Source organism: Danio aesculapii, chromosome 12, assembly GCF_903798145.1.
Source record: "Danio aesculapii chromosome 12, fDanAes4.1, whole genome shotgun sequence".
Lineage (NCBI taxonomy): Eukaryota > Metazoa > Chordata > Actinopteri > Cypriniformes > Danionidae > Danio > Danio aesculapii.
In genome coordinates, this window is record NC_079446.1 from 49,861,033 (window position 1) to 49,987,629 (window position 126,597).

At 35.9% G+C, this 126,597-nt stretch overlaps 4 protein-coding genes across 6 annotated transcripts; all 4 read left to right on the forward strand.

Annotated features, from left to right (window-relative positions):
- The first annotated feature begins 4,169 nt into the window (after positions 1-4,169).
- On the forward strand, positions 4,170-22,317 carry lrrc20 (leucine rich repeat containing 20). 3 transcript variants are annotated; one of them, XM_056470145.1, is made up of 5 exons: positions 4,170-4,326; positions 6,286-6,460; positions 12,677-12,826; positions 15,022-15,189; positions 22,080-22,317. In XM_056470145.1, exons 2-5 carry the CDS (start codon positions 6,391-6,393, stop codon positions 22,193-22,195), a joined length of 504 nt encoding a protein of 167 aa, XP_056326120.1. In that variant the 5' UTR covers positions 4,170-4,326; positions 6,286-6,390; the 3' UTR covers positions 22,196-22,317. The 3 variants fall into 3 exon arrangements, with proteins under 3 accessions (XP_056326120.1, XP_056326119.1, XP_056326118.1); XM_056470144.1 differs by having other exon boundaries at positions 4,170-4,312; XM_056470143.1 differs by having other exon boundaries at positions 4,170-4,312; positions 6,364-6,460.
- Positions 22,318-58,493: 36,176 nt separating this feature from the next.
- Positions 58,494-74,557, forward strand: LOC130238643 (neuropeptide FF receptor 1-like). The gene is made up of 3 exons (XM_056469723.1): positions 58,494-58,788; positions 66,976-67,075; positions 73,761-74,557. The coding sequence occupies exons 1-3, from the start codon at positions 58,494-58,496 to the stop codon at positions 74,530-74,532; spliced, it is 1,167 nt and encodes a 388-aa protein (XP_056325698.1). The 3' UTR covers positions 74,533-74,557.
- Positions 74,558-82,682: 8,125 nt separating this feature from the next.
- ppa1a (inorganic pyrophosphatase 1a) lies at positions 82,683-110,007 on the forward strand. Its single transcript, XM_056469743.1, has 11 exons — positions 82,683-82,743; positions 88,393-88,457; positions 94,434-94,487; positions 97,195-97,314; positions 99,350-99,436; positions 99,857-99,983; positions 100,298-100,425; positions 105,936-106,021; positions 108,792-108,861; positions 109,205-109,244; positions 109,908-110,007. The coding sequence occupies exons 1-11, from the start codon at positions 82,683-82,685 to the stop codon at positions 109,937-109,939; spliced, it is 870 nt and encodes a 289-aa protein (XP_056325718.1). The 3' UTR covers positions 109,940-110,007.
- A 3,933-nt stretch (positions 110,008-113,940) lies between these two features.
- Positions 113,941-121,197, forward strand: sar1aa (secretion associated, Ras related GTPase 1Aa). The gene is made up of 7 exons (XM_056469527.1): positions 113,941-114,069; positions 114,933-115,002; positions 115,338-115,457; positions 115,557-115,622; positions 117,389-117,492; positions 118,247-118,378; positions 120,822-121,197. Exons 2-7 carry the CDS (start codon positions 114,945-114,947, stop codon positions 120,936-120,938), a joined length of 597 nt encoding a protein of 198 aa, XP_056325502.1. The 5' UTR covers positions 113,941-114,069; positions 114,933-114,944; the 3' UTR covers positions 120,939-121,197.
- Positions 121,198-126,597: the final 5,400 nt, after the last annotated feature.

The following is a 126,597-nucleotide window of genomic DNA, read 5'->3' on the forward strand; positions in this document are numbered from 1 at the left end:
ACATTAATTTCTGTTACAATTAAGCCACTCAGGGTTGTGTTAAGGGCCATGGGAGGGAAGGCCATATAATAAGCAGAGTTTACTGTAGAAAATACACCAACAAATCAGTGAGTCTCTGTGTGTTTGAGAGACATTTTTAAAACACTTATGTTATTATGAGTTTACAAAAACTCCACTTGAGAAATCAATAAAAAATCATTTAATAATTTGTGAGGGGCTGCACGGTGACATAGTGGGTAGCACAATCGCCTCACAGCAAGAAGATCGCTGGTTCGAGCCTCAGCTGGGTCAATTTGCTTTTCTGTGTGGAGTTTGCAAATTCTCCCCGTGTTGGCGTGGGTTTCCTCTGGGTGCTCCGGTTTCCCCCACAGTCCAAACACATACACTATAAGGGAATTAGGTAAGCTAAATTGTCCGTAGTGTTTGAGTGTGTGAATGAGTGTGCGTGGATGTTTCCCAGTGATGGGTTGAAGGTGGAAGGGCATCCGATGCGTAAAAACATGTGCTTGATAAGTTGGCGGTTCATTCCGCTGTGGATTAATAAAGGGACTAAGCCGAAAAGAAAATTAATGATTGGATAATAATGTGTGAAGTGAAGTTCATCATCAATAACAGAACCTAAAACACCTTCATTACACCTCCAAATATTCTAAACAACATGTACAAAACTTTAACTTAAAATCAATCAGCAATCTTGATTTAACCAAAGTCATAAAAAGAGACAAGTTCAAGTGAAATTTTCTCCTTCCTGGTCAAGTAAACAGTTATCTTCCTCTTCCCAAGATTAAAGTTCAATAACTAAATAATCATTTGAGGAATTATTAATATAGGAAATAATGTTAAATAATGAAATCAATCTGAGACTGACCGTGTATAATGCAAATGAGAGAGAGAGAGAGGGAGAGAGAGAGAGAGGGAGAGAGTGTGTCAGGTGTCAGCACAGGTCAGCAGGACTCAAACACAATCGGTTTGTGTTGTTCAGCTCAGGTTTATTCCAGTGTTCTCCAGCGGGAGCTTCCCTTACACTATACAGCTGAACACTAGAGTACACTACACTACACTACAGTACAGTAACTCTGGGCTTATTCACAGCTGGAACACACACAGAGGAGCGGTGAGTCGACAAGCTAAAATAATACTCAATACAAACATGTAGAGAGTGTTTTAGATATATATTCATGTCTCTGACTTGTTTGTTTTGTTGTGTTTTTATCATGCTAGAGTTGTGTTCATGTTTTCAATGCAGAAAATTGCAAATCTATAAAATAGAAAACAGCATATTTTTAATATATTTTATTTTATTTTTACTAACATTTAGATGTACTTTAATTATTTTTTCCCTTTATCATGAGTGATATGAGTTGAATATACTTCAAATCAATAAAAAAAGGTATTTGTTTATTTATTTAATATATTAATTATTTATTTTTATTTATTTATTTCAGCCCTCAAGGCATGTAGTAATTAAAATGACACAATCGGCAGATTTTCTGTTCTTTAAAGCTGTTCTTTAACCCTAACTTTTTGTTTTTAATGTAGAATTAATATTATTATTATATTGTTTAAGTTATTATATTTTATTATAATATTTCTAAATATTATTTACACAAACTGACCTTTTGTTTTTAAATAGAGTTTGTTTTCAAAAGTGTGTATTCAGTGTTCAAGGTTGGACATTATGCTGACATCATGATATTGTGAAATATTGTATTAAAATTAGATATAATATATTTGTATTATTATGTAAAACTGTATCAAAGAAAATGTATAAAACAAACTAATTAATCAAATCAAATAAACTGCATTTTCAGCACTTTATAACTTTAAAATTAGGAAAAATTTTGGAAAATAATTAAATTATTCATGAAATATACTTGAATTATTATTTTTATATGATTTAATATGCAATTAATGTTTGTGCGTGTGCGCTGTCTCTGTGTTACAGTGTTTGTAATATATATTCATATATCTCAGGCCCAAAGGTCCAGAATTTGTCCCATACATTGTTCTATTTTAACTGCTGTGCCATCATAAATTGTGAAAATAACTCATCGAAGGCTTTAAGACCGAGAAGAATCTGACGTAAGTGAAGCCATCATTCTCTGACCTACTGTACTGTTGTTAAATAGCGAAAACATTTTACTTTTAATCTAAATCTTAGACCTTAATCTTGAAAGAAAAAAAATACCAATAAAATGTGTGGAGCATATAAAAGTTAATTTAATACTAATTTGGATATTGTGACTGTCCATGAATTTTCAAATGAACTTTGTACAAGAGTGTCTGAAAATATCCGTAAGCTCTAAATCAGGGCTATTCAATTGGCGGCCCCCGAGGCGATCCGACCCTCCAAATAGTGTGACCATGAAATCAAAACTAAATTTAGTTCAGTCGAAAAACGGGCGCTATAGTTATGAAGTGACGTGTGTCTGTTCATTACAGCAGATGAAGGCTGCGCAGAGCGTGAGTCACCTGACATTAAGCGAGTGGCGCGGGCAGCGGAAAACATTTGGATATGTTTGTAGAAAAGGCCTGATATTGTTAATAAGGATGCAATGATTAGCAGATTTCCCTATTAACCACGCTTTAATTCATTACGTTTAATTAATCGTAAAGGCTTCTCAACGCCATGTTTCTGTTGCACGGAACAAAACTGCTGCAACTAAACAAGGTAATGCCAACTGTGTGCTAGTTTAAAGTTCTGAGCTTATACCAAGGCTAATGCGCACGCACATTGGATTTAACTATAGCAGCAGGCCGTTCACATATCGCGTCTTTTCCGCACGCAAGTTCATATTTCCAATGGAGACGTGCGCATATCGGGAGCAGTGCACACACGGCTCGCAAGCAGACCTCCAGGCGCACACAGTAGAAATGATCCTTCGCTGTAGCGGTGAGTGTTGTGCGTGGCTTTCAGTGAAATGTAAACAAAAGATGTTAGGCAAATTATTACAAATTATTCAAATGATTATGTATGTATGAACGCAGATGGTAACAACAGTTCATTTAAATTCTGAGCTAATATATAGCTTAAATTAATATTAGACAAACACTATTGTTCATTTATTCTTATTTATTTATTTATTTATTTATTGTTCTGTCGTTTATTTTCATTGGAAAATTATCACTCATGTATTTGAATTGTGTATTCAATGTATTGACTATTGTTTGTTTTGTATTTTATTAATATTTTGCGCTGTATTAATAGGTTACTGAGCAGCAATAAACAACACTTTAAAATATAAGCCATTTTCTTGTGATCTTCTAAACTAGTAGTGTTTTGAGTTTAATAAATGCATAACAATCATGATAACCGTGAAACCATGATTATTCTTCAGACTATAATTGTACAAATAAAATCTATAATCGTTGCATCCCTCATTGTTACGCAGTTTAAAACAACATATGAATGGGTCTGAATGTAGAAGAATTAGATTAGACCACAATCTAATCCAGAATTAATAGTGCTGTCACTAAAATGCAGTATTAACCTCATAGTTAAATAGAAAATGAGGCGAATACCAGCAAAAAGGTCCAGTTTTTAAGTTAAAAGAATCACCCGCTTTACCAAGCTGGCTACAGCTTTGTGTGTGTGTGTGTGTGTGTGTGTGTGTGTGTGTGTGTGTGTGTGCGTGCGTGTGCGTGTGCGTGTGCGTGTGCGTGTGTGTGTGTGTGTGTATATACACCCTGCTGAAAAATCCAATCCAAATCTTGTGTAAAATCCATTTTTTTTCAGTAGGGTATATATATATATATATATATATAATATATATATATATATATATATATATATATATATATATATATATATATATATATATATATATATATATATATATATATATATATATATATATATATATACTTTACATTACTTAAAATGTAATTACCATGTAAACAATATGTAAACATCATAAAGAGTCGCATTTATACGCTCATTCTTTGAATAAAGCTTAAAAACTTGTGTAAAATACATAAATATTATTTATGTTTTCCGGTCTTCACTTTAATTACAAGGTTTATAACATGCTACACCGATCACCGAGGAGAAAACAACTCAGAAACGAAAGTAAATTAAACAGCTGTGAATAAAAATGAACACAACATCTGATGGCCGCGAGTGTTTACGACAGTTGCGCTTCACATGTACGCATAACACGGCATCTCTCTGTGTGTGTGTGAGCATGTAGTATTTCGCTGTCGCTTTCCAGAAACACACACACACACACGCACACACACACATAAAACAGAAACTTCTCTCATTCATTCACGCACACTCATAGTAAACTCGACGATTCGCTGAATGGAGACGGTGAGGCTCTGCATGTGAGGGTTTACTTTACTGACTCTGTTTAACGTATTCGGCTCGTGCTTTAAGGCTTTTAGTAAATGAATGGCATGACGTCACTCTGAACAATAATACAGCGAGATTAATAATACTGAGAGGTTTACCAGACGACTAAACACTTTATTAATATCTAATAGGCTATTAATAACCCCAGTGTGTGTGTGTATGGTGCTTGTATGAATACAGAAACAGCAGAATGGCTCCGCTTCTGCTGTGTCATCTGTTGTGTGTGAGCTAATTTTAGCAGCTGACGAATGCAGATTCATACATGATAGAATACTACTTTAACCATACTATAGTAAAATGTATTATACTGTATATATTATAGTATCTACAACTCTCTCTTAATAAATGATTCAGCATACTGCGTCTATTATTGTGAACTGATAAACTGTAATATATAAATATTGTGGTACACTTTCGTTTTAAATACAGTAAACTGTGGTGTTTTGTAGTATAATATACTCTATAGTTGTAGAAAACTATAACTTATTTTATTGTTGTGTTACCATAGCAACTATAAAATTACTATAACAGACCAATGAATAGTTATTCTACTACCATAGCAACTATAGGATCACCAGAACAAATCATTTAATACAGTTGTGTTACCATAGCAACTGTAGAATCACCACAACAGATCAGTACAATTGTGTTACCATAGCAACTATAGAATCATTACAACAGATAAATTACTACTGTAATTGTGTTACCGTAGCAACTGTAGAATCACCACAACAGATCAGTACAGTTGTTGTATTACCATAGCAACTATAGAATCACCACAACAGATAAATTAATACAGTTGTTGTGTTACCCTTGCAACCATAGAATCACCACAACAAATCAATTACTAGTTGTTGTGTTACCATAGCAACTATAGAATCACCACAGCAGATCAGTACAGTTGTTGTGTTACCATAGCAACTGTAGAATCGCTACAACAGATCAATTGATATATTTGTTGTTACTAATATCTGTTACTATAGCAACTATAGGATCACCACAACAGGTCACTTACTGTAGTCATTGTATTACCGCAGCAACTATAGAATCACCACAACAGATCAATACAGTTGTGTTACCATAGTAACTACAGAATCATCACAACAAATCAATTACTATAGTTGTTCTGTTACCATACCAACTGTAGAATCACCACAACAGATACATTATTGTAGTTGTTGTGTTACCCTAGCAACCATAGAATCACCACAACAAATCAATTACAAGTTGTTGTTGCCTTAGCAACTATAGGATCATCACAAAAGATCAGTTACAATAGTTGTTCTGTTACCATAGCAACTGTAGAATCATCACAATAGATCCATTACTATAGTTGTTACCATAACAACTGTAGAATTACCACAACAGATCAGTTAATAATACAGTTGTTCTGTTACCATAGAAACTATAGAATCACCACAACTGATCAATTAATAGTTGTTCTGTTGCCATGGCAACAATAGAATCACCATAACTGATCAATTAATAGTTGTTCTGTTGCCATAGCAACTGTAGAATCACAGATTTATTCAAGTTTCGTTAACTATAGTATGTTTATGGTTAAACTTCCACAGTATTCTTACTTTACACATCCATGCCCTGCATTACAATAAAATTTAATACATAATATTTTAAGATATTAGTACTCAGCTTAATGTTGTTAGGTTAAATAAGTAATTTTACAACAGTAGTTCTGTATCAATTTAAAAAAAAATAACAAAGTTAATATTATTGACCTTAGCAGTTTTTAATTATTCTTATGAAATAACACTTTCTCCAGAGAAAAAAAACATAATACTGTGAAAAGTGTGCAAAATATCTAGGAAAACTATACAGGGTGAATAATTTAGTCTTCAACAACTGTACTGATCCTACAGATATTAATGAGACATACCTTTATGACATCACTGCATGTTTGTGCGCTCTGGCAGGAAGTAGCTGTTTGGCTGTTACCTGTGACTTCCTGTGCATGAGTTAGAGACGCCGCTGATCCACCAATCGCTGCTCAGATCTCCATCAGACCCGAACCCAATAGGATGGCGCAGGCCGTGGCGAAAGTGGCCCGCAGGATCAACGACACCATGGAGGAGGGCAGAGACTCACTGGGTCTGTAAAACCTAAAAATAACCAAAAACAACCAAAATAACACATCAAAATATCACGTTTGAGATGTTCAATTTAAATGACCGCTTTGGTACATATATTTAAGCTTGGTCTCATTTTAAAAGAAGACATTGTAGCTGAAGTGAAAAAGTTCACAAAAGTTTAATGCAACAAAAATGTATGTGCCTTTATGTTTATGATAATAATAAACCAATAAATGTATATATTAATATATTACAGAAAATATGTATTTTTACAAAACCTGTTTAGCCTAAATTTGATGCAAATCTAAGTAAATATCTGAACCAATTATATTCCAAATTTAAAGTTGATATCACCAAAACTGAGATTTTGTTAAGGTTGCGTTTGGCTGCAATACCACACATGACCACCAGGTAGCATTCAGTTTACAATGGTAGCCACATGAGAGCGCCGCCTAATTCTGTGTTTGTTTTGAGGAATATGAGCCATATTTTTTCATACTTCTGACAATATTTGTAATGTAGACATCACACCCTAAGGGTATATGTGGAGCTAGTGTTTCCTCCCATACTGATAAACTTCTGGTGAACGTTAAATGTGACTTTTTTCCATTTTATACGATTCCTTTTGTGTAAAACATATGCTGGAATAGTTGGCGGTTCATTCCACTGTGGCGACCGCTGAAATAGAGACTAAGCTGAAGGAAAATAAATGAATGAGTGCTGTTTCAGCCATAAAGGCCTGTGTTCAGCAGATGGCGCTGTTGCTCTGAGAGACTCCATAAATCCCACACGTCTGATCTTTATCAGTGTCATTTTCTGCAGATCCTCAAATCAGTCAAGAGTAATTAAAGGCTCATGGCAATCAGTGTTATTGTGCAGCAGCACCTCTGATTACACAAACACACCATCCAGAGCCTCAGAATGACCCATTCATCTCCGTCCGTCAGTCTGACTGCATTCACACTGATTTTAGGAGTGATTGCAAATGCAATCAAAGTTTATCAGTCACATACAGAGTCATACACAGTACGATATGCAGTGAAATGCTCATGTGACTTTAAAAAAGAAAAGATTATAAATTGTGGAATAAAATAAGAGATAAAATAAAACACCATATATATATAAAAGCTATATAGGAAATATATAAGCTCTATAGGATATATATAAGCTGTGCAGTGCTCAGCATAAACGAGTACACCCTATTTTGAAAATGAATGTTTTTATCCATTTCTCAGTGAATGTTGACAATAGTTTTGGTGCATTTCAACAAAGGAGTTTTATTAAACAGTTATATCCATTAAAAGATATGAGAGTTTGCTCATTGAACATCTTTAGGAATGAAAAGATAAAGCATTTAAATAAAACAAAAATGACAAACTCATATTTTTTTTATGTTTCTCTTTCATTTTTCCTGTGTATTAAAATGTTATTTAATATTTTTCCCCAACATATTCATTTAAGTGAACTCATTTTGTTTCGATTAGGTTATTATTAGTTATGTCTTTGATATTGACTAATCCAATGTATATACACAAATATATTACTGTAAAGCACCCTGTGGAATATATATATATATATATATATATATATATATATATATATATATATATATATATATATATATATATATATATATATATATCAGGGGTGGCGAACCCGCGGCTCGCGAGCCGCTTGCGGCTCTTTTACTGCTCTTGTGCGGCTCAACCTCTCGCGCGAATTAACATACATTAACCAATTGACTAATGCCCCATTCACACGGGGCTTCAGCCTTGCTCGCTGCAGAAGCTGGGAGTAGCTCAACTTTTCAAGCGCCAACGGACGCGTCAGCCAATCAGATCGCTGTATGCAAATACACCTGCTAGAAAGTGGCCTATTGCTGACTGAATTTCATTTTCTGACGCTTCTATGACGATCGTTTCAGCTCTAACTTCAGACACGCCTTCAGTCAAGGGTTGACACTGAAGCCCCGTGTGATTGGGGCGCAACACGAGTGACGTGCAGTTCGTTAATATCAATCGTCATGGCAGAGTCAGGAAAGCGCACAGCTAAGCGGAAATATGAAGATGAGCGCAGAACATTTTTATCTGAATGGGAGGATTTATATTTTTTTGTTGAAAGAAATGGAAAGCCATTCTGCTTGATATGCCAGACTTCGTTGTCACATTTTAAGGCTTCAAATCTCGAGCGCCATTTCACCTCTCTCCATTCTGCCGTAGCCCGGGAATTTCCCAAAGGCAGTGAACTTCGCAAGCACAAGGTAAAGACACTGAAAGGTCAGGCAGAAAAGCAAACTCAGCTTTTCCGAAAATTTACTAAGCATTCAGAGACGGTCACATTAGCATCATATCAGCTAGCATGGAACATTGCTCGTGCAAAAAAGCCATACCTTGAAGGAGAATTTGTTAAAAAGTGCCTCAGTGATGCTGTTGCTATTCTTTGTCCCGAAAATGAAAATTTGAAACGTTCAGTAAAGGACCTTCAACTGTCACGACACACTGTTGAACAGAGAATATCGGACATTGACAATTCAGTAGAAACACATTTACTGTCAGATCTTCAGAAGTGCCAGTATTTTAGCATTGCGTTGGATGAGTCCTGCGATGTTCAAGACAAGCCACAATTGGCAATATTTGTACGGTTTGTGTCAGAAGACTGCACAATTAGGGAAGAGTTGCTTGACATAGTGCCGCTGAAAGACAGAACTCGTGGCATCGATCTGAAAGAGACACTGATGACTGTTGTTGAGAAAGCAAATCTGCAGTTATCAAAACTAACAGCCATAGTCACGGACGGAGCTCCAGCCATGCTGGGATCTGAGAGAGGTCTTGTAGGGCTGTGTAAAGCTGACGACCGTTTTCCAGCATTTTGGACTTTCCACTGTATTATCCATCAAGAGCACTTGGTGTCTAAAAAGCTAAACTTAGACCACATTATGAAACCTGTGCTGGAAATTGTCAATTTTGTACGCACACATGCTCTCAATCACAGACAGTTCAAAAATCTCATCGATGAACTTGATGAAGACCTTCCATCTGATCTGCTTTTTCACTGTGCCGTGCGATGGCTTTCAAGAGGACATGTGCTTTCTCGTTTCTTTGAGCTTTTGAATCCAGTGAAGCTGTTCCTCGCAGAGAAACATAAGGACTATCCTGAGCTACATGATCCCCAGTGGATTTCAGATTTGGCTTTTTTGGTTGACGTGCTGCATTATCTGAATGGACTGAATGTGGATCTGCAAGGGAAGTTAAAGATGCTGCCTGACCTGGTGCAAAGTGTTTTTGCATTTGTCAACAAACTCAAGCTGTTCAAGACACATCTACAAAAGAGAGACTACACACATTTTCCAACCTTGTTGAAGGCAAGTGGACAAGAAGCAGAGGTTGTAAAAGGGAGTACTGCACGGTATGCTACGCTGCTTGAAAATCTTGAGCAAAGTTTTGAGGAAAGATTCTCCAACCTACGACAAAAAAGACAACAGATAACATTTCTGATCAACCCATTCACTGCTGAATCAGGCTGTTTAAAAGCCCCTTTAGTGGAAGATGAAGCAGCATCTCAGCTTGAAATGATTGAACTTTCTGAGGATGACAGACTTAAAAGTGTCCTGAGGGAAGGAACCGTGGAGTTTTGGAAGATTGTGCCCATTGAGAGATATCCCAATGTCAAACAGGCTGCACTCAAACTGTTGTCAATGTTTGGGTCAACTTATGTCTGTGAATCACTTTTTTCGACACTGAAACTAGTGAAATCAAAGCATCGCTCTGTTCTTACTGACACACATGTGAAAGAGTTACTACGAGTAGCCACAACTGAATACGAGCCAGACCTGAAAAAGATTGTGGAAACCAAGGAATGTCAGGTGTCCCACTGAGTCAAGTAAAATGAGGTAGGCTAATTTAAATCCATGAAAACTATTGCGTTATATAATTAGGTGTATAAGTTATTGTGACAGATGTACTGTTGTTTGCGCATCTGTTGTGTGGCTCTTTGCAGTGATAAAGTTTTTTTTTTTGGCTCATCATGCCAAACAGGTTCGCCACCCCTGATATATATATATATATATATATATATATATTCACACACACAGAAAAAAAAATTCAAAGATGATTCCTTGAATTTAAGTGGTTGTAAAAAATTTATTTGGGCTGAATTTATACAAACAAATTAAGTTGAACTTTACTACATTTAATTTGTTTGTTTAAATTCAACACATAAAAATTTTTGTGAGGTGTCATGGTGGCTCTGTGGGTAGCACGATTGCCACACAGCAAGAAGGTCGCTGGTTCAAGTCTCGGCTGGGTCAGTTGGCATTTCTGTATGGAGTTTGCATGTTCTCGCCATGTTGGTGTGGGTTTCCACTGGGTGCTCCGGTTTCCCCCACAGTCCAAACACATGCGCTATAGGGGAATTGATGGACTAAATTGGCCGTAGTATATGAGTGTGAATGAGTGTGTATGGGTGTTTCCCAGTGTTGGGTTGCAGCTGGAAGGGCATCAACTGCGACCCCAGATTAATAAAGAGACTAAGCCGAAACGAAAATGAATGAATGAATGAATGAAAATTGTTTGCAACAATTTTGCAGAAACATTTTTTTCAGTGTAGAAAACGTGTTTATGGATTAACCGCTTGTACAATTTAAAAAGTCACTAAATAGACAGATTTTTAAATAGAAATAGGGAGTTTTCTTTCAATAACTTAAAAATAAGAGAAGTATTTTCTAGAAGATAGTCTTGTTTTCAGAAATAAACAGTGGTGGAAAGAGTTATGAAAAACATAAGTAAAAGTAGCATCACTTGCCTAAAAATGTAGTGCAAGTAGAGTAAAAGTATCTGTTGTAAATATTACTCAAAGTACGAGTAAAAAGTAGCCATTTTAATAGTACACAAGAGTAGTGAGTATTACGCTGTTAAAAGCTGATGATTTACATGTAACTTGTGTATGTGTGTAAACGTAACATTCTGTAGTGCATTTAGTTATTGCCCAGTAGGCACACTAATACATTAATACAAGACATTAATATTAGGTTAGATTTAGATTGTGACATCAGGTGACCAAAATTCAATGTCTAGCCAGCGTCTAAGGACAAGGTTATTTTGATGTCCAATAATGACGTTGATATTTGGTTGATTTTAGGTCGGAAAAGTGACAAAAATGTCGAGCAAACATCTTAAACCAACGTCAAATTTACATCAAATACTGACATTTATTCATCAGGTATGGCAACCAAAATCCAACATCTTATAGACGTCATAGTTGTAACTTTCACACAACATCAAGCTGTAACATCATTAGATGTTGATTTTAGGTTGGACGTTTTTCCCAATTTTAATTTCCAAACAAAATGCAACGTCCCCACGACATTGGGTACAACATCAATCTGACGTCATGTTGACGTCCTGCACCTGCTGGGTGTTTCAGGCCATTTCGGTCATCATACAGTAAACATCGGTCATGTTCTTATCAGTGACATGCATCTAAACAGTCTCTGGGTCAATGCGTGTAAAGATTTTGGACGTCTTCTTGTACACTTTTAATGCTTCCAAACAGTTTGCTGCAATTATAAAGTGCACATGTCCATTATGATGTGATTTATCTTCTGTGTGTGATTTGATTAGACAGGAATCACAGGACTGATTTTTCTAATCCCCATAGACAAGAAATAATAAAGTAGTGACTGCAGGTTGAAGAACAGTACTGGAGTAAAGTACAGAGACTGCACTAAACATGTACTCAAGGGAAAGTAAAAGTACACATTTATAAAACTACTTAGTAAATTACAATTCCTGAGAAAAACTACTCGATTACAGTCATCTGAGTATTTGTAATTTCTTACTTTACACCTGGAAATAAATCAAAAACAAGTGTTTTTCTTTTCATTAAAATAATCAGCCAATGGTGTAAGCAAAATAAACACATGCCAAAAGCAAAAACATTTATTTCCCTTACCCCATTGGCGGATTATTTAGCTTATTTTAATGAAAAACTCAATTAATTTAGACTTATTATTTCTGAAAAAACAACAACTCTTTTTGCTTGTCTAGAAAATGCTTAATAATTTAAGAATGTTTTAATATTTCCTTCAGAAACAAGACAAAAGCTCAAAGTAAGAGATGTATTATTTGCAGTGTGGTGTTATGCAGAGGCGACGGCTTTCTGAAAAACACAATCTGTTAATTAGAGCTCTGGTATTAACAGGCGGATTTTAATAGTCAGTGTTTGTTTTCTTCTGCAGATCTGTCCGACTGTGGCCTCATCAGCTTTCCCGACGGAGTCTTCAAGATGATCCGCAGCTGCTCTGAAAACATCCACAAAATCTCTCTGGCCGACAACCAGATTAAAGCTCTGAGCAACAAGTTCTTCCTCACCTTCACACAGCTAAGAGGTCAGACTTTTGGAAAACTTCAGATTTCATCATCATATAGATCTGCTGGATTTATTGTATGCGCAGCCATGCTGGTGATACCTGGATGAATACGTTGTTCTTCATATTTCTTCTGTCTAAAGCAAGAGTCGTGCAGAAAACTTTTGGAGGTGCTCAAAGCATACAATAGTAGTGCATGAAACAAGGCTTCCATTGATAGTCTTTGCACACTGAAGTTCGTATGCAGTTTATTTGTGTTCTTATCGTAAAAATTTGTCATGCAAAAAAAGCTTGCATGCTGAAATCAAAAGATTTGTCATATGCATTGGTTTTTCTGTATTTGTATTGTAAACATTTGTCATGCACAGAAACCAGAAACACAAAAGTCCAAAATATTCATATGCGGTTTTTTTTTGTATTATCCAAAAAATTCATTATGCACAGAAACCTTGCATGCTGAAGCCCACATTTTTTGTATGCATTTTTTCATATTCATATTCTAAAAATTTGTCATGGAAAGAAGCATTGCACACTAAAGTTCAAAATGTTTTGTATGCGTTTTTTATTTTAAATTCATATCCCAAAAATTCATTGCACAAAAACCTTACACACTAGTCCAAAAGTTTTCATATGCTGCACTTTTTCATCTTCGTATTCAAAAAATTCATCATGCAAAGAAACCTTGCACACTGAAGTCCAAAATTGTTCATATGCATTTTTTCATAATCATATCGTAATTTGCATATCCTAAAAATTCATTATGCACAGAAACGTTGAATGCTGAAGCCCACATATTTTGTATGCATTTTTTCATGCTCTAAAAATTTGTCATGGAAAGAAGCATTGCACACTAGAGTTCAAAATGTTTTGTATACGTTTTTTTTTAAATTCATATCCCAAAAATTCATTGCACAAAAACATTGCAGTTTAAAGTCCAAACTTTTTATATGCATTTTTTTCGTATTGTTATGTAAATTTGGTTATGCACAGAAACTTTGCCTGCTGAAGTCCACATTTTTTGTATTCGTATCCTGAAAATTCATCATTGCGAAGAAACCTTGCACACCGAATTCCAAAATTTTGGGATGCATTTTTTTCACATTTGTATCCTAATTTTTCTATCCTAAAAAATTGTGACGCACAGAAACCCTGCACACTAAAATCTGAGTTTTTCATGTATTTTTTTGTATTCATATCCAAAATATTCAACATTTTTGTATCCATTTTTTCTATTTTAATATCCTAAAAAAATTATGCACAGAAACTTCTATGTTAAGTTGCTTTGACACAATCTACACTGCAAAAGCACTATATAAATAAACATGAATTGAGTTGAGAAACCTTACACACTAGTCCAAAGTCCAAGTTCATATGCACTTTTTCATCTTCGTATTCAAAAAAATCATCATGCAAAGAAACCTTGCACACTGAAGTGCAAAATTGTTCATATGCATTTTTTCGCAATCATATCATAATTTGCGTATCCTAAAAATTTGATATGCACAGAAACCTTGCACACTAAAGTCAGAATTTGAAAACTTTTTTAGACTTTTAAAGTTAAAGTTTTTTTTCATACTCATATCCAAAATATTCATCACGACCAGAAAAGTTGCACACTAAATCCAGACATTTCCTTAACCTCTTAAGGCCCAAGGTGTTCTTTTACATGCATTTTTATTTCTCTTTGCTATTTGGGCTTATTAAAACCTAATTAGAATAAAAACCTAAGTTTTATCTTTTCATATGATGTACTTTTGGTGAAAAATGATGTCCATATTTGTGGACTCGTGATCCGAATTTACACAAATCTCTTTTTCCTGAATTTTTTTAATGCAGATTTAACATAGAATTTTTTTTTTGAACTTGCTTTGACTCTCAGACAGTAAAAACAAAAATATTTTCCCCATTTTGGGCTGTTAAAGATAGTGTTTGGGACATTTCATATGCTGTAAAACAGATGCAGGATGACACTGTGTGTCTGTAACTAAATATAAAACATTTAAAGTATTTAAAATAGCCACTTAAGAGCTCAAATGTGCTGTCACATATGTGGACACTCAAGCCCTAGGAGGTTATAATGCATCACGCACAGAACCCTTGCACACTGAAGTCCAAATTTTTCCTCTGCATTTTTTCAGTATACCATGTATATTTGGTTTATCGGCAGCCAAGTAAACGAATAATTTAGTCTTCTCCTGTGTATCTGTGTTGTTTAGAGCTGGATCTGCAGGGAAACGTCCTCACATTGCTGCCGGATGCGATCGGAGAAGCGCAGCATCTGCAGATCATCAACATCTCCAGAAATAATCTGAGTGTTTTCCCAGAGCGACTGACGGATGTGAAGAGTCTGAAGCAGATCAGCGTAGAGGAAAACCAGATCACAGGTCAGCGCTGTTCACTAAACTGCATCACTTCAGCGCAATTTCACAAGTAATCTGTACATTTTCAAACCGCTACTGCAACATACTTATTTAGTTGATCAATTCCCCTATAGCGCATGTATTTGGACTGTGGGGGAAACCGGAGCACCCGGAGGAAACCCACACCAACACGGGGAGAACATGCAAACTCCACATAGAAACACCAACTGATCAAGCCGAGACTTGAACCAGCGACTTTCTTGCTGTGAGGCCACAGTGCTAACCACTGAGCCACTCTGCTGCCATAACACAATACATAAAACATTAATGCACATCAGTAGCTCGCTAGTAACTTATTTAATGCATGTCCTTCTTAGAAAACATTGTAAATAACTGGAAATCTAGCAACCGCAATAATCAAACCCGCGGGAACAACTGTGGTCAGAACCAAATTTAACAGGACTGTGTTCTCTGGAATCCTCTTAAGCACTGGACTTCAACCCTCCGATTGCTTGCCGCCAATCTGCATCATATTTCATTACCAAAAAAGGTTGACTTCATTTCAACTCTCCTCAACGCCCACATCGGTGAAGACCCACCGCACCGCTCCTCGCCACTAGTTCCCATTGAAAATGAATGACGTCCGGCTACTTTAACGCTCTCGCCGCCTTGTGTATGCACAGTTAGGGACAAATAAGAACTATAGAGGAAACAAAAGAGGGAACAACCAACAGAACCAAAAAATATATAAGATCTTGCTGAAATTATTCTCCATGCACTGATCTCACGAGAGCACGATCGCCTCACAGCAAGAAGGTCGCTGTGAAGGGGTGTGAATGGGTACTGGGTATGCAGCTGAAAGGGCATCTGCTGTGTAAAACATATGCTGGATAAGTTGGCGGTTCATCCCGCTGTGGTGACCCCTGATTAATAAAGGGACAAAGCCAAAATGAAAATGAATGAATGAATAATCTCACGAGGAAACGTAACTATTTTACATTTGTCAGTTTAGTGGCTAATTCGTACGAAAATAAACGATTTTAAAAAGGAGGCGTGGCACCAAACCCTACACCTAACCGTCATTGGTGGATGAGCAAATTGGACTAAATTGAGAATCTTTGAGCAGCCATTGGTCAGTCAGCAGACTGAATCATGTGATTGGTTGAGTGAGATGTTATGTTTCGCAACAACATTACACTGGTAATCTAGAGCAGTGTTTCCCAACCCTGTTCCTAGAGGCACACCAACAGTACATATTTTGGATGTCTCCCTTTTCTGACCCATTAACTTCAGGTTTTGGAGTCTCTTCTGATGTTATAAGATGATTCAGGTGTGTTTGATTAGGGAGAGGTGGGAAATGTGTACTGTTGGTGTGCCTTCAGGAACAGGGTTGGGAAACACTGATCTAGACAACAGCCAGTAAACACATATAGAAATAAAAGATGTGCATTACAGTAATGCAGTAACACAGCAATGAGAATCTGTACCCGCTTGACATGATTATAATAATGACTTTGTCAAACACACTTAAGCTGTCAGACAGACTGAATGTTCCTGCTCAAAGTATATCTGTGCAGTTTTCTCGGTTGTCTCTGCGGTGGCAGCTGGAGAAATGAATGTGGAGAAATCTGAGACGTTCAGAACTAGATGAAGAGTTGAGAAAGTCTGAAAGAAACGTCCGTCTATCACAGAGTCATGATCTGTTACGGCTCTGCTGCTGCTGTTTGTTCAGATTTCATTATTGTTAGTGGAGTTCAGACCCTCTGATGTGTGTGTGTGCGTGCATGTGTGTGTGTGTGCTTGAAAAATGTATTTTTGTATTAATAATTCACTTAAAACCCTGCACAAGCTCACTGTACAGACACATGCACACATGCGCAAACACACACTAAAAAAGACGCACACTCACTCACACAAACATACTCATGCACAGTATGTACTGTATACACTCACTCAAGCAAGCACACACAAACACGCACACACACACACGCACAAACACACACACACATATATGCATGCACACACACAAACACATATGCATGCACACACACACACAAACACACAGACAAGCATGCACTCATGCACACACACACACACACACACACGCATACACACATGCACGCACACACACACCAGCATTATCACCGACTCATTTTCATTCATTCATTTTCCTCTGGCTTGGTCCTTTGTTCATCATGGGTTGCCACAGCGGAATGAACCGCCAACTATTCCAGCATATGTTTTACACAGTGGATGCCCTTCCAGCTGCAACTCAGTACTGGGAAACACCCATACACACTCATTCTCACACACTCACTCATACAGTACAGCCAATTTAGTTAATCAATTCGCATGTGTTTGGACTGTGGGGGAAACCGAAGCACACCAACACGGGGAGAACATGCAAACTCCACACAGAAACGCTAACTGACCCAGCTGGGACTCAAACACTGAAGTCCAACATTTTTTGTTGGCTTTTTTTTTGTAATCGTATCTTAAAAATTCATGCACACACACTCAGAAACACACACACGCACACACACACACACACACACACACTCACACAATTTCATGGTTTTGTGTAAACAGAGACATTTTCTTTGATGAAAAAACTTTCAATGCATTAGGGTTGGGCGATGTCGACCAATTTGGCATCGTATGATGTCCAATGTAAAACATGGCGATGGACGATGGCATCGTCGTCGTAGGCGGTGATGAATTAATTATTAAAGAATAATTAATGAATTAATAAAGAATTATTTATTTGTAGCCTACCGTTTCAACTCCCTGACCTGCATGGTCTTTGTTTTACCCATAACCAAATCATAAATAAATAAAGAGAAGTCACACACAAATCACCACCAGTCAATCACTGTTTCAGCAGGACTCTGGCATGAATAGGCAGAGTGATCTGTGTCGGTATAATGGCATCAACACACTTGGTTGGTAAAAAGGTGCACAACCAACAGGAACCAAGCAATAGTCTCTGAGGTTTAGCTAAAATGATTAAGTACAAGCGTGAAAGCGAAAGACTGAAGCAGTGTACTGACGCTGTGACACGTTACCTGATAGATTCAAAAGAGCGAAGATTCGTTAAACAGAGACAAGATTACCTAAATATCACCTTTAACAACTATAGTGAGACGCCATCCAGCGCTACATCCTTGATAAACTGTTCAACGTGCACTGCTCTCTGGGGTTTTGTGCTCAAAGCACCCTATACTGACTGCTGGAGCTCAGACATGCGCATGTACTGCAGAGTCGCATGACAGAGTAGCCGCATTTCCACTATCGGGCCATTGCGAGCCAGGGCTTTAATCGGGCCAGGCCGGGCCAATAGCCCGGGAGGTTGAGAAATGAGGCCGAAATCATGTCACGTTTCCACTGTTGAGCTAGTTGCTCGCAGCGCGTCACGCAAACACCGCCCCCAGAACGTCCCCCGAATCAAACGTCACACAACCCGTCACACAACCCGCCCACTTCAGCGGGAACAAAAAACTCAAATTATAACCACAAACACAACCTGGCATCACTACGAGAGCTGGAAGATGGAGAACACCGAACACCATTTCTGCAAACACCGTCTATTTGCCTCAGAATATTTTCCTCGGCCCAAATGTTCAGAAGAGCCCTGGTGTCCTCAACTGACCAGTACTGTCAGCTATCTATTTTTTCTTCTTCTTAGTGAGTTGATCAAGCGCGATAGCAAAACAAATGTAAGGGAAGAAAGCATCTTGTCTCCTCTTTACCTGACAGGAAAACTCCGCCTTTGTACGTAACCCCGCCCCGAAGCCCCAGTTGGCCCTCCTTGACCCAAGGTATTCGGCGGGCCGAAAAAGGCCGGACGCTGGCCCCAAGGAAGCCCCGCTTTGGCCCGATTACGCCCCGGAAGTGATAGTGGAAACGCGACTGGCCTTGGCTTGCCCTGGCTCGCTCGCTTTAGGCGCGATAGTGGAAACGCGGCTAGTGTGTGCTTGTGTGTGTGTGGTCCAGTGTGGATGGAGAGTTGTTCGGGAATGCTAGGGGATACTCTAGTGTGGATGTGGATCGTTTTCATTCTAAAATGGCATTTTAAAACTAAGATGTATGAGTGTAAACGAGCCCTCAGTGTGTATTTTTTGCGAGCGGGTTGCTTCTGCGACAGGGGCAGGCCGGAGGATTGGGATGCCGGCTCAGCATCATAATGTCTATCGAATGATGGCATCATCAATCGACCCAACCCTACAATGAACACCATTTATTTATTTAAATATAATCTTCATGCACCATTATAATAAACAAATGGTGTGTATTAGTGTGTTTTATTTGTTCATGCAAAGCACAAGTTAATAATCCAGTGCTAAAGATGTGCTTTCAGCGGATGTGTTCCCCAGTAGACTCTGCAAGACTGAATGAAATCAGCATCAGAAAGCCTCAAACCAGTTCACTTTCCCATTACTCCTGAAAAAGCATTGTATACAAATAAAACCCAGGCGCTAAATTATGGTTTCCATGACGACGGCTTAGCTTTGTGACCATCTTGCGGTCGCAGAAGATGAAAGCAGATCATAGATTGAATAAATAATAATCTGACATGAGTGCAGTGCTTCTCAATACAAGCTCACAGCATCAGCAGACACAATCATGCGGAGGAGATCAGCGATAATAATGAGAGAGAAATCAGATTTTTCATTGTCAAAGCTAAAGAGAAGAGAAATGCTCAATAATCAGCATCTTTGAGCAGCCATTGGTCAGTCATACAGAAAGCCCCGCCTCCAAACTAATGTGATTGGTTTATTAAGATGTTTTTGCAATGACTCTACACTGACACAATAAATGAATGAATGATTTTGGTAACACTTTCTGTTAACTTTGCATATTATAATTAAAGTAAGAGGCAACATGGTGGCTCAGTGGTTAGCACTATCGCCTCACAGCAGAAGGTCACTGGTTTGAGTACTGGCTGGGTCAGTTGGCGTTTCGAGTTTGCATGTTCTCCCCATGTTGGAGTGGGTTTCCTACGGGTGCTCCGGTTTCCCCCACAGTCCAAACACATGCACTATAGGGGAATTGATGAACTAAATTGGCTGTAGTGTATGAGTGTGTGTGTGAATGAGTGTGTATGAGTGTTTACCAGTACTGTGTTGTGGCTGGAAGGGGTGTGGCTGGTTAAGTTGGCGGTTCATTCCGCTGTGGTGACCCCTGGTTTATAAAGGGACTAAGCTGAAAAGAAAATGAATGAATGAAAATTAAAAAATCTAAATCATTAAAATGTAAGTCAAGTTTTACTGTTTTGTGATATTAAGTGTAAATTATAAATTATAAATAAACCAATTAAATATTCATTACTTGTATAAATTTTAACTATTGTTTTCTGATATTAAAAAATATATAAATACATTTAAAGAATTAATTAAATATAAAAAAAGATGTCACTCACTGTGCTCCGAATGGGAGTGTGTGTGTGTGTGTAATATTGAGATTCTCCTCATAGCGGTCATGGCTTATAAAGCTTTAACCCAGACTTTTTCAAATCCCTTTTGGGAAAATATGAATGGGAAAACGCCGCAGTAAAAGTGAGCAGCATCTGTGCACAGTAAGTTCTGCGCAGATGCACTGAGTTGAAGGATTTTAGCCAACGCTTTGATCCAGAGCGACTGTAAGAGCTGAGTTTCTCCTCTGTGTTCGGCTGTAATTTGAGCTTGCACATCTCTGCCTTTTCATTTTCATTCAGATCCTCTTAGGGGTGTTTTTACACCAACTGAACCTTTAAGATGACATTTTCTCCCCAGTGTTGTATTTAAGGTATTATTACTCCTTCTGCTGATGCTTTTAGAAATGAAAGATGACCTGAACTGAACCTGGAGGACTTTATCAGATTCAGCCCTGAAGAACAACAAACCAACTCTGCTTATAATCTATTGGTGCTGTGCTGAACATTATGTTTTGAACACACACACACACACAAACGGGCGCACACACACACACACACACACACACACACAGACACACGCACATAAATGCGCACACACACACAAATGCATGCACACACTTGCACATGCACACACGGACGTACACACACACGCACATTTATGCACACGCAAGCACACACGCACAAACACAGGCAAACAAACACGGACAAGCGCACGCACCCACACACACAGGCACATGAAACAACACACATACGCATGCATGCACACAAACGCACATGCACACACAGACAAATACACACGTGCACAAATACATGCACACACACACACGCACACACACGCACACACTCTCGCACATTTATGCACACACGCGCACAAACACAGGCGAACAAACACGGACAAACGCACGCACACACACACAAAGGCACATGAAAGGACACACACATGCACACACACACACACACCGACAAATACACACGTGCACAAATACATGCACACACACATGCACACACACACACACACACACACACATGCACACACACACACAAACACACACATGCATATTTATGCGCACGCAAGCACACGCGCACAAACACAGGCAAACAAACACAGACAAACGCACGCACACACACACACACAGGCACATGAAAGGACACACACGCATGCATGCACACAAACGCACATGCAAACACACACACACACCGACAAATACACATGTGCACAAATACACGCACACACACACGTACACCCACACACGCACATTTATGCACACACGCGCACAAACACAGGCGAACAAACACGGACAAACGCAGGAGAATCGAAGGGTTTTGCTCAATGTGTGTGTGTGTGTGTGTGTAGAGTTCTGACAATATGAGACACACTTTCAGAAGATGTGTGGAAACACTGTAATCATGGTACATTTTTGCCTATAGCTAACATATTATTGCGCACACGTCTGCTGTCTCTGTTCACTCATTGTGTGTGTGTGTGTGTGTGTGTTTTCAGAGTTGCCGATGCAGAAGCTGTCCCTGATGCCGGCTCTGGAGTGTGTGAACGTGCGCGGAAACCCGCTGACACCTGAGAACACATCCCTGCCTCATCAATACACACTCCTGACTTAAACATGCAGCATGCCTGTGTGTGTGCATGTGTGTGTGTGTGTGTATCACTGATGCTGCTTTCTGCAGTTTTACAATAAAATGTAAACATTTTACAATAAACATGTGCAACATGTACTTGCAAAGTTGACTATGTCTGTTGAAGGAGCAGTCTCAGCAGATATTAAGCAGACAGTCTACTGATACTCAAATGGACCATCAAAATAAAGTGTTACCGCTAGTATTGAAGGAATACAGCATAACTAAGAGAAGCTAGACTTTTACCAGAAGTAAAGTAATATAGGAAACACTGTAAAAGTCTCCATGCTCTGTTAAACATCACTCAGGAATATTTGAATAAGAATAAAAACGTCACAGAGAGGCTATTAATTATGTCTGCAGCGAGACTGTATATGTGTGCTCTAATGAATACGTTTCTGGAGAGCTGGAGTGAGTATGAATCTGTCACTGTCAGCTCTTACATGAGGATTTCAGTGTGTGATTCTGCTGTTAAAGTGTGTTAATTGAGAGTTTTCAGTGTGTGTGTGTGTGTGTGTGAGCAGATGGAGAAGCTGAGGGAATAATGGAGAATATCTTAATATCTGCTCTCCAGTGGATATTTAAGCAGTTGAACTGCTGCAGAAGTGAAGCTGTTACTGTGATTACTGTGAGAGAATAAACACTCCTGTCATCCACACAGAGCGCAGAGATTTACATAATCTGCATATCATCGTCTGCTCTGTTAATAATACATGATGAAGCTCTCTCTGATGGCAAACACACTGATGCATATTTTTACACCTGAATATACATCCATCCAGCCATCTATCTATCTATCCATCCATCCATCTACTTTATACATCCATCCATCCATCCATCCACTTTATCCATCCACCCGTCCATCCATCCATCTACTTTATCCATCCATCCGTCCATCCATCCATCTACTTTATCCATCCATCCATCCATCCACTTTATCCATCCACCCGTCCGTCCATCCATCTACTTTATCCATCCATCCGTCCATCCATCCATCTACTTTATCCATCCATCCGTCCATCTACTTTATCCATCCATCCATCCATCCACTTTATCCATCCATCCGTCCATCCATCCATCTACTTTATCCATCCATCCATCCACTTTATCCATCCACCCGTCCATCCATCCATCTACATTATCTATCAATCCATCCATCTACTTTTTCAATCCATCCATCCATCCATCCATTCTAATATCTCTATCCATCCATCCGTCTATCCATCCATCTGAATATTTTTCCATTTAAGTATCCATATATCCATCTTCTATTCTTCTGCATATACATCCATCCATCCACCCATCCAAATATACATCTATCTATATTTTTTTCATCTAAATATCCATAAATCCATCCATCCATCCATCCATCCATCCATCCATCCATCCATCCATCTATCTATCTATCTATCTATCTATCTATCTATCTATCTATCTATCTATCTATCTATCTTATCTATATATATATATATATATATATATATATATATATATATATATATATCAACCCATCCAAATATACATCTATCTATTGGAATATTTTTTTTCATCTAAATATCCATTAATCCATCCATCCATATATATATATATCCACCCATCCAAAAATCTATCCATCCATCCATCCATCCATCCATCCATCCATCTATCCAAATATCTATTCATCCATCCATCCATTCATCCATCTATAGGAATATCTTTCCATCTAAATACCCATACATATATTCTACAATCCAAATATACATCTATTCATTCAAAACACAAATCCATCCATCCATTTTAATATCTATCTATTCATCGGAATATTTTTCCAAGTATCCATAAATCCATCCATCCATCCATCTGTTCATTTATAGGAATATTTTCCATCTAAATATCCATATATCCCTCCAAATATCCTACAATCCAAATACACATCCACTCATTCAAAATATAAATCATCCATCCATTTAAATATCTATTTATTCCTCCCTCCATCTTACCATCCATCCATCCATCCATCCATCCATCCAAATATCTATCATCCCTCCATACAGCCTGCCATTAGTCCATCGAGAGGAATTTCTTTGCATCTAAATATCCATCCAAATATTCTACAATCCAAATATACATCTATCAAACTACACATCCATTCATTCAAAACATAAATCCATCCATCCATCCATCCATCTATAGAATATTTTTTGATCCAAATATCCTACAATCCAAATGTACATGTATTCATTCAAAATATAAATCCACCATCTTAAATATCTATCCATCCTTCCATCTTACCATCTATCCACCTATCCATCCATCTATCCATCCATCCATTAATCCATCCATCCGTCCAAATATTTATCTATTCATCCATCCACCCCTCCATCCATCCATCTAACCATTCATCCAACCATCTATCTAACCATCCATCCATCCATCCACCCATCTGAATATTTATCCATCCATCTATCCATCTAACCATCTATCTAACCATCCATCCATCAAACTGAATATCAATCCATTTATCCACCCATCTTTCTAAAAATATATATCCATCTAACCATCCATCCTAATATCTATCCATCCATCCACCTAACATTTCATCCATCCAACTGAATATCAATCCATTTATTCACCCATCTATCTAAAAATATATCCATCTAACCATCCATCCTAATATCTATCCATCCATCCATCCATCCATCCACCCACCTAACAATTCATCCATCCAACTGAATATCTATCCATCCATCCATCCATCCACCCATCTAACCATCCATCCATCTAAATATCTATTCACCCATTCATCCATGTATCTAGCCATCTATCTAACTATCCATCCATCCAACCATCCATTCATCCGAATATCTATCCATCCATCTATCCATCCATTCATCTAATCATCCATCCTAGAGTGTGATTTTGTCCTGGGTTTCAGTCAATCTCCACTCTTTCACAGGTATCTGATCTACATCTCTCTCTTCTCCCGTACTCTTCCTCTGATCATCACTGTAGTAAATGCTTCAGTCCTGGGCTTTTGTCTTTGAACTGTTTGTTTCATGACAATGATTATTCCTGAACCAACAATCGCTGCTGATCCAGACACGCTTGGTGAAATCAGATAGTTTATAATGGTGCCCTCAGGACCGTCTCATGTTTGTGCGTCACTCATTCGCCATCAGACAGCATTCGGGCCTTTATACCTCAAAGGGCACATCGATTTTTCCTATTCAAGATGCTCGAAAGTTGCAAAGCACCAATTATCCCTCGCATCACTGCTGTAGATGCTCTCTGAATAAGACAAAACAACATCCAGGAAACCAGATTTCCAGTCATTACTCTTATAAAGTGCATTCTGCTGCTCCACTTGCCATCCCAGAAGTGCAATATATGTGAAACACTGTTGAATGTATTTAAATATACATTGCAGTGGCGCAGTAGGTAGTGCTGTCGCCTCACAGCAAAAAGGTCGCTGGTGTCTGTGTGGAGTTTGCATGTTCTCCTCGTGTTGGTGTGAGTTTCCTCCGGGTGCTCCGGTTTCCCCCACAGTCCAAACACATGCGCTATAGGGGAATTGGGTAAGCTAAAGCTAAATAGTGCATGAGTCTGTGTGTGGATGTTTCCCAGGGATGGGTTGCAGCTGGAAGGGCATCTGCTGCGTAAAAACGTGCTAGATAAGTCCAGCGACCCTGGATTAATAAAGGGACTAAGCCGAAAAGAAAATGAATAAATGAATGAATGAATATTCCAGCTTAAATGTTATCTTCACAATGCATGCTATACACTTCCTGACAAAAGTCTTGTGGTGGATCTCAGTTGTAAGAGCAACACATAATAACTGGACTTCTAGTTGATCATGTGTTAAAGTGTCAGAAGGTGGATTTCTCTGCTGAATCATCTGTTGATCTGCATCCCAATCATCACTAATACTGCAGAAGACCTACTGGAACCAGCTTGGAGCCCAATTCTCACAGAAATCAGTCAAGTTTGGTGAAGGAGACATCATGGTTTGGGGTCACGTACAGTATGGGGGTGTGCAAGAGATCTGCAGAGTGGATGATCAACATCAAAAGCCTGAGGTATCAAGACATTTGTGCTGCCCATTACATTACAAACCACAGGAGAGGGTGAATTCTCCAGCAGGATAGCGCTCCTTCTCATACTTCAGCCTCCACATCAAACCTCCTGAAAGCAAAGAAGGTCAAGGTGCTCCAGGATTGGCCAGCCCAGTCACCAGATATGAACATTATTGAGCACGTCTGGGGTAAGATGAAGGAGGAGGCGTTGAAGATGAACACAAAGACTCTTGATGAACTCTGGGAGTCCTGCAAGAAGGCTTTCTTCACCATTCCAGATGACTTTATTAATCAGTGATTGGAGTCATTGCAGAGATGTATGGATGCAGTCCTCCAAGCTCATGATGGAGTCAGACACAATATTCATTCTGATCCGTTTTTTGACCACACTTCATTATTATTGTTCATTTATTCCTTTGCTGGAGATTAGAACTGAATTTAGAAATAGTTTTGATCTTTGTGTTTAACAAAGGAAATTAAATGTGTAGGCTAATGGAGTCTTCAGTGGAGTGAGTTCCCACCGTTTCATTACTCCACCAAAGTAAAGAGAAAGTAAAGAGGCTGAATGGAGGAGGCTCGTTCTTTATCCTCGCGCTGCAGATGCTCTGTTTAACTGTTTTCTCACTAGTGAAGCATTCAGTTTTTATACTTACAAAGTCCGCCATGTAAATAGCAAGTGCACCATGGCATGACGCAACTGACTCTTAAAGAGAATGAGAGACGAGACTCTGATTGGTTTAATGCATGTTATGCTCAAAACACACCCAGAACTCATTAAGAGAATAAGCACAACCCTGTTAGACCATGTGCTGGGGTGCAGACCATATTATTTTATCCTTAAAATAGCAAAAGTGGATTCAGACATGCCCTTAATGCTTTTGCATTATGAGCTTTAGACTTTGCGCCTACGTTAAAATAGAGCCCAAGAACGCTGCAATGAAAACAGACATTGACTTGAATAGTATTTTTATTCCTACTATTGATATCAATGGTTGCTTATTTCCAGCATTCCTCAGAAGATCTTGTTTTGTGTTCAACAGAAGAAAGAGATCAACCATAAACGATGAGGAATGGCTCATTTTTGGGTGTACCGTTTCTTTAAGACGGTCATCAGTCATCATGTTGATTCCTGTAGTTCTTGATTATCGCAGCTCTGGCTTGATTACAGCTATTGTTCACTGAGAGTCACAAACATGTTTGATATTTCTGACATGACCGCCGATGAATGGCAGGATTTGAAAGGCAACGCTTGTATTTTACAACATTTGCTCACACTTTATTTTAAGGTCCAATTCTTGCTATTAATAAATCATTGACTGTGACCTTTGCCTCAATAAACTCATCACTTACTGCTTATTAATAGTTATTAAGCTAGTAGAGGGGTTTAGAGATTGGTAGAATTAGAGATGTAGAGTACAGAACATGTGCATTATAAGTATTAATAAACAGACAATATCTTAATAAAGGTAATAAGCCTCCATACTATGATTAACAGTGAGAATTACTATTGTATATTTGCTATTAAAGTATTAACACTATAGTAGCTTTTCTGTAATTTCACTATTTTCTATTATTTAGAGTTTCTATTTGACATTTTATGCAAAAACTGTATAATAACTGTACTCAATGTTATATTTAGAGCATTTCTAAATAAATACAATCAAATATAAATGTAAAAATGATTAAAATAAATATATATATTTGCTTAGAAATCAATCTACAATCTTTAGAATCAAGAAAATTTCTAAATAATAAATATAAACAGTAAAACGGTAGAAAAATATCCATTAATATTATATCTCTATTATATTATATTATCCATTAAGTGAAGTTTATTTATAAGCTTATTTTGAGAGGAGCACGTGATTATGATTGATCGAGGCTGGTCCCGCTTTAACGCATGATTCACCAATCAGATGATTCCTAACTCACTATAAATAACCAGAGTTTCTTACTACAGTTATTTTCCCCTTGAACAATCCCCCCTTCCTCCACCTTTCCCTATATATGGTGGCACGGTGGCCCAGTGGTTAGCACTGTTGCCTCACAGCAAGAACGTCACTGCTTCAAATCCTTAACAGGCCAGCTGTCATTCTGTGTGGAGTTTACACGTTCTCCCCGTGCTCGTGTGGGTTTCCCCCAGGTTCTCCGGTTTCCTCCCACAGTCCAAAAACATGTGTCATAAGTGAATTGATCAATCTAAATTAACACTATAATCGAGTGCTAAACCAGCATATCTCTATATAGCAAATTATAAATAAGGAGGGAGTTCTCGAGATCTACCTGAGCTCAAACTCCCTGCTAATGGGGGGGGGGGGGTGCCTCGGGCTCGAGGATCTCATAAGCTCAGGGCAGCATGCCAAACTCGCTTTATACTCAATCATCAGCTAAGTGTGAACTCTTGAAATCCATATTTATGAATCACTTAATTTAAAAATAGCTACTCAATATATTATATTTAGAACATTTCTAAATAAAAACAATCATATATAAATATAAAAAAATGATAAAAACTATATGTAACTAATATAAATATACGAATAAATATATGTAACTACAAAATGTGATGTTTAGAAAATTTCTAAAATATAAAAATAAACAATAAAATGGTAGAAAATAAATCTATTTTAATTTTCAAAATTATTAAAATTTTAATGTTGATTTAGTATTCTTCATTTCTGTTTGATTCCATCTTCATAAACAACTAAGAAATACTTATGTTAATGTGAATATAAGACAATCTGCATGCACACTTTCATCATATTCAGTCATCAATAACTACATTCATTCATTCATTTTCCTTTGGCTTAGTCCTTTATTCAACTATTCAGCATATGCTTTACACAGCAGATTCCCTTCCAGCTGCAACATAGTACTGGGAAACACCCATACACACTCATTCACACACACACACACACACACACTCATACGCTACGGCCAATTTAGTTCATCAATTCCCCTATAGTGCATGTGTTTGGACTGTGGGGAAAACCGGAACACCAGGAGGAAACCCACACCAACATGAGGAGAACATGCAAACTCCACACAGACACACCAACTGACCCAGTCGGGGCTTGAACCAGCAACCTTCTTGCTGTGAACAGTGCTAACCACTGAGCCACCATGCCACCCCTAAATAACTACAAGATGTGCATGAGAGCAGATGCTGCCAAACATACTGCTTCACAGTTTTTAAGCAATATTTTGCAATATTATGATTTATTTATATCTGAATGTCTTCATATTATGATTTAATTAATGATATAAGTGCAATTTTATAGTGGTTTGCTTCATGATTGAGAATCTTAACCAATTAAACATGTGCTTCATTTAACTAATTAGTCACATTTTAATTAACTGTGGAGCGCCATGCCAAAATAATGAAAAATATTGTTTATTTTTCCATCTCATTTAATAATATACTGTAATTTGCTGTTTTATTCCCTCCATTACTAATATTCCTTCATAAGAGAATATTCTGTGTGTTTATTAAAGGTTTTACAGCATATATTGATGCCTTACGCTTAGTTTTTATCTCAAGGTTTTGATATAATTAAGCTTGAATCTGATTTAATTAACAGGAGAATAGTATGTTGTATTTTTTTCATGAGTGCAAAATGCAAAAGAACGCAAATGTATCTGTTTCCTAATGAGAATATCAGTCAATTTGCAATTATTGATAAATAAAAGCAATGAAAATTAACATACTGAATTTCTAAATAAATATAAACACACAAATACAAACTATATACATTTAATAAACAATGAAATTATACAAATAAATATGAATAATATATATATTTATTTAGAAATTACTTAATTTAGTAATACACATTAAATGCAATATTTAGAAATTTGTTAAAACGTAAACATATATATAAGAAAATATGAAATTATACAAATAAATAGAAATAAAATAAATAATTAATTTATAAAACACTTAATTTAAAAACACATATAAACACATATAAATATATAAGTGTATATAAACACATATAAATATATAAGTGTGTATATATATATATACATACATAAATTTATTAATTTAATAACACCTACTAAACATATTTTTAGAACATTTCTAAATATAAAGAAATATAATTTTGTTAATTATTATTTTATTACTGAGAAATTATCTAAATTATGCATCTAATCAGTTCAAAAACTCAAACAAACAAAGGTCAGATCTTACTCTTCACTCTAAAACAACCCTTTGAAACTGTAATAATTAAATAATAAATACATTAATCTAAATCTTATCTTAAATCTACTTTATTCACTGTATTATTTTCTGTTCCATCAGAAGAGGATATACTGCAGAAATCAGGGCAATTATAAATAGTTTACAGCTCATTTGCAGATGTTTCTGCTGACTGAAGCGCTACAGAAATAGATGTGTGGATTAAATGTGCTGCTGCTCCACTTCTTACACCCAAACATCTGATACAATCTGATACTTGATCAAACCCATGGGAATGTTCAACATTTAACCAGAAAAAAACATAATAATAATAATAATAATAATAATAATAGTAGTATATTTTTATTATTATTGAGATTATTATTGTAAAATTATTGGAGTAATTGTAATAACTTTATTATATTACATTAATAAACACAACTACTAATATATATACATACATATATACATACACACAAACACACACACACACACACCGGCCACTTTATTAGGTACACGTGTCCAACCGCTCGTTAACGCAAATTTCTAATCCGCCATCACATGGCAACTCAATGGATTTAGGCATGTAGACATGGTCAAGACGATCTGCTGCAGTTCAAAGCGAGCATCAGAATGGGGAAGAAAGGGGATTTAAGTGAGAATTTCAGAGTATTTCAGCTCTGAGTATTTCAGAAACTGCTGATCTACTGGGATTTTCACGCACAACCATCTCTAGGGTTTACAGAGAATGGTCCGACAAAGAGGAAATATCCAGTGAGCGGCAGTTCTGTGGGCGCAAATGCCTTGCTGATGCCAGAGGTCAGAGGAGAATGGCCAGACTGGTTCCAGCTGATAGAAAGGCAACAGTAACTCAAATAAGCACTCGTTACAACCGAGGTCTGCAGAAGAGCATCTCTGAACACACAACACGTCCAACCTTGAGGCGGGTGGGCTACAGCAGCAGAAGACCACACCGGGTGCCGCTCCTGTCAGCTAAGAACAGGAAACTGAGGCTACAATTCACACAGGCTCACCAAAACTGGACAATAGAAGATTGGAGAAACGTTGCCTGGTCTGATGAGTCTCCATTTCTGCTGCCACATTCGGATGCTCGGCTCAGAATTTGGCCTCAACAACATGAAAGCATGGATCCATCCTGCCTTGTATCAGCGGTTCAGGCTGGTGGTGGTGGTGTAATGGTGTGGGGGAGATTTTCTTTGGGTCCATTAGTACCAATTGAGCATGGTGTCAACACCACAGCCTACCTGAGTATTGTTGCTGACCATGTCCATCCCTTTATGAGCACAGTGTCTCCATCTTCTGATGGCTACTTCCAGCAGGATAACGCACCATGTCATAAAGCTCCAATCATCTCAGACTGGTTTCTTGAACATGACAATGAGTTCACTGTACTCAAATGGCCTCCACAGTCTCCAGAGCTCAATCCAATAGAGCACCTTTGGGATGTGGTGGAACGGGAGATTGGCATCATGGATGTGCAGCCGACAAATCTGCAGCAACTGTGTGATGCTATCATGTCAATATGGAGCAAAATCTCTGAGGAATATTTCCAGTATCTTGTTGAATCTCTGACATGAAGGATTAAGGCAGTTCTGAAGGCAAAAGGGGTCCGACCCGGTACTAGTAAGGTGTACCTAATAAAGTGGCCAGTGAATAATTTTATATATATATATATATATATATATATATATATATATATATACATACTGTACATATATATATATATATATATATATATACAGGGACGTGGCAACCGGGGGGGACGGGGGGGATCCGTCCCCCTCACTTTCATAGACAGACCATTTAGAAACAGGTGATTAATAATTATATGAACGTATGATCTCATTTAGCCCCCCCCCCCACTTTTAAAATGTCCGCTACTCCCCTGTATATATATATACACATACATACACACACACTTTTAATATATATATTATTTTCCTATATGGAAAAAAGAAACCTCTTGAGAATTTTAAAATTAATTATTCAAAACATTAATTAAAATAATATTTGTATAGGTTTTTATATAAATTTGCTTTAATATTAGATCCACTTGTTTGGTATTTCTCATATAATATCTACTAAAATACAAAAAAATATTGCCTTACAAACTGTTGCACATAAACCATATAAACATCTGCATTCTGGTCAATAATTTTACTAAAATTAATAAAATAAAAATAATATTATAAGACGTATACAAATAATAAAAACTTTTAAATGATTATTAATATTATTAAATCAATGTGTACAGACACTATATAACATAATATTATAAAAATATCAAAAATGTATTATAATATACATTTATAATATTAGTAATATTATGAAATGATGTATTTATTATAGAGAGATAGATTGTATATATATTTAAGCACATTTTTATAAATAAATAGAATGAATGTGTCAGGTTTGGGTCTCGGAATGGCAAAGATGAGACAGGTAGGATCCAAGTGCAGCTTAAAAATAGTTTAATAAAGAAAGTATTCGTGCAGGTAATCACGGACAAAATAGGAAAAATCAAGAATCAAACAGGGCAATCCAAAATCATAATCAAAAACAGTCATAAGGTCATAAACAAGGCATCGATCCAAAAGTACAAACAACAAACTCAGAGTAGGGTAAAAACACAGTGACAGGAAACAACAAAGACTCGCTCCAGACTGATGTGTGTAGGGTGTATAAATATTCCAGATAATCAATAATAGGAGTCTGCATGTTCTTCCTGTGTTGGCGTGGGTTTCCTCCGGGTGCTCTGGTTTCCCCCACAGTCCAAACACATGCGCTATAGGGGAACTGATCAACTAAATTGGCCGTAGTGTGAGTGTGTGTGTATGTGTATGTGAGAATGTGTGTGTATGGGTGTTTCCCAGTTTTGAGTTGCAGCTGGAAGGGCATCCGCTGTGTAAAGCATATGCAGGATAGGTTGGTGGTTCATTCCGCTGTAGTGGATTAATAAAGGGACTAAGCTGAAGGAAAATGAATGAATGAACAATAATAAAGAGAGTCAGCTGTACATGAGTGATCAGTGACTGGTGTGTGTAACGGCATGCAGGGATTTGTAGTTCATGGATGAGTTTGTAGTTCAGCAGCGAGCTTCTAAGAAGTGATCGCTGGTGATCATGACAGAATGATGAGATCAGTGTAGTGCAGTGGTCTGTAACCGTTACCTGACTGTGCTCCAGTATATGAGTGATTTACTGCAGTACACTGTTTATTATTTGATTAGCTTGTATCAGTGATGGAGGCAGCAGTGAGGGTTTATTCCACAGTGAAGAGAAGTGCTTCAGGCTGAATCTGAGTGTTTGACTGGTCATCATTAGCACAGAAAACAGCTGGATTTACAGCAATGAACAGTGTGTGTGTGTGTGTTTGTGTGTGTGTGTGTATAATGCAGATTCAGCTGATCTGAGGATAGTGTGTGTATGTGTGTGTGTGTGTGTGTGTGTGTGTAAGGGGGGTGAATAATGCAGATTCAGCTGATGTGATAATAGTGTGTGTGTGTGTGTGTGTGTGTGTGAGTGTGTGTGTATGGGTGTTTCCCAGTTTTGAGTTGCAGCTGTAGTGTGTGTGTGTGTGTGTGTGTGTGTGTGTGTCAGCAGGACACAATCAAATGACAGGATTGTTTGTGTCTGTCAGGCGTTCGGTGTCTCCAGAGATGTGCAGACGGAGAACAAACACTCATTAAGATTCCCACACACACTCACAACACACGCACGTGCAAGCATGCTCGTGCACACACCGACACACACACTTTCAAAGCAGTAGAACGGCAGCAGGAACGGCTTTAACACAGACTAACGACAACAGTACACACACATATACCCGTAACCAATGTGAAGATGAACATGAACACACACACGCACACACACACACGCACACACACACACACACACACACACTATTATTATCATCACTGAAATAATATGTTAATATTGATTTATTAAACAACTCTCTGGAATACTTGATTCTGATTGGTTGATAACTCTCTGGAATTCTTGATTCTGATTAGTTGATAACTCTGGAATACTTGATTCTGATTGGTAGATAACTCTGGAACACTTGATTCTGATTGGTTGATAACTCTGGAATACTTCATTCTGATTAGTTGATAACTCTCTGGAATACTTGATTCTGATTGGTTGATAACTCTCTGGAATACTTGATTCTGATTGGTTGATAACTCTGCAATACTTCATTCTGATTGGTTGATAACTCTCTGGAATACTTGATTCTGATTGGTTGATAACTCTCTGGAACACTTGATTCTGATTGGTTGATAACTCTCTGGAACACTTGATTCTGATTGGTTGATAACTCTCTGGAATACTTGATTCTGATTGGTTGATAACTCTGCAATACTTCATTCTGATTAGTTGATAACTCTCTGGAATACTTGATTCTGATTGGTTGATAACTCTCTGGAACACTTGATTCTGATTGGTTGACAACTCTCTGGAACACTTGATTCTGATTGGTTGATAACTCTCTGGAACACTTGATTCTGATTGGTTGATAACTCTGGAATACTTCATTCTGATTGGTTGATAACTCTCTGGAATACTTGATTCTGATTGGCTGATAACGTTCTAGAATACTTGATTCTGATTGGTTGATAACTCTCTAGAAAACTTGATTCTGATTGGTTGATAACTCTGAAATACTTGATTTTGATTGGTTGGGCAAGCATGCACACACACACACACACACACACACACACACACACACACACACACCAGCAGCAGCAGCAGGAACGGTACTATTTAAACACACAACAATGCAGATTTATGACAATACACACACACACACGCTCGAATGTGATAATGAACACATAATAACTAACATACACACACATTCAAAGCTCTAGAAAAGCAATAGGAACAGTATAATTTAACTACACTACAACACAGACTAATGACAACAATACACACACGCTATAATCATCACTGAAATAATATGGCTTGAATAAACTCCAACACAAATACATCAAATAACCTTACTATGGTATTTTTGACTCATAAACTGGATCTCTGCTTCATTTGTGTCGGTCTGTCACTGACTGCTGTTTATCTGACATAACACAGCAGTAACAGACATGCACGTGGAAGCGGTGGGTGGGAACAAAACCAGCTCATTTACATTTAAAGGCACAGGCAACAGTCTGATGGGTAATCTGAGCTGATGTTTACAGACACGTTCTGAAGACACCAAAGACTCATCTTACATCTCGAAAAAGGGGTGAAACAGGAGCTCTTTAACTCTTTCGCTCACTCTCTCTCCATGTTTCAGTGAGTGTGTATGTGTCTCTCTCTCTCTCCATCTCTTCTAGTGTCAATGAGTGTGTGCCTTTCTCTCTCTCCCTCTCTCTCTCTCTCTCTCTCTCCATCTCTCCATGTGTCAGCGAGAGTGTGAGTGTTTCTCTCAGTGCAGCTCGAGCGCCTGAGCAGGAATGTGTGTGATATTCCTGCATGTGTGAAGCTTTGCTTGTTACTGCTCTTTGTGGATCTAATGATGAAGAAGTGATGATGAAGATGAAGAAAATGATGATGTTAAAGATGATGAAGTGATGAAGATGATGAAGTAATGAATGAGCCAACGAGTCTCTGACGCTGAAGCCACGCGACACACAAGGTAACAACTTCTCACAGCTCTGCATTCAACTTAAAATTAATAATAATAATAATAACAATGATATTAATAATAATAATAATAACAACAATAACAATAATGATATTAACAATAATAATAATAATAACAACAACAACAACAACAATAATAATAATGATGATATTAATAATAATAATAACAATAATGATATTAGTAATAATAATAATAATAATAATATAATAATAATAATAACAACAATAATAACAATACTGATATTAATAATAACAATAATGATGTTAATAATAATAATAACAATGATAACAACAACAATAATAATAATAATAATAATAATAATAATAATAATAATAATAATAATAATGATAATAATAATTAATAATAATAATATCTGCATGGTTAACTTTGATTGTAATGCTGTCCAAAAGCATGAATAAAAAAACATGCATAAGAAAAAGATCTAAATGAATAAAAGAACTTCTAATGAAATTAAATTAATAGATTATATTTGATGTGAATTTCTTTACTATTTTTAATTTCATAGTATTTCTGATTATATTATATTTAAAGTCTTATTTCTGTTTGCTTAGCTGGAATAAAAAAGAAGTGTAAAAGCGGCTGTGGTCAATAATATTAGCCCCCTTAAGTAATCATTATATTCGATTGGCTACAAAACAAAGCACTGTTGTGCTGATTAATTAACCTGATTAGTTAACCTAATTAACCTAGTTAAGCCTTTAAATGTCACTTTAAGCTGAATACTAGTGTCTTGAAGAATATCTAGTCTAATATTATTTACTGTCATCATGACAAAGAGAAAATAAATCAGCTAATAGTAATGAGTTATTAAAACTATCATGTTTAAAAATAGAAAATGCAAAATATTTAAAATTTTAATTCAGATTTTACAGTAGAGGTAATTAAATTAGTCCTAAAATGTGTATAGATAACTTAAATCTAGTATAGGATGTTGATAAAAATATTAAATAATAAAGAATATGTATAAATATACCAGATGATAGTCCACGAAAGGGTTCTGCAAAAACAAAAATTGGATTTTGCTTTTTAGATGGGTATGATTTCTTACATCTAAAAGAGAATGAACAGTGAGCAAAAAGCTTCAATAATATTATTAAATAGCAGTAAAGTGGGTATTTTGAGGACGCTATTAATCTGAGCTATGCATTAATAATACTCTTAATAATGAACACAAAAAAGCTTCAATAATATTATTAAATAGCAGTAAAGTGGGTATTTTGAGGACGCTATTAATCTGAGCTATGCATTAATAACACTCTGACTTCTTGCATTTAATTTAATATTTATTTGAGTTGCATTTTCAATATGAATAAATTTTTTATTTATTTTGTTTACATTTTTTGTGCTTAAATGTATTTATTATTGCAGTTTTAAAATGTTCACAAAAAGCTTCAGTAATATTATTAAATAGAAGTAAAGTGGTCATTTTGAAGACACTTTTAACCTGAAATATGCCACTAATAACATTCTACCTTCTTGCATTTAATTTATTAATAGAGTCTTAATAATGTTCACAAAAAACTTAATTAACATGATTAAATAGTAGTAAGTGGCTATTTTGAAGACGCTATTAATCTGAAATATGCATTAATACCACTCTGCCTTCTTGCATTTCATTTAATATTTATTTGAGTTATTTTTAATCTAATTTAGTTTCATTTTTTGTGCTTAAATGCATGACATTGATTTTATTGCATGTTTTATTTTACATTTTTGTGCTTCAATGCATTTTTATTTATAGTCTCGTATGTATATTTATTTATATTACTTATAGTAATGTTCACAAAAGAGCTTCAATAATATTATTAAATAGCAATAAAGAGGCTATTTTGAAGACACTTTTAATCTGAGATGTGCATTAATAACACTCTGCCTTCTTGCATTTTATTTATTATTACACTCTTAAAAATGTTCACAAAAGAGCTTCAATAACATTATTAAATAGAAGTGAAGTGGTTATTTTGAAGACACTTTTAATCTATGATATGCATTAATAACACTCTGCCTTCTGGCATTTAATTTAATATTTATTTGAGTTGCATTTTCAATTAGAATTTATTTTGTTTTAATTTTTTGTGCTTTAATTCATTTTTATTTATTGTCTTAAAAATGTTCACAAAAAAGCTTAAATAACATTATAAGGCGTTTTATATTTGAGATATGCATTAATAACACGCTTGCATTTCATTTGATGTATCATTTGCATAATTAATTAGTGCTATTTTTATATTTTCTACAGAAAGATTGTTATATATTCTAGATTTTGAGTAACCAGCGAGTAGTAAAGAAAAAAAATGCACAAAATATACATTGTTAAAGTGGCTCAGTGGTTAGCACTGTGGCCTCGCAACAAGAAGTTCACTGGTTTGAGTCCCAGCTAAATCAGTTGGTGTTTCTGTGTGGAGTTTGCATGTTCTCCCATGCTGGCATGGGTTTCCTCCGGGTGCTCCAGTTTCCCCCACAGTCCAAATACATGCGCTATAGGGGAACTGATTAACTAAATTAGCCGTAGTGCACTAGTGTGTGTGTGAATGAGTGTGTATGGATGTTTCCCAGTACTGAGTTGTGGTTGGAAGTGCATCCGCTGCATAAAACATATGCTGGAATAGTTGTCGGTTCATTCTGCTGTGGCAACCCCTAATAAATAAGGGACTAAGCCGAGGTAAAATGAATAAATAAATTATTTAAGTGTCACTTTCTCCAAATATGAAGTATTTTAGTGCGAACCAGCTGTGTAGCCTGCAGATTTTAATGGTAAAGTATTTTTCTGTGTACAGTATCCACATGTACAGTAAGACAGCTATAAATTATTCAAAGTTTAAAGGTCGAAATAATCAAAAATGAACTATGAAATTCCCCTTGTGACACCATATAATTATAATCATTGAGCGCTCTTTGATCCAAACATTTAATCTGACATTTACATGTTCGTTCCATCATTATGCATTATATATGAGCTCAGGTTCAGACTGAGATCTAATATTTCTGCATCATCAGAGTTTGAGTCTGGTGCTGCAGAATGATGGAGTCCTGTCATTCTGCATCCATATTTAACGTCAGAAATGATGCATAATGTATTAGGGAATGAGACTATTAAAAACAGGGGCTTTGCTGGTGTTCAGCATTAAATTAAATTAAATTAAATTAAATTAAATTAAATTAAATTAAATTAAATTAAATTAAATTAAATTAAATTAAATTAAATTAATGTTTTATAAGGATAGATAAATAAAAATGCATTTAAACACAAAGTAAAATAAAATAAAATAAATTAAAAATAAAAATGTAAGAAATGAAAAATAATAACAATAATAAATATAAAACCAAATATATACAGATAATTTTCCAAATAAAAAATAAGTTCTGCCATCATAAAATAAAATAAAAAATAAAGTAAAAACAATAATAAATATAAAACCACATTTATATAGAAAATATTCCAAATGCAAGGATAAAGGACAGGGATAAATAAAAATGCATTTGCATAAAATATTAAAGGTGCAGTATGTAAGTTTGACACCCAGTGGTTGAACTATGTATTGCACTCCAAATCAACGCAAACGCAGGTTGCCAGATTGAGGACAGGAGCGAGTGATTGAAACCGTGTTCAAAATAAAAGCAACGGCACGTGACAGAGGGAATATTTCCAAAGTAAAAGGAGTTTTTGTCCTGACCAACACCTGAAATTTATCAATTAGAAACAGCTTCTATTTCTCACAGCTGAACAACAGAAAACTGAAAATCACCTCAGGTACACCTCATGTGCTTTATTCAGTGTTAAATGCTAATAATGTGAGTTTGCCATAAACTGAAAGCAGCAGCAGATAGTTCACCTCAGATCTGGAATATAAAATAAACCGTTTGTAATTGAACTTTACAACTAAACACACATCAGTGATTCAGCATCTACATTTAATCATGTTAAAGAGGTTAAAATGCATTAGATTATAAACCATTTCATGAGTGAGTGCATACTCTGTGCTTCTGAATGGCTGTATTTACATTTCTGTCATGTTTCGTCCAATAGTATCTGAATGCAGCCTTTATGATGCAAGCTGAGATTGCAGCACTCAGCGATGCAATGTCAGACACAATGCACTCAAATGGAGCGAGTGACATCACTGTGAGGGGTAGGGTTAGGGGTGCGGTTAGGTGAGCCCATTAAAAAGCAGCTCAGATTGCACTGCACCGAGTCTGCAGCCAGACCCCTCTCGTTTCGTCTAGTGCAAACAGCCAAATTGCTAATCACTGCGTATCTCATTTCGAAGCTTGTTGTTAGGACAGGCAATTACAGTGTAACCTGCACACTTAATGTTTACGCTCGTAATATTTGCTAATTAATAACCTTGTGTGGAATTCTGAATCATTTTGGTCAGAGATGCATGCATTGAGAGCCTTTCTGACTGACTGAATGAAATACGCTGTTTTCCACCATCTGGCTGAAATATAATTGGCTAAAATGGCATTGGGCGGGTTAAAGAGACCAAAACACAGACAGCGTTCTGGGACAGAAAACACACGTTCAAAGCAGAATATCTGACTTCAGCATTGCTTCTCAGACAAACAAGAATATTCACTGAGCATGTTTCTGAATATCTGCAAACATATGAGGGTGTTTTTATAATGCAGAAGAGTCACAAACTGACATACAGCACCTTTAATGAAATGCATTTACTGTAAAATAAAGATTAATGAAGATTACAATAAAAATGTAAATATTTATAAATACATCTAAAACTTGATTTAAATAAATAAACAAACATAAATAATATTTAAAACACGAATATTTACAAATGAGATTAAAACTAATATATTTAAATAAAGGCGACACGGTGACTCGGTGGTTAGCACTGTGGCTTCACAGCAAGAAGGTCTCTGGTTCAAGCCCAGCTGGGTCAGTTGGTGTTTCTGTGTGAAGTTTGCATGTTCTCCCCGTGTTGGTGTGGGTTTCCTCCGGGTGCTCCGGTTTCCCCCACAGTCCAAACACATGCGCTATAGGGGAATTGATCAACTGAACTGGCTGTAGTGTGTGAATGACTGTGTATGGCTGCAAGGGCATCCACTGTGTAAAGCATATGCTGGAAAAGTTGGCAGTTCATTCCGCTGTGGTGATAAATAAGGGATTAAGCTTAAGTAAAGCGAATGAATCAATGCATAAATATGAGCTCTTATAAACATACGAACATAAATATAAATCATCCCAAAACACACATGCAACATGTTCAATTTTGGCCACTTCTCAAGGAAAATCAGTCCCTTCAGCATTTTGAGAGTGCAATAGTTCTTGAGATTGCACTGAGATTAATATTTTTGTGTATTTTAACAGCAAAACACAAACATTTAAGCCAATAATGTCACAAAATCAGTCATTTTAGGCTGTCAAGGACAAAATGTCCTTACACAAATACTGAACGCACTATAATGTTCATAACTTAATACACACACACACACACACACACACACACACACGCACGCAATATATATTAAGCAGTTGACTAAAAGTTGCTAAAGAAAGACTGAACCCAGATGAACTTCTGAACACGTCTGTAAGACTTTTGCATATTTAATGACTAAAAATAAATGATGAATAAAGTCAGTCTGATGGGACTGCGTCGCCCACCAGTGAATCTTTATGTTCATCTGCTGCTTCAAGAAAATAAAACAAAACGCCGAAAGACAAAACACAACGCAAAACATCTCAACTTCAGACTGCAGTCTTTCACATGCATTCATTCATTCATTTTCCTTCGGCTTAGTCCCTTTATTTATCAGGGGTCGCCACAGTGGAATGAACCACCAACTATTCCAACATATGTTTTACACAGCTGATGCCCTTCCAACCACAACCCAGTACTGGGAAACTCCCACTGAATAACACACTGCAGCTAATTTAGTTGATCAATTCTCCAATAGCGCATGTGTTTGGACTGTGGGGGAAACCGGAGCACCCGGAGGAAACCCACGCCAACACGGGGAGAACATGCAAACTCCACACAGAAATGCCAACTGGCCCAGTCGGGACTCGAACCAGCGACCTTCTTGCTGTAAGACCACCGTGTCGCCACCTTTTGCATGCATTTCAGTTAAAAAAACGTACATGCATCTCACATCATCATCATCTTATCACAGAAAGCTTGCATTCACAGTGTTCTGATGGAAAACCTGTTCATACAAAAACAGCAACTATGAAGACGTTTTCATTTCAATACTGCTTTATACTCAAGTCAAAGCAGCTTTTCAGAGATAAAAAACTGAAGGAAAAGTCATCAGGTGTGAACTGAAGTAAGTTCAGTTCAGCAAAACAAAAGAAATATATAAAAAAAACAGCTCCAGTGGAAAATTCTCCTCAATAAAATGTGATAAGAAAGCAGAGATGATGAAGATAAAGGTTGCAATTTTTCATCTATCCTGCATTATCTGTGAAAATCCTGAGCATCAATGTTATTCTGAGAAAAACGAACAATAATCAATGTTTAAAATAAAGTAATAGTGAGTAATTATTGTGCAAATAAATAAATCCAGCACTATAATGGGTTAAAAATGCTGTGAAGTACAAATATTCCTTTTTCTCATCTCTATTAGAGAATTCAGCACATTAATGCACAAGAAGTTCAGAATTTTTCATCCATCCTGCATTATCTGTGAAAATCCTGAGCATCAATGCTATCCTGAGACTTAAATTAAAAGAAATAAAAGAAATGAAAAGAAATAAAGTAAATATGAAAAAGAAATACAAATTCTGCCATAATAAAATAAAACAATAATAAAAAATTAATTAAAAGAATTAAAAAAGATTAAATTTAAAATAATAAACTATTAAAAAATGAAATAAAGTAACAAAAAATAAAAATGCAATTAAATGTTTTATACAGGAGTATACTGAAGTACAAATATTCAGTGTGTTTTTCCACAAAACTAGCACAATTCTGCACATTAATGTTCAGTAAAATATAGTTTGATGCCATTAAAAGTTCAGAATTTTTCATCCATCCTGTATTATCTGTGAAAATCCTGAGTATCCATGCTATTCTGTCATTATGCCATCATTTGATCCATTATTTAAATAAGAAGATGGAGAGTAAATTATGGCAAAGTTTTTATTTATTTATACATTCATTCATTCATTTAATACACCTGCAGGCATGTGCATTCACATGCACAGTCCTGGCCTGTGTTATAAACCCTTGTTCCCCACACTAGTGCCTTATTGGACGGGGAATAAACCTATTTACCAATTTAAAATATAAAGTATGAGCAACTGTATTACAGTTACACTGAACAGTTCATTAGTGTGAGATTTAGGATGCACGTATCCTATGCAGTACTGGAATAATCCGAGGTGGAGTCAATGATGACCAGGTTTTAATTTAATTTAATTTAATTTAATTTAATTTAATTTAATTTAATTTAATTTAATTTAATTTAATTTAATTTAATTTAATTTAATTTAATTTAATTTAATTTAATTTAATTTAATTTATTCATTTATACGCCTGCAGGCATGTGCATTGACAAGTACAGTCCTGGGCTGTGTTGTAAACCCCTGTTGCCTAAATTGGTCCCCTGATGGAAGGGAAAGCAGCTTTACAAAAGGTGCAAATTATTCCATTACAATCAAATTAAGTTAAAGTTTCAATCAAATATACATTATTATATACAGACACAGTTAATCTGCAATTTTACTGCATACAAGTGATGTCTATGTGCATGTTTAATGAAGTGCATTTACATATTTAGTGCATGTTTTGTCCTTGAAGTCCTTGATGGTTGGCATGTGAATTACAATAACCTAGAACAGTGTATAAGTGTGTGGTTTGGAACACACCTGCTCTATGCAGTATTTGAACAACCCAAAGAAGAGTACATGATCACAAAGTTTTTATTTTAGTTATTTTATACGCCTGCAGGCATGTGCATTCATAAGCACAGTATAAACCCCTGTTCCATATGTTAATGCCCTATTGCATAGGGAATAAACCTATTTACCTATTTATGCTGAACAGTGCATTAGTATGAGATTTAGGATGCACCTCTATGCAGTACTGGAATAATTCAAGCTAGAGTAAATGATCACAAAGATTTTATTTTATTTATTTGTTTATTTTATACGCCTGCAGGCATGTGCATTCATAAGTACAGTCCTGGGCTGTGTTATAAACTCCTGTTCCCTATGTTAGTCCCCTATTGGATGGAGAAACTTATTTACAAATTTAAAATATAAAGTATGAGCTGAACATTTCATTAGTATGAGATTTGGGACTTTCTCTATGCGCCTCTGTGCAGTACTCAAATAATCTGAGGTACACTTTCAGAAATAAAGGTACGAGAGCTGTCACTGGGGTGGTACCTTTTCAAAAGGTACATATTTGTATAATTAAAGGGTCCATATTGGGACCTCAAAAGTATATATTAGTACCTAAAACATTTAAGAGGAGCACTTCTGTACTTTTTAGGCACTAATATGTACCCCTGAGGTATTAATATGGACCTTTTAGGTACAAATTTGTACCTTTTGAAAAAGTACCACCCCAGTGACTGCTCGCTTACCTTTATTTCTGAGAGTGTAGAGTAAATGATCACAAGATTTTTATTTTATTTATTTATTTATTTATTTATTTATTTATTTATTTATTTATTTATTTATTTATTTATTTATTTTATACGCCTGCAGGCATGTGCATTCATAAGTACAGTCCTGGCCTGTGTTATAAACTCCTGTTCCCTATGTTAGTCCCCTATTTGATGGAGAATAAACTTATTTACCAATTTAAAGTATAAAGTATAAGCTGAACAGTTCATTAGTATGAGATTTGGGATGCACTTACTCTATGCAGTACTGGAATAATCTGAGGTGGAGTAAACTATCACAATTTTATTGTATTTATTTATTTATTTATTTATTTATTTATTTATTTATTTATTTATTTTATACGCCTGCAGGCATGTGCATTCATAAGTACAGTCCTGGGCTGTGTTACAAACTCCTGTTCCCTATACGTTAGTTCCCTATTAGATGCAGAATAAACTTATTTACCAATTTAGGGTATAAAGTATGAGCTGAACAGTTCATTAGTATGTATAGTCCTGGCCTGTGTTATAAACACCTGTTCCCTACACTCTCAGAAATAAAGGTACACGATCTATCACTGGGGTGGTACCTTTTCAAAAAGTACACATTTGTACCTAAATGGTCCATATTAATACATCAAAGGTACATATTAGGACCTAAAAATTCTAAGAAGAGCACTTCTGTACTTTTTAGGTACTAATATGTACCCTTGAGGTATTAATATGGACCTTTTAGGTACACATTTGCACCTTTCGAAAAGGTTTTTAGGTACCACTTTTCTGAGAGTGTACGATAGTCCCCTGTTGGATGCAGAATAAACTTATTTACCAATTTAAAGTATAAAGTATGAGCTGAACAGTTCATTAGTATGAGATTTGGGTTGCACTTACTCTGTGCAGTACTGGAATAATCTGAGGTGGAGTAAACGATCACAATTTTATTTTATTTATTTATCTATTTATTTATTTTATACGCCTGCAGGCATGTGCATTTTATAAGTACAGTCCTGGGCTGTGTTATAAATCACTGTTCCCTACATCAGTCCCCTATTGGATGGGGAATAAACTTATTTACCAATTTAAAATATACAGTATAGGCAAATGTATTACGGTTAGAACAGTAAATATATTTGGCATGCACTTAGTCTATGCAGTAGAGTAACATGACTAAGTTTTTTTTTTTGGATGAAGCAGCCCTTTAACTAACAGGTTTATCAGGACGCATGCATCTCTGAGAGCATGTTTACATGGGGAAAAATGTACTTGTGAAAAGTGTCATATACAATCGTCAGCTCTGTCAAAACAATCCTGTTTTCTCTGATCTGTGAAAAACAGCTAAAAAAACAATGTATTTAGCATGGGAAGCCAGTAGCTGCTGATGTGACTTTATAAAAAAAAAATCAGTATCGCCTGCAGGCATGTGCATTCATAAGCACACAGGCTCAGTCCTGGGCTGTGTTATAAACTGCACTGCTAGACGGGGAATTAACTTATTTAAAACACAAAGTACAAGTATCTCTATTACGGTTACATTTTAAATGGGTGGAAATCAAATTATACTTACATTGGAAGCATATTTTAGTGATTACTTTGAATTGTAAATGTCACTTATTTCATTTAAACATGAATGGGAACTGTAATTGGCCATTAATGCAAACAGCCTGTTCAATTAGCAACCTGCAGACGAGCTCAGATTCGCAGAAATGGAGGGGAAATGAGAAAGATGTTTCTTATGGAAATGCAAAGATGATTGTACTTATGAATGTGCAAACGGATGTAAAACCAATCGAAGTGTGCATGCAAGAAGCATCCAAAGATACAGTACGCTCATAAGATTACACCCCTTTGCAGATTATGTGAAACGTCTATGATTTTACCACACCCACATTAAAAAATCTGAAATTTTAGTCAAATTTAAGCACTTTTCAGGTGCATTTAGGTGCAACTGGAAACCATTGATTTCCATGGCATGTGTTTTCCTACTACGAATTTCAATGGTTACTAGTTTCCAACATATCATAAATACTGTATATCTTTCTTTGTGTTCAACAAAACACTGAGTAGATTTGGAACAAGACAAGGGTGAGTAAATAATGACACACATTTTTCAGTGAACTACTCAAAAAATGGTTCATTTCAAACAGTTGTAAACAATTTAAGGCTGATTTATACTTCTACGTCAAGCTCACGCATACGCCACAGCGTAGCCTACACGTGGACGCATAGCCGTGGCCATCGGCGACCTTGACACGAATCTCTCAAAAAATGTAACGCGTATGCTTAGCGCACGCTCTGTGATTGGTTGGCTTGGTAGCGCTGACGAGTGTGGGCGGAGGTGTTTACAAGTGTGGAGTCCTGTGAAGGAGCTCTTTATGGAGACTGTTGTTTTGTGGTAACCTTTATGATTAAAGTTGGTGCACGTCCGCCGGTTACCGCCTCAAAATTAGCGAATTTGAGCCACTTGTACGTTAAGGAAGCGTTCAGAAAAAACAAAACACCAGCGAAGAAAACTCGACACAGAGAAACATGAACACCTAGTGCCAGCTAGTGTTTCGGAATGGTATTGCAGAGCAACAGAAACAGCGCGCAGAAGTATAAATACACGGCTACACGCAAGGTAGATCACTTGACGCAGAAGTATAAACCAGGCTTTATACAAGCAGAATTTGAACAAACTAATTAAGTTGAACATTACTAAATTTAATTTGTTTGTTCAAATTCAGCTTATATAAATAGTTTTTCAACCACTTACCTGTAAACAAAAATTGTATATCCATTCATTCATTCATTCATTCATTTTTCTTCGGCTTAGTCCCTTTGTTTATAAGGGGTTGCCACAGCGGAATGAACCACCAACTTATCCAGCATGTGTTTTTTGCAGCTACAACCCAGTACTACATTGTATAAGCGCTATACAAATAAAGGTGAATTGAATTGAATACTAGAAAGCAGCCATACACTCTCATTCACACACACGCACACACACACACACACACACACACACGCACGCACGCACGCACGCGCACACACACACGCACGCACGCACGCACGCACGCACACACACACACACACAATAGCCAATTTCAAGAGTTCACACTTAGCTGATGATTGATTATAAAGCAAGTTTGACATAAGGTCCTTGAGCCCGAGGCTCCTTCCCATTTGCAGAGAGAGAGGGGAGTTTGAGCTCAGGTAGGTCTCGAACGGATACTGCTGGTTAAGAGTTTAACTATAGTGTTAATTTAGATTGATCAATTCACTTATGACACATGTTTTTGGACTGTGGGAGGAAACCGTAGAACCTGGGGGAAACCCACATGAGCACGGGGAGAACGTGTAAATTCCACACAGAATGACAGCTGCCCTGATAAGGATTTGAACCAGTGACGTTCTTGCTGTAAGGCAACAGTGCTAACCACTGGGCCACCGTGCCACCATATAGAGGGAAAGGTGGAAGAAGGGGGGATTGTTCAAGGTGAAGATAACTGTAGTAAGAAACTCTGGTTATTTATAGTGAGTTAGGAATCATCTGATTGGTGAATCATGCGTTAGTTAATGCGGGACCAGCCTCGATCAATCATAATCACGTGCTCCTCTCAAAATAAGCTTATGAATAAACTTCACTTAGTTCATCAGTTGCCCTATAGCGCATGTGTTTGGACTGTGGGGGAAACAGGAGCACCCGGAGGAAACCCACGCCAACACAAGGAGAACATGCAAACTCCACACAGAAACACCAGCTGACCCAGCCGAGGCTTGAACTAGCGACCTTCTTACTGTAAGGTGACAGTGCTAACCACTAAGCCATCTTTTCACCCTTTGTAAATCCAACTGATCATTTTTCAGTGCATCCTTTAATGTTTCAACTAACTTATGTGCAGATAAAATGTCAAAAATATGAGTGAAATGATAAAGAGCAAGCCACCTGCCATGATATTTTAACACAGCTTGACTCTGCAAGTCTCCTCAAACAGCAGAACTCAGCTCCGGTGCAGGAACCAATCAGTGGCTTGGATAGTTCCCATGGCAATGAATAATTAAAAGCGAACCCGAGTGAAATAATCCCTGGTTCTGACTCTGACGCCACATTAACCTCTCATGACAGTCATCAGTTATTTCTAAACCATTTACCACTTCTGTCCTGCAAAAACAACCACCGTGCTGTCAGATCTCATCTGTTTCATATCAAAATAAATAAAGTTGATTTAAAGCTTTGAGCTGCTGATCAATGACACCGATCCCTCTCTGGTGAACACTAAATTTACTGCACTCACTGTCACCTATTCAGAACTCATTAATTTCACTGATGCTGAAATATCACCAACAGAAACAGAGTTATTTCTGAAAACCTTGAATCTGAGCTCATCTCAACACTATTACACTTGCAAATGATGCACAGCAAGCAAGGTTAACAACATCTGAATACAAAAACACAACATTCGGTATCTAAATGCAAATAAAGAAGAAAAAATACCAAAACTTTCCTTAAAAGATAATGCACATTGTAGTAAAACTGACCTTCGGTTGATTAATCTCTTGTGAAATGCTCCAGGAGGAAATGCCAATAATTAAAAGACGGGGTGAAAACTTTTAAACAGGAGGAAGATGTCAAAATGTGTAAGTACAAATTAGGTACAATTTAGCTTGATCTGCCAATTGCAAAAGTTTTTACCCCCTGATCTGTATGCCTGGGGCTTCCTTAAGAAGCATCAGCCAATCTTTAAACCCTTTTTAATAGTTGTGTTCAAGTTCATCTGTTGTCCTCGGTGTAAAAGAGCTTTGCACTGTAGTAAAACGGATTTTCAATTAATTAATCTCCTGGGGAATGCTTCAGAAGGAAACACCAACAATTAAAAGACAGGGGGGTGAATACTTTTAAACAGGATGAAGATCTCAAAATGTTATTTTGTTGAAATTTCAGAAGTAAAAGAAGACACTTGCATGATTAACTGAAGACAAATTAAGCACAATTTAGCTTGATCTTTTAATTGCAAAAGTTCTCACCCCCCTGCTCTTAATGCCTGGTGTTTCCTACAGGAGCATCAGCTAGTGTTTGAACCTTTGTTAATAGTTGTGTTAGAGTCCCTCAGTTGTCCTCAGTGTAAAAGAGTTTTACATTGTAGTAAAACTGATCTTTGATCGATGAATCTCCTGGGAAATGCTCCAGAAGTAAACATTAATAATTAAAAAGACAGGGGGTGAAAACTTTTAAACAAGATAAAGACGTCCTGATTTTTCTTGTTTTGTGGAAATTTCAAAAGTAAAAGAAGGCCAATGCATATTTACCTGATCACAAATTCATTACAATTTAGCTTAATCTTCCAACAGCAAAAGTTTTCACCCCCCTACTCCGAATGTCTAGTGTTTCCTACAGGAGTAGCAGCTAGTGTTTGAACCATTTATAAAAATTTAGTTTGAGTCCCTCAGTTGTCCCCAGTGTAAAGGAGTTTTACATTGTAGAAAAACTGATCTTTGATTGATGAATCTCCTGGGAAAGGCTCCAGATGAAAACGCCAAGCAAAAAAAGACAGGGGGGTGAAAACTATTAAACAGGATGAAGATGTCAAAACTTTAATTTTGTTGAAATTTCAAAAGTAAAAGAAGACACTTTATAAACATTATTCTCACAATCACAAGAAAAGGTTAAAATCTGCAGAAAATGCTGGAAACCTGAAGAGTCTGCAAGACATGGAGGATTTTTCTGAAGACTGCTTCACACTCCTGCTCCGCAAAAAACAACAACCATCCTATCAAAATATCATCTCATTGCATCAAAATGTGATCAAATAAAGTTGATCTGAGGCTTTGAGCCTGTGAAGCTGCAGCTGATGAATGAGACGCGTCCCTCTCTGACAAACAGTAGATAGACAGAAATAAACCAAATATTCAGAAAGAACTCAATCAGGAGCGTCGACAGCAGATTGATATGTGTAATAGTGTTGAGATAAGCTCAGGAGTAATATGAGCTCATCTCAACACTATTACACAATCAATCACCGCGTTAGCAACATCTGAATGCAAAAACACTATATACAGTATCTGACTTACAAAAAACAACAACAGTTATTCTTTATTCTTGAAAGATTTCAACTTTATTTTATTATATTTCTACTTTGTTCTTGTAATATTTTTTTGACTTTGTTCTTGTACTACATTCATTTATTCAATTATTTTACTTCAGCCTAGTCAGAAATGACCACAGCGGATTGAACCGCCAACTATTTCAGCATATGTTTTACACAGTAGATGCCCATCCAGCCACAACCCAATACTGGGAAACACCCATTCACCCATAATATTTCAACTTTATTTTCATATTTTGTCAATTCTCTAAATATTTCAGCATTATTCTTATAATAATTTCAACATAATTTCTGTAATATTTTTATTTTATTCTCTTAATATAAAATTTATTCTCCTAACATTTCAACCTTATTCTCATAATATTTCGACTTCGTTCTCGTAACATATCGACTTCATTATCATATAATATCGACCTCAGACTCGTAATATTTCGACTTCGTTCTCGTAACATTTCGACTTCATTAATGTAATATTGCGACTTCAGTATCGTAATATTTCGACTTCATTAATGTAATATTGCGACTTCAGTATCGTAATATTTCGACTTTATTAATGTAATATTGCGACTTCAGTATCGTAATATTTCGACTTCATTAATGTAATATTGCGACTTCAGTATCGTAATATTTCGACTTCATTATTGTAATATTGCGACTTCAGTCTCGTAATATTTCGACTTCATTATTGTAATATTGCGATCTCAGTCTCGTAATATTTCGACTTCATTAATGTAATATTGCGACTTCAGTCCCGTAATATTTCAACTTCATTATCGTAATATTTCGACTTCGTTCTCATAACATTTTGACTTTGTTATTGTGACATTGCGACTTCATTATTGTAATATTGTGACTTCAGTATCGTAATATTTCGACTTCATTATCGTAACAATTCAACTTCGGTATCGTGATATTTCGACTTCATTCTCGTAACATTTCGACTTCATTATCGCAACATTTCGACTTCATTGTGATATTGCGACTTCATTATCGTGATATTGCGACTTCAGTCTCGTAATATTTCGACTTCATTCTCGAAACATTTCACCTTCATTATTGTAATATTTCAAGTTCATTCTTATATCGACTTCATTGTCGTAACATTTCGACTTCATATAAGCTAAATTGGCCATAGTGTATTTCAACTCTTCCTGGAATATTTGGGTTATTTTTTCTGCTTTTTTTACATTCAGATAATGAATGTTCAGTTTTTGCATTCAGATGTTGTTAACCTTGTTTGCCGTGCATCATTTGAGTGTGTAATAGTGCTGAGATGAGCTCAGATTCAAGGTTTTCAAAAATAATATTTCAGCATCATACTTCAGTGACTTCATACTGTACATATACTATATATATATATATATATATATATATATATATATTCCTTCATTCATCTTCCTTCAGCTTAGTCCCTTTATTAATCAGTGATCGCACAGTGGAATAAACCACCAACTTATCCAGAATATGATTTACACAGCGGATGCTCTTCTAGTGCAACCCATTGCTGGGAAACACCCACACACACTTATTCACACACATACACTACAGACAGTTTAGCTTACCCAATTCCCCTATAGCGCATGTGTTTGAAAACCGGAGCACCCGGAGGAAACCCACACCAACATGGGGAGAACATGCAAACTCCACACAAACGCCAACTGACACAGCCGAGGCTCAAACAGCAACCTTCTTGGTGTGAGGCGACAATATATACCGACATATAAACCCACTGCACCACCCACATATATCCAGCCATATATATATTAGGGCTGGACAATAATTCGATATCAATATATATCGCGATAGATTTTTTCAATAACGGTGATATGATTTTTAAACCCATTTCCGGTATTTCGATATAAATTTGCAAATATATTTTTTATTATATTTATGAAATCTTACACATCATCACTTGTCACTGAGTGACTCAGGTCAGTGCTCAGCCGTCAGAAAGAGCGTGATGACGTACATCACAGACACGCTGCCAGTGCTCAGCAGTTGGTTAAGCTCCGTCGCAGAGTTTTAGCTACAAAATAAGTCCCCTGAATACAGATGTGAGTGAACAAGCTTCCACAAGTCAGAATGCAGATGAAATGGTTGATAAGAGAGGAAAGACTAATGCAGTGGTGTAGAAGTGGTTCGGCTGTTTAAGTTTCGATAAACTTATAGTTTCGGTGCAGCTTCAAACCAGCGGTGTCAGAAGAGAAGACAATGAAGCAAACACAGACACTATGAGGCGGCGTGTAGGATTTAAATCAAACCTCTCTCATCAACACATACATAACATGTGCATATACACCTATAAATTACTCACATATATACCTCTATACTATTGAATATTCAAAACATGTATGAAACTTGCACATATACATATAAACTCGATCCTTGCATAAACACCCACATTAACACACGCATGTACAACTCGATCCTCGAAACACCTAAACTAACACTCACATACAGATAAACTCGCTGCATGCTGGCGTATAGCACTCGCACAAACGTACAAAATAAAATTCACAAACATATTTATCAGGAATCTGATTATTGCAAAGCTGATATGAGATTAATACAGGTAGAATGAGAGAATGAGATTAATAGAGTTATTAAATCTGTTAAATAATGAAAATGTGTTATATAAAATAATATCAAATATTAGTCTTTAAAAATAGACTACATAATATATACAAGAAATATTTTATGATAAACCTTTTTAATTTAATTGGGTAATTATACACAAATATAAGTAGACAGATAGAACCCTTAAAGGATGTTCAAGATGAAGAGCAACCAATACTATGAATACACTCAAACAACTCTTTTCTATTGCAAATATTAATGTCGCCTATACTCTTTTAGATTTTTTTATTATTATAATTATTATTCTTTTCCTATGTTTTTTTTACGATGTGGATGTCATAATTGTACAATTTTGGTAATATTTTGATTGTTAAATATTCAGCATATACAAAAAAAAGCTAATAAAAAGTTTCTATTCATCACGTTGGTAAACTATCTCTCTCGCTCTCTCTCTCTCTCTCTCTATATATATATATATATATATATATATATATATATATAAATATTTCTTGTTTGTAAGGGCTAAATACAAATAAAAAGTGAACAGTAATGTTTTTGTACTGTTTTTATTTTTTAAAAAGTGGCAAGAGCCTGGAGGTATTTTAGACTTTGCAAATTCAGTTTGCAGACAATTGTGGGTACAGACATCCACTGTGTGCGTTCTTGGCTGTTTTTTCCGGGCTTTTTAATATTGTCCATATCGATATCAGAATTATATCGTATTGACTGAAATTGAGAAAAATATCATGATAGAACTTTTTGCCATATCGCCCAGCCCCATATATATATATATAGATAGATAGATAGATAGATAGATAGATAGATAGATAGATAGATAGATATCTATATCTATCTATCTATATATATAAATATATATATCTATCTTTATATATATCTATATCTATCTATCTATCTATCTATCTATCTATCTATCTATCTATCTATCTATCTATCTGTCTGTCTGTCTGTCTGTCTGTCTGTCTGTCTATCTGTCTATCTATCTATATCTATATTTATATATAAATATATAATTCATTGGTTTATTTATTTTTAACTTGGCACCAATACATAATAAATAATAACATACAAATAAACAAAACAGCACCAACTGTTTGGAAATCATACAGATTTGCTTCAGAAATCACTGGCCTGCAGTCAGGACTCTGAAACCCCATCTGTCTTTCCATGGTTTCCCCATGCCATCATTTATGCTGAATTTAATGGAAGCAGCTTTGACGGAGCGTTCATCTTCACAGATTTACTCAGTTCACTGAAGTGACTGTCAGTCTGACCAGAGAATCAAAGGCTAAAATCACCAACGCAATCTGCTCATAACCTCTCAAACTGCTGACAAAAAAAAGTTTAACCGTCACATTAAAAGCCATTAAAACTTTCTGCCTTCAGCTTGAGGTGCAGTAATTGTGCTTGCAGCTACATTTAGACCTGACAGATCATTTAATGGACACTTACAGCTCCGTTTAATGCATCTTTAAGCAGAAACTTGTCCGCTATCTATAGAAAACAATTAATCTGTGCTATTTTTGTTTTAGCTTTTAAAATAAATATAAAGTTTTGAAGTTTATTCTCGAAAATTTCAACTTTATTTTTGCAAAGTTTTTACTTTATTCACAGAATATTTCAACTTTATTCTCATAATATTTCAACTTTATTCTCATAATATTTCTACTTTATTCTCATAATATTTAAACTTTATTCTCATAATATTTAAACTTTATTCTCATAATATTTATACTTTATTCTCATAATATTTAAACTTTATTCTCATAATATTTAAACTTTATTCTCATAATATTTAAACTTTATTCTCATAATATTTAAACTTTATTCTCATAATATTTAAACTTTATTCTCATAATATTTAAACTTTATTCTCATAATATTTAAACTTTATTCTCATAATATTTAAACTTTATTCTCATAATATTTAAACTTTATTCTCATAATATTTAAACTTTATTCTCATAATATTTCTACTTTATTCTCATAATATTTAAACTTTATTCTCATAATATTTAAACTTTATTCTCATAATATTTAAACTTTATTCTCATAATATTTAAACTTTATTCTCATAATATTTCAACTTTATTCTCATAATATTTCTACTTTATTCTCATAATATTTAAACTTTATTCTCATAATATTTAAACTTTATTCTCATAATATTTAAACTTTATTCTCATAATATTTAAACTTTATTCTCATAATATTTATACTTTATTCTCATAATATTTAAACTTTATTCTCATAATATTTAAACTTTATTCTCATAATATTTAAACTTTATTCTCATAATATTTAAACTTTATTCTCATAATATTTCTACTTTATTCTCATAATAATATTTCTACTTTATTCTCATAATATTTAAACTTTATTCTCATAATATTTCTACTTTATTCTCATAATAATATTTCTACTTTATTCTCATAATATTTATACTTTATTCTCATAATATTTCTACTTTATTCTCATAATATTTATACTTTATTCTCATAATATTTCTACTTTATTCTCATAATATTTAAACTTTATTCTCATAATATTTAAACTTTATTCTCATAATATTTATACTTTATTCTCATAATATTTATACTTTATTCTCATAATATTTAAACTTTATTCTCATAATATTTATACTTTATTCTCATAATATTTCTACTTTATTCTCATAATAATATTTAAACTTTATTCTCATAATATTTATACTTTATTCTCATAATATTTAAACTTTATTCTCATAATATTTCTACTTTATTCTCATAATATTTCTACTTTATTCTCATAATATTTCTACTTTATTCTCATAATATTTCTACTTTATTCTCATAATATTTCTACTTTATTCTCATAATATTTATACTTTATTCTCATAATATTTAAACTTTATTCTCATAATATTTATACTTTATTCTCATAATATTTAAACTTTATTCTCATAATATTTAAACTTTATTCTCATAATATTTCTACTTTATTCTCATAATATTTCTACTTTATTCTCATAATATTTCTACTTTATTCTCATAATATTTAAACTTTATTCTCATAATATTTAAACTTTATTCTCATAATATTTCTACTTTATTCTCATAATATTTATACTTTATTCTCATAATATTTATACTTTATTCTCATAATATTTAAACTTTATTCTCATAATATTTATACTTTATTCTCATAATATTTAAACTTTATTCTCATAATATTTAAACTTTATTCTCATAATATTTAAACTTTATTCTCATAATATTTAAACTTTATTCTCATAATATTTATACTTTATTCTCATAATATTTAAACTTTATTCTCATAATATTTATACTTTATTCTCATAATATTTCTACTTTATTCTCATAATATTTAAACTTTATTCTCATAATATTTAAACTTTATTCTCATAATATTTAAACTTTATTCTCATAATATTTAAACTTTATTCTCATAATATTTATACTTTATTCTCATAATATTTAAACTTTATTCTCATAATATTTATACTTTATTCTCATAATATTTAAACTTTATTCTCATAATATTTATACTTTATTCTCATAATATTTATACTTTATTCTCATAATATTTAAACTTTATTCTCATAATATTTAAACTTTATTCTCATAATATTTATACTTTATTCTCATAATATTTAAACTTTATTCTCATAATATTTCTACTTTATTCTCATAATATTTAAACTTTATTCTCATAATATTTAAACTTTATTCTCATAATATTTCTACTTTATTCTCATAATATTTAAACTTTATTCTCATAATATTTATACTTTATTCTCATAATATTTAAACTTTATTCTCATATTTCTACTTTATTCTCATAATATTTAAACTTTATTCTCATAATATTTATACTTTATTCTCATAATATTTAAACTTTATTCTCATAATATTTCTACTTTATTCTCATAATATTTAAACTTTATTCTCATAATATTTCTACTTTATTCTCATAATATTTAAACTTTATTCTCATAATATTTAAACTTTATTCTCATAATATTTATACTTTATTCTCATAATATTTAAACTTTATTCTCATAATATTTATACTTTATTCTCATAATATTTAAACTTTATTCTCATATTTCTACTTTATTCTCATAATATTTCTACTTTATTCTCATAATAATATTTCTACTTTATTCTCATAATAATATTTCTACTTTATTCTCATAATATTTATACTTTATTCTCACAGTATTTCTACTTTATTCTCATAATATTTCTACTTTATTCTCATAATATTTCTACTTTATTCTCATAATAATATTTCTACTTTATTCTCATATTTCTACTTTATTCTCATAATAATATTTCTACTTTATTCTCATATTTCTACTTTATTCTCATAATATTTATACTTTATTCTCACAGTATTTCTACTTTATTCTCATAATATTTCTACTTTATTCTCATAATAATATTTCTACTTTATTCTCATATTTCTACTTTATTCTCATAATAATATTTCTACTTTATTCTCATATTTCTACTTTATTCTCATAATATTTCTACTTTATTCTCATAATATTTGTACTTTATTCTCATAATAATATTTCTACTTTATTCTCATATTTCTACTTTATTCTCATAATATTTATACTTTATTCTCACAGTATTTCTACTTTATTCTCATAATATTTCTACTTTATTCTCATAATATTTCTACTTTATTCTCATAATATTTCCACTTTATTATTGTAATATTTTGACTTTATCCTTGTTGCATCTTTAAGCAGAAGCTCGTCCTCTAACAGCAGAGGACAAGAAAAACAACCACACACACCCATACACCCCCCCCCCCCCCACACACACACACACACACAGAAAGATATCATAAATGCTACACATAAAACCTTCAGATCTTTGATAGAAGTGGGTGTGTTATACAGCAAGAACATGAACGACACACTTAACACACACACACACACACACACACACACACACACACTGCATTGCAAGAAAATAAATCCAGATTTTTCAGTGTTCAAATATTTGCATTGAAAAGTTTTGCAGTGCATCATCCAGTAATCCAGCTCTGTGTTTGTGTGTGTGTGTGCGTGTGTGTGTGTGTGTGTGTGTGTGTGCTTCAGATCTGCCATGGATGTGAGTGTGTTATACAGCGAGAACACCAGCGTACACATGAACGACAGCAGAAACATCACACTCTTACCATACTATCAGCACTCTCTGCCGGTGGCCACACTCTTCATCCTGGCCTACGTGCTGATCTTCTCGCTGTGCATGCTGGGAAATACGCTGGTGTGCTTCATCGTGCTGAAGAACCGGCAGATGCGCACCGTCACCAACATCTTCATCCTCAACCTGGCTATCAGCGACCTGCTGGTGGGGATCCTGTGTCTGCCCATCACTCTGGTGGACAGCCTGATCACAGGTAAACACAGGCATGAGTGAGAGTGTGTGTTCACCTGCTGCCAACTCCTGCAGAGTCTCAGCCAATCACCTGAGCCAGAGACATGTCATGTGACCTGCCACTCTACAGATATAGAACATGTACTGCAAAAATATCATTCTTACTCAGAGTTTTGGTCTTGTTTCTAGATTAAATATCTACAAATTCTGAAATCAGGAAGCATTTTCAAGACAAGCAAAGAATATAGTCTTATTTTAATAAATAATGAGTCAAAAGGAAGTGAGTTTTTCCTTAAAACAAGCTAAATAATCTGACAATAAAGTGCCAAGAAGACTAATCTCATGTCAAACTGAAAACTTTTATTTCTGATCCCACATTGTCTGATTATTTTGCTTGTTTTAAGGAAAAACTCCTTTAATTTTGACTCATTATTTCTGAAAACAACACAATATTTTATGCTTGTCTACAAAATGCTTCTTTATTTAAGAATTTGTAGATATTTGGACTGGTATTTTTTGGTATTTTGAGATGAAACTTCACATACACTCTAAGGCAGGGGTGTGTGTGTGTGTGTGTGTGTGTGTGTGTGTGTGTGTGTGTGTGTGTGTGTGTGTGTGTGTGTGTGTGTGTTCACCTGCTGCAGACTCTCAGCCACGAGCCAGAGATGTCATGTGACCCATCACTCTAAAATATAGACCACATATAAATAATAAAGAAAAAATTTTTACAAACTACAACATTTAAATAAAATTATATACACTTTTTCCTTTTTAAAACCATTGTGTATTTATTTTCACTTATTTTATTATTAATTTATTATTATTTACTTTTATATATTTTTTTTACAATTGTTTTAAGATATAAAAGCATTAAAAAAAATTATATATATATATTGTTTCATTCATTTTCCTTCGGCTTAGTCCAGATTAGATTTTGAATGCATTATAAGAATTAAAACCACTGAACTGAGATATTAAACATTATTTTTCTAAGATTTATTATTTTCCTTCGGCTTAGTCCTGTATCCTTCAGGGGTCACCACAGCGGAATGAACCACCAATTCCCCTATAGCGCATGTGTTTGGACTGTGAGGGAAACCGGAGCATCCGGAGGAAACCCATGGCAACATGGCCAGAACATGCAAACTCCACACAGAAAAACCAACTGTTAACCAGCGACCTTCTTGCTGTGAGGCCACAGTGCTAACCACTGAGTCACCATGCTGCCCCATTTCTTTTTTTATATTTTTATAATTATATATACTTTTACAGTACATATAGATTTTGCACCCCATTGTGTATGTTTAGTCATCAAAATTAAAATCTAAAATATCTATAAAGTTGAAGCAATAATACTTGTAAACTATATTTGTGCTTTAATAATAATATTTAAGTATATAATAACAAATAATTTAATTATATCAGTGCTTTAGCCCATAAAAGAGACACTTTTCTGATAATGCAGCATTACCATTGTAAATATATAGTGACATTCAAAACTTAAAACAAATGCTTTTGCATTTCTGATCAGATCCAAATAGCTTTTATTTACATTTAGGAAGACTTTAAATCTCATAAATGCCTTCATGTCACAATTTTGACTTTTTATCTTCACATTTTGAGATTTTAATGGCATAAATTTGACTTTTGTCACAGTTTAATTCAATTTATCTTGATTTCTCTGGCTCTTACAGTGTAGATTGTCTCAGTAGCTGAACACAGACGTTCTAGTGAACAGAAACTGTGTCAGTCCAGTTTTCAGAGCTGAAGTTCAGGTTAGTTTAAGTGAAAGTCCAACTTTTTAAAATAATAAATAAATCTAAAATCTTTAATGGTGTCATTTATCTTAAAACCTTACATTTTTAATGCACTATTATGCTGTTTTATAAAATAAAGCTTCTAAATTAGATTTTGAATGCTTTATGAGAGTTAAAACCACAGAACTAAGATATTAAATAGAATATTTCAAAGTTATATAACTGTAGATGATATTTGCATGCTCTCAGTAATCTTTCTCATTAACATAAGCATCAAAACATCTTACTTTTAATATATACATAAATATTGGCATTTGCGGGCGTCACGGTGGCGCAGTTAGTAGCACAATCGCCTCACAGCATAAAGGTCGCTAGTTCGAGTCCCGGCTGGGTCAGTTGGCGTTTCTGTGTGGAGTTTGCATGTTCTCCCTGTGTTGGTGTGGGTTTCCTCCGGGTGCTCCGGTTTCCCCCACAGTCCAAACACATGCGCTATAGGGGAACTGATCAACTAAAATGGCCGTAGTGTTTGAGTGTGAAGGGGTGTGAATGGGTGTTTCCCAGTACTGGGTTGCAGTAAACCCATCTGCTGTGTAAAACATATGCTGGAATAGTTGGCGGTTCATTCCTCTGTGGCAACCCCTAATGAATGAAGGGACTACGCTGAATGAAAAATGAATAATTGCACCAAATTGAGTGTTTTTGCTCAGTTTAGACTGAATAAAACATGAAAACACATAATACTGAGACTGTGAGACACATCAACATGTTTTAACAGCATTAGGTTTCATTTTGTTGTGTCCTTACACTGCAAAAAAGCTTTTTTATTTAGAGTTTTTGTCTCATTTCTAGGCCAAATATCAAAGTAAATAAATAAATCAAGAAGCATTTTCTAGACTAGTAAAAACTACAGTTGTCTCAGAAATAATAAGTCCAAATTAATTGGGATTTTCCTTTAAACAAGTAGTAATAATTAGTTTTCGCTTTGAAATAAGATTATTTTGCTTACTTAATAGAAAAACCCAATTAATTTGGACTTATAATTTCTGAAAACAAAATATTTTACTTATATAAGGATTTAAGAATGTTTTGATGGGTGTCACGGTGGCGCAGTGGGTAGCACAATCGCCTCACAGCAAGAAGGTTGCTGGTTCAAGCCTCAGCTGAGTCAGTTGGCGTTTCTGTGTGGAGTTTGCATGACCACCTCGTTTTGGTGTGGGTATCCTTCGGGTGCTCCAGTTTCCCTCACAAATGCTGGATAAGTTGGCGGTTCATTCTGCTGTGGCGACCCCGGATTAATAAAGGAACTAAGACGAAAAGAAAATGAATGAATGAATGTTTTTTTATGTTTTCCATTAGAACCAGATAAAACCCTAACCTAGAAAAGCATTTGTTTATTTATTTTTCTTCAACGTCTGCTTCTGAAGTCAAAGTGTATTTTCTTCTGAACTCTGTGAACTTGTTTTATTCAGGTTTTTGTGGTCAGACGTGACTGGTTATTAAGTCTTTGTTGCGGTTTTCAGTCCATTTGAGGCATTTATTGCAAAGTGCGAGTCGCAGCAGGATTCAGCGGCTCCTGAATAATGAACACACACACTTCTGTTTTCATGCATTCATTACTGTCAAAGGAAGAAAACCTGGAGAAGAGGTGTAATGCGTGGCTTTTAGAGCTCTCCAAGATGTTTGTGCTCGAAGTCAACAACATTAATGATCATTTCAGCAAACAGTGTGTGTGTGTGAGTGTGGGTGAGGTCATAAACACACACCGCTGACTCTGAATTAAATGCATTGTTGTTCATCATTTACACAGAGAGTGTGTGTTGTGTTAAATGAGCACACGCCATCTGATGCTGTTGACTTCTAGGAACTGATGAGGCATCACTGCAGATGAGGCATAGATCATTAACCCTTGTGTGTTGTTTAAATTTACTCTTTTGTTACGTTGGTGTGTGTTTTTGCCTCATTGACTTCTATTTTAATGACATTTTTTGATTTCAAAGCTTTGGCAGCATATGATCATGCATTCTTGATCGTTGCTGGTTTTCCCTGTTGGGAAGAGGTGCAATTTGACATTTTAACGCACCTTCATTTTTTCAGATTAATGAGTTTATCGTGTGATAATTACATACTCATTTATAATTTGGTCCAGCCTCCTTAAAGGAACCTGATCTATGGAAATATATGCAAATGACATATATGAGACACAGAATGAATATTGTGTCTGACTCCATCATGAGCTTGGAGGACTGCATCCATACATCTCTGACATGACTCAAATCACTGATTAATAAAGTCATCTGGAATGGTGAAGAAAGCCTTCTTGCAGGACTCCCAGAGTTCATCAAGAGTCTTTGTGTTCATCTTCAACGCCTCCTCCCCCATCTTACCCCAGGCGTGCTTAATAATGTTCATGTCTGGTGACTGGGCTGGCCAATCCTGGAGCACCTTGACCTTCTTTGCTTTCAGGATCTTTGATGTGGAGGCTGAAGTATAAGGAGGAGCGCTATCCTGCTGGAGAATTTGCCCTCTCCTGTGGTTTGTAATGTAATGGGCAGCACAAATGTCTTGATAACCAGGCTGTTGATGTTGATCATCCACTCTGCAGATCTCTCGCGCGCCCCCATACTGAATGAACCCCAAACCATGATTTTTCCTTCACCAAACTTGACTGATTTTTGTGAGAATCTTGGCTCCATATATATATATATATATATATATATATATATATATATATATATATATATATATATATATATATATATATATATATATATATATATATATATATATATATATATATATATATATATATATATATATATATATATATATATATATATATATATATATATACTACTCATTGGACAATAATGCTTCCAGATGTTTCAAATGAGTAAAACTACAAAACTATATCATTATAATATTTACATTAAAAAATTAAGATCTTTTGACATTGTCAATGCATAAAACGTATACACACAATAGATTAAAAGGTGCCATTTGTTAAGTGTTTCGTTAACAAATTTTTTTTTATTAATTTTAAAGGCAGCAGCAAAAAAAACAAACATTTAAAATGAAAATGCAAAGTCCAGATGTACTGAAAACTTCTGTCATATAAAGTAAAGGAGCGCAGCGTTTGTGTCTGATGCACTGCAGAGTTATTGATCTCTCAGAACAACACATACAGGTAAAGCATGTTAAAACACCAGTATTGATTTTCAGCAAGAACACAAAGTTTTAAACCAACCTGGAGATCGGAGGTTATTCAGTGACTCCATTAGCAGGATTCCCAGAGGAAAACTACACTTCTCCACCAAACTTATGATTACAATGGAAATAAGAGGGGAAAATGCACCACAAAGTACAAGTCAACCTGCAGTCAGTCACTTTATATTGGAGCACACTTTCTGCTCTGCATCATGGGAACAGTGCTGTATGTGCTCAGGAATATACAGCACAGTTATATGGTTGCAACTGTATTTGACTTGTCACAATTTCAGTTTTTAACAATCGCAGTTTTGACTATTATAAATTGGTAGCTAGGCTGTCACCATATCTATTGTTTATTGCAGGATATATTGCCCCAAAATATATTGCGATAAACAATATTATTGTCATTTTAAGAGCATTTTATATCACTCAATATGACAATATAATATCATCACCTTAAGAACACATCATATTTCAGTCTTAATTTAATTATAGTCATTTTAACAGTTTAATAGTCAGGCATTGCAGTCAGAATGTAAAAACGCATCTCCTAAATAAATAATAATACATGTTAACACAGAAGTACAAGGTAAAGGCTGCGATATCTGTTGCCAGATCTATTTTCAGCTGTCAGACACATATGAGAATATATTATAGTAATTTATAGTAAATACTACAGTGTTTTTAGCCATACTGACACCTCCAATAGAGACAGAGATGATGCACAATCAGCTAAAGTGTTGCTTTAATTGTTTTTTATGTATGGGTAATAAATATTGCATCAGCAAAAATGATTGAGCTCATGTCCATGTGTTGTGCGATAATCGATGTATTGATTACTCTGACAGGCCTATTGGTAACACTTTACAATAAGGTTGTATTAGTAAATGCATTTCCTAACATAGACAAACAATGAAAAATACATTACAGGATTTATTCATGTTTGGCAACTTTAGTCAATGAAAATAAATAAACTTGTTTATTCTTAGTTCATGTTAACTCATGGTGCCAATTCAGTGGATGGGGATGATTGGGAGGCTATGATAAGTAAGGGCTGATGGAGGGAATTGAGCCAGGACACCGGGTTTACACCCCTACTCTTTACCAGAAGTGCCATGATTATTAATGAGCACAGAGAGTCAGGAGCTCAGTTTAAAGTCTCATCTGAAAGACGGTGCTCACTGACAGTATAGTGTCCCCTTCACACGCCCCCTGCTGGCCTCCCTAACACCACTTCCAAAAGCAACCTAGTTTTCCCATGTGGTCTCCCGTGACTCCCTGATTAGCCTCAGCGAGTAACCACTCTTGGGCTGCAGGGTGATATGGCTGTGGTGAACACGCTGTATAATGTTCACACCGACAGTGACAACTCCGTAACTAAGGCCCTGTTTACACTAATACGTTTACTTTTAAAACAGCATTTTAGAAAGAAAGAAGTCGTCTCCGTCCACACTACACTGCTGAAAACACACATCACATGACCACACACACACACACACACACACACACACACACACACTGGCATGCACTGCAGCGATGAGAGCCGTGCATGTCGAACTGCTCATCAGGGATCTACCACTGGATCTAATCTCACTATATATGTTAAACGTGATATTTAACTTGTTGTCTATATATATATATATATATATATATATATATATATATATATATATATATATATATATATATACATATATACATATATATATATATATATATATACATATATAAATATATTCCTCGACTTTGGTCTTTTGAATCTGTTACCTGTTCTCAGGTAACGTGCTTTGGCTGAGCGCAAAGAGAGGGTGATTAATAAATTAATGTAACCATGTACACTGATTCTGCACATTTGACTGATCACTTGCATGTATTTCCTCTAATGTATGAACTTATTTAAACTTATAAACTTATACATTATACTTTTATAATAGCCATTATTGTTTGTTAAACTGATATTCAACAAAAGAGTGAGGGTATGCTTCGTATTTTTCACTGAAAATGAAAGGAGGCAGTAATGTTATAGGCTCCGTTCTGTTATAAACATGCATCCAGTGAAGATGATGCTCGATATGCAGCTAAATATGCAGCTACACGACGCCTCAACATGTTCGGTGTCTGTTAAATTGCTAATATAATGAAAATAGGCAGTTCTTTATTTCATATGTTCATTTTATTGTTAAGAAAGTGAAACAGCCAGGATAACGAGGTTATAAAGTACACTGTTGAAGATTTACCCCACGTGTCCTCAGGAGTTTGTTCATCAATAAAGCCCCAATCAGTCTATAGCTACACCTCCGTTTTCAGATGTCTTAGTTTTCCCTCGTCCACACTAACATGGAGCAGCAGCGTTTTAGAATGAAAACAGCCTCTTCAGCATTTCTAAAACGCTCCGTTTTCAGGCACTTGAAAACTTCAGCTTAGAGAGCCCAGATGGCAAAACCGTAGCAAAACTTATGTGTTTTAAAACTAAAACGTATTAGTGTAAACAGGGTCTAATTATTGCAGTATTTACATATAAAATTAAAGCTAATATATTTAAGAATATGTACACTAAAATGGTTGAAACATTTTAATATTGTGCAATATTTTAATACAACATTTATACATGTGTGAAATCCAAATATGAACTCGCATGTCATACACAGCTTAATATAAAATTATAATATATTTTTTTCTTCTATAATTATTTCCCAAATGATGTTGAACAGATTCAGGAATTTCTCACAGTATTTCCTCTAATATTGTTTCTTCTGGAGAAAGTCTTATTTGTTTTATTTCAGCTAGAATAAAAGCAGTTTTTAATAGTTTTAAAGCCATTTTAAGCTCAATATTATTAACCCCTTCAGCAATATTAGTGTTGGATTGTCTCCAGAACAAACCACTGTTATACAATGACTTGCCTAATTAAGCCTTTAAATGTCACTTTAAGCTGTATAGAAGTGTCTTGGAGAATATCTAGTCTAATATTATTTACTGTCATCATGACAAAGAGAAAAGAAATCAGTTATCAAAGTAAAGCACCCAAATAAACCTTAGTTCATTTTTAAATATGTATCATGAATTATATGAAAATTAAGATTTTGCGATATGTTTAACTATGTAATTTACATCTCCTGCCATAAATCAGATTTCTAAAGTCAGTCGCTTTATATTACAGCAGTTTCTGCTTGGCATTATAGTAAGTGTTGTTTACTCACTCAGGAATATGCAGTAAGGTCAGATGTGTGTGTTCTCTCCGTCAGGCTGGCCGTTTGATGCAGTGGTGTGTAAAATGAGTGGTCTCGTCCAGGGAGCGTCGGTCTCTGCATCTGTCTTCACACTGGTGGTGATCGCAGTGGAAAGGTTAATAACTCTCCATTCCTACACACACTTCATATATAATCATAATAATAATAATAAACAGAGCCGGCATCTCCATCATGCACTGAGACTTTCTCACCCCGGCAAATCTCCTTCATATAATCACAGAAACACTGAGAATAGCATGCAAAAAAGCATTTAAACTCTGATTTTACACTACAATAAGTTTAATTAAGTATAAGTAATAAGTGTATAATCTATAATAGTGCCTTTTTTTGACTTTTGATATTTATAAAAATGTTTATACATCTCAAATGTTTTACTTTTTTTAATAATAATTTTTTTGTCATCTTGATTGTTTTCTTTCATCATTACACACTTTTCATATATATTTAACTCAACTTTTTTTCCTCAAATACTGAGGCTTTCACACCTGAGGAAATCTTCATATAATGACTGAAACACTGAGAATAGTCTGCAAAAAGCATCTGATTTTACAGAAGGATAAATAATTATAAATTAGTACATGTAATCAGTATATATTTTATAATAAATAGGGGGGAAAGCGTCTTTATTTGACTTTTATCTTTATAAAAAGGTTTCTAAATCTCAAATAATTAACATTTTTATTAACCCTTTTTGGTCATTTACTATTTAAAAATTGCGTTTAATCTCAGAAATCTTTTTTTATCAATTCTTTTACATCTTTTAGTGATTTTTTTGTCTTCATTACACACTTTTGATATATATTTTAATGTTTTAAATGTAAAAATGTCAATGTATTTGTTGAATCAAATGAACTTTCTTAGTCATCTCAACTTACAAACTGACTTAAAAAAATGTTGAAACCTGATTAACTTATTAAAATATGTTAAAGCAACATGAAAATATTCGCTGTCTTGACTTTTTGTCATTACATTTTTAGAAGTTATATGCATTTATTCCACAGTAAAAAAAAAAGTGTCTTTATTTTGACTTTTATTTATATAAAAATATTTTATATCTCAAAAATTTTACTTTTTCCAATCATCACATTATCTAATTGTAATACAAAATAAATTGGAATTTATTTCATATTTTCATAATTCTCAGAAATTTGATCATTTATCTTTTATTCTCAAATACTGAGGCTTTCACACCTGAGGGAAACTTTATATGATTACTGAAACATCAAGAATAGTCTGCAAAAAGCATCTGATTTTACAGAAGGATAAATATAAATAAGTACAGGTAATAAGTATATATTTTAAAATAATAGGGGAAATAATCTTTATAAAAATGCCTCTTAAGCTTAAATAATTTACCTTTTTAATGACCCTTTTTGGTCTTTTAATATTTAAAAATTTAATTTAATCTCAGAAATATTTTTTATACATTTACATCTTTTAGTGACTTTTGTCATCATTGCACACCTTTGATATACATATTTAAATGTTTTAAAATGTTCAAATCTCAATGTTTTAGTTGACTAAAATACATTTTTCTAGTCATCTCAACTTACAATCAAACTGACTTAAGAAAATTGTTAACTTAAAAAATTGTAGAAACCTGATTAACTTGTTAAAACAAGTTAAAGCAACATAAAAATATTTGTTGTCGTCATTTCATGTTTTAGAAGTTATAAGTATTTATTCTATATTAAACAGAAAGAAGTGTCTTTATTTAGACTTTTATCTTTATAAAAATGAAACTTTTTTCCAATCATCACATTTTCTAATTTCAATACTGACTTCATTGCATTATTTTGACTCTTTATTGCATCTTTTAGTGTTTTTATGTCATTATTACACACTTTTGATGTACATTTAACTAAACTACTTTTTATACCTCTGAAAATCTCCTTCATATATCACAAAAAAGATTGTGACCTGTTTCATTTTACATTTTTGTTACACATTTTGATATTTTATGGATGGGAAAAAGTTATTTATTCTATAATAAATAGAAAAAAAAGTGTCTTTATTTTGACTTTCATCCTTATAAAAATTAATTTTTTTCCAATAATCACATTTTCTAATTATAATACCAAATTTATTTCATATTTTTGACTCTTTAATCTCAGAAATTTGACTATATATTTTTCATTGTCCTTTATTGTTTTTGTTGTCATCTTTACACACTTTTGATGTACTAAACTATTTTTTTAAACCTCTGGAAATCTCCTTCATATAATAACAGAAGAATTGTGACCGTTTAAACTTTAATCTCAATAATTCTTAATCTAAAATACTTAACTTTTCTAACAATCAACATTTTGGTCACATTTCAATTTAATATAGATTTTTTTAATTTCATAATTTGGATTTTTGATGAAGAAGAGACATTATTTGTCAAAATTAAAACTTTTCTCTTTTCTTGTAATTCATATGATAATTATTTCCCTATAATTAATTTCAGACATGTTGGATCTCAGACATTTGACATTTTTAATAAAATATTTTTTATCATATTTGACATTTTGGCATGTTCGGCTAAATCTTCCCTTTTTTCCTAAATATTAAATTTTTTTAATAATCCCATTTTGTCATATTTAAATTTAATATTGACTTTATTTCATAATCTGACACTTATAAATCAGATTTTTTTACATCTTTTGTCATTTCAGTTTTGTCATATAATTAACATTTGGTCATAATTCTGACTTTATTCATGTTTCTCAAATATGTTACTGTTGTAATAATCATTTTGTTATCTTTTAACCTAATATTGAAACTATTTCATAATGTAGATTTTTCAATCTCAGAAATGTATGATTCATAATTGTGACATATTTTAACTTTGTCATCATTTTATGTCAGAATTTTGACTTTAAAAACTATTTTAATATCTCTCAGTCATTTTCTTTTAGGCATAGTCCCTTTATTAATCAGACACCCCACAGCAGAATGAACCGACAACTATTCCAGCATGCTTTTTTACACAGCAGATGCCCTTCCAGCTGCAACCCAACAATGGGAAACACCCACACACTCTTGCACACACATTCATATACACTACGGCCAATGTAGCTTATTCAATTCCCCTATAGCGCATGTGTTTGGACTGTGGGGGAAACCGGAGCACCCGGAGGAAACCCACACCAACATGGGGAGAACATGCAAACTCCACACAGAAACACCATCTGACCCAGCCAGGCTCAAACCAGCGACCTTCTTGCTGTGAGGCAATTGTGCTGACCCACTGCGCCACCATGCTGCCCATATTTAATATCTCTCTATCTTAATTACTTTACTTTTTTTAATGCTCTGGTTTGGTCTTATTTGAATCTAATATTGATTTTTATTTCATATTTATGACTATTTAATTGAAGAAATTTGACTTTATAAGACAGAATTTTTAATTCTCTAGCTCTTTTTTTGTAATTTATATTTTATTGACATTTTTAATGTCAATTTAATTTATTAATTCATTTATTCATTACTGGATTTTAGCATCTTATAATTCTCATAATTCAAAGCACTTTTTAAATGTTTTTTAATGCTCTAAAACTTAACTTTAGACACCGACCGACAGCCTCCATGTGCTAAAACAGCAGATGCATGTTTCCTTGATGTTAAAACAGAACGCATATTAAATAAAGCAAGCTTAAAAAGGCCAATTAAGCAGCAGCAGAAACAGCGGTGTCAATGAGAGCGTCTCCTTCCTCCTGAAAACCTGTCACGATGCGACTTTACAAACATAAAGAAGCTGACAGATTCTCTGCCGCTTTCTATTGTTTTTGTGGACGCAGTAATTTTCTGAGGCTGAATCTGTGCTCTCGGCCGTGAATCGCCCACAGTCTGCAAGCAGAAGCTGAGAGGGATGGTTCAGTGAGTCCTGCTGTCTCTATCGCAGTCTGCTTTTATAAGAATTCTGGCGGAAAACATTTCACTTTGGAGAAAGTACACTATCCACACAGCGGTTATCAAAACCTGACATATGGAAATATATGCAAATTACATATGACATTCAAGTTCATATTTGGATTTCACAATATGTGTCATATGCAGGATACAGTGAAAAAAAATGCACAAGTTGATATTTACAAGTCTTTTTTTAACCACTGGAATTACAAATATATACACTACCTGACAGAAGTCTTGTGGTGGATCTCCGTAGTAAGAGCAGCACATAATAACTTGTCTTCTAGTTGATCATAAAGTGTCAGAAGGTGGATTTCTCTGCTGAATCATCTGTTGATCTGCATCCCAATCACTAATACTGCAAAAGACCTACTGGAACCATCATGGAGCCAAGATTCTCATAGAAATCAGCCAAGTTTGGTGAAGGAAAAATCATGGTTTGGGGTTACATTCAGTATGGGGGCGTGCGAGAGATCTGCAGAGTGGATGATCAACATCAACAGCCTGAGGTATCAAGACATCTGTGCTGCCCATTACATTACAAACCACAGGAGAGGGCGAATTCTCCAGCAGGATAGCGCTCCTTCTCATACTTCAGCCTCCACATCAAAGCTCCTGAAAGCAGAGAAGGTCAAGCTGCTACAGGATTGGCCAGCCCAGTCACCAGACATGAACATTCTTGAGCACGTCTGGGGTAAAAGAAGGAGGAGGCGTTGAAGATGAACACAAAGACTCTTGATGAACTCTGGGAGTCCTGCAAGAAGGCTTTCTTCGCCATTCCAGATGACTTTATTAATCAGTGATTTGAGTCATTGCAGAGATGTATGGATGCAGTCCTCCAAGCTCATGATGGAGTCAGACACAATATTCATTCTGTTTCCACTGCAGCATGAGCACATATTCTATACTGGACATTATTGAAGGTTCAGTGAGCAGACTTTAGTCTAAGCAGAGTCAGACCTTACTGTCCTAATCAAATCAGTCAACATCAAGACATGATCAGATTATATTGTGCTCAAATAAGCCTCATCTAGAGGCCTTTACCTTTCATATAAGACACTTCTGATACCAAATCATCAACTAGAAGTCAAGTTATTATTTGTTGTTCCTAAAACTTGGAAAGGCGACAAGACTTTTGTCAGGCAGTGTAAATGTTTAGTATAATAGATATAATTATGGGGTATATACTGTGGTATATACTATACTGTGTATGTATAATATATATATATTGTTCTCAAATGAAAGCAAGCAGTTCGATCTTCTGTTTACCCTACAAACACTCTAAAAAACCTAAATATTAAAAACTTTTATGGATTTTAGATGCTAATGACCATTAAACTTGCAATAAAAGTCTTGTGAAAAGGCTCCAGTTGGGCTTCCCTGGCCTGCTCTTGAATGTTCTTGTCAGGAATCGAGGTGTAGGCAAGAGGCAAGGACTCCAGAAAGCAAGAAGTGAGATTTATTCAGCTTATGAAAAAATGAAGCAAACTAATAGAAATAACATCAATGGGGGAAAACATCACCAAGCTGGGCTGGCAAGGAAGGACTAGGGACAAGACGACTATAAATACAACATACAGAAGATAATGAACTGGCATAGTACAGTAAACATAAGGAAGCTTTAACGGAGAAAAATCAGTAACAGGTGAACAGAATTAACTAATAATGGGTTAACAATAGTGCTTGATTTGAGTCAGATATGCTGGATCCTGTTCTGGAAAATGGCAGATAGACTTACTGTATATAGAGAGAATTTGAATGAGTGCAAGTGCATTGGTTGGTGATTATTTCGTCTGCAGTGAACAGCGAAAATAAATAATGGCACAGTGGCCTACCTAAATAACACTCTCAAAATGGCAAAGAGGCAGTCGTGCATATCTGATGCCATCAGTAAATCTGATGACGAGCCTGATCAAAAGAGATCTCGAGAAGATGAAACTGTGCGAATGGATCAGGATAGCGGGAGACAGAAGCAAAGCGATCTCAAGTCAGCCAGACAACATGACAGAAGAGCTGGGCTCTTCTTGAAGATTAGACTGAGTGAGTCTTCATTATTATTTTTCACTTGGCACATAATAGTGAAGTGAACTGAATGGTGATTGCTCATACGGTTTATGTTTGTAGCTACATGTTTTATTAACCATGACTGACCTATAACAGTATATGGCACTAAATAATTAAAGACAGTTCAGAAATGTGGAGCTCTTTTTTGCGCTCTCACCGTTTAATGACGTCATGTTCCGGGAAAACTGAAATTGTTTGGTCATTTTTAGTTCCTGGTTTTGTTCCGGGAACTATTTATTTACAAGTTAATCCATTACTCACACAATCATGTGATGCAATCCCGCTGGTCAGAGTTCACCAAGCTTGAACTTAACAACACAGCGACATGCAAAGCTTATCACACATGTTTCCGGTCTTCACATTTACATGTGTATGAATAAAAGTCCATGGGACAAAAAGTGCAGTGCATGTGCTCACATGAGAGCACAATGAGCCAATGAGAGCACACATTAACCGTGTGTTAACATGTAAACACAGCCACATGCAAACAACAGCCATGTAAGACACATGCACACCTACTGTGCACTCACAGATACATGTTCTGATCCCAGCATCAACCAAAACCAACCAACTGAAGCGCTGAGAAGAAACAGCATGCACAAACACACCAGAACAAGTGAGCATGCGCAAACCGAGCCTCATCAGGAGCATGTGCTAGCTACAAAGACAAAAATACATGGCTCACTCTAGACCATAGCAAATTCAGAACAATGACAAGAGACACATAAATGACAAGACATGAGCAGTGGCAGGACCAAAACAAGAATAAACATGACCTAAGTAGCAGAGTTCTGACAGTTCTCCGTTTGCTGTGTTTGCAGGTTTCGCTGCATCGTGTACCCGTTCCAGCAGAAGCTGACGCGGCGCCAGGCCATCATCACCATCGCCTTCATCTGGGCTCTAGCCATCGCCATCATGTGCCCGTCTGCCGTCACGCTGACCGTCTCGCAGGATGTCCTGCACTTCATGGTGGACCGAGACAACATCACATACCCGCTGTTCACCTGCTGGGAGGCCTGGCCCGACCAGAGCATGAGGAAGATCTACACCACGGTGCTCTTCTCACACATATACCTGGCTCCGGTCACGCTCATCGCCATCATGTACACCCGCATCGCCCTCAAGCTGGTCCGATCGCCCGCATCCATTCGGGACGCCCAGGCGGAGGACGAGAGCCGCAGGGTTTTCCGCAGAAAGCTGCGCGTGGTTAACATGCTCCTGATGGTGGCGCTGTTGTTCACCGTCTCCTGGCTGCCGCTCTGGATCCTCATGATGCTGACGGATTACGGAAACCTGACGGAGGCTCAGTTGGATTTCGTGGCTGTTTACGTGTTCCCGTTCGCCCATTGGCTGGCCTTCTTCAACAGCAGCGTCAATCCTATCGTTTATGGGTATTTTAATGAGAATTTCCGGCGGGGGTTTCAGGCGGCGTTTAAGATGGGGATGTGTTTAGTGGAGCCGCCGCAGCCCAGACGCAACGGCACGTGGAAACACAACCGTGTGTTTGTGGATAGAGATGCTCAGGGGAACGACCGGAGAGATTTCTGTAATGGAGAACAGCACGATGAGCTGGTGCTGGAGGATCTGGACTGATGTGCATGTGGAGAGACGCTTTCGAAAATGCTCACGCTACTCGTCTGGGCAAGATTTAAACAGCAGATGGCGCTCTAAGCTAGTTTTTTGACAGTGGATGGCACTGCGGGCTAGTTTTGAACAGACGGCGCTCTAGGCCTGTTCTGAACAGCAGATGGCGCTCTAGGCTAATTTTGAACACCAGATAGCGCTCTAGGCTAGTTTCGAACACCAGATGGCATGCTAGGCTAATTTTGAACACCAGACGGCACTCTAGGCTAATTTTGAACAGAAGGTGGCGCTCTAGATTTCTTTTGAATAACAAACGTTGCTCTAGGCTAGTTTTAAACAGAAGATGGCGCTCTAGGCTATTTTGGACAACAGATGCCATTCTAGGCTAATTTTGAACAGCCGATGGTGCTCTGGGCTGGTTTTGAACAACAAACATTGCTCTAGGCTAGTTTTGAACAGAAGATGGCGCTCCAGGCTAGTTTTCAACAGAAGAGGGCGCTCTAGGCTAGTTTTGAACAGAAGATGGCGCTCTAGGCTAGTTTTGAACAGAAAACGCTGCTCTAGGCTAGTTTTGAACCGATAGCGCTCTAGGCTTGTTCTGAACAGCGGATGGCGCTCTAGGCTAATTTTGAACAGCCAATGACACTTTAGTCACTTTAGTTGTGAACAGCAGATGGCGCTCTAGGCTAGTTTTGAACACCAGATGGTGCTCTAGGCTAGTTTTGAACAGAAAACGGAGCACTAGGCTAGTTTTTAACAACAGACGGTGTTCCAGGCTAGTTTTAAACAGAAAATGACGCTCTAGGCTAGTTTTGAACAGCATTTGGCGCTCTAGGATAGTTTTTAACAGCAGATTCTGCTGTTTGCTAGTCTTGAACAGCAGATGGCACACTAGTTTAATTTAACAGCAGGTGGCGCTCTAGTCTAATTTAACAGCAGGTGGCGCTCTAGGCTAGTTTCAAATTGCAGATGCTGACGTATGCTACTTTTGAACAATAGATGACACTCAGAGCTAGTTTTGAATATATTAATAATATAGTATATCTAATTTTTATCGCGTCTAACTGGTAAAATTGCCCGCATCCATCTGAGACGCTGTCTGTCGCAGGGTTTTTCGCGATGGTGGCGCTGTTGTTCACCATCTCTGGACTGATCTGCATGTGAAGCGACGCTTTTAAATGCTCACTGTTCGCTGCTCTTCTGACACTAATGCAACTCGCACTGACACTGCAGGTAGAGCTGCATGATTTGGGGGAAAACTCTTGCATTTGTTTTTACTTCAAAGTTGTTGTGTTTGTTCATGGGGCTAAACCGTAATATCTCAATATGGACAAAATAAAAGTAATTAAAATAAAAACTATTACAGAAATATTTTATTATTGATGAAAATATTATTAATAATAATAATAATAATAATAAATTAGATAAAATAATATTATATTATAAAATAGTATTATAATAACTAATGACACAATACTACTACTAAGAAGATACATTGTTCTATACATATATCTGACATATATCTATACATAAACTCTATAGAGTAATATTATAATATCACTATGTCTAGTTAGGACAAAAGTTTATATTAATGATAATATGACTAGTACTATGGAAATATTTCACTGTAAAGTAAAAAATGGCAAAGCTTATCCATTTTTGACAATCACTTCATTAAAAATACTAATGATAAAAAATAATAATGATATTTTTGCATGCATCACGTTCCTAAAATGTACATTAAAGCAACCCTAATATGAAGCAACCTTCACTGTGAATCCAGTCGCTAAAACAGCAGATCTACATATGAATAAAATCATTAAATGCACAATTTGACAAATCACACAGCAATATATTTTCAACCATGCAGCCCTAACTGTGAGTCAACTGACAGGAACAGTTCACTGAAAAATGAATATGCATAACTATATTCACATCCACCCTGTTTATCTGATCTGCATGATGCTCTTATGATGCTTTCTGGATCTTCTCAGTATAAAAATGTAATTTTGCTGCACTGAGAACAGAAGCTCAGGCTTTCTGCTGTGTGTTTTTAATTAATGTTCAGAATGACTTCTGAGCGTACTGTTCCTTTAAAAGGGCCTTGCATGTTAGCATGTGGCATAAATGTGCATCACCTGAGGAGCGCATTCATTCAAGAGCTAGAAACAGTGTGAATGTTTTCAGTCATTGATGATTTGTGCTGTACTGGGTTTGTTTTACTGTATGTGTTGATTGATATGCAGATGTATGTAAAACTCTGCTCTGTAAAAGCAGCAGCAGTAATGAATCATCCTGTGTGAAGTGTCTGTTTGTGTCTTCAGAAAACGCTGAAGGGTAATTACTGAAATTAAGCAGCAAAAACATGTGAAAATGTCAAAACGCCTGTGAAAGCCTGTGTCTTTCTAAATAAATGTGTTGTGAAACAGCTGACATCTCTCTCTCTCTCTCTCTCTCTCTCTCTCTCTCTCATTTGTGGCTCCATCCATCCATGCATCTATCCATCCATCCATCCACCTATCCATCCACACATCCATCTATATCATTTGTGAGTCTGTCCATCCATCTATGCGTCTACTGTATCTATCCATCAATGCATCCATGTATCTATCCATATCATTTTTGAGTCTGTTAGTCCATCCATCTATCTATCCATCTATCTATCTATCTATCCATCCATCTATCCATCTATCCATCTATCTATCTAATTTGTGAATCCATCAATCCATATCATTTGTGAAGACATCCATCCATCTAATTTGGGAATCCATCCATCCATCCATCCATCTATATCATTTGTCCATCAATCCGTCCATCGACCCATCGACCCATCTATCTATCTATCTATCTATCTATCTATCTATCTATCTATCTATCTATCTATCTATCTATCTATCTATCTATCTATCTATCTATCTATCTATCTATCTATCTATCTATCTATCTAATTTGTGAATCCATTCATACATCTCATTTGTGAATCCATTCATTCATCCATATCCATCGACCCATCCATCCATCCATCCATCTGAGTCTGTCTGTCCGTCTGTCCATCTATCCATCTGTCCAATCTATCTGTCTAATTTGTGAATCCATCCATCCATCCATCCATCCATTTCATTTGTGAATCCATCCATCCATCTATATATTTGTGAATACATCCATCCATCTATATATTTGTGAATCCATCCATTCATGCACCCATCTATCTCATTTGTGAGTCTGTCCATCTGTCCATCAATCCAACTACTGTTCAATTTATCTGTCTAATTTGTAAATACATCCATCCATATTTGTGAATCCATCCATCTATATCATTTGTCAATCCATCCATCTATATCAGGGGTGTCCAAACTCGGTCCTGGAGGGCCGGTGTCCTGCAAAGTTTAGTTCCAACCCCAATCAGACACACCTGGGCTAGCTAATCAAGCACTTTCTAGGCTTTCTAGAAACATCCTTACAGGTGTGTTGAAGCAAGTTGGAGCTAAAATCTGCAGGACACGGACCCTCCAGGTCCGAGTTTGGACACCACTGATCTATATCATTTGTCAATCCATCCATCTATCTATCCATCTATCCATATATCTATCTATATCATTTGTGAATTAATCCATCCATCCATCTATCCACACACACACAGAGTGCTGGGTAAAGAATATTACTAAATATACTTTACCTGACTAAATATGGGCAGCGGTAGGTAGTGCTGTCGCCTCACAGCAAGAACGTCACTGGTTTGAGCCTCAGCTGGGTCAGTTGGTGTTTCTGTGTGGAGTTTGCATGTTCTCCCCGTGTTGGCGTGGGTTTCCTCCGGATGCTCCAGTTTCCCCCACAGTCCAAACACATGCGCTTTAGGGGAATTGATTAACTAAATTGGCCTTAGTGTATGAGTGTAAATGAGAGTGTATGGGTGTTTCCCAGTGATGGGTTGCAGCTGGAAGGGCATCCGCTGTGTAAAACATATGCTGGAATAGTTGGCAGTTCATTCCGCTGTGGCAACCCCTGATTAATAAAGAGACTTAGCCGAAAAGAAAATGAATGAATGAATGACTAAATATAATGCAATCTTTTTCACATTACTTTCCTTAACAAATTTAGTTGTTTTCTCTATATTACTTCTATTAAAAGCTGACTCAAGACTAATATATTAACGACTAATATAATCTAGTATTTTAAAGTGGATGGATGGACGTGCAATTTGCCAAATAAATAACTTAATACTAACAAAAAATGTACAAGTAAATATCAAAATAAATAAAGCAAGATCTCTAAATAAAACAATAATTCTCTTCTAGTTTGTATGGATTTCTGATTTATAGTTCAAATCAAAGCATAGAAAGAGATGTGCAATGTTTGTTTTATTCTGTATACTACTGATGAACTATTAATACTAGCTGCCTCCTGACTTCACACCCAGTGTATTTATAGAGTGTGTTTCTATCTATAATGTAGAGGTCAAACGTGAGCTCCATAAGCACCTTATCATCCGTCAGGGTGACGTCCTGCTGTGTGGAGCATTAATCCTGCTGTAATTGACTTTACTCTGAGCTCTGCTTTCTCCCACCTGCTGTCTGTGGGTGTGTGTGTGTGTGTGTTTGTGAAGGTGAATGTGTTTTCATGTGTGTATGACTGTGTGTGTGAGAGAGAGTGTGTGTGTCAAAGAGGGGGGGGGGCGTAGAAAGAGGGAGAGAGAGTTTGTGGTGTGTGTGTGTGTGTGGTGTGGGGTGTGTGTGTCAGTGGGGTGGGGGGTGTTGATAGTGAAGTTGAATGTGTTTGCATGTGTGTATGACTGTGTGTGACAATGTTGTGTATGTAAGAGCATGCGTGTGCGTGAATCTGTGTGCGCATGTGTATATATGTGTGTGTGCGCGAGTCTGTGTGTGTGTGTGTGAGCAGGTGTATATATGCGTGTGCATAACTATGTATATGTAAGAGAGGATGTGAGTGTGTGTGAATCTGTGTGTGCATGTGTATATACGTGTGTGTGTGTGTGTGTGTGTGTGTGTGTGTGTGTGTGTCTATCTGGATCACAGAGTGTCTTCTCACACACACACACACTGACATTTACACACGCACTTGTGTGAGATCGAGCCCTCAGGAAACGACACAGACACAGATGAAGGTCAGAGACGCTGCGCTTCACTCATGATCAATCAAACACACTGGAAAATGAGCTTCAGCTGCAGATTGAGGAGGACACACACTTTCAGACACAATCAGAAGATCAGAAAATCTGAAACCAGACGCAAAACTCTTTACAGCACTCTGGAGAACAACACACTGGGTTATGTGATGTCATCAACACTTTATCCACCCACAGCATTACAGATTTACTTATGCACCACAATCCTTACTGCAACACAATATTAACAACAACACCTCTTCAGCAACAGTGCGAATCCCTTCAGCAAAGCCTCATTTATACAAAGAGATGCTCAATATCACTCATAGTTTTGTATAATAATATAAAGTCAATCATAACTGTTGATGTTTCCATGTGTTTAAAAGCACATTTGACATGCTGTTCATCTCTGCGTCCTCCTTTGTTTCTGTGAGAAATCTGGAGAACAACAGACTGTATAATGTGTATAAGAGGGAGAGGTTTCAGTCTTACATTATTATTTCTTACGTTTTGGACGGAGGGTTTGATGGACGGAGGGATCGATGAATGGATATTTTGATATATGAAAGGACGAATGGATGGATAAATGGACGGACAGATAGATAGATGAATGAAAGGACGGAAGGATGGGTAGAGAGATATATATGGATTGATTGATGGACATAAGGACAGATGGAGGGAAGGACAGATAAATAGATGGATGAATAGACGGATGGATGGGTAGAAAGAAAAATGGATTGATGGATGGAAGGACAGATAAATAAATGGATAGATGGATTGATGGAAGCACAAATGGACAGAAAGATGGATGAATGGACGCATAGATGGATAGTTGGACTGATGGATGGACAGATGGATGATGGATGGGTGGGCAGATAGATAGATGGACTGGTGGATGGATGGATGGATGGATGGATGGATGGATGGATGGATGGATGGATGCATGGATGGATGGAGGGACAGATGGATGGAAGGACAGAGGGGCAGATTGACAGATAGATGGATGAATGGACTGATGCATGGGTAGAAAGATGGATGGATGGATGGATGGACAGAAGGACAGATACATACAGTAGATGGAAGGACAGATGGACAGATGGATGGAAGGACAGATGGATAGATATATGGATGAATGAATGCATGGATGGGTGGGCAGATAGCTGGATAGAAGGATGGATGGATGGATGGATGGATGGATGGATGGATGGAAGGACGGATGGATGAATTGATGGAAGGACGGACGGACGGATGGATGGATGGATGGATGGACAGACGGATGGAAGGACAGAGGGGTGGATTGACAGATAGATGGATGAATAGACTGATGCATGGGTAGAAAAATAGGTGGATGGATGGATGGATGGATGGATGGATGGATGGATGGATGGATGGATGGATGGATGGATGGATGGATGGATGGATGGATGGATGGATGGATGGATGGATGGATGGATGGATGGATGGATGGATGGATGAATTGATGGAAGGACGGACGGACGGACGGACGGACGGATGGACAGACGGATGGAAGGACAGAGGGGTGGATTGACAGATAGATGGATGAATAGACTGATGCATGGGTAGAAAGATAGGTGGATATATGGATGGATGGATGGATGGGTAGGCTGATAGCTGGATAGAAGGATTAATGGATGGACAGATGAATGGATGGACAGAGGGATAGATGGATGGAAAAACAGACAAAAAGATGGGTGAATAGACAGATGAATGGGTAGATAGATGGATAGATGTATGGATGGATGGATTGATGAAAGTATAGATGGATAGATAGGTGGATGAATGGGCGCATGGATGGACAGGCAAATAGATGGACAGAGGGATGGACAGAGGGATGGATGGAAGGACGGAGGGATGAATGGACAGATAGATGGATAGATGGATGGATGGATGGATGGATGGGTAGAAAGATAGATGGATAGATATATAGATAGACAGATGGAAGGAAAGATAGATGGATGAATGGACGCATGGATGGGTAGGCAGAAAGATGGATAGTTGGCCTGATGGATGGACAGATGGATGAATGGATGGACAGGGGGATGATGAATGAGTGGGCAGATAGATGGATGAATGGACAGATGCATGGGTAGAAAGATAGATGGATAGATGGATTGATGGATGAAAGGACAGATGGATAGATAGATGGATGAATGGATCGACAGATAAATGGATGGATAGATGGATTGATGGATGGGCAGATGGATAGATGGATAAATGGATGAATGGATGGGTAGAAAAATGGATAGATGGAAGAACAGATGGATAGATAGATGGATGAATGGACGCATGAATGGGTAGGCAGATAGATGCATAGATGGACTGATGGATGGACAGATGGATGAATGGAAGGACTGAGGGGTGTATGAATGGATGGATGGATGGATGGATGGATGGATGGATGGATGGATGGATGGATGGGTAGAAAATGGATGGATGGATGGATGGATGGATAGATAGATAGATAGATAGATAGATAGATAGATAGATAGATAGATAGATAGATAGATAGATAGATAGATAGATAGATAGATAGATAGATAGATAGATAGATAGATAGATAGATAGATAGAAGGAAAGATGGATAGATGGATGAATGACACATGGATGGGTAGGCAGATAGATGGATAGACAGATTGATGATTGGACAGACGGACGGATGGATTGAAGGACAGATTGACAAATAGATGAATGAATGGAAGCATGGATGGATGGATGGATGGACAGACAGAAAGATAGATGGATGGACAGACAGATGGATGGACAGATGGGCAAATGAACGAACAGCTGGATAATGAATGGAGAGATAGATGGATGGACAGACATAGATGGACGGATAGGCAGACAGACGGATGGATGAATGGACAGAGTGAAACAAAGGTCAAAAAGTTGAGCACGTGTGTGTGTGTGTGTGATGCTGGTGCTCCGACAGACTGAGCGTGGATTATCAATGGATTATCATCAGTCTCTCAGCAGCCGTTCATCAGTCTGAACTCATCACACACACACTACAGACAGCATGAGTTACAGCGTGGAGGAGAGAGGTCGAGAAAACACACCCCAATACAGAGTCTACTTCAGTAAGAGTGTGTGTGTTTGTATACGTCTGTGGGTGTTTGTATCTGTGTGTGTCTGTGTTTGTTGTTTGTAGTGACCAGTGTTTCCCATAACAGTAGTTTCTCTGTCGCTGATCCATCAGTTGAACTACGTTAGTTATAATGTAAAACGCCCATAATGATGCTCTAAACAGGGTGGAGGAACTACTTCTTTAGAGAAGAACTCCATTTCTTTGTGTATATTATATTGTTTTAAACGCACACGCATTTAAAAAACACAGTTCGAGCCTCGGCTAGGTCAGTTGGTGTTTCTGTGAGGAGTTTGCATGTTCTCCCTGTGTTTGCATGGTGTTTACATACAACCCAGGCTCATTCTGAAAACGTAGTCCCGAGGATGTTTCTGGAGACTGCGAATTATGTAGCCGGAGGTACGTATGGCTGCATTTCGTTTTATAAGCGAACGCTGTGGGGCCGTTCCTTTTAGCGCTTGCCAGCTGACCGCTTACCTTCGTGTGGAGGGCTTTCCCGCCGCAACCAGTTTGTCCGGTTAGCTCGTCCTGTGCGTCGGCGGACTCGAGACGCAGGGAGGAGCTGACTACAATGAGTGGGTTCGAGTGCGGGGAAGAGCGGTTCCAGAAATCAGGTAAGACTAAAACAGAATCCAAGAAATAAAGCAAAGAGGTTCATAACAGGGTGAGAGTGTGGTCAAATCGAAAACATGGTAAAAAAATAAATAAATAAATAAATAACAGAAAAAAAAAAAAAAAAAAAAAATCGGACGAGGGCTTTTCTTTTTCAGAACGGCTTTTGTAAATCGTTGGTTGGGTTTAGGGCGGGCGGGTCGATCGGTAAAATTGGTTGGGTTCAGGGAAGGAGGAGGGTGGGTCGGCCGGCCGATTGGCCGGTCGCCCAGTCAGTCATTCAGCCAGTCGGACAGACAGACAGCGGCCTCTGGTGGGTTCACGCGAGAACAGCGCGGGCGCGAGCCCCCTGCGGGAGACGTCCGAGAAGCCAAAAAGGCGCACACAGCGGCCTCTCGCGGATTCGCGAAAACCAAAAACTGCTAAAATACAAACCTCCCGGGACATTTTCGCGGTCTCCAGAAACGTCCTCGGGACTACATTTTCAGAATGAGCCTGGGTTGGATGTATGTGTGTGAATGAGTGTGTATGGGTTTCCCAGTGATGGGTTGCGGCTGGAAGGGCATCCGCTGCGTAAAACATATGCTGGATGAGTTGGCGGTTCATTCCGCTGTGGCAACCCCAGATTAATAAAGGGACTAATCTGAAAAGAAAATGAATGAATGAATGATTATAATTATTTTTATTATTATTAAGCGACAGAGTGGCGCAGTAGGTAGTGCTGTCGCCTCACAGCAAGAAGGTCGCCGGTTCAAGCCTCGGCTGGGTCAGTTGCCATTTCTGTGTGGAGTTTGCATGTTCTCCCTGTGTTGGCGTGGGTTTCCTCCGGGTGCTCCGGTTTCCCCCACAGTCCAAACACATGTGGTACAGGTGAATTGGGTAAGCTTAAATTGACCATAGTGTATGAGTGTGATTGAGTGTGTATGGCTGTTTTCCAGTGATGGGTTGCAGCTGGAAGGGGATCCGCTGCGTAAAACTTATGCTGGATAAGTTGGCGGTTCATTCCACTGTGGCGACCCCTGATTAATAAAGGGACTAAGCCAAAAAGAAAATGAATGAATGAATGAAATTAAAAGCATTTTTGTATGCTATGTTTTTTGTTTTCACAAGCTTTGGAGACGTAACGTAAATTACGCTTTTCAATAATAGGTCACCTATAGCTTTCATCATGAGCCATGGCTGTTCAAAATGACATCAATGTTTTCATAGTGCACTGCAAAGGGAGCGCAATTGTAAACATGAAGATCGCTAAAGCTGAACTGTAAAAATACTTTGAAAGCAAATTACACCTAAGAGAGATGACTTTAAGAATTATTTAAAAAACCGTTATAATAATTAAATTAGTAATTTTAATAATTTTATATATATATATTTTATTAAATAATCTAATTGTAATGTTCTAAATGAATAGGGTATAGGGGGGATAACTGGGAATAGAACACAGCCAGGAACTATGTTTCCAACTACAGCTCCAGAGGTGTAGTAGCAAGCATACAAGTTTGCCAATGTTCGTTGGAACTATGGATTTAGGAAACGCCAAATTAATGAACTATGTTTGTAACGACTGAACTTGCAACCTCAGTTTCTCTAACGATGGTTATTGGAAACGCACCCCATATGTGTTTTGTGCTGTGAGCAAATTTCTTCAAATCACAAGTACCAATGAAGGTGTGCACTCAATAATGCATTCAATAAATCACAGGAGAAAAGAAAAAACAAGAGAAAAGAAACAAGCGTTTGAGCCATGTGCCCTTGTCAGTGTGACTTCTTATTTCTGAAAACACTCTATATATTTATTATATTATATTTGTCAAGAAAATGCTTCTTGTTTTAAGTATTTTTAGACTCAAAACAAGACCAAAACTCGAAGTAAGAAAAGTATTTTTGCAGTGTTTGAATTATACTTTTTAATTGATGCAAACTTTACTATCTGGCATCTTTCATGAAGCTTTAATCTAATGTTTTCAGCAGATATTCATGCTCATCTGCACTCCAAACGCGAACAGAACAAGTCATGTAAACAATGTTTTAATTAAAAATCCATCTGTAAGTCCAATCTCACTTTCCACTCGTTGGTTTCTTTAATAGCTTTAAGTTTGTGTGTGTTCGTGTAATAGGTTGAACTGAAGTGATCCTGACCACGGCAGATATACTGTATCAAAGACTTTTCATGCCTCTAATGAATGTACAGCGGGGAAATAAATATTGAACATATTGTCATGTTTCTTCATGGGAATTTTTTTTCTAAAGGAGCTGTTGAGATGGAATTGAAGCAGATTTTGGTACAACTCAAACAATGCAAACATAAAAATAAAACAAAACAGAAAACTCTGAAAAATGAGATCTGTGTAATAGGAATGAAATGACAGAAGGAGAAAGAGCTGAACTACTGAAATATATTCACTTTATATTAAAGGCTTTTTTGGTGCTGCAGCTTAAAGATGTCTCTCATATGGAGAATGAAGCTTCCTGCGTTGCTCAGGTGTGAGTTTCTCACAGACTTCAACAGAGTATCAGAATCTTGATGCTTCTGTGAGTCTCGTCTATCAAATCTGAGCTTTATTCTGTATTTTATATTGGGTCCGGATCAGGTGATAGGCCAGGCTATTCTACAGCTTGGTTTTCTTTCTCTGAAAGCATCTGAGAGTCTGCTTGGCTGCGTTTTGGATCATTGTCTTGCTGAAATGTCCACCCTGGTTTCATCTTCATACCCCTGCTAATGTTTAATTACCACTGCCCAAGGTGAACGAATAAATTGAGTGTCCAGCTATAAGTATTTAGGCCTTTTACTCGATCAGGAGCCTTCCTTCAAAGCACACCGAGCAAATTTGGTTTGAAAACACTTAAACAGAGTTAAGCTTGGGTTTTACTATCGAAATGCATCCTGCTTTTCTCTTAAAGCTCGTAAACATTTGGTTTCTCCAATATTTTTACCATTGATTGACTATTGTGATGTTTTATTTACGAACGCTTCAACCAAACGTCTTCAGCCTTTAAACTCTGTTTTTCACAGTGCTCGGAGATTTGTTACAGGCTGTCAGAGACTAAGGCCCAATCCCAACTCTATTTTTGTACCCCCTACCCCTTCCCCTTGGTTCTTCAAACAGAGTGTGAAGGGGAAGGGCTTCATAATGTACCTCTAAGAGATGGGACAGCACTACAGCACCTGCACACATCATCATATGTTATCGTGAGCTCTTGCTTCACGTGATCAGACGATCGTGACTGCTGTAGTTATTCCAGTTGCATTATATTTTGGCATTTATCCTCAGAAAATCACTAAAGGCAAATATCATGTTATCATTATGATATAATGTGGCAATAAGATCGTAACTATACTGCACATTTATACCATGGCCATATTCATCATATGAAAACAACATTAACATTAACAGTAGAATTGGGAATGGGCCAAACTGTACTGTACTGTACTGAACTGTACGCCAAAGCTGAGTGGCCGTCTCTGAATGTAAGACGGTACACCCACTTGATAACTCTGGTCTACAAGCCTCTTCTAAGTCTAGTGCCTTTATACCCAATTTCCCTTCTTCATAAGTCTAAAGTCAAGTGAATCTTATCATTTGACTGTTCCTCGTGTTCAAACTGAAATAGGGAGGCGAGCCTTTAGTTATGCCGACCCTCATCCTAGAATACTCTTCAGTCTGAACTAAAAATATCTGAGCTCATCCCAATCAAATATTTTTGCTCTATTCCTTATAACAAACAACAACAGTCCATTTCTCAATGAATGTGTTTTTAACATATTGTAATGTGGTATAGCTGAACAACTAAACCGTATTTTTTTATAGTATCTTAACTTTTTATTTATTTATTTATTTATTTTTCATAAGTGGTGTGTCACGGACCTCTTGGCCAGGTCACCCTTGTTAATAATATCTTGATCTCAATGGGTTTTTATCTGGTTAAATAAAGAAATATATATATATATATATATATATATATATATATCAGCTGCTTCAGTCCAACATATACATATACATACAGTATACTTATTTATATATACATAATGTAGATGTTGGACTGAAGCAGCTGATATTCATTTACACTGAAGAAGGGCAGGGGATTGCTGAAGAACTACATTTCAGCTGCTGTCTGGGCTTTCACTGCCGAACTACACCTTCCTTCCTTCATCTGTTCAATACTTTTTCCTTGTGTCATTTCATTTTATTACGCAGAACTTCATTTGTAAACTAATTAGGGTTGTTTTTTTTGCATATATGGATTTCTTTGGTTGTTATCAACATCCAGAGAAAAATTTTAGGCAACGGCACCTTTAGAAATATGCTTTCTGAGAAAAATGGTGACGTGTTTAATACTCATTTTCCTCTATCATTCATTCGTTTTCCTTCCGCTTAGTCCCTTATTTATCAGGGTTTGCCACAATGGAATGAACCACTCCTGTTTTGTGTTTGTGTATGTATATGTATATATATATATATATATATATATATATATATATATATATATATATATATATATATATATATATATATATATATATATATATATATATATATATATATATATATATATATATATACTTCCTTAAGCTACACAAACAAACTATTTTATAAATGTTACAAACTTTAGCGGATGTTACATGAGGAGAAAAATCATCTCTGAATGCTGCTCTATTTATACACAGGTATATTTAGCCATTTTCTGTCATCATAGTCCACACACACACACACACACACACACACACACACACACAAACAGATGAAGTGTTCAGCATCTGCTGCTTTCAGAAACAGAAGGAAGAAACAGTTGTTGCTGCGTGACGAACCATGACGTATGGTGGAGAAAATCTGCTTTCTGTTAAACCTAAACGTGTTTTTCAGCTGAACCCATATGTGTTTCGCATAATGAATTCTGTCTTGAGTTCAATCATGACAATAAAGCCTGCTGCTCTGACTGTCAGACGCCAGAAAATGATGAAACTCTCCTTCACCTCTGGCTATTGTAGAAAACAGTAAGAGGTGTTGAAAAGCTCTTTTATCTCTCCTCACAGAAAACGCGGAGGGGAAATATATATCTCCTTTCCATGATATCCCCATCTACGCCAACGAGACAGAGGTACGGCACACGTCAATCATCATTTATTTATTATTTCCACTGCCAAACTTTCTCCTTCAGCTCTCAGCATGTACTGAGGAAACACAGACTGATTTCACTCTTCAATGATCACCTGAGATGCATCATTCAGAAACATATTTCCATTAAAATCCAAGCACTTTCCATGAACGGCAGACAAATGCTTCTTATATCGATCAGTACACTGTAAAAAGTCACTTGTTTCCTTTAAAAAATTGAGTAATCTGTTTGGCTTAAAATTAAGTACATGTATTATGTATTCAGCGATTAAATGAAAAGAGTAGCAGTTAGACAAAAGCATGCTGTGTTTTAGATACATGTGCCTCCACAAACACACCCTAGCAACTGCTTACTCAAGAATCTAAAACAATATAGCAAGTGCATAGCAACAGCCTGGAAACCATATGGAACATTGTATAGCAAGTGCATAGCAACAGTCTGGCAACCATTTGGAACACTGTAGCAACTGCATAGCAACAGCCTGGCAACCATCTGGAACATTGTAGCAACTGCAAAGCAACAGCCTGGCAACCATCTGGAACATTGTAACAACTGCATGGCAGCAGATTGACAACCATCTGGAACTTGGTAGCAACTGCATAGCAACAGCCTGGCAACCATCTGTATTTCTAGCAACTGCATAGAAACAGCCTGGCAACTATCTGGAACATTGTAACAACTCCATACTGTAGCAAAAGCCTGGCAACCATCTGAAACATTGTAGCAACTGCATAGCAACAGTCTGGCAACCATCTGGAACATTGTATAGCAAGTACATAGCAACAGTCTTGCAACCATTTGGAACACTGTAGCAACTGCATAGCAACAGCCTGGCAACCATCTGAATTTCTAGCAACTGCATAGAAACAGCCTGGCAACTATCTAGAACATTGTAACAACTCCATACTGTAGCAAAAGCCTGGCAACCATCTGAAACATTGTAGCAACTGCATAGCAACAGTCTGGCAACCATCTGGAACATTGTATAGCAAGTGCATAGCAACAGTCTGGCAACCATTTGGAACACTGTAGCAACTGCATAGCAACAGCCTGGCAACCATCTGGAACATTGTAGCAACTGCAAAGCAACAGCCTGGCAACCATCTGGAACATTGTAACAACTGCATGGCAGCAGATTGACAACCATCTGGAACTTGGTAGCAACTGCATGGCAACAGCCTGGCAACCATCTGTATTTCTAGCAACTGTATAGAAACAGCCTGGCAACTATCTGGAACATTGTAACAACTCCATACTGTAGCAAAAGCCTGGCAACCATCTGAAACACTGTAGCAATTACATAGCAACAGCCTGGAAACCATCTGGAATATTTTATAGCAACTGCATAGCAACAGTCTGGCAACCATCTGGAACATTGTAGCAACTAACTAGCAACAGCCTGGCAACCATATGGAGCACTGTATAGCAGCAGCATTGCAACAGCCTGTCAACCATCTGAAACATTGTAGCAACTGCATACTGTAGCAATAGCCTGACAACCATCTGAAACATTGTAGCAACTGCATACTGTAGCAACAACCTGATAACCATCTGAAACATTGTAGCAACTGCATACTGTAGCAACAGCCTGACAACCATCTGAAACATTGCAGCAACTGCATACTGTAGCAACAGCCTGACAACCATCTGAAACATTGTAGCAACGATATAGCAACAGCCTGAAAACCATCTGAAACATTGTAGCAACTGCATACTGTAGCAACAGCCTGACAACCATCTGAAACATTGTAGCAACTGCATACTGTAGCAACAACCTGATAACCATCTGAAACATTGTGGCAACTGCATACTGTAGCAACAGCCTGACAACCATCTGAAACATTGCAGCAACTGCATACTGTAGCAACAGCCTGACAACCATCTGAAACATTGTAGCAACGATATAGCAACAGCCTGAAAACCATCTGAAACATTGTAGCAACTGCATACTGTAGCAACAGCCTGACAACCATCTGAAACATTGTAGCAACTGCATACTGTAGCAACAACCTGATAACCATCTGAAACATTGTAGCAACTGCATACTGTAGCAACAGCCTGACAACCATCTGAAACATTGTAGCAACGATATAGCAACAGCCTGAAAACCATCTGAAACATTGTAGCAACTGCATACTGTAGCAACAGCCTGACAACCATCTGAAACATTGTAGCAACTGCATACTGTAGCAATGGCCGGGCAACCATCTGAAACATTGTAGCAACTGCATACTGTAGCAATGGCCTGGCAACTATTTGAAACATTGTAGCAACTGCATACCAACAACAGCATGGCAACAACCTGTAACATTGTAGCAACTAAACAACAAAATAATACAGCAACTAACCAACAACTACTTAGCAACCATCTGGAACACCATAGCAACCAAATATCATTGTCTGTGTTTATCAGAATCTTCTGCAATTTTAATAGCCAGGGGTGTAACTTTTCAGACAGTATGTCAGATGTTTTCTTCTTTTAAATTTACATTTAGTCATTTAGCAGACGCTTTTATCCAAAGCAACTTACAAATGAGGACAAGGAAGCAATTTACACAACTAAATATCTTGTTATTTTTATTTATTCATGTCTGCCAATCACTACAATATTAGGCAATATTAGTTCATGTGTGGTCACTACTGAATTATTCATATTTAGTCACATATTTTGGATGGTGAATCAGTCTGTAATTAAAAACAAACCCAAACATGAAGCTTTGATCTGGACCTGATGACCCAAAATAACCAACATGTTTACAACAAACTCAAATAAATTAGTCTTAACCGTACAATATATCTCAAACTACTATTCATAAACTATAATATAATATTTCTCTTTCTCCGCTGCTGTGAATGTATGTATGCGTGTATGTGTGTATGTGTGTGTGTGTGTGTGTGTGTGTGCGTATTACACATAATTAGATTCATTCTCCGATGATTATGGTTCTGGAGCTCATAATGCCATTAATATGTCAGGTGAATTATGGGAATAGATTTCTCCGCTTGAGATCGCAGTGGATTTGTTCAGTATAAATAAACGCAGAGTGGCTCATTATGCAGGATCATGTACTCAGAGAAATAACAGCTGAGGAAATTGAGCTGGAATACATACGTCACTCTCTAATTCAACTGTACAAATATGTGATCACGTAGAGTCGGTAGAGAGAACTTGAGGGAAATACTTTTTGCACATCAGATGAAAACAGATCAAATAAAATGCCTCTGTTATTTAAAATTTGAAGTCCTAATATATAAACAGTGGTGGAAAGAGTATTGAAAACTCATACTTAAGTTAAAGTACCACTACTGGCCTACAAATGTAGTGCAAGTAGAGTAAAAGTATCTGTAGTAAATATTACTCAAAGTATGAGTAAAAAGTAGACCTTTCAGAAGAACTCAAGAGTAGTGAGTATTACAGCCGATGATTTACATGTAATTTGTGGATGTGTGTAAACGTAACATTCTGTAGTGCATTTAGTTATTGCCCAGCAGGCACTCAACGTCATAAGACGTTAATATTAGGTTAGATTTAGTTTGTTTTGGTCAGTTGACCAAAATTAAGTTTAGCCGGTGTCTAAGGACGGTGTTATTTTGATGTCCATTAAACAACGTCAAATGACGTTGATATTTGGTTGATTTTAGGTTGTGTTGGAAAGCGATCAAAACATCAAGCCAACATCTTTAACCAGTGTCATATTGATCTCAAATACTGACATTTATTCGTCAGGAATGGCAACCAAATTTCCACGCCTGATAGACGTCATAGTGGTAACATCCACACAACATCAAGCTGTAACATCATTAGACGTTGATACTTGGATGATTTTAGGTTAGACATTGACTTCAGTCTGGCATTGAGTTCTGACGTCAATCTGATTTTTATTTCCAAACAAAATGCAACGTCCCCACAACTTTGGGGTATAATGTCAATCTGACGTCATGTTGACGTCTTGTGCCTGCTGGGTGTTTAAGGCCATTTCGGTTGTCATACAGTAAACATCCGTCATCTTCTCATCAGTGATATGCATCTAAACAGTCTCTGGGTCAATGCGTGTAAAGATTTTGGACATCTTCTTGGACACTTTGAATGCTTCTAAGCAGTTTGCTGCATTTATAAATCACCCATGTCTTAAGGTAGTTCAGTATGATGTGATTTACCTTCTATGTGGGATTTGATTGAACTCGCAGGACTGATTTTTCTAATCCCCATAGATGAGAAGTAATAGTGTTTGCAGGTTGAAGGAAAGTAGTGGAGTAAATATACCGATACAGCACTAAGGGAAAGTAAAAGTACACATTTATAAAACTACTTAGTAAATTACAATTCCTGAGAAAAACTACTCAATTCCAGTCATTTGAGTATTTCTAATGTGTTACTTTTCATCACTGGTTATAAATATATATATTTGACGTCAGGATTATTCGCCCTCTTGTATATTTTTCCCCAATTTCTGTTTAATGAAAGGAACTTTTTTCAACACATTTCTAAACAAAATAATTTTAACAACGTCTAATGACTAATGAATGATTTCTTTTATCTTTGCCATGATAGACCTTATTTATTATTCATTTCTTTATTTTTTTATTTCAGCCAACCTATTTTTGAGTTTTGTTTTGTTTTTTTGCATAAAATCCTGAAAACTTTTTTTATAATAAAATTTTTTGCTTCTATTAAGTTAAATTAACAAATTACAGTATTCATACATTACTTATAGCATTATTTAGCATTTTATAATGATCATTGGTCTTATTACAGTTCTTACTATTTATATGTACTTGTTCTAGCATTTATTTATGCATTTTTAATCACAATTTATTTATTTATTTACTTTTATTATTTATTTTATTTAAAAAATATATATAATTGTTATTATTATTATTTTAATATTTTTTAAGCCTTTTTTAATTTAATGTCCCTGAATTTCCCCAAACCCAAAAACCTCTAAAGATTACTGTTTTGGTTCTACATTTTTCTTTGGATCATTAGTTCAGTGGGGTTCAGTTACATTGTTTTGTTATATTTATATCTATGATTTGGCAACACTCCTGTTTTTTTTTTTGCTTGATTTATCTAATATTTATATGATGGCAACCATAGAGGACTTCTAGAGGCATCCATAATCCTGGACCAGGCTGTATCCAGAGCAGCTGCTGTGGTGGTCATGGAAGAGTGGCGAGCATAAGACTGTGAGACCCCAGTGACAGACGAGTCTCTGCATTGATCTCATGGGCCAGACTGAACACCCGCCAGTGACCTACTCACACCAGCAGCTTCTCCATGATGGACGTCCAGCGTTCTCCAGCCTCTGGCGCCTAGACCGCAGCTCTGTCTTCACAAGAAGTTTGGCCAGAGGAGAAATGGTTGTGCCCAACTGAGCCTGGTTTCTCTCCAGGTTTTTTTTCCTTCACTTTGGTCAATTGGTGAAGTTTGTTCCTCCACTGGCTTGCTTGGTTTGGGACTTGTGGAGCTGCACATGGATGGATTTGCTCTTCAGTGTTTGGATTCTCAGCAGTGAATATTAAACCACACTGAACTGATCTGAACTCTGAACACTGGACTCACACAGTTTCAATCTACTAGAAGTTTTGTGTTTGACACAGTCTACATTGTAAAAGCACAATAAAAATAAACATGGATTGAATTGAAATTTAATTTCATTCTAAATATAATCATTGTTTCATATCATTGATTAATTAATTATTATTTTTGTTTCACACATCCGTTTGTGGTGGTTTCGCTTATTTTCACCCAGCAACAAAAGCATCTCATTCCTTTAATAAGCTAAACAATATAAATTAAGAGTATAGTAGTGTACTGTCTGCCTTTAATGAATGCTAATTATTGTTAATGAAACTGCATGTATGTGCATGCTCTGAAGTCAGGAGTTAACACTTTGCTTTAATCAATGCTAGCAAAACAGTCTTGATCAAACTCACCGAACCTCTTTCCTCCTCCAGAACATCTTTAATGCTGTTGTCGAAGTTCCTAGATGGACAAATACAAAAATGGAGGTAAGAGAAACACACCGCAAAAAAAAAATCTGTATACTTTTAGGAATATTTTCTGTTTCTGAAGTCTTATGTGTTTATTTGTGGTGGTGAATTGCATTATGGGATGTTGATCTCCGCTCTGTCCACTTTTGATGTTGAAAATTTAACTCTAAAGTTTAATAAAGTGACTTTTAGCGACATTTTATTGGTTAGAAATAATAATATGTTTAAGAAATAGCTAATATCTAGAGAAATAAGTCTGTGAAATAATAGAAAATGCACTGCAGTTTATTACAAGGTTTCTATAGCGTAATATACAACACCAACACACACAATATAGCACTGCACACATTGCAAAATTGTATTTTCTGAACATATCATGGTTAAAAGGTGTTGGAAGAAAGATCAACATCCCATAATGCAACTCAAACGCAGTAATAAATGGGAAAAAATAAAAACATGAAGCACAAAAATATGGAAAACTGATCATTTACGGATGTTTTTTAACAATTAAGTAAAAGACACATGTTTAAAACCACCCACACACACCCACACACACACACTAAAATTCAAGCTTATTACATGCAATGGATTTCATTCACAGAAAAAGCAGGCGGAGACTCTTTTGTTGGAGTTCACACTTAACTAAATATAGTCATTCCAGGAATTCTAATGAAAGGGGAATGAAGGAAGCGTCTCTCAGGAGCTCAGCAGGACTGGCCTGATTAAACTCAAAGTTCTGCTTCTGAAAGAGCCGTTTTCACACATCATACACTGTACATCAGCAGCTTTGCACTCATTTGCGTGCGCTTTACATTCATTACACTGCTCTTGAAGGATTCATTTAGCAAGCGGTTTTGATGCACTCTATGAAGAAAACAGTCATTAACCAATCAAGCATGTTTAAGAGAGCTTCTGAAGCACATAATCCTGAACAACAAACAAACAACCGTGTTTTCTGAACAGTTTTATTAGCACAGGCTCATTGGAAATGCATGCTTCAGCCTACATTTATGTTGAACGCATGCTAAATGATATAATTCCACATACAGTTCAAGTCCGAATTATTCGCCCCCCAGTATATATTTTACCCAATTTCTGTTTAACAGAGAGCAGATTTTCTCAACACATTTCTAAACATAATAGTTTTAATAACTCATCTCTAATAACTGATTTATTTTATCATTGTCATAATATTTGACTACACCGTAAAACCCAACAGTAAACTTTATCAAATGAATTGAGTGTAGTTAACTCAAAATGTACTGAAAGTTAATTCTACTCATTTGAAAAGAGTTTTGAACTCAGTGTTGAAGGTAATGAGTTAATTAAATACCTCATTGCTTCAACTTAAATGGAGTAAGTTCACAGTACTCATACAGATTTGCTTTTTAACTCAAACCGTTTGAGGAAACCGATTGCAACAAACCATTTGAGTTGCCTTAACTTATTGGGTTTTACAGTACTCAGTTGTTTTGAGTTCTCTTCATTTATTGGGTTTTACTGTGCTCAAATTGCTTTATTTACTCAAATGGAATAAGTTCACAGTACTCATTAGGATTCGTTTTTTTTACTGAAATGGTTTGTTGCAATCGGTTTCCTCAAACGGTTTGAGTTACCTTAACCTATTGGGTTTTACAGTGTAGGAAAAAGTTTTTGTTTAAAAAAAAAAAGGGGGGGGGGGGTGGAACGTTTAAGAAATTTGCTGAAAAACGGAAGAAAAGGCGGCACGTTATAAAAAAAATTTCAATACAGATATATGTACAAACTTTTTTGAATGCAATAATTCATTTGACAGTACTTACAAAGATCATATACAGGCCTACTCTGAAAACCCTAATAAGTTGACTGAACTAAATTAATTGAGTAAATTCGTTGCCTCAATTTAATTGAGTAATGGAGTCTCCCAAAACTTGCATATTTAAGTTTATGTAACTTGTCGGTTTAGTAGACAATACTTAAATTTTCAGTTCACCAAACTTAGTACTTAAGTAGATTATACTTAAATTGTTCAGTTCAACAAACTTAGTACTAACAATTTAAATATAGTCTTAAAAACCGACAGGGTAATATATATGCATGTGTGTAATAATATACTATGAAAAAATGTTTAAATAAATATTAAACAAAAAAATAAGTAACAATTTATTCACATTATGATGAATAGTTATACCTGAAGCCATTTGTTTTCTGATTTAAAAAAAGACCTTGCACTTAAAAGGTTGCACATATTAGAATTTTACAGTCAAGACTACAGTTGTGAAAATTACCTCTTTTTTTCAAAGGATTAATTCTAATTTTGAGCTCACTACACTTGAAATCTTAAGTTTATGCAATTTCATTGTACATAAGTTAAATTAGCTCATATTTTTAAGTGATAGGACCAAAATGCAAAATTTTAAGTTATGTTCAGTCAACTTAATTGTTTAAGTAAAGACAACATTAGGGTTTTCAGTGATATTCTCCAAGACACTAGTATTCAGCTTAAAGTGACATTTAAAGGCTTAACTAGGTTAATTAGGGTAAAGTTAGGGTAATTAGGCAAATCATTGTATAACAGTGGTTTGTTCTGGAGACGATGCAAAACTAATATTGCTGAAGGGGGCTAATAATATTTGATGAAATGTTCACCAAAAAAAAATTCAATTCCTCATCATTTCACACTTAAATGCTTCCAAACTCTTATGAATGTCTTTTAAATCCTGACACATCGCTCTGTTTTCTGCAGATCGCAACTAAAGACGCCCTAAATCCGCTGAAGCAGGACGTGAAGAAGGGAAACCTGCGATACGTCAGTAACGTGTTTCCTCATAAAGGCTACATCTGGAACTACGGAGCAATTCCTCAGGTTCAGTCTCTTTCAGATTACTTGTATAGAACTGTTTATAATGACTATTGTTCCAAAGCAGAACAATAAATGTGCACAGTATTACATTACAGCCTAAATCTGAAAAGGTGTTGTGTATGGGGAGGTCAGTAAATAAACAGTTGTGCTGCATTATACAGAATGGTTTGGTTTATTATGGGATGTTGAGCTCTGCTCTGTCCACTTCTGATGTTGAAAATTCATTTCTACAGTTTAACAGAGGGACTTTTATTGACATTTTAGTTGTTTGAAATAATAATATAATGTATAATAAATAATATCTAGAGAAATAAGTCTGTAAAATAGCAGAAAATGTGCTGTAGTTTATTAGTAGGTTTCTGTAGTGTAATATACAACACCAACACACACAATATAGCACTGCACACTATTACACATGCAGAAAAGTCACTTTTAAAAATAATTTTTTAAGGTCAAAATAATGCAATTCAAAAGCAAAAATTAATGGGCAAACAATAAAAACATGATCATAAAACACAGAAAACTGCTAATTTACAGGTATTTTTACAGTGTAGTCTCTTTTGCAAAAAGGTCTTCTCTGAGAGAAGAACTCAAACATTTTAAAGTTGTTCTTGTTTTCAACCTCCTAAAGTTTGTGTATGTCTGACTGTGGTGTGAAACTATGGAACAGTCTAGATCTGACTCTCAAACAATGTCAGGATATTAATCAATTTAAAGAGTTGTGTAAATATATATTATTAAAGGAATATAATGATGAAGATGATTGAAGGATTAATGAGAAAGGTCTGATTTTTTATGATGAAATATTAATTATTGGCTATTTGCAGTACTATGCATCTTTTTTTCTTTGGGTCTGTTATAAAATGTAAAGGTACAAGTGGAATCAAACATATAATGTCAAAGATGCCAAAAGGATGAAATATGTTTCATGTAAACAGTAGAGATCAGTACAGGAAGAAATAAGCTGAAGTAATAGACTCCCGCTCCATTTTCCACCATGTTGAAATGTATTTATTGTTAATGATATTTTATGTATGATATTTCTGTTTGAAAATAAATAAATCAAAATTAAAGGTGCATATTACTGCATTACAATCTAAATCAGACAAGATAAGGTTATTAATTACCATAACTTCATTAGTAACTATTAACTGTTAAAAGCTATTAGTCATTAGTTACAGTTATTATATATAAGCATAGTCCCCTATTTATCAGGGGTCGCCACAGCGAAATGAACCGCCAACTATTCCAGCAGATTTTTTACACAGTGGATGTCCTTTCAGCTGCAACGCAGTACTGGGAAACACCCATACACTACGGCCAATTTAGTTGATCAATTCTCCTATAGCGCATGTGTTTGGACTGTGAGGGAATCCAGAGCATCCGGAGGAAACCCACACCAACACGGGGAGAACATGCAAACTCCACACAGAAACACACACTGACCCAGCTGGGATCTGAACCAGCGACCTTCTTGCTGTTAGACCACAGTGCTAACCACTGAGCCACCGTGCCACCCCCAGTTATATAGTATATAGGTGATGTTTATATGTAGATGTTTAATTAAGTGCACGTGTGTGTGTGTGTGTGTGTGTGTGTGTGTTGTCTTCGATGGTTGGCATCATCTCATCACAATATATTGGGTGGCACAGTGATTAGCATGGAGGCCTGCTGAAGAAGAAGGTCGCTGGTTCAAGTCCCAGCTGGGTCAGTTGGTGTTTCTGTGTGGAGTTTGCATGTTCTCCCCGTGTTGGTGTGGGTTTCCTCCGGGTGCTCCGGTTTCCACCACAGTCCAAACACATGCGCTATAGGGGAATTGATCAACTAAATTGGCCGTAGAGTACGAGTGTGTGTGTGAATGAGTGTGTATGGGTGTTTCCCAGTACTGGGTTGCAGCTGGAAGGGCATCCGCTGTGTAAAACATATGCTGAAACAGTTGGCGGTTCATTCCGCTGTGGCGACCCCTGATAAGGGACTAAGCTGAAGGAAAGTGAATGAATGAACTGTAGTATTGAATATGGGCATGTGATTATTTCAGACGTGGGAGGATCCGGGCCACCGGGATGGAGATACAGGCTGCTGCGGAGACAACGACCCCATCGATATCTGTGACATTGGCAGTAAAGTAAAACTACAGACACTGATCTCTCTCTCACACACACACACACGGTAAAGTATTGAACACACGGTCTTGTTTTTCCTGGTTATAATCTTTCTAATGGAGCTGTTGAGATGGAATTGAAGCAGATTTAGGTAAAAACTCAAACAATACAAACATAAAAATAACACAAAACAAATCTGAGAAAGGACTTGTGTGTAATAAGAATGAAATGACAGAAGGAGAGAGCTGAACTACTGAAATGTATGTAATGCTTATATAAAAGGCTTCTCAATCATAGCAGCTTACAGACGCTTCATATGGAGAATGAAGGAGCGTGCACTGCTCAGGTGTGACTGTCTCACAGACTTCAATGGAGTGTATCTGTGCAAGTCAATCTACTGTATGTGTGTGTGTGTGTGCGTGTGCGTGTGCGTGTGTGTTCAGGTGTGCAGTCGTGGTCAGGTCATCCAGGTGAAGGTGTTGGGGACTCTGGCTCTAATAGATGAAGGAGAAACAGACTGGAAGGTTCTGGTCATAAACACAGAAGACCCCGAGGCTGGACAATACAGTGGTCAGAGCTCTGTGTGTGTGTGTGTGTGTGTGTGTGTGTGTGTGGCACTACAGCGGTCAGAGCTCTGTGTGTATGACAATAGAGGTCAGAGCTCTTGCTACATGAGGGAGTGTGTGTGTATATGATACTACAGTGGTCAGAGCTCTCTCTCTGTGTGTGTGTGTGTGTGTGTGTGTGTGTGTGCGTGCGTGCGTGCGTGCGTGCGTGCGTGCGTGTGTGTGTGTGTGAGACACTACAGCAGTCAGATCTATCTGCATTTATATTTAATCTACTACACATGGGAATGTGTGTGTGTGTGTGTGTGTGGTTCTCAGACATCGAGGACATTCGTCGACTGAAGCCCGGATACCTGGAGGCCACGCTGGACTGGTTCCGCAGGTATAAAGTTCCAGACGGGAAACCAGAAAACCAGTTCGGATTCAGTGGAGAGTTCCAGAGCAGGGTGAACACACACACGGACGCACAAATGAACACACACACAGATTTGCAGACACAAATGAACACACACACACACACACATATACACTGACACACACACAAGCATTCATACAGACACAGACACACAAACATATATACACACACACACACACACATACAAATTCCCAGATTCACAAATGGACACACACATACACACACACATACACACACACGCACAAACACATACAAATTCCCAGATACACAAATGGACACACACATACACACACATTCACAGATACACAAATGAACACACACATACACACACACGCACAAACACACACACACAAACACACACACACAAATGAACACACACATACACACACTGACACTAGGCATGTGCCGGTATCACATTTCCATGCTGCGATTAATTGATTGAGCTTTTATCACGGTATACGGTATTATCACGATATTGTGATTTTACTAGAGAAACTTCAGTTTCATCAACTTAGTAACTTTAATAACTTTTTAATTAACTAAAAGTACTTCAAACATTTAAATACAAATAAGTATAAAATAAAACAATACACAATATAAAAGTAAACTTGAGCAATTATATCAAAGTGAATGTGCAAAGGGAAACCGTCTTCGATCAGCAATCGTGGAATGAACTGCCAACTATTCCAGCATGTTTTATGCAGCAGATGCCTTTCCAGCCACAACCCAATATTGGAAATCACCCATACACACTCATTCACACACACTCATACACTACAGTCAATTTAGCTTATTCAATACACTATTCACTCAGCCTATATTCAATAATAAACAGAACAAAAACTGCCTGCTAATGCATGGGTAAATCTTCAAAGGGAACAGTGTTACATTTTAACCTTTCACCTCATCCTGCTTGCTGTTTCACTATCTAAACAATCAAAACATAATATAAGTCAAATTTGTTTCATTTTGATATTTGATTTACACTGTCTCTTTTGCAGAATATCAGTTTTAATAACCAATAATGGCCATTATAACAGTATAACGTACATTAAATTTAAACGATAAAGGTAAGCAATCAGTCAATGTGCAGAATCAGTGTATGTGGTTACATAAATTAATATATTAGCTTATCTTTGCACTCAGCCAAAACAGTTAACTGAGAACAAGTGATTCAAAAGACATAAGAATTGTTAGATAGAGACAACAAGATGAATTCAATATCACGTTTAACAACTATAGTGAGATGAGATCATCCAGCAGATGAACTGTCTGACATGCACTATACTCTCACCTGGGGTTTATCCTTACCCGCTGAACTAGTGGCTGCAGCTCTGGACAGAGAGTGTGTGGTCACGTGATTTGCGTTTTTAGCCGTGTACTAGAATGAACAGAGAACTTTTCAGAATCGCTAAATGAAACGCCGGTGTATTTCCCGCGATTTCTCTGCGCCTCCCTTGCGTTTCTTCTCTCTGACTCTCGACTATTTTGACAAATACACACAGACGACGCACGCTCACACGGAGTCCAAAATAGGAGTTTGTGATTGGGCCAGCCCAATGTCAATACCGAAAAGAGCCAATGGGCTGCACAGTGTCACATGGGCCGGCCCAGTCTGTCTGTCCGGGAAAAAAAGCATCTACTTTCAGAGAGTCACAGATCACAGCAGCGTCAATCCATAAGGCAGAAAAAAACGATAGGCTGCTAAGCCTTTTATGGGCCGATCAAATCATAAGACGATGATCAGCCCGGCCCAAAAAGTACGTCGGCCCACCGGGAAATTGCCCGGTCTGCCAGATGGCAAGTCCACCCCTTCGTGTGAGGATTATAGCGCGGTGGCAGCGGCGCCGCGCACACAGGGCTTCTACATGTGGGGATTGTTTACATCAGAGTGCGCATCAGTTCTGCGCAGCATATACGCAGTGTTTCTTCAAGCGGTTGATGGAAAATAAGTTAAGGCGCGTTCTAAGAATATAAATTCGGATCTATTATTTTTCACGGTATTTTGAAGTGCCCGCGATAACAATATCGTGCATATTCATTACCGTGATTTATCGCATTACCGAATACCGGCACAAGCCTAACTGACACACGCACACATTCACAGATACACAAATGAACACACACATATGCACACACACACAAACAAACAAACACACACACACACACACACAAACATTTATACACACACACACACACACACACACACACAGATTTGCAGACACACAAATGAACCCATTCACACACACACACACACACACACACACACACACGCATATACACACATTCACACACAAATACACGCACAGAAACAAATACTAATAGACACACAGATTTGCACAGACACACACGCATACATGCATGCACACTGACATGCACACAAACATACATACACACACATGCATACAGACACACACACACACACACACAGATTTGCAGACACACAAATGAACCCATTCACACACACACACACACACACACACGCATATACACACATTCACACACAAATACACGCACAGAAACACATACTGATAGACACACAGATTTGCACAGACACACACGCATACATGCATGCACACTGACATGCACACAAACATACATACACACATATGCATACAGACACACACACACACACACACAGAAATGGACACACATAAACAGACACACACACACACACACATACAAAATTGCTCGTACACAAGCGCATTCATACATACTAAAACACAGGTACACATACACACACACAAAACTGTTTCAGTGTGAAAACAGACACACAGACACAAATACAGATAGACATACACACAAACACACACCCACAGACACACAAAGACACGCATGCACACATAAGCATGTTAATTCATACATTACACACAGGTACACATTAACACACACAAAGACAAACACACGCACACACATTCACATGCTGATATGACTCATACCTATATATATATATTACACACATGCGCACACACACTCTCTTATCTCCTCAGGGCTGATAATGAAGAGCTCCTCTCAGTGCGGAAACTGAAGTCAAGCATGTGATTTTATAAAGGCGACTGCAGATCCTCTGATCACACACTGACAGATCTGAGATTATCCAGACGGAGAAACTGAATATTCAGCAGCCGCTCACCTTTCACACACTCGAGAACAACGTAAAGAGCCAGCTTCACTTGTGTTCATTCAGTCGAGCAGTATCATCACATTTAATTAGGGGACGTCAACAGAAGTGCGTTATTGTCAGATATTTTAAATGCTTGGTTTTGAAATGTTGGATATATTTGTTTGAGTTTTACATCAAATTAATTTGATTAAATATGTAATTAAATATAGCCTTTAAAAGTGTTTTATTACACATGCTTTGTTTACATATGTTGAAAAATACATTAAAAACAGCTATAAGATTATACTCATATAAACCGAACATTTCAATTGGTCGTCTTATTTAAAACATTCATATAAAATGTCTATTTTTTAAATATACCATATATATTAAATTGGCGTTTCTGTGTGGAGTTTGCATGTTCTCCCAGTGTTGGTTTCCTCCAGGTGCTCCAGTTTCTCCCACAAGTCCAAATACATGTGGTATAGGTGAACTGGGTAAGCTAAATTGTCCGTAAACATTAAATATATTCTAAACATGTTCTCTTTGCTTTAAAGTAAGCACTTCTAGTACATTTAATAATTCAATATAAAATTGTTGCTTTACAAAGCAATCTAGATATTCTTCAAGACACTAGTGTTCAGATTAAAGTGACATTTAAAGGCTTCACTAGGGTAATTAGGGTAAAGTTAGGGTAATTAGGCAAGTCATTTGTATAACAGTGGTTTGTTCTGGAGACAATCCAACACTAATATTGCTGAAGGGGGCTAATAATATTGACCTTAAAATGGCTTTAAAACAATTAAAAACTGATTTTATTCTAGCCGAAATAAAACAAGTAAGACTTTCTCCAGAAGAACAAATATTAGAGGAAATACTGTGAGAAATTCCTGAATCTGTTCAACATCATTTGGGAAATATTTGACAAAGAAAACAATTATTATTATAAATAAAAATTATTTTTAACAACTGTGTATGTATATATATATACAGGAATAGATCTTAATTATATAAGAACATTATTTAAATTAATAAAAATATTTCAAAATAACAATTCTTACTGTATTTTTGAATAAATAAAAGCAGCCTTAAGCAGAATACACTTCTTCTAAACACTTCTTCTACATCTAAATATGTATAAATCCATCCGAATATTCATCCATCCACCAAAATATACATCCATATCCATCAATTATCCATCCATCACAATGTTTTTCCGTCTGAATATCCATATCCATCTGAATATTCATCCATCTATCCAAATATCCATCCATCCATCCATCCAAATATCTATATCTATCCATCGTAATATTTTCCATATAAATACCCATATCCATCTGAATATTCATCAATCCATCCATCCATTCACCCAAATATCCATCCATCCATCCAAATATCTACCAAATATCTATCAGAATTTTTCCATTCAAATATCCATGTCCATCCGAATATTCATCGATACATCCAAATATTTATCCATCCATCCAGATATCCACCATCCATCCATCCATCCATCCATCCATTCAAATATCAATCCGCCCATCCTTCCATCAAAATATACATCCATCCATTAAAATGTTTATCAATTATCCATTCATCCATCAATCTAAATATTTTTACACCTTAATATCCATATATCCATCCGAGTATTCTTCCATCCATAAAATATCCATCCATCCATAGATCCAAATATACATCCATCCATCCATCCATCCAATCAAATATCTATCAATAAACTATCCATCCATCTATCTATCTATCTATCTATCCAAATAATTTTTCATCTAAATATCCGTATCCATCTGAATATTCATCCATCCAAATATCCATATACATCCATCCATCTACCCAAATATCTATAACCATCCATCGCAATATTTTTCCATATAAATATCCATATCCATCTGAATATTCATTAATCAATCCATACATCCATCCATCCACCCATCTATCCAAATATACATCCATCCATCCAATCAAATATCTATCATTAATCCATCCATCCGTGCCTCTATCTATCCGAATGATTTTCCATCTAAATATCCATATATCCATCTGACTATTCATCCATCTAAATATATCCATCCATCAATCCATGTATTATCCATCCATCCATAGGAATAATTTTCCATCTGAATATCCATACATCTATCCATCCATCTATTATCCATCCATTCATCCAAATATCAATTATCCATCCATCCATCCAAATATCTATCAATTGTAATCCGTCCATTTATCTATCCATTGGAATATTTTTCCATCTAAATATCCATATGAATATTAATCCATCCAAATATCTATCTATACATCTATCAAATATCCATCCATCCATCTACATAAACATACAGTATACACACACACACACACACACACACACACACACACACAATTTTATATGTTTGTTTTAAAATGCCTTTCTGATTTCTGCTCTGCAGGACTTCGCCATTAAAACAGTGAAGGACACTCACAGCTTCTGGAAAGCTCTAATCTGCAAGAAAACAGACGCTGGAGAGCTCAGCTGGTGAGAAAAACACCACAACAATCCAGCTGTAACTCCACATATAATAATAATAATAATAACAATAATAATACACATACAGCTCTGAACGAGAGTCTGTGTTTGACATGTTTCCTCATTCACATGCTGAACACACGCACACGCAGATGTCGTGAAAGAGCTTCAGAAATAAATGCAAACACTACAGCGAGTGTTGTGCAATAATAAGTGCAGGATCAGAGAAACAAACACGTCCTCTTCAATAAAGCTGCTGTCTGAGAGATTCTGCTGGAATACACAAACTCCAGCAATAAACACATTTATTATTATTAAAGCTTCAGCAGAGGCACAGAGAGCTCTGCAGACGGGATAACTAAAGCTACATAAAACACAAACATCCATAAATACAGCTGTACTCGGTGCTTTTTCCACATCTTGTTCTCCAGTAGAAGTATGTAAACATGTTTTTGTTAGTAACTCTTGTTGTTCCGAGGGGAAAAAATAAATAATTAAGATAAATTGATTTTATTTCCTGAACTAATATTTTTTTCTAGTTTTAAACAAAAGTTAACTTTATTTTTGTTCCAATTTAAACAGTGTCCTGTTTCTCTGCAGGATTTCACTTTTAAATTGGAGAATATACACTCACTGGCCACTTTATTAGGTACACTTTACTAGTACCGGGTCGGACTCCCTTTTGCCATCAGAACTGCCCTAATCCTTCATGTCAGAGATTCAACAAGCTACTGGAAATATTCCTCAGAGATTTTGCTCCATATTGACATGATAGCATCACACAGTTGCTGCAGATTTGTCACCACATCCCAAAGGTGCTCTATTGGATTGAGCTCTGGTGACTGTGGAGGCCATTTGAGTACAGTGAACTCATTGTCATGTTCAAGAAACCAGTCTGAGATGGTTGGTGCTTTATGACATGGTGCGTTATCCTGCTGGAAGTAGCCATCAGAAGATGGAGACACTGTGCTCATAAAGGGATGGACATGGTCAGCAACAATACTCAGGTAGGCTGTGGTGTTGACACCATGCTCAGTTGGTACTAATGGACCCAAAGTGTGCCAAGAAAATCTCCCCCACACCATTACACCACCACCAGCAGCCTGAACCGCTGATACAAGGCAGGATGAATCCATGATTTCAAATTGTTGAGGCCAAATTCTGCCGCTCACTGGATATTTCCTCTTTGTCGGACCATTCTCTGTAAACCCTAGAGATGGTTGTGCGTGAAAATCCCAGTAGATCAGCAGTTTCTGAAATACTCAGAGCAGCCCGTCTGGCACCAACCACCATGCCACGTTCAAAGTCAATTAAATCCCCTTTCTTCCCCATTCTGATGCTCGCTCTGAACTGCAGCAGATCGTCTTGAACATGTCTACATGCCTAAATGCATTGAGCTGCTGCCGTGTGATTGGCTGATTAGACATTTCATTAACAAGCAGTTGGACAGGTGTACCTAATAAAGTGGCCAGTGAGTGTGTACACACTATGTTGTGCATTTTTAAAACAAAATAACGTCTACAAAATAAAATAAGAACAGTCTAATTAACAGTTGTATAATTAGCTACAAATTAAGTAGCTACTGTAACTAAATTGTATTCATTTTATTTAAATTACAGTTATTTGTGAAGAAATAATACAGTTGCCATAGTGTAAATAAATTCAACAGATTTGTATAAATTAATTCACAAAAGATGAATTATAAAAATTTATTGTGTGTGCGTGCGTGTGCATGTGTGTGTGTGTGTGTGTGTGTGTGTGTGTTTTGAACCATACATTTTTAAAAATGTTTGTGTTAATGTTTTTTAGATAAAACTAATAGGTTAAATTAAATAATTTTTATTTAGAGATTTATAAGTATTATCGAGAGGATTATAAGGATTGTTATAGAGATTTATAAGGATTTTAAGCGGTATTGAATCAAAATTAAATTACTTGAGTAAAATAAAAATATTATTTAAACAAACAAAAACAAATTAAAGGTAATTAAATAGAGTTTAAGACCAATTTAATTATTTATTTTAATGGCCAAAGTGGCATTTAGTAAAAACAAACTGATCATAACTTGTTTTGAAATTCTAAAATCAAAAAGACTTGAACAGAAATGAAGCCTCAACTCTACCTGCTCCAAAACCTGCAGGCAGTGTTGAGTTTTCCTTTAATATACACTTGAGGACAGCAGATCGAGCACTTGACTGTATTGCTTCTGCTTTACTGTAGACTGATGCATAAATATGATCACACACTCACACACTGCTGATCAAACTCTGCATCCTGATATCTCCAGCTTAGTTATACATGCTCAGATCAAGTGTGCGCGCGTGCGCGCGAGAGAGAGAGAGAGAGTGTGTGTGTGTGTGTGTGTGTCAGTCAGTAAGTGTGTGTGTGTGTGTTTTTATGAGTGAGCGTGTGTGAATGAGTGTGAGAAAGTGAATGATTGTGAGAAAGAGGGAGAGTGAATGTGTGCGTGGAGTGAATGAGTGTGTGTGTGTCTGTATATGCGTGTTTGTGCGTGCATGTGTATGAGTGTGAGTCTGTGTTTGTGTGTGCATGCGTATGTGTGTATGAGTGTGCATGCATGAGTATGAGTGCGAGTGTGAATGCGTGTATGTGTGTGGTTGAGTGGGTTTATGAATGTACAAGTGACTACAAATGTGTGTGTGGTTCACAGAATCAGCTCTGGCTGATCTGCAGATACAGTGAGGAGAATCACAATCTGACCATCTCTCTCTCTCTCTGTGTGTGTGTGTGTGTGTGTGTGTGTGTGTGTGTGTTGCAGTATGAACACCAGTGTGTGTGACAATCCCTATCACTGCTCTGCTGGCCAGGCTGAAGCCATCGTCCATACAGTGAGTGTTTCCATCAGTGCCAGTCACTCACTCACTCATGCGCACACACACTCACCTCCTTTTGCTCTCAGACACACGTATGTTTTGCTAAAACAAGCAGAAAATGTTGCCAATGGGCTTAAAAACGTATTTAATGGATCTTTTCAAAACAATTGAATATATGCATTGAGCTTCTCCAGAAACACACACTGCTGTATTTCTGACTGATATTTGCTCTAGAAAACCAGAGAGCGTGTAGAAATCTCTCCGTCTGTTGAACTGAAGTGTAAAGCTACATAAATCACACAGATTTGTGTCTTAAATGTTGTTTATTTTCTATAAATCTCCTTTTATTTCTCCTCAGACTGACCCTTATGGTGACCCAGAGCCCATTCCCAGCTCAGGTCAGACGTTTCAGCATCTTTTTATTGTTTAATAAATAAATGAATAAGCTGATTTATTTAGTGTTTTATGTATTCATTTATTTATTTTATATTTATTTAGTCATTTATTTTATGTCATTTTATTGAATTAATTTTTTTCCTTTTATATATATATATAAATATACATATAAATATACATATACATACATATATATATATATATACACATACATACATACATACATACATACATACATACATATACACATATATATATATATATATATATATATATATATATATATATATATATATATATATACATATACATATATATATATATATATACATATACATACATATATATATATACATATATATATATATATATATATATATATATATATATATATATATATATATATATATATATATATATACATACATATACATACATACACACACACACACATATATACACACACATACACATATATATACATTTATATATATATATATATATAATTTGACATATAATGTAATATACATATAATATAATTAGATTTTAGATTGATTTTTGTAAAAATATACTAAAAATGTGAAGTAAAAAAAATAAATAAATAAATAAAAACTCCTCTCTCTCTCTCTCTCTCTCTCTCTCTCTCTCTCTCTCTATCTCTCTAGCTGACAAATGGTTCTTCTACGAACAGCCATAGAAGATGATCATCACCACTGACAGGAAAAATAAATGGCCGGAAACTAGTTTCATATCATCGTAGATTAATCGCAGGATCACGACTGTCATAGTTCTGTTATATTAGTTTCTGATAAATGCTAGAATCATAAAAGATGTCATTTCTCATACTGCAGTTTGACGGTCTGTGCACATGATGAACCTCCGGGGCCTTTCTTTCACCACAATAAAATGACTATAAATGCTCGTTTCTGAAATACAGCCTCTGTTTATCTGCATTTATAAATATATGTGTGTTAATTGCAGCATATTAAACTAATTAGTTACTTTTTGAGCAAGTATAATTACATGGAAACAGTTGCTTGTGGTTTTGCAGGTAATTGTTGCTAATGCCGTGACGTTATTTCTCCCTCCGTTACCATGGCAACCTCGTCAGCATCATCCACATCTTCAGCATCTTTAAACTGTTTTCTGTTCTTGGAGTGTGAATATTGATCAGCTAAACTGAACAGATTTTTGCAATCCAGCAGGTTCTTATTTAACTAATCAATACATCTATTGTCCAATCACTGAATCAATGAACCAAACAATACATCAGTCAATCAGTCTACCAATTGACCAATCAATCTACAGATCAGCCTTACAAACAACTGATTAAAACCAATCCTTCTATCAGCCAATCAATCAGTCTTCCAATCAATTAATCAGTCAATCAGTCCATCAATACATCTATTGACCAACCAGTCTACCAATCAATCCAACTATCAATATACCCATTGGCCAATCATTCAGTCTTCCAATTAATCTATTGACCAATAAATCAACCATAATCAATTATTCGAACAATCAATCAGTCAATTAAAATCAACCGATCAATCTACCCATCAACTGAATCTATTGACCAATAAATCAATCAACCAATCAATCTATTAATGAATCAATCAACCAGTCAATCAAACAATCAGTCTACAAATCAACCAATTAATCCTTTGACCGATCAGTCTACCTATCAACAAATCAATTTATTAATGAATCAATCAACCAATCATTCCATTGACTAATCAGTCAATTAATCAACCTATCAGTTCACCAATTAACCAATCAATCATTGACCAATCAAACGATCAATCTACCAATCAATCCACTGAACAATAAATCAACTGATAAGTCTACCAATCAGTCTATTATTGAAAAAAATCAATCCATGATTGACCAGTTAATTAGTCAATCATCCTATCAGTCCACCAATTAACCAATAAATCCATTGGCCAATCAATCAACTGATCAATCAAGTGAATACCCTACTAATCAATTCATTGACCAATCAATCAAGCAGTCACCCCATCAATCTACTGGCCAATCAACCAAATAATCAATCAATCAATCATTAGACTTAAATTAAATCAGTCTACCAGTCAATAAGTCAATCAGCCAATTACTCTACCAATCAACCAACCAATCAGTATACCAATTAATCAATCAATAAACCTGTAAGTGCTGCAGTTAACAGTGTTCTTGTCATTATTCACACCAAATTAAAATGCAATTAAAGGTTGATTGAGAAAAATGATCAGACCTTTATTAAAAGCGCATGTGATAAATGTTTTAATTTAATGCAACACACACACACACACACACTCTTTCTCTCTTATAGTTCAGCTAATGCTCATTTTATCCCAAGAACAATGATTTTTAACAGTATATTTAAGATAATTTTGCATTTTTATTAACGATTTGATTCATTTTTTACAATCTTTTTGTTTAATTAATATTTCCTTCAAATGTTTTGTCATTTTTATTCACTATTTGGGCCAACAAAAGTGTTAATTTCCCTCTTGACAGTGTAAACATGATGTACCTGTGATTTTAATCCAGATGAAGGTCAATGAGTTCTGTTTGCATAATTAATTTCTTCTGAATGTGAGCGCGCAGATTGAGCAGGTTTGACTGATGTTGGTTTTGGAGTGTGAACAGTGGCATCTAGCGGTCAGCGGTTGTATGTGCAACACAGCCAAATGACAGATTAGCTTTTTTTACACACATTAACGTGCGATTAAATCAGCTCCGCCGCGCTGATTATAAAGATGTGCACTAATTTGTTATGATCAAATCCATATTGAAGCATTTCATTCATTCTGCTGTAGAAGAAAGAAGTATAAAGAGATGAGAAGAGCGGAGTCCGGGAGATCTTCTGCAGTGCGCATGCGTACAGATCCCCGCTAGAGAGCGCAAAACAGCAACAATTTTATTGATTTTTTCCGCTTATAAATATCATAAACAGCATAAATTTACAATATTAGTAAGATCGAGTGTTAATTTGAAAAAACAAAAATAATAATACAAATAATTACTAAACGTAAGCTTGCTTGGGTAATTAAAATAACCATTCAACAGTACATTCAGAGAAGCAGTTATTTTTGTTATACATATATTTTTCAGAATAATTCAATATTTCAAAAGAAAAGAAAATGAAAAATAATTTGTCCACTAACAAAACACTAGTCAGAAATTAATAACAATATATTACACTGAAAACTTAATTAGGTACACTTTAATAGTACCGGGGTTGGACCCCCTTTTGCCTTCAGAACTGCCTTAATCCTTCATGTCAGAGATTCAACAAGCTACTGGAAATATTCCTCAGAGATGTTGCTCCATATTGACATGATAGCATCACACAGTTGCTGCAGATTTGTCGGCTGCACATCCATAATGCCAATCTCCCGTTCCACCACATCCCAAAGGTGCTCTATAGGATTGAGCTCTGGCGACTGTGGAGGCCATTTGAGTACAGTGAACTCATTGTCATGTTCAAGAAACCAGTCTGAGATGATTCACGCTTTATGACATGGTGCGTTATCCTGCTGGAAGTAGCCAACAGAAGATGGAGACACTGTGCTCATAAAGGGATGGACATGGTCAGCAACAATACTCAGGTAGGCTGTGGCGTTGACACCATGCTCAATTGGTACTAATGGACCCAAAGTGTGCCAAGAAAATCTCCCCCACACCATTACACCACCACCACCAGCCTGAACCGCTGATACAAGGCAGGATGGATCCATGCTTTCATGTTGCTGAGGCCAAATTCTGCCCCGAGCATCTGAATGTGGCAGCAGAAATGGAGACTCATCAGACCAGGCAACGTTTCTCCAATCTTCTATTGTCCAGTTTTGGTATTTATATATACAGTTGAAGTCAGAATTATTAGCCCAGCTTTTTCTTTTTTTAATATTTCCCAAATTATGTTAAACAGAGCAAGGAAATTTTGACAGCATGTCTGATAATATTGTTTCTTCTGGACAAAGTCTTATTTGCTTTATTTCGGCTAGAATAAAAGCAGTTTTTTATTTTTTAAAACACAATTTTAAGGTCAATATTATTAGCCCCTTTAAGCAATATACAAACCATCATTATACAATAACTTGCCTAATTACCCTAACCTGCCTAGTTAACCTAATTAACCTAGTTAAGCTTTTAAATGTCACTTTAAGCTGTATAGAAGTGTCTTGAAGAATATCTAGTCTAATAGTATTTACTGTCATCATGACAAAGAGAAAATAAATCAGTTATTAGAGATGAGTTAACACTATTATGATTAGAAATGTATTGAAAAAATCTTCTCTGTTATTTATATATATATATATATATATATATATATATATATATATATATATATATATATATATATATATATATATATATATATATATATATATATATATATATATATAAAATAAAATAAAGATAAAGAATAAAAACTAGATCAGTTTTAATGTTTGACTTTTTTAAAAGAGTTTAATACCAATTAAATTACTTTTCAAATATAATAATGGAAAATTAATGTTAATAATAATAATTACTAATTTAAGTCACAAAATATGGACACTGTTAAGCAGCAGATTTTCTACATTCTGTAACATTAAGACCAAAGAAAAGGCTTAGTTTAATGATATTATGAGCGCAACCGTTCTCCATCCAATGAGATCGCGCGCCGCTGATGGCGTAAGTGAAAGCGGAAGTGGGGTTAGTGTGCGGTTCTGCAGGTTACTAGAGACGCTCCGGTTCAAGAACGGCGGACAGACAGAAGTACCGGGAGAGAGAAACGCATACAAATCACACACCGAGAACCAGAGACTCATCTGACAACAGGTGAGACACAAACACACACGGTCAACAACACACAATAAAGCAGAAACGCACACAGAGAGAAACGGAGGATTCATTCGGGCCCGGGATTAACGTTAGCGCTGTCAAAGTAAGTGTGTGTGTGTGTGTGTGTGTGTTATTATATATATATATATATTCCGGATTCTTCTGAATGTAGTTTACTGTTCAGGAGGTGTATAAACATCACTGTCAGCTGATCTGCTGTCTGTAGTGTACTCTACATATTACAGTATAGATGTTAAGCTGCTTTAATATTCCATTATACTGAATTTAATACCCTAGCACCTCAATATGTGGTCAAATAAAGATCAACTTAATAATAAAACAATTTTTTAAAATGTGTGTGTGTGTGTGTGTGTGTGTGTCAATAAGATTGGGGTTTAAGTTGGTTTTATATTCACACATTCAGACTTTCTCCGTAATTTCAGGAAAGTATTCATTGCTTATTCTAAATAGTGTCTATTTTATTAGCAGCTAATGACTATAAAAGTACACCAGTGTTTACAGTAAATTAAACAGTGCTAATGTTGTTTGAAGTCATACTTGCATGTAATTTCAGTCTGAGGTAAAGTTGGTTTTATATTCGCACATTCGTTCATTTAGCAGTCTCTATAATGTTAACCATGTTACTGTGAATATTCGATCGGAATTAGCATACAAGTATGACTTCAAAACAACATTAACACCATCTAATTGACTGTGAACAGTGTACTTTAATAGTCATTGGCTGCTGATATGATTTCCCTATTTAGAATTTGCAAAGAATACATTTCTGAAATCAGACATTCTCCTTAAATAACATGAATACTGCTTGTGTTTTGTTTGTTTTCGTATTGTTTTGCCAGGAATCATCTGCGATGTCATTTATATTTGACTGGATCTACAGAGGCTTCAGTGGAGTGCTGCAGTTTTTAGGTGAGTTCAGATTTGTCAGGGTTATTAAGTGTTTACATCGCAGTTCATACACTATTTTTTTCTCTGCCGAGGTCAATAAATGTGTTTACATTTCAGTTTATGCACAATTATTTTCTCTGCCGGGGTCAATAAATGTTTACACATTGCAGTTTATGCACAATTTCTCATCGGATAAAAAATTAAACTGAAATTATATGAAAAAATACATAAATCTGCTGTGGTCAATATTATTAGCCCCCTTAAATCATATTTAATTGCCTTACAAAGCAAAGCAGCTATACAATGACTTGCCTAATTACCCTAACACCTGTATATTTGTCGTATTATTACTGCAGGTTTGTATAAGAAGTCTGGAAAGCTGGTTTTTCTTGGACTGGACAATGCTGGAAAAACGACTCTCCTGCACATGCTCAAAGATGACAGATTAGGGCAACATGTGCCCACTTTACATCCCAGTAAGACTGAATTCAGCATCATTAACACATGCTAGAGGTGTGTGTGTGTGTGTGTGTGTGATTATTTTTAACATTATTCCTGATGCTCTTTCCTCTCAGCATCAGAAGAGCTGACCATCGCAGGAATGACATTCACTACGTTTGATCTGGGTGGACACGTACAAGGTCAGATATACAGCTTCAGTCTGCTTTGTTTTTTGGTAAACTAATGTAAAGAGATGTAAAAATAAGATCAGACAACATTTACTCACCCTTATGTTGCTCCCAAACACATGTATAATCATTTCTGTGGAAGGTCAGAATTATTTGCCCTCCTGTACACTGTTTTTTCCTGATTTCTATTTAACAGAGAGATTAATATCAACATTTCTAATCATGATTGTTTTAATAACGCATTTCTTTTCCCTTTGTCATGATGACAGCACATAATATTAGACTAGATAATCTTCAAGACACTAGTATTCAGCTTAAAGTGACATTTAAAGGGTTAACTAGGTTAATTAGGGTAAAGTTAGGGTAATTAGGCAAGTCATTGTATAACAGTGGTTTATTCTGGAGACAATCCAAAACTAATATTGCTGAAGGGGGCTAATAATATTGACCTTAAAATGGCTTTAAAACAATTAGGAACTGCTTTTATTCTTGCCAAAATAAAACAAATAAGACTTTGTCCAGAAGAAAAAATATTATAGGAAATACTGTGAAAAATTCCTGAATCTGTTCAACATCATTTGGGAAATAATTGAAAAAGAATAAATAAAAATCACAAAAAGGGCGAATCATTTTGACTTCAACTGTATATATTTTTTCATTTGTTTTTAACTGCTGGCTTTATTTTGGAATTTAGACATAACAACATGTTCAGCTTAAATTAATGCCAATCTCAAAGGCCTAGGTGCACAGATTTAAGCTTGGTTTCATTTTAAAGAAGACACTTGTCTTTCCAAATTGTAGCTGGAAAACTTCAAGTTGTTAAAACAAAGTTTATGAAAATGAAACAATTACATACAATATGTATTTCACAAGCCATGCGTTTAATAAAATAAATATGTGAACAAATTATATTCCAAATTTGAAGTCTCAGTATCTCAATGAGCTTTTAGCAGTATTTAGTTTGCGTGCAGTACCAGACATGACCACCAGATGACATTTGTGACTATATATGGGCCTAATAACCATATTTGTTTATACCTTTGACAATATTTGTAAAGCAGACAACAAATTCTGAAGTAGTATTGGCAGTATAGTGGGATTTGATTTGAATTTAGCCTCTTAAAAAAAAAACTTTTAATTTTGATGTGGATTGCTGTAGCAAAGTAATGCTATATGACTCTGATCAGGATACTTGTTGCAAATCAATAAATAAATAAATAAATAAATAACTGTTGCACAGTAATGTCTATCAAATGATACATAGTTTGTCATGATTGCTTTATGTTGACTACAATATTATGATTTAAAAAAATAAGTGCAAATGATCCCATAGATTGTATGATTACTGTGAATGTGTTTTAATCTATTACTCTTCTTACCAAACTCAACAACAGTAAAATATGTATTCAAGTCTTCGATATTTCCAACATTATATAGTTTGCCATGATTAGATTATGAATTAGTTGAAATATACAGAAGCAAATTTAAGCGTTCCTATGGTGAAGGATCAGTCAAGGGATTAAATAATCTTTTTATTGCACAACAGTTTGATTCAGTGAGCATCTCTGATAATAATAATACAAAGAAGCATCATTTGATTTGAGGACTTTAGAGTTTTACTTGACTGATATACTGTCATACATTTCCCAAGTGAAGTGTAACAGAGAGTGTAACAGACATTTTTCACAGTATTTCCCCTGATATTTTTCCTCTGGAGAAAGTCTGATTTGTTTTAGTTTCACTGGAATTTAATTAAAGTGTGGTGTTGATGTGTTCAGCTCGGCGAGTGTGGAAGAATTATCTGCCCGCGGTGAACGGTGTGGTGTTTCTGGTGGACTGCGCTGATCACGAGCGGCTCCCGGAGTCAAAAGTGGAGCTGGATGTAAGTTTCTGTCTCTCTTTCTCTTCAACATACACACTCAAATCACACGCTAATGTAAAATTAAGTGACTTTAAAGAATATCTAATTGTAAATTTTGTTCATGGGTGATAACATAAGGAGAATGCTGCCATCTACTGCACGGCAGCACAGTGTCTCAGTGGTTTGCACCGTGGCCTCACACCAAGAAGGTCTTTGGTTTGAGTCCCATCTGGGCCAATTTGCATTTCTGTACGAGTGTGTATGGGTGTTTCCCAGTACTGGGTTGCATCTGGAAGGGCATCCGCAGTGTAAAACATATACTGGAATAGTTGGCGGTTCATTCCGCTGTGGTGACCCCTGATGATAAAGGGACTAAGCCAAAGGAAAATGAATGAATGAACGTTAAGACCTGAATTAGTTTATTAGACTCAATCCTACAATTAAGACGCTCGATTTTTATGTTTTCTTTATGTGGATGAAGTCATTGAGTGTTTTAACTAATTATCTTTAAGTCAAAACTTAAAGGTTAAATGACCGTTACAGTATATTAATCATGAAATAATGACTGATGGGAAACTAAATTGTTCAGTCTATTATAATGAATGGCGATCATAGCGGAGGCTGGACGACCAGAAAAACAACACTTCCCTATTCCGCTGTCCATCGCCATATTTGTGAAATAGGCCTATTGTCCCATTCCAGCAGCTTTGTGAACAACTTCAAGAGAAAACTGAGCTTTCTGCTATTTAGGAGAACTCTGTTGTGTGTTTGTCAGGCTCTGCTGTCAGACGAGACCATCTCCAGTGTGCCGCTGCTGGTGCTGGGAAATAAGATCGACCGGCCGGAGGCTGTGAGCGAGAGCAGACTCAGAGAAGTGTTCGCTCTGGATGGACAGATCACCGGGAAGGTCAGAGAAACACACACACACACAAGCTATTCATCCAAATATGTGAATTAGATTTATGCACAAACTGTAATATGGCATAAAACATCAGTGAATAAAGCAGCGTTTTCAGTTAAGCAGAAACAAGTTCCCGCTAAACCTGCACAGATATCACTGAGAGAAGTGGAGTAAGGGATTCTCCACTGTGTTGTTTGTTCTCCTCTAATAAATGAGCTGCGCCTCAGAAGACCAAGATAAAACGCAATGAATGCGGTGGCTTTTGGAGGTGTGAGACGGGAGCATAGACAGATGCTCAAGACAGTTCTGGAAGGAATAATAATAGAAGTAGAATAATACTGAAGCACGGTGATGACGGACTGACGACTGAGGCCTTTTACTATCAGCACAACAACATTTCACATCTGCAACAATGGAAAGCTGCAAACATGGAGAGCTGCAGACCAACATTAATGATGCAAACACCCTCACACACACACACACACACACATTTATATCTGTGAAAGCATCTGGCAAAAACTACATCACATCAAGCAGACTGATGAAGTGCAGGTCTTATCAGATAAAAAGTAGAACCTAAAATTATATTTAACAAAAAAAAAAAAGTAATAACTGCTGTGGTCAATATTATTAGCCTCCTTCAGCAATATTAGTTTTGGATTGTCTCCAGAATAAACCACTGTTATACAATGACTTGCCTAATTACCCTAACTTTACCCTAATTAAGCCTTTAAATGTCACTTTAAGCTGAATACTAGTGTCTTGAAGAATATCTAGTCTAATATTATTTACTGTCATCATGGCAAAGAGGAAAGAAATCAGTTTATTTATCTCATACATGCATATATATATATATATATACACACATATACATACACACACATATACATACATACATACATATTCATTTTCTTTTTGGTTTAGTCTCTTTATTAATCAGGGGAATGAACCGGCAACTTATCCAGCATATGTTTTACGCAGTGGATGCCCTTCCAGCTGCAACCCATCACTGGGAAACATCCATACACACACATACACTATGGACAATTTCACCTGTACCACATGTCTTTCGACTAGTGGGGAAAACCAGAGCACCCGAAGGAAACCCACGCAAACTCCACACAAAAATGCCAACTGACCCAGCCGAGGCTCAAACCAGCAACCTTCTTGCTGTGAGGCAATTGTGCCACCCACTGTGCCACCATCATGCCCCTTAATATTATTATAATTAACCATAAATTTCCCTCCTGTTAAGAGAGAATGCGAGAGAGCAGCATTGATACTAACCGAAAGCAAGTTTGTATAATTTTGAGTAAATATTTCAGTATCGATAATTACCAATACGTCTATATTTGGCACCACGGTGGCTCAGTGGTTAGCTCTGTGGCCTCACAGCAAGAAGGTCGCTAGTTTGAGCCTTGGCTGGGTCAGTTGGCGTTTCTGTGTGGAGTTTGCATGTTCTTCCCCCCCACCCCAAGTATAAACACATGCGCTATGGACCCTTTTCACAATACTGTTATGACGCATTTAGCGGTCATCAGCATCTTAAATCCTTAAGTTTTTAATATTTAGATTTTTTTTTTAAACTAATGAACATTTATATGCATATATGGATGCATTAAATCATCTTTGCTTCAAATTACAAAAACGAATTACTGCTTATGCGAGGTGTTTTTAATGCAGCGTCTATGGAACAGGACAGTAAATCTGACATTGTTCTCTCCTCTGGCTCATCAGTCTCACTATTTTTTCTCTTTTTATGAAAGTCTTGATAACACCATCATGAAGTTTTCTTTTATTATTTGAGCAAATAGGATTGTAAAACAAATATTTGTTTATCTCTCCCATTCACTGCGCTCTGGGTTTACCAACTATGACCACTTCTGCTATTGAGAAACCCGGAAATGTGAAAAGGGTCTTTAGGGGAATTGATGAACTAAATCAGGGATGTCCAAACTCGGTCCTGGAGGGCCGGTGTCCTGGAAAGTTTAGCTCCAACCCAAATCAAACACACCTGAACCAGCTAATCAAGCTCTTAGGTATGCTAGAAACTTCCTGGCAGGTGTGTTGAAGCAAGTTGGAGATAAACTCTCCAGGACACTGGCCCTCCAGGACCGAGTTTGGACACCCCTGAACTAAATTGTCTGTAGTGTATGAGTGTGTATGGGTGTTTCCCAGTACTGGGTTGCAGCTGGAAGGCGTGTCAAACATATGCTGGAATAGTTGGTGGTTCATTCCACTGTGGCTGAATGAATATCTATATTTTTAACAACACTTCTATGCAATTACTGTTTTTTTTTAGCTTTTTTATTCAGTAAACAGCATTGATTTGTGATTTGAAATAGGTACAGTGCATAAAGTATTTGCATAATACTACTGCACACCCTGTAGTCTGACACTATATAAACTGTAAATAACTATAAAATCTGTGCGGTGTTGTTGTTTTCAGGGCAGTGTTTCTCTGAAGGAGCTGAACGTTCGGCCGCTGGAGGTGTTCATGTGCAGCGTTTTGAAGAAGCAGGGTTACGGTGAAGGTTTCCGCTGGCTGTCGCAGTACATCGACTGATTACACACTCCTGCTCCGTCATCATCAGCAATAACACACCTCCATTTGATCATTTACTGTACTTTAGTGGATATCTTAATGATTGGGTTTGTCATTTTTAGGTTTGTCAGTGTACTGATTCTAAAAGGGGGAGATTTTAGATCGTAATACATTAGCACAATGCAGAAACACATGCAGGTCATCAGCGTTTCTGTTTTAAAAGCCTGCAATTGGAGATCAATTCAGAAATACTCATTTTAAACAAACAAAAAGTGCAAGAAATTTTTTTTTTTCATATTTTTGTCTTGTTTTCCAGTAGAAATATCTAAATGTTCTTTAACAAAGATATATTTGCATGGGAAGCAATGTGATTTAAGATATTACGTATTGATTAATGATAAATTTAATAAAATTAAGACTTCATTGCTTAGTCTTTGGGCTAAGAGAAGAAAAAAAAAAAATAATAATAATAAGTTATATTATTTATGCAGTTGTTTTGGTTTTATATTTTTTTTACATTTAAAATAAAACTAAACAGACTTTATTACTAAGAAAAATATTTACATTTTTAAAAGTTATTTTAATAAAACTAAATGTGTTATTAATTATATTATTATTTTTGCATACTCACTTAAAATTAGCAATGTTACTAATTTTACAACATTGCAGTATTTATATAATATACCTTGATTTTTAACATTTTGGATATTTTTACTGGACAGCCTGAATACTTGTTGATTAAGGAAATAATTTAGATTCTTGCATCTACAGAATAATCCCATTTAATTGGACTTTAAATTGATTTAATTTCCACAGTAATTCTGACAGTACAAATATCTAAACACTCTTAAATTAGGATTTTTTTTGCATGTGATGCAGTAAATTATGATATTTTTCATATTTTATTTTAAAAAATCAAAACTAAGACGTAATTGTTTAATCTCTTGACTAAAATATGTTAAAATATATTAATAATCATAATAAAGTTTTTTTTTTTTTAACTCCAAACATTTATTTTGTAATTTTACAGCTATAATAAATATTATAGCAGCAAGTTTGGATATTTGTACTGAACCAGAAAAAGTATTGAGTCAAATAGTTTAAATTCTTTTGAATAATCTCATTTAATTGGACTTTAATCTAAATTGAATTAATTTCCACTGTTATACTTGACTGTTTAGAGTTAACTTAGCCTCATTCATCTATAGACAGTACAACTATCTAAACATTACTAAATCAAGATACTTTTGCATGTAATGCAGTAATTTATGATATTTTTCATATGTTGTTTTATGAAAAAAATCTAAACTAAGACTTAATTGCTTAATCTTTGGACTAAGACATGTAAAAATGTGTCAATTCTAAGTTACACCAATCTCCACCTATCTTTTGTAATTTTACTTATAAAATAAGTACATCTTAATTTTTGCATGTTTGGATATTTGCACTGAACAACCAGAAAGAGTATTGAGTCAAAAACCATTTAAATTCTTCTGAATACTCATTTAATTGGTCTTTAAATTGATATAATTTGCACTGTCATACTCGAATGTTTAGTATTATTAAGCCTCATTCATCTATAGACTATGAAGATGTACAGTGTGTTGTATTATACAGTATATTCTACTGTACAGTGATTGTGTAGATAATGTTCATATAGTGCTGAATGTCAGCGTATGTCTGCAGATGCTGCACTGTATATGTTTTATCAGACGCCGTCAGTGTTTGTTGATCATCAGATGAAGCTTTGTGTCTGATAGGAGAAAGCCGACGGCAGACTTTTTTTTTTGGGGGGGGGGGGGGGGTGTATATATTGTATAATGGAGTATAAATGTTTTTATTGTTGATAGCCTTGAGTGTACAGGAACCCATCGTACAGACTTTAAACATCTATAAACTGTCAATATTTTAACGAGTACTTTGATTTTCTCTATTTGATTATTCATTTATGTTGTCTTAACATTTTTTCCTGTAGAATGAAAATAATCAGGGTTTTTATCGTCTGCATGGTGAGACTTATTGCAGTACTTGTACTTAATATTGATTAAGGGGCGGGGTTTTGAAGCAAACTAATGTTAGATGGGTGTGGCTACAAATATCGTGGCTAAACTATAGAAAACCCTTAAAAAAAGATAATAATAATAGTAATAATAATAATAATTAAATGCAGAAGCAAATGTTCATATTTTAAAGATTGCCCAAACAACTTGGAATATTTTAAGGGGGCTAATAATATTGACCTCAAATACATCCATTTTTAACAGCTTTTTTATACAGCCAAAATAAAAGAAGAAAAAAATATTAAAGGAAGTACTGAAGTCTTTAAAAATTACTTGTTTGGCTAAAAAATAATAATATGTGTGAACAAAATGTACATTTATTTCAAACAGACCAAGATCCCAATTACAACTAAATTAATTGCAAGTACTTATTGCCTCATAAAGCAAAAACAACCAACATGAATTAAAAGATATTGTTTATTAGATGACTAGGTGTTGAAATAATCCAACAGAAAGAGAAAATAACTTACCTTTTTTATTATTATTATAAATATGTGCCAACTTAGTACAAGAATACATTAAAATATAAATATAAAATAAGAGAAACAAATAAAATAAGAGAAATTATATTAGTTATACAATCAAAGTACAAACAGATCTCAGGGGTAAAACAAATAAATAGCTAAGATAATAATAACTATTTTATCAAATGAAATTTACATAATGGATTAGATGTTTTTTAGCTTTTCTGTTTCTAATGTTACACAGTGTAATCTCCTTTATAAAATGTTCACAATTTGGCTTAGCTTTGGCCTATTTCTTGACATGTACATGGTATTCTCCAAGTATTATTATTAGTAGTAGTATAAGAAAATAAGTACTTTTTGAATCATCTTGCACTAAAGCAAACACGTCATAGAATCTAATCTGTATTAGTGTACTAAATGTCCTTGAAACAAAGTTAGAAACATCAATCCAAATAATCTTGAATATACACGCTGAAAAAAATAAATGAGTAACAGATTCTAAAACAATACCACAAAAATCTGAAAATAACTTACCTGTCCATCCATGCGTTTCATCACGCGTTATCGGTCGGCCATTTTGTAAAGAAGAACGGAAACATTGACCAGTACGAAACTCGTATAATTTGCTGATTATTGCTAGTGAAAACGATCAATTATTGTCATGTTCTGGGTTCTACTAATCCGTTAGGCTGGAATAAAAACATCCAGAGTACCACAGACTGCCAAATCAAGCAGAAGTGATGATAGATTAATACAAGTTCGTGGCTTTCGTGTTCGTAGTCAAACCGAAGTAAGATTTCCGGTGCAAGAACTTTGACAACACTCACGTTTGTTATCATTCATGTTTGGACAAGTAGATGAAATATTAGACTAATATCTTCAATAATACTGCTCATATGCTCTATTCGCCTTATTCTTCACGTACGAGTGGGCGCGGCCATTTGAATCATTTTGGCTCGAAACTTCCGGTCTCATTCACTTCCATTCATTTTTAAACGTTAAAAACAGCTCTTTTTGCTGCTTGGTGTTGCAAACTGATATTTTCTTATTATATTATTCTACTTTGTCTGTATCCTAATGTAAACACTTGTTTGTAGAGTAAGTAGTTTGACCGTTTTTGCCGTTTATTATTCCTAGTCATTTTTCCCATAGGCAACTGAATCGGAAGTTCTAAAACAATCGCAAAAACGCGCACACTTCTGCATTGAAGAATAAGGTCAATAGTCTTTGTCCACACCTATCCGTCCTGTGAATCTCCAGCAGCTGAACTGAATTATGATGCTAATTACAGACCCTCTGATTAACGATTAAATTCTCAGAAGCACGTCACTTTTTGTTTGTGCTGTCGGGTGTGTGGTGTTTATATTTAGGTAAATAATTATTTTATCTGAATCTCAAATCATAATAAAAACAACAAATGATTAATATACATTTGACTATCCCTGCTGAAAAATCCAGCTTAAACCAAGGCTGGTTGACAGGTTTTAGAGGGGTTTGGGCCCTTTCCAGGCAGGTCTCCAGCCTGGTCTTAGCTGGTCAGGCTGGAAAATGACTAGCTAAAACCAGCTTGACCAGCCTGGTTTAAGCTGGACATAGCTGGTTTTGGCTGGGCTCCCAGCCTGGCTAGGCTGATCAAGCTGGTTTTAGCTGGTCATCTCCCAGCCTGATCAGCTAAGACCAGCCTGGAAATGGCCAAAACCCTTCTAAAACCAGGCTGGTTTAAGCTGGGTTTTTTTCAGTAGGGATATACCCCCATCCCCACTATAATGGCTCATACCATTGTAAATGCTGCAGTTCTATCCTAACATTGTTTAAAAATACTTACAGGCAAGTTTATGTTGCCCATATCTGCCAAAAAAAATTATTTATTTTTGGTCACTCTTTAAATCCAGACCATTTTCACTATAAATTGCTATTTATTAATGTATTGCTTTTTCTTTTTGCCTTCATAAATGTACATTTTCAAAGAGACCCCTTTAATTTTGAGGTAAATAGTTCAATAAGCATGCATGTACCCTTTAAGAACTCTATATATTTACATTACATGCAGTTATTTAAATTAGACAACACTTGTCTCTGTATTTTCTTTGTATATATATATATATATATATATATATATATATATATATATATATATATATATATATATATATATATATAAATATAAATATATATATATATATATATATATATAGATATATAAATATATATATATATATATATATATATATATAAATATAGATATATAAATATATATATATATATATATATATATATATATATATATATATATATATATATATATATATATATATATATATATATATTAAGTTTAAAAAAAGCTTGGGGATTGGGTAAGCTAAATTGTCTGTAATGTATGTGTGTGAATGAGTATGTATGGGTGTTTCCCAGTACTGGGTTGCAGCTGGAAGGGCAATCGCTGCTAAAAAAACAAATGCTGGAATAGTTGGCGATTAATTCCGCTGTGGCGACCCCTCATTATTAAAGGGACTAAGCCGAAAAGAAAATGAATGAATGAAAAAGCTTAATCAACACCCTAAAAAATACAGAATGCTTTCCCTCGAGTGGGCGTGGTTTCAGGACTGCCAGCGGACACGCCCCAGCCCCGCCCAAGATTTTGATGACTTTTTTGGCGTTTTTTTTAAACAATTAATATTTAATGATGGCTTGATGGTTAATAACACATTTTTCTGCTATATAACACTCTCAGAACACATTTTAAATATCACTTTAACCAGACTGTAATGCCAATTAAATGTTGAGAATCTTCAGACCAGCAGGAGGCAGCAGAGATTCAGTCAGAGTGATCTTAAAGAGACGTTTATTCATTTAATCATTTTCCTTCAGCTTAGTGCCTTTTTCATCAGGGGTCGCCACAGTGGAATGAACCGCCAACTATTCCAGCATATATTTTACACAGCAGATTCCCTTATAGCTGCAAGCCAGTACTGGGAAACACCCATACACACTCATTCAAACACACACTACAACCAATTTAGTTCATCAATTCCCCTATAGCGCATGTGTTTGGACTGTGGGGGAAACCGGAGCACCAGGAGGAAACCCAAGCCAACACAGGGAGAACATGCAAACTCCACACAGAAACACCAACTGACCCAGCCGAGGCTCGAA

Excerpts from the sequence above, each read along its gene's own strand:
- lrrc20 (XM_056470143.1), top strand. Across the intron at positions 6,461-12,676 it reads GGAGGGCAGAGACTCACTGG|ATCTGTCCGACTGTGGCCTC; the intron begins GTCTGTAAAACC and ends TTTCTTCTGCAG. Across the intron at positions 12,827-15,021 it reads CACCTTCACACAGCTAAGAG|AGCTGGATCTGCAGGGAAAC; the intron begins GTCAGACTTTTG and ends TGTGTTGTTTAG.
- LOC130238643 (XM_056469723.1), top strand. The coding sequence starts at position 58,494 with ATGGATGTGAGTGTGTTATACAGCGAGAACACCAGCGTACACATGAAC. Across the intron at positions 58,789-66,975 it reads GGTGGACAGCCTGATCACAG|GCTGGCCGTTTGATGCAGTG; the intron begins GTAAACACAGGC and ends TCTCTCCGTCAG. Across the intron at positions 67,076-73,760 it reads GTGGTGATCGCAGTGGAAAG|GTTTCGCTGCATCGTGTACC; the intron begins GTTAATAACTCT and ends CTGTGTTTGCAG.
- ppa1a (XM_056469743.1), top strand. The coding sequence starts at position 82,683 with ATGAGTTACAGCGTGGAGGAGAGAGGTCGAGAAAACACACCCCAATAC. Across the intron at positions 88,458-94,433 it reads TCTACGCCAACGAGACAGAG|AACATCTTTAATGCTGTTGT; the intron begins GTACGGCACACG and ends TTCCTCCTCCAG. Across the intron at positions 99,984-100,297 it reads CGAGGCTGGACAATACAGTG|ACATCGAGGACATTCGTCGA; the intron begins GTCAGAGCTCTG and ends TGTGGTTCTCAG.
- sar1aa (XM_056469527.1), top strand. The coding sequence starts at position 114,945 with ATGTCATTTATATTTGACTGGATCTACAGAGGCTTCAGTGGAGTGCTG. Across the intron at positions 115,623-117,388 it reads TCTGGGTGGACACGTACAAG|CTCGGCGAGTGTGGAAGAAT; the intron begins GTCAGATATACA and ends TGATGTGTTCAG. Across the intron at positions 117,493-118,246 it reads AGTCAAAAGTGGAGCTGGAT|GCTCTGCTGTCAGACGAGAC; the intron begins GTAAGTTTCTGT and ends TGTGTTTGTCAG.